At 39.7% G+C, this 144,179-nt stretch overlaps 2 protein-coding genes, 2 long non-coding RNA genes and 2 pseudogenes across 5 annotated transcripts; 4 read left to right on the forward strand and 2 right to left on the reverse strand.

Moving 5' to 3' along the window:
- Window positions 1-348: 348 nt before the first annotated feature.
- Window positions 349-20,069, forward strand: LOC123837088 (nephrocan-like). Its single transcript, XM_045866059.2, has 3 exons — window positions 349-537; window positions 9,249-10,150; window positions 19,191-20,069. Exons 1-3 carry the CDS (start codon window positions 349-351, stop codon window positions 19,630-19,632), a joined length of 1,533 nt encoding a protein of 510 aa, XP_045722015.1. The 3' UTR covers window positions 19,633-20,069.
- On the reverse strand, window positions 18,681-31,301 carry LOC135365608 (uncharacterized). The gene is made up of 3 exons (XR_010413746.1): window positions 31,051-31,301; window positions 22,132-22,344; window positions 18,681-19,537 (listed from the first exon to the last, which is right to left on the reverse strand). It is a non-coding gene; the product is annotated as an uncharacterized LOC135365608 (long non-coding RNA).
- Window positions 31,302-31,323: 22 nt separating this feature from the next.
- On the forward strand, window positions 31,324-58,757 carry NUS1 (NUS1 dehydrodolichyl diphosphate synthase subunit). Its single transcript, XM_045865389.3, has 5 exons — window positions 31,324-31,861; window positions 44,770-44,895; window positions 45,808-45,957; window positions 51,784-51,883; window positions 55,951-58,757. The coding sequence occupies exons 1-5, from the start codon at window positions 31,447-31,449 to the stop codon at window positions 56,039-56,041; spliced, it is 882 nt and encodes a 293-aa protein (XP_045721345.1). The 5' UTR covers window positions 31,324-31,446; the 3' UTR covers window positions 56,042-58,757.
- A 908-nt stretch (window positions 58,758-59,665) lies between these two features.
- On the forward strand, window positions 59,666-81,342 carry LOC129045525 (uncharacterized). Of its 2 annotated transcripts, XR_008505372.2 has the most exons (3): window positions 59,666-63,517; window positions 76,821-76,992; window positions 80,597-81,342. It is a non-coding gene; the product is annotated as an uncharacterized LOC129045525 (long non-coding RNA). The 2 variants fall into 2 exon arrangements; XR_010413747.1 differs by lacking the exon at window positions 80,597-81,342 and having other exon boundaries at window positions 76,821-77,764.
- On the forward strand, window positions 63,297-63,427 carry LOC123837980 (U4 spliceosomal RNA; annotated as a pseudogene).
- A 2,464-nt stretch (window positions 81,343-83,806) lies between the features above and the next one.
- LOC123836509 (ferritin light chain-like) lies at window positions 83,807-88,635 on the reverse strand (annotated as a pseudogene).
- Between the last annotated feature and the right edge of the window lie 55,544 nt (window positions 88,636-144,179).

The following is a 144,179-nucleotide window of genomic DNA, read 5'->3' on the forward strand; positions in this document are numbered from 1 at the left end:
ATAGCCCACTATAAAACAGCTCTTTGTCTTTTCCCACTAATTCCCTAGTGTCACATTTAACAAAACAAGGAAACTACAGATAGTAGAGGTGTTTGCTGATTAGCCTCCCAAGCCATAAATAACCGAGGGTTTTGCTCTCCTACAAATATTAAGGTAGCTTATCAATGTTTAAGCCCTTTGTAATTGTTGCTAACATTTTAACCCAGGCAAATTGAGAATTTTTTCTTTCCTGTCTTCTTACATTGACAGAGTACACATTCATAAGATTCTATTATCAGATTTCATGGTATAAAGAGTGAGACATCCCCCAAACACTCGTCCGCTGCCTGGGAGGCCCCATTTTGGAAGATGCATCTGCTTTACGCTTTCCTCGTTTTGCTTTCTCTTAGCTATGGTTTCCATCCTACCTGTCCCGGCCGATGTAGCTGTGAGTCCGTGTACTCGGTGCAGTGCTACAGGGTAACGGAGCTGCCATCCACTCTTCCTTCCACCACCAAGAAGCTCTACATTAGCCACAGCAAAATTCCACACCTTCAGGTAACCGTTCTACGGTCTAGTTGCCACAATCTTATTTTTTGAGGCAGGGTGAGGGGCGACCGTGGAGCTGTAAATGATCAACACTCAAAAGTGGTACTTATCAAGTTCGGGTTGTTGCACTAACTATCTGCTTGCCCTTTACTGCTGAGATGGGTGTATGCCTCTGGATATTTCTTTTTAGAGACACAGTCAAGAACCATCAGAATCTATCATTAATGATGTTTTATTTCAGTTTTTATTTTTTTAAAATGTAATTATGTTGTTGCAAAGTAGAAGTAAAGAAGTGGCTCTTTCTTAACAAAGAGAGTTTGAGAGCAAATGGCTATTTGCTGTCCCCACGATTAAGGATGAGTGCTTTCGGGGGATAAAAAGGAGTTTTGTCTGTGCCGTAGAAAGCAGGTGATCCTTAGAGCATTGTAAGACTATCAAGATGAAGCCCAGCATATGAGAATTATTTATAATGGACCCTACATACCTGCCAGGCATCAGGGGCTTTGTGGAAACATCTACGGAGGAAATACGTGTTTTTGTTTTGGCGTGTTATTGCGGTACTTGTTCTATGAACTTTTAATTTTGACTTTTTTATTTATGCCTACCTATTCAGAGTGCTGCAAAGAGTGCTATAGATTTGTCTGAATTTTATAATACAAAGGAATTTTGTTTTTGGCCTTTGATATTTTGGAAGTTATGGAGAGACAAGGGTTCTTATCCTAATTTTCCCCCTATCCAGAGATATAATCATCTTAAGCAAACAGTTAAAAAATCTCTGGGCCTTACTTTTTACCTTTGTGAAGTAAGAAGGTTGGGTTAGATTGGTGAACCCGGGCTCCTTTTACCTGTAAAATTCAATGGCTCTCTGATTTTGTCTTTACCAGTCACTGCTCTTCCCTCCTAGATCCAAACCCCAAGATAAGGAAATACATCTCTGATGCAGGTGCAGAGAGTCAGCAGGTGGATGTACTTTCCCTCCAAATAGAGACACCTTCCCCTTTCATTTGGTTAAGAAATTTGAATGTAGGTGCGCCTAAACACGGAGAGTTTAAAGTATGTGGCGTGGTATTGATTTCAAGGCTCAATATGCAAAATTGCCTAGTGGACATGTTTATTGTCCTCTTGTAATCCACTAGTGCCTAATGCCAGAGAGCAAGTCTGACCCCGTCAGGTCTTAGTATTCAAGCAGGACAGCTGGTTAAAGGGCAACGTGCTTAAATATTTGTTCTGAGGGCCTGAGATGCCAAGAGCTGAAGTATCAGCTAAGCCTGGTAATGATTCATCACTGTTGCTTGCAGCCAGTAAGATGAAATTATACCTCTCATCAAATTCAGTGATCGAATGAGCACGTTTGTCATTGGTTTACGTTCTCTGAATGGTAATACTGCCACTTCTCTGACTTTAATCCAGTTAATTGTCTCTTGGAAGGGTAGTTTCAGCAGAGAGGTTGATGAAAGACAGGATTGTTTTGTGAAGGAAATAAAAAGCTCTAAGTAATAATACATCTCTTTTAAAAACCCTTAGGTTTTAAATGACCGTATTTTAGCTGTCTTTGGTGAATATGATGTATGTTCTGCAGAATCAGGTGCCTGTATACCTTAGAATATCTTCAGATTAATAGCAATAGAAATTATATACATATGTATACACACATATATGTACACATATATACGAACACATACCGCATACGAACCATGTGTACGCCCATGGATACATACATATATCTCACAATTAAAAATGTTTCTATTACTTATTTGTATAATTTGTGTTTGTGACTGTGAATGCTGTGTTTGAGACTAGGGATAAAAGATGAAAAATACACAGTTCCTGCCCTCAAGACATGAGGGCCTTTATTATCCATTCATCTGTAAAACTGCCTACTTGTTTGAGGTGCATGCCACTGGGCTGTAACACTCCTTGTTTCTTCTTCCTTTGTCTCATACTGTGCCTCAGCCCCTTCCTCTCCTGGCTTCTGGTCTTGCTCTCCATCCCGAGTCCTGCATCTTCTTGGTGCCGTCAGCGTGCAATGTCCTAGCTCATAAGAATTCCCTGAGCTCCTGAGAAAGTATCCATCTATGCTTCCACTTCACCACAGCCATCTACTTGGTGATATCATAACCATTATACCTGAAACCCCTCCACTCAGAAATCTCGAATTCTCCCGCTCTCTGGTCATTATCTTCTTTGCTTTCAGCTGCCATACTCTACTTCTTTTGCCACCTCATGGAGACTTCTAACCCTACATCTACCCGGATAGCCGGGTGCCACTGGAGAGGATCACACAACATCTCTACACATATGTGTGTATAAATGTGTGGTTTGGAACAACCACAAATTTGTAGAAACATTGCAAATTTAAGGTCTCTGACCTCATCTGGGTCTTCAGTGTCACCCATCTGTCCTTTCAATTCTTCTTGGCCAGGCTTTCCTACATTCCATCAACATCTTCCAAAACTTCAGTACAGTTTGGGTTGTCTTCTCAATCCCTACTATCCTCATTCTCACCCATGGTTAGCCTCCCATTTTATTGACTAATCCTGACAAAACCGAGGCCATTAGTCTTGATCTCCCTCAACTCCTGCTCACTGTGGACTAACTTGTCTCCATTCAATTCTGCAAACTCTTTCCTCCAGACAGAGAGGATGAGACCTCCCTTGTTCTGCTCAAGGCAGCGTCCCACCCATGCCCTGGAGTCCATCTTCCTCACCTCTACCTGGAGCTTGCTCCATCATTCTCCCCACACCCATATTTTCAGTTGCTCTTTCCTTACTAGTGCCCTGTTCTAGCCTATAAATAGGCTTCTTTCATTACAATAAAAATAAAATTATTTGGGGGCACCTGGGTGGCTCAGCTGGTTGCGTGTCTGATTCTTGATTTCATTTCAGGTCATGATCTCAGGATCGTGGGATAGAGCCTTGCATCGGGCTCTGCACTCAGCAGGGAGTCTGCTTGAGATTTTCTCTCTCCCTCTCCCTCTCCCCACCACTTGCATTCTCTTTCTCTCTCTCTAAAAATAAGTAAATAAATCTTCAAAATAAAATAAAATAATTTTAACTCTGTGTCTCTTCCTGCTACTGCCTCTCTTTATTGGCAAAACTCTGTAAAAGGATAATCTATACTTACTGTCTCTACTTCACCTCCTATTTATTCTCTAATTCACCACTGTTTGGTTTCTACCTTCTCCATACAGTTAAAAAACTGTTCTCTTTAGTACATTGGCTCACTCCTATTTCTTGAAATTCTCACTCTTTTGCCTTCCATGGCACCACACTTTTATGTCCTCATGATTCCTCTCTGATAGTTCTTTTCTGCCATTTTGGTAGGTTTCTTTTCTTCCATTGCCCCTTATTTTTGGGGGCTTCTCCAGGGAGTTGCAGTCCTCAGCCTTTCCATTTCTTACTATGTACAGTCTCCTTAAGTGACTTCACTTTATGTAAGGAATGATGGCTCCCATAACTGAGTTTCTAATTCATGCCTTTCCCCCATGTTTCAGACTTATCCAGCTGCCTACTGGACCTCTTCATATATGTATATCATCTCAAAATAACATGCCCCAAACTGAAGTCAATCTTTTTCCCTAAACCTGTGGTCTCTTGTCACTGGCTTCTTTCACTTAAAATAATGCCCTCAAGGTTCATCCATCTTATAGCATATTTCAGAATTTACTTCCTTTTAAAGACTAAATAATATTCCATTGTATGTATATGCCACATTTTGTTTATCCATTCATTAGTTGATGGACACTTGAGTTGTTTCTTTTTTGGGGCTATTATGCTCCAAAGAACATTCATGTACCAGTTTTTGTGTGGACATATATTTTCATCTGCCTTGGGTATATACCTAAGAGTGGAATCTCTGGGTAATATGGTAATTATGTTTCACATTTGAGGAACTGCCAGGCTGTTTTCCAAAGTGCTCCATTGTTTTGTATCCCTCGAGTAATGTGTGATGGCTCCAGTTTCTCCACATTCCTGCTAACATTTCTTATCCTTTTTTGGATTATAACCATCCTAGTGAGTGTCTGTTAGTATCTCACTATGGTTTGACTTTCATATCACTAGTGGTTAATGATGTTGAGCCTCTTTTTGTGTGCTAATTGACCATTTGCATATCCTTTTGGGGGAAAATGTCTATATGACCATCCCTTGCCCATTTTTTTAAATTGGGTTCTTTGTCTTTTCCCTATTGGGTTGTAAGAGTCCTTTTCATATTCTAAATACAAATCTCCTATCAGATCTATTATTTGAGAAAATTTTCTCCCATTCTATGGTTGTTGTTGCTGTTGTTCATTCTCTTAATGGTGTCCTTTGAAGCACAGATGTTTTTAATTTCCAGTAAGTCCCATTTACTATTCTACATGTGTGTCACTTTTGCTTTTGGTGTCGTATCCAAGATAGCTTTTACCAAACCCAAGGTCATGAAAATTTATGTCCATATTTTCTTCTAAGAGTTTTACAGTCTGGGCTCTTACATTTAGAGGACAAATAGGAGTGTCTCAATGACAGCAGTCAATTAAAAGGATTGTGCTTTCCATCTTTTGTGGAAGGAGAGAACCTACTTCAAATTCCTCCTGGGTAAGAAATACATGAACAGAGTTGATCACCAAGCGGGGCGATTATGGATTATTTTTATATTCTCTCCATACTTGTCAGGACTTTAAAAGTGTTTACAGAGAACAAGCATTGATGATCAGGAAGAAAAGTTCCAACATTGTTTTACAGACTCCTTACTGGCTTGATGCATACAGGTCTGAGGCTGTAACTATGAGGGTATTTCAGTTATCCTGTGGACATTGAACCTATAAGGATCCCAAGAAAGGTCTGTGGCCCTCTAATGCTTGCAGCAGAGGCTACCCAGAAGAAACCAGAAACAAAGCCTTTCATGAGGAAGCAGCAGGCCTTGCTTCTCTGCTCTACCTCATTTTACTTGCCTTGCTTCTTTTTCACTTTTCGTATTTTAGTGTAACTTTTATCTACGTATATATTAGGTTCACTAAACTGTAAAAATGTATGGCAGGAATTGTACTTAGGGAAACTTCCTACACCTAATCATTAACACCAAGCCCTACTTGCCTTGCTTTTTAAGCAACATTGAAAAAACTCACAGCAGCCTCAAGGTTAGCTCGAGGGCAAAAGCATCTCTTTTTTTACATCTTTTGAGTACAGTTCAGCTTAGTCCAGGGAAATGGAAAAAACTGGTCTAGCAGAATTATTTTCCTTTGTCAGCTCTGTAAATTCAACTGAAAATTTGAAAATCAGTATCTTCCCCACTGTTTGTGGTGCCAGAATTTTATATTCTCCTGCTAAATGTAAGTCATGGTAGTGAGGTTAAAATAAAAATATGTGTGCTGGGGTAAGATAAATCTGGGTTGGGGGCTCAACTTTTCCACTTGCTAGCAAGACATACTTGGACCAGATATTTTACCTTCTCAGGCCTTAGTTTCCCTTTCCAAAAAGGGAATAATCGTGCTTACACACAAGATTTTATAAAGATAACCATAGTGAATACTTAGAAAATGACGGCCATTTTTCTTAAGATTTTAGTTTTACGTCATCTCTACAGCCTACGTGGGGCTCCAACTCACAACCCCAAGATCAAGAGTCCCATGCTTTTCCCACTGAGCCAGCCTGGAGCCCCAAGAAGATGGTAACCATTTTAATTAATAATAACCAAAAGTAATCTGCATTGACTGACAAAAAGAAAAAAAGAAGTGTCTCTATACTTAATAAAAGAAAACAACTGTCCATTGGATTCAGTTAAGAACATGAATTATGTTGACTGTTTAGGCCAGTCTGTACGTTTGACGAATAGAAATGAAGACAAATTGAAGCTCTGATACTACACCTTATTTGTCTCGTCCCCAAATAAATTGCCCATTCAGGTCCATGTCACCCCTGAGACTTGTTGCATACTCAGCAATCTTTTAGGGTTTGTGGTCACTCAGATAAAAGTGGAACTATTAATAGCACCAAGTTCTTATGGAAGATCAGCAATCTAAGAAGTGAAGATCTATGTCTAGAGTCCTTTCTGACTTTATATGCAAGAAAGCCTAGAAAGGGCACATAGAAATGAAAAGTCTACTAAAGAAGAGTCTTGGGCAGGTCTTTTTAATTTTGGGTGGGGGGGCTGAAATTCCTCATCCCTTAAATGGGAGATTTGAACTAGATAATCTCTAAAATTTCTGCTTTTCTAAATCTCTATAATTTGTGTCTAGATTTTGTCTTTTTTGAAAAACATTAATTGTAGACCAGATGCAATAGAAAATGGTAAGTTGAGGAGAAAGAGTTTAGAGTTTAGAGTTCAGTCTGTTTAGAGTCCAACAGACCTTGTTGAAATTCTCAAGTCTCTCAAGTTTGATAATAGCAAACTTGAAGGGTTATTAGAAGAATTAGTGATAATGTATTGTTAATAAACAAAATTCAACTGAGTACATTTGAAGATCTAATAAATAAGCGATTCATGAATCAGGCAGCATCTCATCTAGCAGGCAGAGAGATGTTCCCAGAAGCTGTACCCAATGGGAGGACTTATAGGCAGGAGGGTGGAGCAAGGAAGTTATAGACAAATCAGTAAGTAAGGATGGTTTCAGGTCCCGTCAAGTTCCTTGTGGGAAGAAGAGATGGGCAGGGTTTTTAATCATGATTATATGTCACTAATGCTGATCAGGAAATTTCAGGTTGACTGTTAAAAGGTCACATTCTTAGGAGCGGTTATAACTGTAATTAAGTCTTGGTTTGCTGTCACAGGTGGGGGCAAATGACTCCATTTGGGGCTTGTGTTTTTTTCTTTTTTAACAATATAAAAAAAGCACTTGGCACTTGTAGATATTCAAGTGCAAGAAAAAATTACTATTATAATTGGGACTAGGACTAATTAATACATCTGATTAATAATTAAGAAAATATCACATATTAGCAGCAATATACAAACCAAGGTAACTGCCAAAACTATTACAATTAAAAACATCTGTTTATGGAAATTTTAACATAAGATTCTTCTAACGAGTATCATATTAGGAGAAGCTTTAAAATATGCCACAATTCACATCACATGTCCTCCTAGAATATAAGTACCTATAATAAATATGTGATGCAAAATTAACCCACCTTGAGGGTGTTAACCACGCATTGGTATTACAAAAGGGCTCAACTGCATAATTAAATCAAACATTTAAAAACTGTAGATAGTAAGACATTAAATTGTGCGTTGAAAAACATTTTTTTAAAGATTTTATTTATTTATTTGAGAGAGAGAGAGCACAAGCAGGGGGAGCATCAGGCAGAGGGAGAGGGAGAAGCAGGCTCCCCGTAGAGCAGGGAGCCCAATGCGGGCTCAATCCTAGGACCCCAGGATCATGACCTGAGCTGATGGCAGATGCTTAACCAACTGAGTCATCCAGGTGCCCCATGCTTTGAAAATTTTAACTCAGTTGAATTCTAAAGCAGGTTGAAAATTCTGTGAATCTTTATCAAGCTGAAGAAAACCTGGAACAATTCCTCTTTCTGCCTAGAGATGATCTTACTCTGAGAACAAAATACCAAGGATTACATCAACCTGAGAAGACATAGATGGCAAGGTAGGAGGTTGACAGATAGGTGGAAAGATAGGAGTACTTGAACTTGCAAACCACGGAGAAAGTATATCAGATTTGATCATTTCTAAAATCTAGGAGAGGAGTAGCACGAATGGAATCTTTGCTTTACAGACATGGAAACACATGTATCCTGTTTGTTTCTTCATGAATCTTTTTCATCAGTGAATGCAAATTGAGGGGTAGGGAATAGGGAGGCTAGGCTAGTTTTTCCAACTATAATATAGTTGAAAAATGTTTCTCTGATAGGCCCATCCTAGTGATAGCAGTGTCTATGACATTTAAAATTTTTACTTTTAATGCTTAAAATTTTTTAAATGTAATTTGTAACTTAAAATGTAAACAATGCAAAAGGAAGATAATGAAAATCTCTTATAACTTTACATTGTAGAGTTAACAACTGCTAATAGTTTGGTGAAAGATTTCCAGATTGTTCCCATTCTGGACTATTATAAGATGATGCCAACAAAGAACATCCTATTGTATAAATCATTGTGCAACTTGTAAGTACTTCTGGCTAGAAATAAACTTGCTGGGTCAGAGAATATGCACCAAAAGTTAGCTAATATTATGTCCACCAATAGTGTGTGAAAGAGCTCAATGTATTTTTGATATCTTACACTGTTAGCAATCATAAATAAAAAATAGTCAGGACCTGGGGCGCCAGGCTGGCTCAGTCAGTGGAGATGCAACTCTTGAACTCAGTGTTGTGAGTTTGAGCCCTATGTTGGGTGTGGAGATTACTTAAAAATAAAATCTTTAAAAAAAATAGTCATGGGGGCTCCTGGGTGGCTCAGTCAATTAAGCGTCTGCCTTCGGCTTAGGTAGGTCATGATCTCAGGGTCCTGAAATTGAGCCCCGTGTCAGGCTTCCTGCTCAGTGGAGAATCTGCTTCTCCCTCTCCTTCTCCCACTGCCTCTCCCCCCCACTCATGTTTGCTCTGTCTCTTATTGTCTCTCTCAAAAAAAAAAAAAAAGTCAAGACCTGATTTTCCAAGAGATAATTTTAAATAGATCCTGAAGAGAAATCTGAAGTATCATTAGTATTGAATGATAATGTGTATTTTTTCCACAATAATCTTAATTTACTGCTTTTCTCTCTTTGTGACCCATCCCTGCCTTTTTTATAGATGTCTAGCTTCACCCAAATGTTGGCTTTAGAAGATTTTATTCTGCTGGCCAGTGGAACAGAGTCAGTAGAAAATGACACTTTCAAAACTCTGAGTACCTTGAAGACCTTGGAACTCTGCAAAAATAAGTTAAGACAAGTCCCCAGGATTCTCCCAGCCGGTCTTGAAGTGTTAAAACTAAATGACAATTCAATATATGTCCTACACGGATCCGATTTTGAAGGACTAAAGAAATTAAAAATCCTTGAGCTTAAAAACAATCTGATCTCTTCTCTGTCTCCCAGCACGCTCTCCTCTCTTGTCAGTTTGCAGAGTTTGATGTTAGATGACAACAATATTGAATCTGTAGCTGGACCACTGGCCCTTCCCCACCTGAAACGCCTGAGCATGGAGAATAACAGACTCCATCTTGTACCAGCTAGTTTCTTCACTTCTCTACAGTCTTTGCAATTTCTCAGCTTCAGTGGTAACTTTCTGACTAAAATTCCTATTAATCTGCCCAAATCTCTGCTCTCTTTAAAAATGGAGAGAAACCAGCTCAAAGTGGTAAGTTTTCGAGATCTGAAACACTTGGACCATCTCTCCCATCTTTATTTGTCAGAAAACTCACTCTCCTCCATTGATGGGGCGCAGATACTTGCCAATTTAACTACTCTTGAGTTGTCCCAAAACCAGGTTCAAATGTTGCCCCTCAGACTCCCAGCAAGGCTACAAAAACTCGACATTAGCAATAACCTGATTCAGAGAGTAACGGCGCAAGACTTCCACGACCTCCGAGACTTGAAACACTTGTTCCTGGACAACAACACTGTTAGCTTGTTCGAAGCTGGAGCCCTGCAGATGTGCTCCCAGCTCTCCAACCTGGCCTTGGAGCAGAACCTGCTGTTGTCTATACCGCTAAGGTGAGGGGGAGTTATTATTTATGGTGACCACTTTAAACGTTTTCTGAGGATCGGGGCAATGAAGCCCATTAGACAAGCAAGAAAAAATAGAGCAAACGTAAATGATCTGATCAAGGCTGTCCTAGGACTCAAGTGTAGAGATTGTAGACAGGGTTTTGGAATCTCCAGTCCTCTAACTAAATCCTGCACTAACTTAATTTATCTTGCCTGTCAGATAAGACACCAACAGGTGAGATCTATGCTTGAAAATAGGCAATGCCGCTTTGGTGAAGTATGCTAACACACATAATGTGGGGATCTTTCTTGTAAAAGTGTGTTTTGGTTTTTAAGCATGTAGCCTGGGACCCAGCAACCGGCAGACTGGGTACATGCTTAGCCACTAGCCAAACAAGGATACGGAAGAGAAATGAAGGGGAAATGTAGTAAGATGTTTATATTTTTAAAAGCATTGAAATAGTAGTTATGACAAAAATCACAAGTGTATAATCTGATCTTGTATTTATTTTGAATTATGTATTTGGAGGCCTCGTATGCTTCTCAGCACTGCAATCTTTAAAGGACTTTAACACAGCTCTGCTTATTTCTCTGTGTGTCTGCCTGTGGGTATGTGAGTCCATTTGGGTTGGTCTCACCTTGTGTTTTTGGTTGTCTCTCTCATAAACACATGCATATGCACACACACGCACAGGTACACAGACACACACCCTCACACTCTGACATTTAATTTCTCTTTCCAAATATCCCTCTCTCTGTGCCCAACCCACTGTCCTGTTCCCTCACCCAGTCATCATTGATAACTAATGTACATGTTGACATTAACTGATCCTTTTTTAGGTAAACCTTATTCCATGTCCTACATGTATGAAGTAGATAAATTAAAAAACGGTAGAAGAATAAAGCCCTATTATTCTCTTAGAAAACGTTAATTATACATGCCTATCAGTGGATTCATTTTCCTTTTGGTGCTTTATGGGGAAAAGATGGCACTTTGCTCTGTTGACTATCATTATCAAATTGCTCATAATTAGCATATCAACTTCTGGCTTCTGTAGAATCCTATGACACTCAATTTACTTATTTTCATTTTGTTATCAATGAGAAAGGGAAAAATTATCTTTGATATGTACAAATGTTCATTTTTTCTAGTTGAAAAAAAGATATTTTATTATACAGTATGGTAAGTGTACCCAATGCAAAACACCAGAAGTGATTTTTATAATGGAAATCAGTATTTTAAAAGATGTATTGAGGGTTATTTGAAATTAATCAATTTTTTAATGCATAAGCATGTGCATACAATTAATGTACTTTACCAGGCACTTGGGATATCAGTGCAATAAAAAAACAAAACTTCTTGTTCTATACAGCTTAAATTCCAGCAGGGAAATGGTAATAATAAACAGAATGTGTAAGTATTTAACATCGAGATGGTGTTAGGTGTTATAGTTAGCAACAACAAAAAAGGGCAGGATTACCAGGTTCAGGAGAGTTGGGGTGGCTGGTTGCAATTTTAAATAGGGTAAACATGGTAACTCTCATGAAAATGTAAGCTTTGAGCAGAAACTGGAAGGAGGTGAGAGATTTAGCTGTGAAGCTGTTTGGCGGTGCGGGGAGTATTCTAGACAGAACAGCCAATACAAAGGCCTTAAGGCAAAAAACATGCCTTCAGTGTTTCAAGACTCTAATACTTGTCATTTCAGTAATTTCTCTACTATGTTTCAAGTCTTATTTTCTATCACTGTATACCCATACTCCAAGAAAAATAATCGTGTATAGAATAAAAACTCATAAAACAGGTTGGGTAGTGACTGTTATTATCAAGGATTCTCAATGGGCTGCGAGAACCTTGGCAAAATTGGGAACGCAGTGGACTTCTCTATTCCGGTGGCTTTTAGAAAGCATTCGGTTGAGTAATCCTGCTAAGTTTAATGAGTGAAAAGTAGCTTAATTATTTACTCCTGCCAGGGCATTTGTGTGCTTTAATAAGTGACTACAGAAAGCACAATGCTTTTGCCAAATGGAGTGTATAATAGAATTGCAAGCCTGAGCTAGCCATAATTCTCAAATCTGACTCCACATTACAATTATCTGGAGAAATTTGAAAAAAGCATACTTATGCCCAGACCTCTCTTCAAAGCAGTTAAAACAGACACTCCAAGATTTGTGCCCAGGCATCAGTATTTGTAAAAAGCTCCCCAGATGAATTTAATGTGCAGCCAAGGTGGAGAAGTAATGGGCAAGAACAACGAGCAAGGGACATGAGATGAGAGTGGGCTTTTCCTGTGAGGCTTAAATTAAGCAGCACAACTGTCTGTTCTGTCAAAGAACTTGGCCAGCTATGAGAGCAATGTGTTCCCTGTAGAAAGTGATTTTTAAATTCCTCATCAAATCCCCCTCCCACTTTCCAGCTTTTCTCTGAATTGGAAACTGGGAATGGTCCAGAAAAGTTTTTCTGTGATTTTCCTCCCATAAAGCATTAAAACACAATACTGTTTTTTATTTTTAATTGTTAAGACTTTTATTTATGAGCTCAAAACAGTACACTTTTATTTGCATGGGTCTTATTCATACACAAAATTGTACTTTAAAATTCAGTTTCCTATTAATAAACTATAAACATGGCAACCTATCCCTTGCCACTTGCTAACCTAACCTAACTTGTTGCTAGTTGCTGTGTATCCTACCACAAATCACAAATCCCTTCTTTTGCCTACCATTCTCCGTTCTACATTTCACCAAGGAAATAATAGTAGATGGTTTTAGGTACACATATATTCAAATATCTACTACATTTGCCTCAATGTACTAATGGAGATAGAAAATAATACCTAGTATCAAGTACTGACTTAATTAAGTACTGACTTCACCCAGCAGTGAATTTATATTCATGTGTTATTCCTCATTACTTCTTACAACAATCCTATGAATGTAGGCACATTTTTTAACTATTATTTTATGGATTAGAACATTAATGTATCAAGGAGATATCAAGAAACTTCTTAAAATCAGATCATCAGTAAGTGGGGGAGTCAGAATTAAGCACAGTAGTCTAACTGCAGAGCCAGGGAATTTTAGCCACCACATGATCACCTGCCTCTGAGATGTACTCTGCTATAAACACTAGACTACTTAAAAACTTAGAACACCCAAGACCGGGCTCTCACTTTTGCTGTTTCATTCTTATTTCACCAATCTGCAGTTCAGTGAACAACTATAAGTTACATCATCTTTTCTTTATCCACAATTTGGATAATTCAAATCCAGAATAGCTTTCTACAACCTAACGCCGGCGTAGCACTTCATCTTACTTATACTCAGGTGCCATCTACTGGTAACATGGGTTGTACCCCTTTTTACTCTAAAAAGCCACAGACCCAAAGAACAAGTAGCGTTTTTAGAAGCAGGTTTGTCTTAAAATCAGGGATACCTTTCTCTATAAATCAGACTTATAAAGACAAATTATATCAAAGCCGTAAATGACTGCCCTAAGTTCACAAAACCAGGATATTGGTGATTTCCTTACAATGTCATTTTGGTTATAACGCCCATCGAAACACGAAAGAAAAAAAAAGGAAGAAATTTGTACCTACAAATTTTGGCTCTGCAGCCTAGAACTGATCATCATATTTGCTTTAAAGGAAACTTGGCTTTCTCATTTTCATTAGCTAACATTTATTATGTGATTTCTGTGTACTGGGCACTTCCAACTATAGGGAGGAAAATCAGAGCTTTAAGCTAAATAACTTTAAGCTTTAAGCTAAATAACTTACCTGAAGCCACGAACTGGAAAATAGAATGGCCAAAGTAAGAACTCAAGTCTTAATTAGTAGACTTAACTCTCTGATTTACCTTATCATATCTTTCCTCACTTGTTCTCCCTTGTACTTGCAAGGGTAATAGAATCTTGCTTCCTGCCATACCATCTGTAAATAGTCCATCTTTCCTTGCAAAACAAAACAACAAAAAACAAAACAACAAAAAAACAAATGCTATACATAAGATTTTTCTGTATAACTTTTAGGGATGTACCTTATATCAATTGGTTTGTGCACAAAATTACATTGTCTTGGGGACAATTTAACTATCAAATTTTTAAAATGTATGAAGTGATTTGCCCTGGTAAATTAATCTACATTTTAAGGTAAATTTTATTGCAACTAAGGAGAAGTCACTTTAAATAAATAAGACTATAAAATACTCAAAAGCACAAATACTTCTATATGTATATGCACTGTATAGCTTAGGATACAAATATGAAGTATATAATCATCAGATGACTGGGACCACAACAATAAATTTCACTGACTACTAAAAAGCATGAATGTACATTCAGTGCATTCACACTCTATGAAAATAGCATCCGAATGGTTCTTTCAAGGGCCTTTTTTTCCCCTATAAAACTTTCCCCCTTCTTATACTTCACAAACAGAATAGCACTTAATATGGAGCTGTTGAGTAGCAGAAAAATTTTCAGATTCACAATTGTGATTCTTTTTTACTTTTTATCAATAGGCATTAGCATGACATTTTCCAAATTGGTATCCACAGTTAAAAAAAGTTTTTTTCCTGATTATAAAGCAATACCCATTCAAGGTTGAAAACTTAGTGTGCTGAAAAATGATAATTCATCCATAATTGCTCACCTAGAGCCCATGTCTAGACATAATTTTTTTTATGTACTTGTGATCATTCAATTTTGGTTTTTTTGTTTTCTATTTAACATTATAGAGGATTTTTCTTTCTTTTTTCCACTTTTTCCAAGTATTACAATGGACCCTAGGGATCTTAATCTATTTGGTGTGTTACAATCATTTAAAGTTGCTAGTCTCTTTTGATTCCCAAATTGTTCCAGATTCGTCTAGTGAGAGCCTCTCCAAGCTGGTCCCTGTGTTCACGAGTCATGATTCCATTAGTTCTCTTTTTCAAAAATTGCGGTAAAATACACATAAAATTTACTTAACCATTTTTAACTGTACAATGCAATATTGTTAAGTACCTTCATAGCGTTGTGCAATTGCTCTCTGGGACTTTTCATTTTGCAAAACTGAAACTCCATACTCATTAAACAACTTCCCATTTCCTCCTCCCCCAGCCCCTGACAACCACTATTATACTTTCTGTTTCTATGAATTTGATTATTCTAGATATGTCATATAAATGGAATTATAGTAGTTGTCTTTTTCGTGACAGGCTTTTTTCACTTAGCATAATGTCCTCAAGGTTTATCCATGTTGTAGCATGTACCAGAATTTCCTTCCTTTTTAAGGCTAAGTATTCCATTGTATGTACCTATTGTATCTTGCTTATCCATTCATCCGTCAGTGGACACTCGGATTGCTTCCACGTTTTAGCTATTGTGAATTCAATATGGGTGTACAACATGTAAATAATGTGTAATATTATTTAATATGTAAATACCTCTTTGAGACCAATCATGCTTTCAATTCTTCTGTGTATACACCCAGAAATGGAATTGCTGGATCATGCGGTAATTCTATTTTTAATTTTTTGAGGAAGCACCTCATACCATTTTCCATAGCGCCTGTATCATTTTACATTCCCACCGACAGCACACGAGGCTCCTAATTTCTCCATATCCTCATCAACACTTACTATTTTCTGGATTTTTCATAACAGCCATCCTGATGGATGTCCCATTAATCTTTGAACATGCTATTGCATTCTGATTCAGATGTTCTGGCTCACCTTGCCCCAGACATGGAATCAGTCATTTCTCTAAGAAGCCTTGCTTCTTTAAGTGGAAACTGGAATTCTGAAATTAAGATCTGGGTGCTCAGTGAGCTTAGGCTATTGGAGAAGCATTGCTATTAGGGTGTAATATTACTTCTAGATTCTTCCAGTATGCACAACTAGAAAAATATTTTTTTAAGTGATGAATTCACATTATCTCCAGTTCATATTTAACATTAGAGGGTTTTTCTTATTTTATATTTGTATCTTTTCTTTTACAATGAAATCTTGGTTCTTAATATATGAATATATTTACTTGTTTTGTCTTAGAGTATTCATTAAAAAGATTTCAAATTTCATTTCTAACAGCAGTATGAATAATAAACGTGGTGAGAGAAATTTCCTTGCAGATCCTTTTGTCCTTAGTCTCTAAGGCTTAGACACATCCATTAAGGATATTCAGTCAGAGTACTTTTTCTTTCCTTTATTTGGTTATATACCAACATTACCATTTGATTAATTAATTAGATATGTTTGTTTCTGTTTGTGCTCGATTTGGGGGCTTGATTCTGTTTTATCTTAATTGTTTTGTGAACATGCAAACCATTAACATGATTCAAAAGTTAAAACCATATGCACACACTTCCTATAAGTAACCATTTTTATTCACTTCTGGGTTATCATTCTTTTTTTTACCCAATATAGGCAAATATATGCACATGTATTCTCATTTCCCTCTTACACAAAAACTGACATACTATACATATTATTCCACTTCTTGCTTTTTTCCCTTTAACAATACCTTCTGGAAATCATTTTATGATAATTCTTAGGGACAAACCCCTTTCTTCTTTAAGACTGCATAGTAGTTTTTTACTGTTGTACTAGGTCGTTTCCAATCTTTTGCTATTATAAATAATACCATAATAAATGCACATATGCTGTTTTATATTTGTTGAGTCATATCTTCAGAGTATATTCCTAGAAATGAGATGGCTGAGTGGAAGGGTAAATGCACAAGTTATTTCATTAGACTTTGCTAAATTCTCCTCCATAGGGGCCATGCCATTTTAGCGTCCCACCAAGTGATGTGTGAGAATGTCTGTTTCTTCACAGCTTTGCCCAAAGAATGTAATCCTTAATGCTAAGGATTAAGATCTTTTTTTTTTTTTTTTTTTTTTTACCAATCTGGTAGGTGAGAAATGGCATCTCTGTGTGGTTTTATTTTTCATTTCTCTTATTCTGGGTATGCTTGAAGACTTAAGGGTTTTGCTTTCCTGTTTATGCGGACTTCCATTCATGCCTTTTGCCCATTTTTCAGTCTCATTTTAAAACCTTTTCTTCTTACCTTTTAAAAGTCCTTTACATATTAGGGAGATTAGCTCTTTGGGTTATAAGGTGCAGATATTTCCCCCAGTTTATCATTTATCTTTTGACTTTGCATATGTCTTTTGCCATACACCATTTCTTTTTTTATTATTATTTTAAATGTAGTTGATTCACTGATCTTTTATAACTTCTGCATTTTCTTTTTTTTTTTAAGATTTTATTTATTTATTTGACAGAGAGAGAGAGACAGAGAGAGAGGGAACACAAGCAGGGGGAGTGGGAGAGGCAGAAGCAGGCTTCCTGCCGAGCAGGGAGCCTGATGCAGGGCTCTATCCCAGGACCCTGGGATCATGACCTGACCCGAAGGCAGACGCCCAACGACTGAGCCACCCAGGTGCTGCTATAGCTTCTGCATTTTCAAGTCATAGTTAGAAAAGCTTTCTCATAGAATTAGTATTTTAAAAATTATTTAAATATATGATTTTTATTGTCACATAAATCTATTATCTCTTAATTTCCGTATTAAGAGACATTAGTCTTTATCCTTTTTTCTGTTATAAATATAATTAAATATGTGACAAACATATTATCAATAAATCTCTATTTTCTTCTACTATTTTCTAGGGTTGAAAGGCATGATGTTATTTAAATTTGGTATGTGTTACCTAATTGTTTGCAAGGTGGTATCAAGTTACACTCCCACCAACAGAATTTAAGTTCTTACCTCACAACACCTTCAGCAACAATAAATTTTTTTTATTCTTATGTTAATCCCCTACATTACATCATTAGTTTTAGATGTAGTGTTCCATGATTCATTGTTTGTGCATAACACCCAGTGCTCCATGCAGAATGTGCCCTCCTCAATACCCACCACCAGGCTAACCCATCCTCCCACACCCCCTCCCCTCTAGAACCCTCAGTTTGTTTTTCAGAGTCCATCGTCTCTCATGGTTCGTCTACCCCTCCTATTTCCCCCGCTTCATTCTTCCCCTCCTGCTACCTTCTTCTTCTTCTTCTTTTTTTTTTCTTAACATATATTGCATTATTTGTTTCAGAGGTACAGATCTGAGATTCAACAGTCTTGCACAATTCACAGCGCTTACCAGAGCACATACCCTCCCCAGTGTCTATCACCCAGTCACCCCCAGCAACAATAAATTTTAAAAATTAAAACCAAAACCATGTTCTAACTTCATACATAAAACATTGCATCATTTTTTCATTGCCTTTTATATTTCATGAAGAACCACACTTTTTTTTTTTTTAAGATTTTATTTATTTATTCATGAAACAGGGGGAGAGAGAGAGACACAGAGACAGAGAGAAGCAGGCTCCCCGCTGAGCAGGGAGCCCGATGTGGGACTCGATCCCAGGACCCTGGGATCATGACCTGAGCCGAAAGCAGACGCTTAACCATCTGAGCCACCCAGGCATCCAAGAACCACACTTTTTTAAAAAAAGATTTTATTTATTTATTTTACAGAGAGAGACACAACGAGAGAGGGAACACAAGCAGGGGGAGTGAGAGAGGGAGAAGCAGGCTTCCCGCTGAGCAGGGAGCCTGATGTGGGGCTCGATCCCAGGACCATGGGATCATGACCTGAGTGGAAGGCAGACACTTAAGGACTGAGCTACCTAGGTGCCCCAAGAACCACACTTTTTCATGTTTTTATTCCATACTCTTACTTCTCCTATAAATTATGGACTCATGGCCTTTTCCAAGTAAAAATTGGCAACTTTTTTCTTATTGATTTGTTTACATGATCCTGTTTGACAAGACAAGAAATGAGTCTTATGGCTAGGAACCAGAAGACTCAGAGGGTTAGAAGACAAGACCTATGAGAAAGGTTAAAGACCCATACATAAGACTTAATTTTTCAAAACGGAGCTTGTTTTCTAGCTTCCACCAGGACACGATGGTACAGAAAAGGCTGGTGTTGCTCATTCTGAGTTGCGTTGGTAGATATGGAATGGTGGTCATGGCTTCCTCTCCCATCCTGTTTCCATGCTTTTGCAGGCTTCCAGGGACCTTAGCCAGGCTGGACCTAAAAGGCAATGCCATCCAGAATATTGCTGAGATGGAACTCAAGGATCTAAAGCAGCTTCAGGTTCTAAACCTTAGGAACAACAAGATTTCTGCTTTAGACCTCAAAGTCTTGGAGGGGTTGCCTCGCCTCAGACACCTGTATCTGGATGGAAATCCGTGGAATTGCACCTGTAGTCTCGTAAGAGTGAGGGAGATCCTGAAGGCCAAGGGCACGGATGTGAGGGGAGGACAATGTGCTGCACCAGCTGAACGACAAGGGGAGAGCTGGATGTCCTCCAAGAAGATCATGAGACAATGTGAGCATCACTTACATCTGACTGAGAAAAACAAAGAGACCAAAAAGAAATCAAAACCGGAAGAACACTCCAGAATCAACATGGATGATGATTATTATGATTATGAAATAGATTAAGTATGGGCTTTGTTTACAGTTTAGAAAAGGTTTTTTTTTTTTTTAAATAGACTTCATTTTAGAGCAGTTTTAGGTTCATAGCAAAATTGAGAGCAAGATTACCTCCTACTTCCACACATGCATGACCTCCCCGATTGCTACATCCCCCTCCAGAGTGGGACATTTATTACAATTGAAGAACCTGCATTGACACATCATCATCCCCTAAAGTCCATGGTTTACACTAGGGTTCTCTCTTGGTGCTGTACATTCTGGGGATTTGGACAAATGTTTGATGACATGTATCTATCATTATGGTACCACACAGAGTAGTTTCACTGCTTTAAAAATGCTCTGTGCTCCAGAAAAAGTTTTATAGTGTTCAATCTCTTAAACAGAAATATTCAATAAATTTAGATATGCAAGACTCTTTTTGTAAGTTTTTTTTTTTTTTTTTTTTTTTTAAGAATGAAATGAGAGTTAAGATAAGTTGAGGTGGGGGAGGAAAGGGGAAAGGGACAGTGGTAAAAAGTGGTAAAAAGATATGAGATTCCTTCCACTTAATTTGTGTTTTATACTGAAATCTACACAAATAAAGATGCCAAATAAAACTGCCATCTGGTTCACTTCTTGCAAATAAAGTAGTTCATTTTATCACATAAGGTGATGACTTTTGCGTATGAAGCTGGTGACGGCAGGCCTACACTACAGGCTTTTGACTAAGCAATAGGAACAGATTCCAGCTTAAGCAAGAAAGAAAGTATTGGAAAGACTGGGAATAGCTCACAGAATCAAAGGAAAAGCTGAAGAATCTGGAAAGAACAGGGATCAGAACTGCTCCAGGGCCCTGAGCAGAAGGGCATAATGGAGAGGCCCTCAGCTTCTTCAAGGTTCTCTGTGCAGAATAAAGAGCTCCTTCTATTATCAGTGTTATCTTCTCCACATTCATATCCTCAGAAGGAGAGGCCAGTTGGCCTAAGTCGGGTCATATGTTCACCCTTGGCTAAGGGACAGTAGGTCTTGTTTGACAGTCTGACCAAGACCAAGGGTAAACCAAAAAGGAAGTGTAAACTGGCACCTTATATACTGTGGATGTCCTTACAATGGACTTCCTGAAAAGAGTTGTATTCTGAGTTCCATCTGGGGTTCCTTGAGTGGACGACAATCCCCACACTCCCTTCCTTTTGATGAACTGCATGCTTTTGAGAGTTGCCTGTCTGGGGATAGAGGTGTGACTGTAAAATAATTTTTTTTCTATCAATCTACTTATAAATATCATCTACTAGCATATAAATCTGAAACCCCATCTAAATTGGCTCCCTTTCTAATTAGTAAGACTTATCTGCTGCAGTATTTATTTTAGAAAGTTTTCCATCAAAATGCTCCTAAAGGCAAAGAAAGTAAATAATAGAGATTGAGCAGATGAGTTAATATGCCCACCAGAAGCTTGAACTTTCTCTCCAGGGTTGTGTTTTCAAATTTTATGCAGAATTTGTATTACTTGTTTTATATCCACATTTTCTTCTCCCAAAATCTTTATGAAATGGACATCCCTTGGAAAAGAGCCTGATTGTTACTGTGGCTGCTAGCACTCCTTGGCACACTGACAGGTATCTCAACTACATAAAGCATGGAAGTACAGAAATAAGGGAACTCGTACATGATTTTTCTTGTTATTGTGTGGGTTTCAACTCTTGTAATGTGTCAGACCTACCATTCTAAGAAAAACCAATGATTGGTGATATGTAATAATTTACACCCACTGCCATTTTCTGGGTATTAATAGTCAGAATTCCCAAGCTATGAGGGCCTTGAGGAAGAATCGTTTTACAGATGTGAGAAGGCCGTCTCAGAGGGGTGAAGTCACGGTCAGGTTCACACACATAGAAAGTGGCAGAAGTAGTACTTGACTGCATCTGGATTTTTTAACTTTCGTCCAGTACTCCTACTACAGCATTTGCTGTGAGATTCACTTAGGACACTCTACTCACAAACAATGTCCAGAATAATAAAATGTTCCATAAAATATGTGAATTCATCTGCTTTGGCAGCCATAACAAAATACCACAGGCTGGTATTTTCTCACAGTTCTAGAGGCTAGAAAGCAGAAGTGAAAGACATCTACGGTGAGAGAGAGCTATGGTGTCTCTTCTTCTTATGAGGATACTGGTCCTATTGGATTAGGGCTCCACCCTTATGACCTCATTTAATGTTAATTACCTCCCTAAAAGTCTTATCTCCAAATACAATCACATTGGGGGTTAGGGCTTAATGTAAAAAATTTGGGGAACACAATTTAGTCCATAACAGTATGTGTGGGTGTGTATGTATGTATGTATGTATGCATGTATCTACATACATACTTATACTATCTACCTTAGTTTTGGGCTCTTGCTTAAGTTTATTGATAAACTTACCAAAAAAAGAGAAAAAGAAATAAGAAAAAGGTAAAGGCTGGGGAGGACAAGGTAGAAAAGGATAAAGAAACTTTAAGGCCCGTTATCACACATTGATACTTACGTAGAGATTTTTTAAAAATCAGGTATTTAGCTACTAATCTGAGAAGGCAGCTAGAGGGCAACGTTGAGCTATAGGGCAGGTGAAACTTAGAAGGTAAGCGTGAAATATAGACTATGAGGTCATGCTTCGTGATCCCAGAAGGCAGGTGTAGGTTGAGTGTCATTGGAGTTGGAGAAGGGGCCGTCATCTTGGGCACAAGGGTCCATTTAATGCCTGCAAAAAGGGATTACTTGGTGGTAAATAAGGAAAAGGGGAGATAAACTTCTCAAGACTAGTTTTTCCTATGTTACCTTTTAGTGCCAGTATTCCCTCATCTGTAAAGTGGGGACTGTAGTACTAGCTCCTTACATTAATTCTTTTGAATTAAACTCATATGGAAGAAAAACATTTTCTTTTTTTTTTAAAGATTTTATTTATTTATTTGAGAGAGAGAGAATGAGAGACAGAGAGCATGAGAAGGAGGAAGGTCAGAGGGAGAAGCATACTCCCTGCTGAGCAGGGAGCCTGATGCGGGACTCGATCCAGGGACTCCAGGATCATGACCTGAGCCAAAGGCAGTCGCTTAACCAATTGAGCCACCCAGGCTCCCTGAAAAACATTTTCTTAATTGCCCCCATAATTTGCAAATCTTCCTCTCTCCAAATGGAGACATTCATTGTTCTATACCCCAGATGCCAATCACAGAGTGGCATATGTAAATGACACCTCCTGGGATTACACAGTGGATAGCATGTGTCCCTTCTTTTTTTTTTTTTTTTAAGATTTTATTTATTTATTTATTTGAGAGAGAGAGAATGAGAGAGAGCAAGCACATGAGAGGGGGGAGGGTCAGAGGGAGAAGCAGACTCCCTGCCGAGCAGGGAGCCCGATGCGGGACTCGATCCAGTGACTCCAGGATCATGACCTGAGCCGAAGGCAGTCGCTTAACCAACTGAGCCACCCAGGCGCCCGCATGTGTCCCTTCTGAAGGCATTTTTATTCCCTCGCTGCTTTCCCTCTCCCATTTCAAAGCATGCCTGCTTAGACCTGCCAAAAGTCAGAACTGAACCACTGCCTGGTCATAACCCTCCCCATGGCTGCTCCCTTGGTAATACAAATCCTGGTTGAAGCCTTTAAATTGCTCCCTGTAAGAGATTGATCGGTCTTAGATAAAAGACTAGTCTTGCACTCAGCCTTGGGAAGGGGAGTGAGAATAACCAAAATGAATGAATAACTGCAGTGAATGATCTGAATAGAGGGCACAGATGCTCCTTTTTGGCACACACACAGGGTCACACACGAAAGTACTACTTTTATCAGAGCTGATAGTCTCATTCAGGAGCATTCTTAGTTTCTACTTGGAAATGCTCAGAATGTATAAACTTTAAAGAGTTTTTCCTCACAGACTTTATAACTTTCTGTTATGCAATACATGCAATAGCAGCTACTCTGGACTTGCCTTCTTTAGATGTGTAGGTTTTCTGCTAATGCCTTTGCAAAGAGGCTCACAAGTCTTCTCAAATTCTCTGCTTTGTCACATTTCTGAATCTCCTCCCTGACTTCATGGTCATGAATGTCCTGGTTTTAGATGAAAAAGGTGTCTCCTCTCTCTAAAGAAGTCCTTTAAAAAAAAAAAAAAGCCTTTTTTTTTTTTTCCCCTCTAGTTGTTCATGTCCCCTCATCAAATAATGCGCTGGTATTGAGGCTGTAACCAAAAATTCTGGTCTCCTCAATGTAAAAAACCGTGTGTGTGTGTGTGTGTGAGGGGGTGTCAGTCGGTTGACATTTAATGCTTTCATGTCTTTTAAATACATGCTATATGGATTTCACCAGCCCTGAAAAACAGAATAATCATTATCCTTTTAAAGCTCTACTGTGCCAGAGGTCATGACTCAGTTACATCACTCATCATTTAGTCAATTAGATATTTTGCTCTTAGCCAAATTTGCTTAAACAAATGTGCGCATAAATGAAAAACTATCTTTACAAGTCAACCAGAAATTCAATGGTTTTCCATCATATAATGGTGTAGTGAATGTTAAAAATTGGATTCTTGCTAGCCTATTAGTCGGAAACCTTAGGAAATGGTAAAAGTGTCCTAAAACACAGTTTTGTAAGAATGAACTTTGTGGAACTGGTATCATCCCAGTAATAATAATGGATTATCTTAGCAGTTTGATTTATTAACATTACTAGCACTGTCTCTGCAGTCTAGGATTGCCTTTATTCTAGATGGTATCTGTTTTTGACAGGGAAGAGCTAGTATGATGGATTTCTGTATCCTTTTTCTAAGATAGAATATTGTTCTAATATTCTCTATAGGCTTTCACAAAACGCTGTTTTTAGAAATCCAATACAGAGGATTTTACTTAATAACCACTATTCAACTTTTAAAACAGTCACTGACAATTGCCTCTAGAGTGTTCTTATCCCAATCTATCTTGGTTTCAGGAAAATATCTAATATGTAGTTATTCCTTCCCACCTATTCTCTCCCCACAACACAAACCCCCCACAAGCTGTTACCCAGTGTTGGATCATCGTTATTCAGGCTTACAGTATTCATTTCTGCTTTACGATTAATTTACCAACCACTTTTTTTTTTTAAGATTTCACAAATGCCACTGAAAATAATACTCTCTGATAGACACTAAATGTCCATTATTATATGAAAAGTAGCTCATGATTAATTGTTCACTTGGAAATGTAATGAAATTTCAAAATGGGATCCCTGTGTTACAGGCTATGTATATCGCTAATTTTTAAAAAATTTTTTTAAGGATTTTATTTATTTACTTGAGACAGAAAGATACAGAGAGAGAGAGAGAGAGAGCATGAACAGGGGGAGGGGCAGAGGGAGAGAAAGAAGCAGACTCCCCGCTGAGCCAGGAGCCCCATGTGGGGCTCGATCCCAGGACGCTGGGATCATGAGCTGAGACGAAGGCAGATGCCTAACCATCTGAGCTACCCAGGCACCCTGTATTGTTAATTATCATCTATTCTACCAGATCATTTTACAAAAATTACCTCCTCCAAATGTATTAAGTCAGCAGCAATGTTTGTAGATACCTGTTTCTACGTGGTCATCAGCATTTACCCTCGGTCTTTACTTTTTGCCAGTCTGATGAGTGAAAAAACAGTATCTCATTGTTTTGATTTTCACTTTACTGACTGATTGTGAGGTCGAGTATGTTTTTATATGTTTGTTCGCCTTTCTGTTTCCTCTTCTGTTAATGACCTATTCATCCACTTTGCCCATTTTAAAAAATTCAGGTCTTTGTCTTTTCTAAAAACAATTTGTAGATTTCTTCAAGTAGTAGGGATATCACCTCTATTGTCAGATATATTACTAACATTTTCTCCAAGATCATTTTTCTTTTGACTTGGTTTATGATGTCTTTTGTCTTATAAAAAAAATTTAAACTTTAGATAATCGAATTGGTCAATCTTTTTTTTTTTTTTAAAGATTTTATTTATTTATTTGAAAGAGAGAGAGAGAGCACGACCGGGAGGAGGGGCAGAGGGAGAAGCAGACTCCCTGCCAAGCAGGGATTCCTACCTGGGGCTTGATCCCAAGACGCTTAACCGACTGAGGCAGGGAGACACTTAACCGACTGAGCCACCGACTGAAGGCAGACGCTTAACTGACTGAGCCACCTAGGCACTCCTGGTCAATCTTTTATATATGAAGTAAAAGTTATGCACATTTATGTATATACACTAAGATATATTTTAGTGTATATATGTGTGTGTGTATACAATATGTGTATATGTGCATATATATAGTGTACGCATAAGATATAGATCTACTCTGTGGATAGATATATAACCTGGTGACATATGTTTCAATATTCTGTGCTACTTAGAAATTTTATATGTAACTCAAACCAATTAATCAATTAACCTGATCGAATATTATTTCCAACTGTTAAAGTCAACTAAGGATCTTGGAAATTCTCCTTAAAATGACATACTACATATCATAATTAATGTTGACATACAAAGCTCATCAGAATTTATATAGTGCTAAATTGTTGAACATGTGATTTTACATTTTTCCCAATTGTAAACATTATGTAGGAGTAAATGTATCTGATCAATAACACAGCGCAAGAACTCAGGAAGTTCAGATTAACTAGTCTCTTTATGAGAAGACAAGTCTAGGGAATAATCTTACAGACTTTTCAAAAACCCAAACTATCAGACAAGTGTGATTGATCTCTTACAAAGATGTTGGATGCTTTTTTTGGATTTTGGACCTAGCAGTTTCTGTGAGAAAGGGGCTTTTTTTTCCTGTAAAAAACTGTACATAATTTTTTGTTTTTGTTTTTGTTTTTCCTGGGAATTTAGGAAGATTTGATTCATGTAAGTACTTTATAGCCTCTAGAAACCAATCAGAATAAGGTTCCTTTTGCTTAAGTAATTTGTAATCTAAGCCAGATTGGCTAACTTCTTTTTTTTTTTTAAGATTTTTTTTTTTAATTTATTTATTTGACAGAGAGATAGCACAAGTAGGCAGAGCGGCAGGCAGAGGGAAAGGGAGAAGCAGGCTCTCTGCTAAGCAGGGAGCCTGATGTGGGCCTCAATCCCAGAACCCTGGGATCATGACCTGAGCCGAAGGCAGACACTTAACGACTGAGCCACCCAGGCACCCCTGGATTGGCTAACTTCTAATGTAAATGACCTGAGAGTACATATTTGTGACTCTGTGGGCCTTGCAATCTCTGTGGCAACTACAACTCTGCCATAGAAAATTCATAAATAAATGGGGGTGGCTGTGTTCTAATAAAACTTCTAAAAAACTGGCAGTAGATGAATGGTTTATGGTCCATCATGTAAGGAGTTTGGAAGTTGTCGATCTGTTGTAACAGCAAATAAAAAAGCTGAACAAATTCAAAAATCAACAACTCTTTTTTGATCCATAAGAGAAGTGGGGTCACAAGGCAGACTGCTGCTCCCCAAATCAGAGAGATGGGTGAATGCAGAGAATCACAGTTTACTGGAGCAGAAAGCCCTGAGCAGACACCTCCGCAGGGACCAGTGCTATGGCAGAAAAACCTGAACTGTAATTGATGAATTGCTGGAGGCTCAGAGTGGACAAGTCTGAGAATTAAAAACGCTGCGTGGGTTCGGGAGGACAGGCACGGGAAGTCTCCCCTACTTATGTGCGCTTTACCTTCAGGAGATCAACCGGGTTCTCAAGTGAATATTACAGATAAAAATCACCCCATGCTTCTGGCAGCAGGAGGCGGAAAGGAACCTTTGAAATAGACCAGAGCATTCTATGCTTAACAAGGCATGCTCTCAAGAGAAACTCTTTCACCACAGTCTAAATTACTGGGGTTTTATCTGGTCTAGGGGGAGAGAAACACCCGACTCCAGCCCTGTCTAGCCATCCTGGCCCACGTAAGAGGGGGTGGGCTAGGGAACTGAAAACACTTGTGAGTTCACAGACCAGAGGCACAGGCTCACTAAAAGACTGAGACCTGACCATAGGATTACAGAAGCCTTCCCATCCTCTGCATCTCACCACCACATTGCCAAGGGACTCTTCACAGCAGTTCCTCCCCCAGTACATCATGTCCAAGCCTCAAGTAAAAATTACAACGCATTCTAAAAGGCAAAAACAAAGAACAAAACAAAACCAGTTTGAAGAGAGAAAGCAAGCATCAGAACTAGACTGAGATATAGCAGGGATGTTGATACATATCAAGAATGTCATACACTTGGAATCACACAGTATGTATGTTCCCATAACATTGGAGACTTACTTTCTGAGGCTGTGGAATTCTTTCTGCATTTTTCTGCCCCTGGTAGAACTTGGGTGTTGGGGATTATGCTTAAGAAGTCCAAAATTTATATTATATTTATATGAACCCCTAACGTTCCTAGAAGTGTCACATTAGCTACATTTTTTTTTTTAAATGACAAAATAAGAAATCCTTTAGAAAAGAGAGAACTGCATAAACTTTGGATTGAATGGATATACATAACAGGATATTATTATGTTTTCCTGTTATCTCAGAATTATAGCAGAAAACAAAATGCATCAAACCTACCTCCTCTTTTTTTAAATTTTATTTTATTTAAATTCAACTAAATAACACATAGTGTATTATTAGTTTCAGAGGTAGAGTTCAGGGATTCATCAGTTGCATATAATACCCAGTGCTCATTACATTACATACCCTCCTTAAGGCTTATAACCTAGCTATCCCCTCTCCCCACCCACCTCTCCTCCAGCAAGCCTCAGTTTGTTTCCTATAGTTAAGAGTCTCTTATTTCATTTTTTGAGGGCTGAGTACTATTCCATTGTATATTACATATACCACATCTTCTTTATCCATTCATCTGTCGATGGGCATGGGCTCTTTCTATAGTTTGGCTATTGTGGACATTGCTGCTATAAACACTGGGGTGCAGGAAACCTACCTCCTTCTAAGCACAGAGAAGTAGCCAGAATTTGAAAGCAAACACCAGACACTCCCATCTCTAGCCCACTGAAAGATGCCAAAGCAGAAAAGTAGGGGCCCCTACTTCCTTGTAGAGGTTGAATATTTATTTTTTTGAGAGAGAGTACGGGGCTCAATGCAGGGCTCGATGCGGGGCTTGATCCTATGACCCTGAGATCATGACCTGAGCTGAAATCAAGAGTCAGATGCTTAACCGACTGAGCCACCTAGGCGCCCAGGAGGCTGGACATTTTTAAGCCAGGAGACCTGTTAACCTACCTCTGGTTACTCTTGGAGGAAAAAAACCAAACATTTGAGGAGAGGAGCCAGGATCTGCATGTTGGGGGCAGTGGTGGGTACTGTCAGATAGAGATGGGGCCAGAACCCCTTTGCTTACATTTGCAACTCAAGGAAGTACAAACATTGTAGCCCACATGTGCCTGCAGACCTGGGAGTTGGCCACGGGGAGATGAGATTGATGGCTTTAATCTTGTCAGAAGTGGCAAACACTGGGGCATAGAGTACATCAGAGAAATGTAGCATCGTGTGCGTGTGTGTGTGTGTGTGAGGGGATGTCCTTCAGAATACATAGCCACATTTCAGAAGGACGCTCGTGCCTGGGAGCTTCCTTAACAGAGCATCTGGAATCACATAAACAACAGCAATGGCTAGGGAGGAAGAAGACTGCAGCTTTTCCTGCTCACTGCCTTTCCCATCTCCCTCTTCTTTGTCCATCACCAGAGATGCAAGTGCAGAGGACACGGAGAGAGGTAGAAGTGTGTGAAGGGTGTGCCTGCTGCTTAGCCTTCAGTTCCTCAGGCTGAACTGCCAAAGGGAGGAGAACTTTGAGATGGACGTGAGATTCCAGTTTTAAAATAAAGTAAAGTGGGAGTCTTAGAAAATGAGACTGGTCCAAAAAGTGACAATGATCGAAACATGAAGGTATGTAGCCAAGGTGTTCACAGATGTTTCCCAGGGGGAAAGGGGGCTTGAGAGAACAAAGAGTAGGTAGGCATTACACAAATGTAATTGTTTTATATATTATATATAACATGCAATAATATTATATATATATACACCCACATGTACATTTTTTAAAGATTTTATTTATTTATTTGAGAGAGAGAGAGAGAGCATGAGCAGGGGGGAGGGGCAGAGGGAGAAGGAGGAGCAGACTCCCCACTGAGCAGGGAGCCTGACATGGGGCTCCATCCAAGGACCCTGGGATCATGAACTGAGCTGAAGGCAGATGCTTAACTGACTGAGCCACCCAGGTGCCCCAACCCCCCACATGTACATTTAATCCTTGAACAACCCCAGTGTTTGAACTGTGCAGTTCCACTCTTACATAGATTTTTTTTTTTTGATACAGTACAGTACTGTAAATGTACTTCTCTTCCTTATGGTTTTCTTAATAACATTTTTTTTCTAGCTTACCTTACTTTTTGGAGAATACAAATTATAATACATATAAAATACAAAATATGTGTTAATCAGGTGTTTATGTTACTGGTAAGGCTTCTGGTCAACAGTAGGATGTTAGTAGTTAAGTTTTGGGGGAGTCAGAAGTTATACTAGGATTTCTGACTGGGGGAATGGGAGTTTTGGCACCCCTAAACCCCTACATTCTTCAAGGGTAAACTGTATATGAAAATGGAAAGTGCTATAAATAAGAGCTGTGAAATTTACAAGGAGTGGTGCGATTTACAAGGAGGAAGAAATAACTTCTGGCTAGGGGATCAAGGGAATTTTCCTTGAGGATCTGGCAAGTGAGATGATGCTTGGGAAATGGGTTGGGGCTTGGGGAATGCTTACTTGGGAAACAGAAATTGAGGGGAAGGGAAGAGAACAAAAGGGGCAGAAATGGGACAGGACTGCTGCAGGGAAATCCAGAACTGGCCTGGAGGAACACTTTGTAGCCCAGACTGGCTGGAACATTAGGATGTGTGAAGGGGATGATGTGGCTACATGGGCAATTTCCACCAAGTGATGGTTACTTGGGTCCGACATACTGGTAGTTAGTGATCTCTTGCTGAATGAAGAAAAGAATAAACTGACTGGATTGCCAGGCCGTGGAACCCCCTTTTATGTATCAAGCAATGGACAGGCAGTAAGGATTCCATTTAGAGGGGAATGACACAAGCAAAATTGTGTCTCAAGAACATTACTAGAGATCCTCATTCACACTTTGGGAAGAATTGACCTCAGGTACAAGGCTTGACCAAAGAAGCTCTCTAAGGGGCACGCTCCTGTCTCTGCACACTTCCTTTTGGGGACCCTCGTTGATCCTCAGCATCAACAACTTGCTGCGGGCTACCTTCTATTCCTAGGTTCTTTCTGGCATTTGTAAGTTCCAATCCAGCTGGGCCACTTCTACTCCTTAGAAACCGTTTCTGGCGGGGCCATGAAAGGAGACAGTATAAGACGCCTAAGGCCCCGAGGGACGCGGAGTCCCTGAAATCGCCCTTTCCAACCTCCAAGACGTGTACCTTTCTGAGGTCCTGCGGGCAAGGACTGGTGGCGTCTGCTCCTCGCCCTCCACACTACTAGGGGGCGCGCTCGGCCTCCGGCCCCCTTAGTTCTCAGGCGCTCGCCCTCCCTCGCCGCGCCGGGTTAGGCCACATCCTCGGACCCAGAGGCCGCGTCAGAGTTCCGCACCGGCCAATCCAAACTGTCCATGTACTAGCGGGGGCGGGGCTGCCGAGGCAGGAGGAAGATGGCGGCGGGGGCGAGGTGAGGTGTTGGCAGTAGAAAGGGGTTCGGGCGTGGGGGGCGGGGGAACGTGGAGCGATGATGGCCCGCGCCGGCCGCAGGGCTGGATAAAGAGCCGTCGCGCCGCGGGTGTGGGAGGGAGGGAGGAGAGGGCGCCCGGGCGCCACGAGAGTATGACGGGGCTGTACGAGTTGGTGTGGCGGGTGCTGCACGCTCTGCTCTGTCTGCACCGCACGCTCACCTCCTGGCTCCGCGTTCGGTTCGGCACCTGGAACTGGATCTGGCGGCGCTGCTGTCGCGCCGCCTCCGCCGCGGTCCTAGCGCCGCTCGGCTTCACGCTCCGCAAGCCCCCGGCTGTCGGCGGGAACCGCCGTCACTACCGGCACCCACGCGGGAGGCCGGGCCCGGCCGCCGCCCACCCCCGGCTGCGCTGGCGCGCGGACTGCCGTTCCCTGGAGAAGCTGCCAGTGCATATGGGCTTGGTGGTCACCGAAGAGGAGCAGGAGCCCAGCTACTCGGACATCGCGAGTCTCGTGGTGTGGTGTATGGCTGTGGGCATCTCCTACATTAGCGTCTACGACCACCAAGGTGAGGTCCGGCGCGGGTAGGGGGACCGGGGCGTCTTCGACCGCGGGGACCGCACATCCGGCAGATGTATCCCGGACGTGCGGCTCACCGCGGCGCTCCCGCCTCTTCCAGTTGCCGGGTCGCGAGGCCCGTAAGTGCAGATTGCGGTGCCAGCGCTTTCAAGGAAGGGTGATAAGATTTAGTGAACACCTGGGCGCCTGGGTGGCTCAGTCGTTGGGCGTCTGCCTTCGGTTCAGGTCGTGATCCCGGGGTCCTGGGATCGAGCCCCGCATCGGGCTTCCTGCTCCGCGGGAAGCCTGCTTCTCCCTCTCCCTCTCCCCCTGCTTGTGTTCCCTCTCTCGCTGTGTGTCGCTCTGTCAAATAAATAAATAAAATCTTAAAAAAAAAAAAAAAAGATTTAGTGAAAACCTACTAAGTTCCTGCTTTCTCTGCATCTAAAAAATATGTCTTATTTATAATGCCTCAGTAAGGCAGATGGTATTTGTATACCCTTGTTTCACAGAAGAGGGACCTGAGGATCGCCAGCATCTGTGCTTTTTCACGTATTTGCCCTTTTGTTACACCACAGTGTTTCTTCAGAGATTCAAGGAACTGCTCTTAAGTCCCTGTCAGGCTGTGAAGGACTTAGGCATAAGCTGAGGGATCGGGCCAACTAGCATTTGAACTGGGCCTACGAAAAGTATGTGAGAGGCTGGATAGGCAAAAATGAAACTAGTCACCTAGTCTTCAGAGGTCTGGGGTGGTGTGCAGTCGTGGATCCTTAGTGGCTAACGCAGTACTTGATAGAGTAATTCCCTCCTTTAAGTGCTGATTGAGGGAATGAATTGCACCGTGGGGAATTTTGTTAAGTACAAGAATTCAGCGCTTATTGGGTGGCTACAAACCTTAAGCACTGTGCTAAGCACATTCCTTGTAATTTTGCGTTTAACTCCATGGACTCTGAGGCTTATGGGGAGTAGACACGTACCTAAGTGACATGGTTAGTAACAAGAGGTGTTGAGAGTAAGTAACCACTATGAGAATGGCGGAAAGAAGTCCCGAATGGAAGAACCTGAGATGTTCAGGCAGAGGGAGTGGGCTTTCAGCTGGACATCGAATTATAAGTTGGTGGTAAGGTTGAGGAAGGCTCTGAATGTCAGGCTTGGGTTCAGTCAGATTTTGAAAGCAGTGGAATTTTCTTAGAGACAAAGATGTGGTAACAATGATTTAGATGTACTGGTATGAAGGAAAGGAAACTAATGTTTTATTCTCTGTTCAGTAATGTAAATTACTGGTATGCTCCACAGAAGCTACAGTTTGATTTTTTTCCTTAAAAATCTTTGTCAAATAGGTGGGTGTTAAGTGTGGGGATTTGTCAGAAAGAGTAGGTCAAGGTCAGACAATAACTCTTAGAGGGTATTAATCTTTGACCCGTCACCTTCCTTGCGGTCAGCAAGGAATATGGTGACTCAGTAGCCTGTCATCATCAAATGGTATTTAACCTGTAGGGTAAAGTTTAATAGGGGCTGACATTTTCTCGAACTTCCCAAAGAAGTCAGCAGACCAATAGAAATCATGAGACTTTTAGGAAGGGACACAATCTTTGCTTAAACCAGTGCAACAGAAATATTGCCTGGGGAAAGAAGTGAAGCAGAAATGGAAATTAGTTGAAGCCATTAAGCAATGTGGTGAATTGACTTATAAGTGAATCCTTATGCACAGGTGATTCTTTTCAAGCAAATACCTTTACATTCCAGAAGGGAAGGCAGATGTATAGCCAAACAGTTTAACTTGGTGACTAAGCCTTCTAACAGAGATTGTAATATTGCCATACTTCCTTGTTCCACCAATTGCTGTTAATGAATTGCTGATGTGGTTCAGAAATATCTTGTGTCACATTTGCTACAAGAAAAATGGTTGTTAATGAAAAGGAAGAAGTCAAGCTAACCACGTATTGACAGAAAACAGAATGGAGGTTTGGTTTGGTTTGGTTTTTAGATTTTATTTATTTGAGGGAGAGAGTGAATGAGAGAGAGAGCGTGCACGCATTGGCAGGGGGAGGAGCAGAGGGAGAGGGAGAGGGAGAAGCAGATTCCCCGATGAGCATAAGTCTGAGCATAAGTCTGACGCCTGGTTTGTGATGGCTGGAGTGGATGAAGGCAGGTTGGTCATGTCTTCACGTAGTCTTTCTATATGGCTGGCTTGGACTTCCTTATTTAATAGTGACCTCAGGGTAGTCAGATGGTAGCTGACTTCCCTCCAAGAGTGTTCCGGAAGACCTATCCAAACTTACAAGGCCTCTTTGACTGAGCTTAGGAAATCTTGCAGTGTTACTTACTTTTTGGGTACAGATTTCTCACACTGACATTAAAAATGCCTGCCCAGTGTACTCCCAGCCTCCTTAACCTACTTCTCACTATTTTATATACCTTTTGCTGTACCCACGTTTAGGTTACTTGATGTTCCCTCCCACCGGAATGTCCCTTCTCCTTTTCCTGACAAATGGCTGTCTACTAGTCACAAGGCTGTCATTGATCCTTGTAAGTCCATCCTCACTCACTATCACCTCTTAGGTAGCCTGTCTTGACTCTTCCATTCTTATCTTGCTCTATCCTGGGATCGCCCCAGAACTTTGTACATCTGTAAAGGTATTTCTCTATTCTAAAGTAGTAGTCACGTATATGGGCCTGAATCATCTTACTAGGTTGTAAGCTCCACAGATGCTATCTATCCTTTTCATTTTTGCTTCTCCTACAGTGTGTAGTTTGGTGTTATACATGTAATTTGTTTCCCAACATGAATACCCAGGAACCTTAAAATAATGGAGGGAAATGAAGGAAATGAACATAGTTTGCCTGAGTTATGTATTTGGCACAGTGACACAGATGCTGTTGGGAAGTATGGTTTTACTAGGTACTTATTGTTGTCCTCATATTGAAACACAGAGTTGGAAGAAGTGTTAAAGTCCAGTTGTACTGTGATTGCATCTTGATATAATGAGCAATACAAATGGGTGCTTGTCTTCCTTCATGTGGAAACTCCTGTAAGGGAGCATCTGTTCCTAATCTTCACCTTTGTGTACTTCATGTCTTGTGCAGAATTCCACATGTACTTTAGCATCCTGGAATGTCCTCTTGATTTTGTGCCACAGTTAGCTATCTGGCGAAAGGCTACCATCAATCTTTATAACGTCCACTCTGTAACCCCTAGGTAGCCTCTTGACTATTCCATCCCCACTGTGCTGACTTTGAAAAGCTGTATACTAGGGCGCCTGGGTGGCTCAGTTGGTTAAGCGACTGCCTTCGGCTCAGGTCATGATCCTGGAGTCCCGGGATCAAGTCCCGCATCGGGCTCCCTGCTCGGCAGGGAGTCTGCTTCTCCCTCTGACCCTCCCCACTCTCGTGCTCTCTATCTCATTCTCTCTCTCTCAAATAAATAAATAAAATCTTAAAAAAAAAAAAAAGAAAAGAAAAAGAAAAGCTGTATTCTGCTTTTGTTGACTTTTGAAATGACCTCATTTTCTTGAGTACCCTTCTGTTTAACTATAGTACTGGACCTGTGTATGAAAATAAACCTTTACTTAATAGGAATAGTTAGCCTTTGTTGAATTCTTACTATGTTCCAGATACTATGCAAAAAAGTGCATTAAATCCTTAGCAGTTTTACACATCAAGAAACTGAAAGCCAAGCACCCATATCTAGTAAGGAGCAGATCTAGAATTTGAACTAGATACTATTGCAAAGATTTTCTACTTAATCATTTTGCTATACTGACTTCCACTGGTAAGAGAATGTGACTATAATGTCACTTATAGTACTATTCCTAATTATGTTGGGTCATCTTAAAGCCTTGATTAAAGTGGTACTTATCTACAGGTAATGGAAATGATTTGTAACATATTTGAAGGCAAGTAGAATTTTCTTCATACCACTATTACAAAGGTTAATCCTGTGAATCATAGGACATACTTTTTAATCAACTAGATTTAATTTTATGGAACTCCTGCTCTGTGTTGAACTATTTCTTTGTAAGCAGAGTCTGTGAAGACACTCTTCTCATTTTTAAAATGTGCACCCAGGGGGCTGCGAAAGCCCACGGGGTTTGTTCATTTCACACCTCTCTCCTGGGGAAGAGCTGGGACTGGGCGCACCCCGCTTGTTGCATTATGCTGTGCCACCCTCACACCTGTGTCTTCCCTTGCTACCGCGCGCTCGGCCCAGTGTAATTGGTGTTCTGTGAAGTATCCTGGGGCTCTCCCTTAAAATAAAATTGTTTAGTGGCGTATAAGATTTATTTTGTTATGACTGTTTTAGTCATGTAAAATTTTAATGGTAGTTTTTTTAAATTTTAAATAATTGCTTCATATGTTATCTTCTCTGAAGATTGCCTCTGATAGTGTAATTGGACTGTTAGAGAAATTAAATGAGGGTAACCACTAGGTAATGGGTCTAGTTTAAAAGGATAAAAGGTAGGCCATTTTGAAGGATGGGCATTTATAAAGAAGTTAGTACATTAATTCTATAGCTGGTTAGATGTTTTATAATTAGGAGAGATTGTTTTAGTGTTTATCCCACTTTTCTCTCTTCCCTTATCTTTTTTTTTAAAGATTTTATTTATTTATTTGACAGAGCACAAGCAGGGGGAGCAGCAGAGGGAGCTGAGCAGGGATCCCGATGCGGGACTCGATCCCAGGACCCTGGGATCCTGACCTGAGCTGAAGGCAGATGCTTAGCCAACTGAGCCCCCACGTGCCCCATTCCTTGTCCTTATAAATACTTGTTGTTAGGTGTTTCTTGAAGTCTGTTTCTATAGAAGGGAGGGGATAACCATGGTAAAAATTCTAATTTCAGATTTAAAAGAAGATATATTAAGTATGCGCTTTAAAAGTCTCATTTTATGGAATTCATTATTCATTTCACATAAATTTTAAAAGAAGCAGTGTTTAAGGAATACAGATAAGATTTGCTGACTGAATACTTGTCTAATTAAACTCCTTCTTACTTGGTTCCTTTAATTTGAAAAAAGTATGTATGTCATGGTTATATTACCCAGTTAATGTATGCATGCTTGAAAGGGTAGACTAAATATCGAACCTACAATTCTAAAATGTCATTTTAATTAATATAGTAGAGATTTCAAAAAGACTACAGTAAGGGTCCTGAATACAGTATTAATCTAATAGGTGGATAGAGCATACTTAATTCCACTCTCTTTGAAATACCTCTCCTGGCTTCCGTGACATCATGTATGCTTGGATTTCTTCCTGTCTTGCTCTCTGAGCCTTCTGGCTTCTCTTCATTTGTTCCATTTCTAAATACTGGGGTGTCCTAGAGTTTTGTGCCGCTTATATGTATATATGCCCTTGTCATTCTCTTGTTCATTCTATCTCCTAGGTCAAGGGTCATCAAACGTTTTCTTAAAGGGCCAGCTAGTAAATATTTTAGGCCTAGTGGGTTAGAAGTCCTTGTTACAACTACTCAGTTCTGCCAATGAGGCAAAAAAGCAGTCATAAATGTGTGGGTGTGGCTGCATTCCCATAGCAGTAGTTTGCTGACCCCTGTCCCAGAGCCCTTTCTCCAGTCTGATCACTTTAGATATCCTTTAAATGCTCGTACCCAGATCTGTATCTCCAATCCTCATCTCTCCCCTAATTCCAGACTTCTTTATCCAACTCACTGCCTAACAGGGTTCACTTTTATTCGACATCTCAGATACTTAACATGTCCAAAACAGTACTCTTGAATTTCCCCCCACCCCAGACCTGTCTCTCTCTTTTTCTTATCTTAAAAAAATACTAGTACCTTCCAACCAGTTGCTTGACTAAAAACTTAGATTTCCTCTTTGAGCCTCTTACATCATATTCCACCCGTAATGTGTCAACAGGCATCCTTGGCCTTTCCTCTAGAATATGTTTCAAATTCGACACTTGTTTTGGTTGTCCACTGCAGCCACCCCAGTTTGAGTTATTATGTTTCACCTGGATTATTGCTGTAACCACCTGATTGGTCTTCATTTATATTCTGGCCCCTGTATAATCCATTCTTTACTCACCAGTAAGGTGATCTTTTTTAACATCATTCGAACTTTGAATGAACAGCTTCCTATCGTACTTGGAATGTTTTCTCAGCTCATTACTAAGGCCCACAGACCCCTTTGTATTACCCTTTTGCCTCCATCTCTGTCTGACCTCATATAATGCTCTTCATTCCACTTACTTTCTGTGTTCACCAGTTATACTGGCATTTTTGTTTTCTTTGAATGTGATGAAAACCTAAATGCTGAGAGAATATGCAATAGCTATAGTAGTAATAATCTCGGTTCTGAAAGTATTGATTTTTGTATTTTGAGAGCTAAACAAAATCAGCAAAGACTTTTTTGTTAAATAATGCAGTTGTTATAATAATCAGGAGATTAGCACTAAGGAAGGATACATGTTACAAAAGTGAAAAAAACAGGATACAAAATTGCATGATCATTTAAGCCAGGATTACACATGCAGGAGAACAAAGACTAGGAAATACTAAAAACTGGAAGTGTTATGATAGGAGGTTGGGGACATTCGGTTTAGGAGAATGGTTAGGGGACGTTACCTTACCTTGTTGATTAAACATTGAGCATTGTATGTAGATTTGAATACTAGAATTTAAAATAGTTCTTTCTTAAGACTGTAAAAAGTTTACATTTGGCCCCCAAAGTGCACAGCTAATGTTTATCAAGAAATACCAAAAACATAGTGACCTTTCTGAAGTCCAGTTTTCCTGGCATAATATATTTTTTTTTAATAGAAATTATAGCTGTTCCTGGGTGTGTGTGCATGTGCATGTGTGTGTTTTTAAAAATAGTTCTTTCATATATCTTTTCTCTCTATATTTACATGTAGCTTATACTTAGGAAATTGAGAGTACATGAGCTATACTTGTAGAGCAACAAAACGTAATACAAAATTCTTTTAATTATTATTGCAAAAACTTATTTTAGATTCCTAAATCATTCTTAAAGAATTTAAATAACTGTTAGCCCTGTGAAACCTTAAAAGTCTTTTAAAAAAGAGCTCTAGTCCTAGTTTTTTCAAAAGATGCTGCTTATTTGTAAAAAGGGTAGTTGTATATATTTAATAGAGTTCAACTTTGGGGGAGGGGAATTCAAAATGTAACGGGTATATTAGTAAAGTGGGTTTAGCATTGTGTATTTATCAGTGTTAGAAATAGTTACGGAACTGAGTAAGTAGAATCCAAGAGACCTGGATTTCAGGCCAAAGTCTTAAAAACTCTTGACCAAGGACAGTAGCTTGACCTTTTTGGGTCTGTTTCCTCATCTGTAAAAAGATGAGATAAAATAATTATTTGAGCTTATTACTGTATGATTCTGTAAAGTATGATTTTCTCAAAAATGTATTTACTATTGTTTTTCCCTTAGGTCAGTTATTTCTGAATGAATGTGGTCCCAGCTTCCTTTTCTATAAAATGACTTTTGTGATAGTTTCTTTTATTACAACATTTTGGCTTTTGTTGGGATTCTGTGAAGGCAAACAAGATGAATCATGATATGAAAAAAATAACTCCATAAGTATAAATACTTGCATAATATCATGCTATGATATTACTAGAGGAATTGCCTATCTTAGTCAAAGGCACTCTTACATCTTGTTGCATTTCTTGTGTATATTGTGAAATCTGTGTGAGTACACGTTGAATCCTGAAGAAAATTTTAAGTTGATAGTATTGCTTATAGGTAAGTAGGATAGATATGGTGTATAATCAAGATTTCTGGACGAGGCAAGCTATGAGGTATCAGGAATCATTTTGCTGATACTGTGCTTTGTCTGTGTATTTAGCACTTCTCAGAAGCTGTGCTTGTATATTTAATTTCTCCATCCAAATCAGCCAAGATAAAGGTTGTGTTTAAAATAACTTTATGAACATCTTTATAAAAAATACTTTGTAACTGTGCCTCTATATTCTTCCGTTTTAACAGAATTTCTGCCTGTTTGCATTAAGGAGTGCCTGCTTTTATTGTGAGAGGTTCCTGGAAACTTCTTAGAAATTCCATTCAGTGACATGTCCCTTTAGGTTTTGTTGTTAGGTGGCACTTTGTGCACTGATAATTCAGTTTATTAAATAAACAATGAACTCCTGCTATGTGGAAGGTGACTCAGGGGAAAAGAGATGAGTAAGACACAAGTTCATAAGTAAGACTACAGTTCGGTAGGGGGATTAAGCTATAATTATAATAAAAAGTAGAATATTGTTTATTATGGAGTTTGGAGGGAGTGAGGGTGAGTCTGAGGAGGAATGGGGCATATCTGGCTGGGGGGATTTTGGAAGGGCTTCTTGAGGGTAAGTGACATTTTAGCTAGCCTCTGAAGAGTTTTACTAGGCATGGGGCTGGGAAGGTAATATAAAGGATGGAGGTTGGACTCACATCGTATGTTTTGGGGGGGGAACATAAGGCAATTCTGATTTGCTGGGAATAGAGTACTACAGCGAAATAGATTCATTTTTTTCATACATATAAATTATTTCCACCCACCAAATGTGGAAACAATTGGCTGCAATCTTTTTTTTTTTTTTTTTTAAGATTTTATTTATTTGTCAGAGAGAGAGAGATCAAGCACACAAGCAGGGTGAGTGACAGGCAGAGGGAGAAGCAGGCTCCCCGCTGAGCAAGGAGCATGATGAGGGACTCAATCCCAGGACCCTGGTGTCATGACCTGAGCTGAAGGCAGACGCTTAACCGACTGAGCCACCCAGGCATCCCTAGGCACAATCTTAATGCTGATCTGAGCAGTATGTTCTTAATACATTAAGCATTTGGGGGGCCATTGGAGATACTAAAATTGGAATATGTCAGGATTGAAGATGAACCCAAAGATTAATCTGGTTGTCAATCTAGTAATACATGCTAGAAGGGGCAAGAAAACCCATTGGAAGGTGATTGTAATATTTTAAAGAAGAGTATTGGTTGAAACCAGTTGGGGACAAGGAACAAATGGAAATGGATATGGGAAATATTGCTGTAGGCGAGTGTATGGGTTTAGGGTATTAATAGGGCATTGGAGGTGGTAGTGAAAATACTGGAGAGTAGAGAAGATGCCTGGGTGACTGGGCAGATAGTGATGTCTTTATTAGAAACAGAACAACAGAAAGGGCTATGCCTTTTTTTTTTTCTTTTAATTATATAGATAGTTTAATAGCAGTTATGATTTCAAATCACCTATTGTCCCATCATCCTTAAACATTCACTGTTCTCATATTACCTATTCCCTTTCAGGCCTTGTCACTAAGTGCATGTAAGTTTTACACTTATAGTACTGCTCCATTAAAAAAAAAAAAAAAACCAAACTTGATATAAGTGTTTGAGAACTAGCTTTAAAAGATAAGCTGCCAAATTTTAGGTTGGTTCATTTTCAGATGCTTACAGAACTAGGTAGAATTAGATATTTGAATGAACTAGAATTATTCATCAAATGCTGGTCCTGTTTTTACTTAAAATTTTAATGTTTTGTTCATCTTGGATGTTTTTGCATTAAGTTGTTAAAGATATTGCATTAAGGTATTATTTATCTTAATTACTGAGTTTTTTTGGTGCCCCATTAAGTTTTGCCTCACCTATGTTACCCTTGTCTTGGCCCGCCCTGAGTAGTTATAAAGTCCTGTGGGTGACTAGACTTAGAGAAAGGAGCACGTGGACAGAAAGAGAGGGCAGCGAACTCTAGGAGTAATCTCCAGTTACAGGTGGGAAGAGGGAAAGGGCTCAGTGCAGAGTGAGAAGGGGCCATTTAAGGAGCATGTTGGGAGTGGAACCAAGAAAGGGCATTCAGACAAGCTGGGGTAAGGATAGAATTTTGAGAAGGAAGCAGGGTAGTCATTAATGGTGACACTTCAGAAAGATTGAGAAGGAAAGGATATAGATTGAGAAGAGGTGGTAACTGTTTTGGTGATAAAGAATAGCACCCATTGATTTGGAGAGAGCAAGAGTTCCTGTAACATGTTACCACTTAATCTGGAAGCTAAGGCAAAGATGAGTGCATTGGTGAGAACTGAAGCGTAGGTCTTCAGAGTATCAAAGGAAGGATCAGTGTGGTGTAAATAGGCAAAAGCAAGGGTTCCTACTGGTAGGTTACTATTGAAATGAATAACCTTAGCTCATATGAGAAATTGATTTGTTTAACATTTTAATAAGTTCCATATGTCCTGGCAGTAGTGTCATAGAGATTTTGCATTATTTTTGAAATCCATATGCCTTCCATAATTTACACCTATGATATAGACCAAAGTGTGGTCTAAATTATCTTTTATTTGTATAAGTAATTGGAAATCTTGTAACATTACTAAGTCTGTATTATACAGTTGTTTTGTAGTATATGCTTTTGTCATACATGTGAATTTTATGATTGACTTGAAGATGTTTATATCCTACATATCTGTATTATTGCACAAGTATTACTATACTAAACATTGTTTTTCAAATAGCTTCTGATATTAATCACCTTTCTTTAAAAATTTTGTTTGTATTTGGGACTATTTTTTTGTTTAATTTCACTCTGGATATGGGTACTATACAGTGTTCGCTTTTATTATATTTCCTGGCTTTTGATCTTATGATTGTGGGCTTTCATAAAGGAGCCACAGCCTTAGCCCCTGCTCTCGCCCATGTATGCTTCCTTACCTTTGGAGATCTTATTTCTCACTTCTTGTGTGTATGTTTGGCTTTCACCTCCAGGAGGATGACTCCCAAATGTATGTCTACGTCTCCATCCTCCATCTTGTGTTATGTTACCTTCCCAGCCCCGCCCCTGTAGAATTCTCCTAATTCTTCATTGGCCAGCTGAAATGTCATTTACCCTAAAGAGGTCTTTTTTGAAGTCCCCCAGCCAGTGTCTGACCTGTCTTTTTCCAGCAGACATTTATCTGTTGAGTGTCTGTTCTATGCCAGGCACTGTGCTGACCCCTGGTAAGCAAAAGAGTTAAGATCTCTACCCACGTGCTATTTATATGACCTCTTTTGAATGTCATTCCCTCATGTGTCTTAATCACTTTTTCAGTACCCCCTGCCTAAATATTCTGTCATCAGCTGTCTAAAACTAAGTTTATTTTCCTTCAAACCAGTTCTCTTCTAGAATTTCCCCACTTTAAAAAAAAGTCATTATTTTCTGTTAGCTGAGATTAAAGCCATGGAATTTTCTGTGTTCACCTCTAATTAAGTCATGCTCTTCATTCTCTCAGTTTTTCTTTTATAATGAACTCCTTCCATTGCTTCATCAAGTTATGAGTGGACTATTACAGTACTCTCCTGCCTGACTTTCTCTGTAGTGTTGTAAGGTTAATTTTCCTAAAGTTATAAATTTCCACCATTCCCACATTGCTTAGAAATTGTTGGTTACCTGTTTGGTAGACAACATGAAATGAAAGTTAGGTCTGTCCCCTTTTCTCAAATCCTTTGCACCAGCAACATTTGTCTGTCTTTTGAGTATTAAGTGTTTTTTCTTAAAAACAGTATCCTCTCCATTTTAAGTTTCTCAAGTCAGCTCAGCTCAAGTCTTGCTTATTTTACAAAGCCTTTCCCTACAAAGCAAAGGAGACTGCTTTTTTATCTTTGAACTGCTGTTACACATATACCACCAAGTTGACATGTGTATACAGCAGATTCTGTGTTATTTTGTATATATATTTACTGTGTTCTCTCTCCCAGTTAATCCTTGAAGTGCTTTAAAGTCAAATCTGACAGAGTATAGAGTAGGAAAACTTGATAGAAGTTAAAAAGCCGCCACTAGAAAGCTGCTTCTCTGAAAACAGCTAAAAACTTGTCACTTATTTTTAAAGCTCTCATTAGTTTTGTATTAAACATAGTTTCTTCATCTTTCTCAGTGACCTAATAGCAATTAAAAGTTTTAACTTTTCTGTGCAGCGTTAAAGGATCAGACACAGTTTTATGTAGTATATTTTCCATGCTTTGTTTGAATTTACTAAATTTTGGTTTTGTTACTTTTGTATATTCTCTCTACTTTTTACATAATTCATACTAGTTCCTCTTATTAAAAAGAATCAAGGGGCTCCTGGGTGGCTCAGTCGGTTAAGCAGCTGCCTTCAGCTCAGGTCATGATTTCAGGGTCCTAGGATCGAGCCCCACATCCGGCTCCCTGCTCAGCGGGGAGCCTGCTTCTCCTTCTGCCTCTGCTGCTCCGCCTGCTGTGCTCTCTCTCTCTCTGTCAAATAAATAAAATCTTAAAAAAAAAAAATCAAGGGGCACTTGGGTGGTGCAGTTGGTTGGGTGTCCAACTCTCGGTTTCAGGTTGTGATCTCGAGGTTGTGGGGTCAAGCCCCCATCGGGCTCCATGCTAGGCCCAGAGTCTGCTTGAGACTCTCCCTCTCCCTTAGCCCCCCCGCCCCGCCACCCACAGCACTCAGGCTCTCTCTCTCAAATAAATAAATAAAAATCTTTAAAAAAAAAACTAGTCAAATTAAGGTAATAGTATTGAATGCACGAAGTGAATCTGCAAGGAAAATTCATTGAACCGGGAGTCAGGAAGATAAGGGCTCTAGACCACTGCTGCAGTTTTTAAATTCTTGGACAAGTCTCTTCAGGACTTTGGGTCTCAGTTTCTTAATCTGTAAATAAAGGTTTCAAGTAAATGATCTCTTAAAATGTCTTTCTCCGTCTAATTTTATCATATTCATACTGACTCTTAAGTAGTCACTCCGTCCTTTTTTTTTTTTTTTTTTAACATTAGCTTGACTCCAGACTCTTGTGTTAACAAAGTTTTGTTGTGTTTTTCTTTTATATTCTAGTTTAGGTTCAGTCAGTCCCTACTTTATTTGGAATTTGTTCAGTTCTGGGAGCAGTGTTGTTTTCACAACAAACATCCATTAATTGTTGAAGAGGATAAATTAACCTAGTCGGGGATTTACTTGCTTTTTTTCTTTTTAAGGTATTTTCAAAAGAAATAATTCCAGATTGATGGATGAAATTTTAAAACAACAGCAGGAACTTTTGGGCTTAGATTGTTCGAAATACTCACCAGAGTTTGCAAATAGTAATGACAAAGATGATCAAGGTAAGCATGAGTGTAAAATTCAGTATCTAACTTATGCAGATGTGTTTTGTGTTTCAGGGCAAATTCTGTCACTCATTCATTCATTTTGCCCTCTAGGTCTTTACTGTCACCATCTTTAATCATCAGATTTAGACTTTTCTTTCTTCATCTTGTTCAAAGATAATTTTCAGAAAAAGATAAAATTATGAATTTCATAGATATTAAAAAATAAACACATGTTAAAGATTTTATTTAACTCATAAACAACCAGGAACCAGGCAGATTTTGTAACCAGTTCAAGAGTCCAGAGAATGGACACACAGACCAGGAATATTGAAATGAATATGTAAATGGAGGCAAAACTGGTTTTTCTATGGGGTTACAGAGAAGATAATTGAACCTCTACCAGACAAGAAAGAATTTGCATGTAGATAGATAAGAATTTGGCATTGCTGTCAGTTACCTAGAATCCTGTCAATTGTAAGATAGGTCCCCTAGAAGCAGAATCTGATCAGGTGGACAATACCTATTCCGTTGAAACACATTTTTTTTTCCTACAGTCTTCATTTTGATCTTCTCTCATGTTATTGCTAACTGTCCTATGATTGTAGATGACATTTTAGATGAGTGAAAATTGTAAACTAGCCTATAATTCCTATATTCTAGCGGTTTCATTCAGAGATACAAGGTCTCTGAGCTCTCTAAGAGGAAGGCAGTATATAAATATATATACACAAATGTGATGTGTGAGTCCTTTTAGAGGAGTGTAGATAGGTATGTTTTGATATTGAATTTGAAGGACCTAAATGATTCTTGTTTACTCTAAGAACTATACTTTTATTTTAGTCTGAACTTAATATTTCCTGAAATGGATTTTGAAATATATCCGGAACAGGATGTTTTACTTAATAACTTGTTTGTTTTTTCCTCCAGTTTTAAATTGCCAATCGGCAGTGAAGGTGCTCTCCCCAGAAGATGGAAAAGCAGATATTGTGAGAGCTGCTCAGGACTTTTGCCAATTAGTAGCCCAGCAGCAAAAGAGATCCACAGATTTGGATATAGACCTGTTCGACAGTTTACTTAGTAAGTTTTATATATATAATATATATATATATGTTTTTAGTTTTGTCCCACAGTATTAAGGAGAACGTCTAGGTTCCGTTTGCACGATAAAGCCTGATTTTGTTGTTGTTACACTTGTGATGTTTCTGAAATCTTAAAGACCCACATGTGAAAATGGTTTTGAGATAATGAAATTTGTAGTCAACTCACTTGCATGAGAACTTACTGGTAAAGGAGAGGATATGAAAGGATTTTGGGGGGCAGTGATGAATATTCTTGAATATATTGCTGTCAGCCTTTTTCTGGGATGTTTCCCTATGCCAACAGTGAGTTCTCCAGTTATCCAGACACCGTATGGGTGTCCAGCAATTCAATTCACTTCTGATGCTAACCACCTGGAGTCCAGGTTTGATTCTCCGGGTTTAAAGGCTCAGTCACACAAGACTGCCCCCACTTCAGGTACCAGTTGCAGTTCTCAGCCACCTGGACTGGCCACCTGTGCAGGCCACCTGATCAACTGCCTATAGATAGGGGGTTCCCATGACTCTCTCCTAAGGTTTGCTAGTTTGCTAGAATGGCTCAAAGAACTCAGGAGGGAACTTCACTTCTGTTTACCAGTTGATTATAAAGGCCACAAAGCAGGAGCGATCCAGCGTAAGAGAATCTAGGGCAAGGTCTTGGCGGGGGTGGGGGGGCGGTGCAGTCATCATTCGTGCCTTCTCTGGGCGAGTCACCCTCTCAGCACCTCATTATGTTCACCAACTTGGAAGCTTTTAGAACCCTGTCTTTTAGGGATTTTTATGGAGGTCCCTTTATGTTAGCATGATTGATTAAATCAGTGCCTATTAGGGTTTGAACTCCATCTCCTGCTTCTCTTTCCCTCCCTACCTGGAGTTTGGAAGGGAGGGCTGAAAGTTTCAGCCTTCTAATCACATGACTGGTTTCTCTGGCAACTAGCTCCCATCCTAAAGCTATTTCTAGGTGTAGAGGCCCACCAAGAGTCATCATTAACATAAACTCAGGTATGGTGTAAGGGGGCTTATTATGAATAACAAAAAATACTTCTCTCACTCCTATCATTCAGGAAATTGCAAGGATTTTAGGAGCTCCGTGCCAGGAACCTGGACAGAGACCAAACATATATTCTTTATTATGTTATAATATCACACTCCTCTGTGTCTTTTTAGTTTGACCTATCTGTTGAGTTTGAATTTAACAGCTATTTAAGAGGCATTCCCAAGAATATAATCTTATCATTCATTGCTCTATTTTTAGTATTCTTTCTATTATGTGATACCAGATATACTCACTGTATTTGTCATGTTGTACCAAGTATAGCATTACACTTTTTTTTCCTTTAACTATTTATAAAAAAGCCTTCAATTTGCTTATTCTCTCTTGAGCACCCCTAGGAACTTTTTGCCTTAACTTTATGGTCCTTCTCCGTACTGGCATTATCCTTAATCCATTTGAAGAAAGGCAGTGCTTCTAACAATTTCATGTCCATTGGTAGTTTCTGTAGCCATACAATTTCAGATGTACATTTTTTGTTCATTCACATAGAGTTTTCATTTACCTTACTCATTAATCGTGCATTTTCTGTGTAACTCAGTCATTTAGTTGACTCTCCATTCTTGTTTCTTCCACTTTGACACATGTCCGTCCCAGAGCACAATCGTTCTTTGGCCACGTGGTCTCAACTAACTCCTGACTTTCACTGAGTACTCACTTCTTCCCCTACTCTCCTGTCCGCTCTTATTCCCTGTTGTAGTCAGTATTCAGGCTGAATGAATAGACTTAAAGTAGACCATTGTAGGGGCTCATTGTAGGTTACTGGAGTGTTGACTGTTTACTGGATTCTGTAAGGCCTCAACCAGAGGGTAATTTATGAGGGTGTCCTGAAAGTGATGCAGGGACCAAAGGTGGCCCTTCAGGTAGCCTGTGGAGACCTGCTAAAGCGTTGAGCCCAGGTGTTGTCTTCAGGGGTAGTAAACCCACAATAAGTGAAAATCTACACGGTCCATAAGTTAACTTACTAATCCAACAGAAGCAAACCTCAATACTGTCACCCCCAAAAGTTCTCTTCTGACTGCGGTTAATCACCATTCCTACTCCTACCCAAGGCAACTACATGCCTGCCTTTTGACTATACTTTTGTCTTTTCCAGAAATTATATATAAATGGAATTATATATAGTCTTTAATGTCTTGCTTTGTTTCCTTGGCATATTATTAAGGTTCATCCATGTTCCATGTATTAGTAGTTCATTACTTTTTGTTGGTGAATAGTATTCAGTTTTATGGATGTACATTTTGTTGATCCATTCATCAGTTGATGTACATTAGGTTTGTTTGAATAATGCTGCGGTGACCATTCACATACAAGTCTTTGTGCAGGCATGTTGTCCTGTCTTTGGTACATAGCTAATAGTGGAATTGCTAGATTGTGTGGTGAGTGAATGTTTAACTTTTAAGAAACTGCCAGATTATTTTCCAAAGAGGCTATATACTATTTTTGCATTCCACTAGCAACGTAGAGGAGTCTAGATTCTTCACATCCTTACCAAGGCTTAATATTGTCAGTTTGTGTGTGTGTGTGTGTTTAATTTTAGCCATTCTAGTGGGTGTGTAATAGTATCTCATTGTGGTTTTAATTTACATTTTCCTAATGACTAATGACATTGAGCTTTTTTCATGTGCTAATTTGTCATCTGTATCTTCTTTGGTGAAGAATCTGTTCAAAACATTCTATTTTCAATGGGTAGTGTGTCTTGTTACTGAGTTTTAAGAGGTCTTTGTATATTTTGGTACACATCTTTTTTCAGTAATAAGGTATGATATGAATGAATACTTTCTCACAATCCATGTTTTTTTTTCTTATTTTTCTTAATAGTTTCTTTTAAAGTATTTAATCTTTAAGAAATCCAATTTATCATTTTTTTTTTTTCCTTTTTAGATCACATATTTGGTGTCATATTTAAGAAATCTTTACCTAGGGCGCCTGGGTGGCTCAGTTGGTTGGGCGACTGCCTTCAGCTCAGGTCATGATCCTGGAGTCCTGGGGTCGAGTCCCGCATCAGGCTCCCTGCTCAGCGGGGAGTCTGCTTCTCCCTCTCCCGCTCCCCCCTCTCGTGCTCACTCTCTCTCTCTCTCAAATAAATAAATAAAATCTTTAAAAAAAAAAAAAGAAATCTTTACCTAACCCAGAGTCACAGTTCTTTTCTTCTAGATTTTTATCACTTTGGCTGTTATGTTTAAATCTGTAATCTATTTCGACTTAATTTTTGTGAATGGTGTGAGGTAAACAAAACCAGTTGTTCTTCTACCACCATTTTTTTTTTCCCTTGAATTACTGTAACTCTTTTGAAACTCAGTTTACCATAAATCCTTGAGTTTATTTCTGTACTTCTTATTCTATTCCATTGGTCTGTATTGTCTGTCCTTCAGATGCCACACTGTCTTGATTACTGTAGTGCCTACTATGGTAAATTTCAAAATCATGTAGGGTAAGTCTTTCAACTTTGATTTTCTTTTTCAGAGTTAAACAACTTTGGCTACACTCAGGGCCCTTTCATGTTCATGTAAATTTTAGAATCAGCTGGTCAGTTTCACAGACAAACCCCAAAATGCCCTGTTTTGATAGGGATTGGGTTGAATCTGGCTCAATTAAGGTAGACTTGCCACCTTAACAATATTGAGTGTTCCAGTCCATGAACATGGCATATCTCTCCACTTATTTGGGTCCTAATTTTTCTTTTAACAATGTTTTGTAATTTCAGAATTTGGGTTTCTGCTTCTTTAGTTAAATTTATTCCCAAGTATTTTATTCTTTTGGATGCTATTATTAATGGGATTGTTCTCTCAATTTTGTTTTTGGATTGCTTGTTGATAATATATGGAAATATACTTGTTTTTTTAATATTGATTTTGTATCTTGCCACCTTGCTAAAATTCATTTACTAGTTCTGGTAGTTCATTTTGCAGAGTCTTCAGATTTTTTAAATACAGGATCATGTTGTCTATGTATAAAGATAACAACTGCTATCTCTGCTCAAATTTTCTATTTTTAATTTTATTTTTTAGTCTGACTGCCTGTGTCTGTCTAGATTTATGTGTCAGACAATGATATGTGCACGGGTTGTGCTCAAACCTTAAATTTGTAAGGCTTCCCTGATCTCTTTGTGATGTGAGAGTGCATTCAGAGTTGCCGCCAGTTCTCAAGTCTTCTTGGCTGTTGCTTTTCACTGGGCTTTCTTGCTGCCCTCTTCCCCTGCCCGGTTTCCTTCTTCGCATGTGTGCAGTTCCCTGGTCACCCAGGAGTGTGTGGAGAGTTTGTATGAGCCCTTGTTCCCGGGATCTTCCTGGTAAATTCCTGACCATTATATTGCTTGCCCTCCCTGGGGCTACAGCATCAGGCTAACAGGCTGTGGGTTTTCCTCATTTGTTCACTTTTGAGTTTGCCACTTTTAGCTGGCAAAACCCTAGCTTTTCATCATTGCCCCCTCTCTCTGGCCCACAGTCTCCAGTTCCAAATTGAGTCCATATCTTTTGGCTACAAGCAGCAAACCTGCTAGTTTTGCTCTCAGCACCATGCTGGTAAAACTCTAGTTCTCTCCATTTGATTGTTGGGGGTGGGGGGGCGGGGGCCATGGGGAGTTAGGACCATTCCCAGGCAGGAGAGACAAAGGCCCTTTACCGCTGCTCTTACCTGAAGCTCTGGCTGGTGTTTCATTATTTTTCTTGTTATTAAAAGAATAATTGTCTGCTTCTGGCCTGTATCCAGTCCCTTTATATGTTTGGTTTTATCCAGTTTAATATGTGGTTTTTGGGGGGAGGATTCATCACCTTCACACCACCATTAGCAGGAAGTTCCTTCTTGCCATTTTTGATTTATTTATTTATTTTTTTTTAACTAAAGAGAATTTGCTCTTTACCAGGTTGAGGAATATATATTCTTCTTAGTCCACTTACCTTACCAATATGGGCTTTAAAGAGACTTTGTTATGGAAATAATTCTTTATTACTGCTGGCTGGGCCTGTCTAATCTAGTCTCCTATTTAACAAATGAAACAACTAAGCCCTGGGGAGGTTGTGTGACCAAAAGTTAGTGGCAAAACTGAAGTTACTAGAAACTGTTAAGAGCCTGGGTCTCTTGGATTATAGCATCTTTTCTGTTCTACCAATGACTATTTTAACTTTTATTTTATTTTACTTTATTTTTTAAGTAGTTGCACTATCCTTATCCCTTCTTTTTCTCAAACCAGGTCTTGTATGGAAACCAGTAATGAGACCAAATGGCCATGCCTTTACTGAGGCAGGTGTATGGTGTTTTCCCTCCCTAGGCAGGGGCTCTGGAGAAAACTTTCATATTGGATAGCTAGGAGTTGATCTTGCTGGGTCCTTAGCTATAAAATGAGGGGTATTGGGGAAGGGGAGGATAGTAGTTACTTTTATAGTTCCTTTTCATCTCTGAAGTTACATGATTCTATGAACTTATATGATTCTATAAGCATTTGTGCCCCCAAAGCAGTGGTCCCCAGAATGGCAGGAGAACTCTTAATGTTGAAAGGTGGATGGGATTTGGGGACTGCCTGTAGGGTTTAGAATGGGAGTAGGGTTACCCCTTCTTATCAAGTAATCACTTCAGTTAAATGGTCTTTAGACAAAACTTTGACATATGGAAATAACATAGGTATTAAAGTATATGTTAGGCAGTGGGGTGGGGGTTGGAAACCTTTTGAAGGAAACATACTCAGAGCATAAAAAGCCAATTTGATTAACAGATTTTGCCCTTGGTTATTTTATTTGTAAGCAATGTATGTTAAATTCCTGTGTATTTCTTTTTAAGGGTCAACTGGTTTTCCTGATCCTGATTTAGTATTGAAGTTTGGTCCTGTGGACAGCACATTAGGCTTTCTTCCCTGGCACATCAGATTGACTGAGATTATGTAAGTAGTTAAAGTGTCCTGATTTTGGTTCAGTTCAGCAAGTGTTTCTTGAGCCCAGCACTATAGTAGGTATGGTGAGAATTCCCAAAGACTTAGAGTACTGGTCCTCTCCTTCAGGTACTTCACAGTATCGGTGGTAAGATAAAGACATATGTAAATGACTCAGACACAAGAGAGTGTGGTTGTGCAAGTATTTGGTATTGATTCAGATTGTCATAGGAGACCAGGAGTGAGAGATACCTCTGTGGGCCAGAGTTGTTGGTTTTACAAAGAAGATATGACTTGCTCCGGGGCATGTAAGATGGATAGAATTTTTATAACTAGAGAAAAAGGTGAGAAGTGTAGGGAATGATGGACAGGGAAAAAAAGAAAAGCTGGGAGGTGAGGAATGAACATCTCGTTTTCAAGAAATAGTGAGGGAACTGGCCATACCAGAGCGGAGACTTAGCATTATAGCATTAGATGGTAGAATAATTGACCCTTGAACAATGTGGGTGTTATGGGGGGACCCCCGTGTGCAGTCAAAAATCTGCATATAACTTGACTCCCCAAAAACTTAACTACTAATAGCCTACTTTTGACTGGAAGCCTGACTGAATAACAGTCAATTAATACAACTTTGTGTGTTGTATGTGTTGTATACTGCATTCTTACAATAAAGTTAGCTAGAGAAAAGAAAATGTTATTAAGAAAATCATAAGGAAGGGGCGCCTGGGTGGCTCAGTCGTTAAGCGTCTGCCTTCGGCTCAGGTCATGATCCCAGGGTCCTGGGATCGAGCACCACATTGGGCTCCCTGCTCAGCAGGAAGCCTGCTTCTCCCATCCCACTCCCCCTGCTTGTGTTCCCTCTCTCACTGTGTCTCTGTCAAATGAATAAATAAAATCTTTAAAAAAAAAAATTATAGGAAAGAGAAAATACATTTATAGTATCATGCTGCATTTATCAGAAAATATCTGTGTGTAAGTGGACCCATGCAGTTCAAACCCATGTTGGTCAAGGGTCACCTCTGTAAGGTGAAAACATAATTTGGGGGTATCGATGCTGGGAAGGCTTTAAATACCAGCACAAAGAATATGTATAACAGTTTCAACAGGAAGTAGGAAACCACTAGCCTTTGGATAGCACGGAAGTGGTGATTTTAGAAGATTTGTTTGGCAACTGTGTATTAGAGTAGATTGGGTTTGGGAAAGGATTAGGTAGAGAGACAAGTGAAGAGGCCATAGCTATGATTTAGGGGGTCATACAGTGATGAGAATGAAATTGCTTATTTAGAACAGAGTTGGCCAAACTTTTTGTATAAAGGACTAGGTGGTAAGTATTTCAGGTAAATACGTGGGCCATCCAGTCTCGCAGCTCCTCACTGTTGCAACTACTCAGCATTGGTGGTGTAGCCAAGCAGCCAGAGACAGCACATGAACAAACGTGTGTGACCGTTGCAGTAAAACGGTGTTCACAGAGACCCGTGGCGGGCTCGTGGGCTGTATTTGCTGGCCCCTGATTTGATTTGATTTAAAGATTTTATTTATTTATTTGAGAGAGAGTGTGAGCGCACAAGCGGGGGAGCGGCAGAGAGAAGCAGGCTCCCCGCTGAGCAGACTAGAAAGTCAAGGGAACATTGATTTTTGAAGAGAAAATGTCGAATTCAAGGATAAGATGATTTTGAGGCCATAGTCTTACTTAGTGGAAACACTTAGGAGAGCAGATGGAGATGTAGAATTGGTCCATGGATGTGAAGTCAAGGCAAAAAAATGGATATTTGGAGATTGACAGTACCTAAGAAGTAGTAGTAGTTGAACCTGTGAGAATAGAGGAACTTTCTCAAGTGTATATAGAAGAGCACAATACCAAGGGATCTTTTGGTATTTATGTATGTACGTATGTATGTATGTTATGTTATGTCATGTCGTGTTACCATACAGTACATCATTAGTTTTTGATGTAATGTTCCATGATTCATTGTTTGCGTGCAACACCCAGTGCTCCATGCAATACGTGCCCTCCTTAATACCCATCACCAGGCTAACCCATTCCCCCCACTCCCCTCCCCTCTGAAACCTTCAGTTTGTTTTCCCAGAGTCCATAGTCTCCCATGGTCTTTTAAAGAAGTGCTTCAAGTTCAGGGGCAGGACAGGGAAAAGGTTTGTCCAATCAAAAGGCAGAAGAACACATAGCTTGGCAGAATCAAAAAGAGCTGTAGATCATATGGTCCTGCCTCCTCATTTTATAGGTGAGGAGAAGGGGGAAGAGACATTGCTCTTCCTATTGCTTGTAATAAAGTGGAATCCACATCTCCAGACTTTGGGTTTCCTTATGATGGGTGTGTGTTTCTCTTGTTTCTTTCTCTCCAGGGGTTTTCTGAGTTTGATTTTAGCTGCCTTTTGGGTTGGGCTCCAAGAAAGGTAGCAGTGATCTCTTGTGAGGTTGAGCGTGGTTTGGAGGGAAGCGTGTGTTGTAGAACAGATGGATCTCCGTTTGAGTCTTGGCTATGCAGTCAGTAAGGTGACTTTGGATAGTTATTTAAGCTTCTCTGTATTTGTAAAATGGGTATTTTAAATAAGTTGAGGATTTAAGTCTGATAACTGACACCAGATACCGAACTTGTAACAAACTTTCCCATGGATCTTTGTACATATGTCTGTCCTAGCCCTGTCACATTATATTGAGGTCTGCTCTCTGTTTCTCTGCTGCCCACCAGACTGTAAGCACTGTGATGTCTTAATCATAATGGGAGAAGGGCAAGACCAGTTTGGAGGCACTGAGGGGTCCTGGCGCTAAGAGCTTCTTGAGGAGAGATAGGAGATGAAGCCGTTGATAAAGAGGATAAAATGAGAAAGACTTAGGAAAGTGGGTTGTTTGAGGAGGACATCTGAAGCAAGCTTCAGCAAGAAGAGGGTCGTTAACTTTGTCCTTTGAGGATACTTACGAGCTTATCACTGCAGTAGAGGGAATAAGATAAAAGATTGAGGGCAGAGATTATTAAGAGATAAGGAAATGGGGAGGGAAAGGAGACTTCTTTCAGAATTTTGGGCAGTGAAAGGAAGGGAAAAGATTATAAGTCAATTGTATTTCAGTGAAGCTAGGGAGGGGAAAAGGAAGAATAAAGAAAGCATAGCTATGAGCACCACAGGGTCAGGCCAGCAGGTCATTCATGGTAGGTTTGCTCAAGTCTTTTTTCTTTTGTGGTGCACGTGACTGGAACTCCGAACGTGGCTTGTACGCTGACCAGGTGTTTGGCTCTGGTACAGTTTGGAATTTCCAAAGCCTCACAATAAAGCTGTGTAAGTTAGAGAATTGTTTATGTTAATTATTGAAAATTATATTAAGGATTTCAAATACTTAAAGGGGAACCCTCTGGCTGTACATTCATCTGCCTTTACAGAGTTTGTCTTCACATCACACTGTAATTGCCTCCTTGAGCAATTAGAAATGGTGGAGATAAATATTCATTTATTGGCTGCTCACCACATGGCTTTAGCATACAGTCATAGAAGGATGCTGTGCTGTTCTGCGAGTGTTAAGCCTGGTTTTCATAAACCGTTCAAGTCGTACTGGCTTTACTGTGACAGAAAGGAGTTCTTTTTTTTTTAAGATTTTATTTATTTGAGAGAGAGCATGAGCAGGGGGAGGGGCAGAGGGAGAAGCAGACTCCCTGCTGAGCAGGCTTAATGTGGGGTTCAACACAGGGCTTGATCCCAGGACCCCAGGATCATGACCTGAGCCACCCTGCTGCCCCTAGAGTTCTTAAAGTGAATTTGAGGGAGATTCTTATAAATAGATCTCCAGTTTTGCATTAATTTAGACTTAGGCTTTGATATAGGTTCTGAATCTCTATCTCACTACAAGTTGCTCTTCTCTTATGGAAAGAAGGAGAGATTATTTTTTACTTGGACTGTTTCACAGTGAGTTTAGCAGTCATTTAGTAGAAAAGGTTTGACATACTCTACGCTTATAATTTACTTTCTTCTCTTCTTAACCTCTTTTGGGTCATTATCCTTCTGGTTCCCCCTCCAAATCAAATTACAGTATATCATTTAATTGCTTTTTTCCCCCTGTGCTTTCTTTTCAGCTCTTTGCCTTCCCACCTGAACATCAGTTATGAGGACTTTTTCTCTGCCCTTCGTCAGTATGCAGCCTGTGAACAGCGTCTGGGAAAGTAGTGAACCCTGGTTGTGTAATTTGATTTCAGGCTTTTGGAGAAAAGGACTCAAGTGACTCTGATGTTTACAAAGCACCTATGAAACCCTGTACACACCTAGTTCATAATCCTCATAATTTATCAACAAACACAAAAAAGTGTCTTACTTGAGAGTAAGAGTATGTGTGAGTATGAGTGCGTGTGCGTGTGTGTGTGTGTGTGTGTATGTGTGTAAATAAATTTATAAATGGGGGAAGTATTGGAGAAGGAAAGACGTAGACCTGCAGTTTGAACAAATAGCAGTGTTTTAGGAGCTGAAATTTCAGATTGAAAGGTTTCAGCCTCCACTACTTCCCTGTTTTTGTGGGGAGCAGAGGGGGTGACTAGAGCTACTTGGTTGTTGTTTTGGGGGGAGGGGAATAATTTTTGTTCAGTCTTTCCTAGTGACCAAACTTAATTTTTAAGAATAATATATTGACTTATTAAATGGAACCGTTTTGAGTTTGAGGGATCTCCAGAGGAATGGAGCTCTGTATTGGTCACGTGTTAAAAGCTTGCTCAGCTTTGGAGCGGAGGGCATACCTATTTTCGGATATCCGTCCATCTTCATCTCATTGTAGTGGAACAATGTGACTTGCAAGTGTTGCTCTGGTGTCTGTTCTGGGTTGTGAAGATCATCTGAAAAAGAACTCTCACTACATTCAAATGCAGAATTTAAAAAATTTAAATACTGTATTAGACAGTCAAGAAAAGGTGAAAAGGTTATAATCTTAAAAGTAAAGTTGGAAGATTTCCTAAAATAGGAAAGAAAGTGACTTCCTTTTTTATTCGGTGAGCAGTGTGTACTGAAAGTTGGTTTAAAAAATATTTCCATTAACTATTTTTATTTAAAATCAGCATTTGAGGGAAGTTACCAAGGCAGCTCTTTTCTTCAAAAGTAGTAACCTGTTCCTCTTTGGAATACCACATTTTGGGCCATGTTAGTACCCAGGATTCTTATTCATTTTACTCAGTAAATCCTGATGGTGACTTTGCCTAAAAGATCTTTAAGTAAGATTGAGGCCTGTGTAGGTAATAAAATATTACCAAAGTCCACAAAAGTAATTTAAATTAATTTTACATGTTCTCTTTCATGACAGAGAATTGCTCTGGTTCTGTTATTTTTTAAATGAATAAGTGATTTTTTGATAGGTGTTTAATATTTCTTCCCTCACTGCTGATCCTTGGACAGAAACCATTCTTTATATTTGATGGACCGTTTTCAGAAAAATCTTAAGTGTACAATAGTTGTCTAAAACTGGAGTAGCTTAAATACTAGGTCTCAGAAGTCTGAAAAATAGCAAAGAAGACTGGGTTTGGAAAGCAAGGTCTGAAGTTGCTTGTCATATTCTGAAGCTATGAAGAATAAAATGTTTCCACTTTGGATTACAAAACCCCATTTATGATTTTAAAAATTACACTTGAAATAAAATGATTAAACTAAATTTTGGTCCAGTGACATTACTTTGCACTTCATAGTCCTTTGTAGATTATAAGACTTTTTTTTTTTTAAGTCTTAATTTATTGCTGAGAGTTTTGTGTGAAACTGTAGCATATCTCTGAACTTGACTAGACAGCTTCTGATTTCTGTCCCCCTGTACTGTGATCCATGTTCTTTTGAGGCTTTTTTGCCTTAGTCTGAGACTGAATTTATGTCTTTTATAAACATGATATGTGTCTTTTATAAACATTCTGGAATATGTATGGCTTTAATGAATTAAATTTAATGGGCCTGATTGAAGTGAAGGGATTTAATATTTTTTAAAATGAAGTTAGTCAAACAAATTACCTACTGGGATATAGCCAGAGCTGCTAGAAGTTTAATGGTTGAGTCTTTGTATTTCTCTCCTTCCATTCATAGCAGTGTAGTATTTAGTATTATTACACATCAAAGTATATCTATAACCTGTGACCTGAGTCTATTATAGTCCTAGGAAGAGATCCTCAAAACAAGTTGCTAAAGATTCTAAATTCAGATACAGGCATTCCAGATCCTTCTCCTCATGAGTTTAACCGCTAGTATCAATCTCCACAACTTGAATGGCATCGGTCATTCTGTAATTCCTGCCCAAATCATCACAGTGCATCATCAGGGCTCCCTTTGCACTCCCAAGAAGAACTGATAACATTAAAGAAAACTGTTGTCTGTCTTTATGTGTACTCAAGGTTTTTGTCTTTACATTGTTTCTTCTTGACATTCCCCACAATGGAAAAATCAAATTAAACCGACTTGAAGGATGGCAGCTTGGAGTACAGCAAAAACTTGGAGTGTTTGAATTCCATTCCCAGTTCTGGTTGTGTTTTGTTTCTCAAAACTGCTTACTGTTACAACAAAGTTCAAAAGCTGCTTTTGATGTGAATACCAGCATTCTGGTATATTGGGGCTAAGGCTTCAGAATACCTGTCTCTGAGAGGAAGGTGTTACAATGCCAATGAGCAGTGCCAAATACACTGTGGCATCTACAGTTTAATCTTTGAATGTATGTTACTTGATTAGCTCCCTCCTCCCATGTGATGGTACCATGCATAGAGTCAAACCCTTGTGCTGTTTTGTATGGCTGTAGACTTTGGCAACATGTAAATAATGTGTAAAGCAAGTTTTTATGATTAAGGAATCAAATTTATTGAATTTTATTATTGAAAGTTGAAACTTAACATGTATGAACAAAAACAATAAAAGAATATACTCTTTTCATGGACTATAGTATTATGTGAATGCTACATTTATTCTAAACATTTAGGGCCTGCAGAGATATACTGAGAAACTCATGACTGGATAGCAATACCAATTTTTTTTTTGGGGGGGGATGGTATGTTCTTGATTTAAATATATTCTCATTTTTACCAGGTTAAACATTTGCAATCTTAATGGTATTTGCTTCTTGCTAGATACAGCAAGATAAAATTCAGCTTTGCCATTGCTAGAGTTGTCAGAATTCCACAATAATTAAAATCTAAATTGATTTTTATTGAATATGGAATGCCAAATTAAAAATGTATATGTGTACTCTTTTAAGAAATTTAACAGTCCTTGTTAAGCTAGAAAATAGAAAGGTCAGAACCCTGATTTGTCTTACATTGCATAGAATATTAGCTTTCTGACATGTATCATATGATCTCACTGATATGAGGAATTCTTAATCGCAGGAAACAAACTGAGTGTTGTTGGAGTGGGGGGTGGGGTGGGAGGGATGGGGTGACTGGGTGATAGACACTGGGGAGTGTATGTAAGCGCTGTGAATTGTGCAAGACTGTTGAATCTCAGATCTGTACCTCTGAAACAAATAATGCAATATATGTTAAGAAAAAAAAAAAAAAGAAGAAGAAGAAGAAGAAGGTAGCAGGAGGGGAAGAATGAAGCGGGGGAAATCGGAGGGGTAGACGAACCATGAGAGACGATGGACTCTGAAAAACAAACAGGGTTCTAGAGGGGAGGGGGGTGGGAGGATGGGTTAGCCTGGTGGTGGGTATTTAGGAGGGCACATTCTGCATGGAGCACTGGGTGTTGTGCACAAACAATGAATCATGGAACACTTCATCTAAAACTAATGTTGTAATGTAAGGGGATTAACATAAGAATAAAAAAATTAAAAAAAAAAAAAGAATATTAGCTTTCTATGTATCTAATTGCAAGACAGTTTTCTATGCATAATTTTTATCTGAAATCAGGATTTTCAAAGGGTACATTTTAACTTTGGTTAATAGGAAATGCATTTAACAAAAATTAGGAAGAGTTCAGTATAGTTTGAAATAAAACCCAGGAGGGTGCCTGAGTGGCTCAGTCGTCAAGCGTCTGCCTTCGGCTCAGGTTATGATCCCGGGATCCTGGGATCGAGCCCCACGTCGGGCTCCCTGTTCGGTGGGAAGCCTGCTTCTCCCTCTCCCGCTCCCCCTGCTTGTGTTCCCTCTCTCGCTGTGTCTCTCTCTGTCAAATAAATAAAATCTTAAAAAAAAAAAAAAAAAACCCAGGAAAAAAGATTAATGTCAGCATTTGTCCAAGAATCCTACTTGATAGGCCATAAACCATGATTTAGTGGGAAAAGTACGAAAAGAATTCTCTTATGGTTTAGGAAAAATACACAGTAATTGTAGAAAAATAGAAATTTCAGAGAAGCAAAAGTAAAATAATCTCTAATACCATCACTCATTGGTTACATTTTTGGTGACAATCCTAGAATTTTTTTTGTACTTCTATTTGAAAAAAATGAATTGTACTGTAACAGGCTTAATAAAGAGATTCTTTTTAAGCCACAAACTATAAATTGAGAGTCTTGCCTTCCGTTTTGTATTTAGTTATTGTGTCTGGAAATAAGCAATCACAGGAGCACATGAAAATAAAATGTTTGGAAGAAATTAAAGGCCACATTCAGTTACTGTTAATGAGTATTTAACCTTGGTCCAAGTTCTTGTTTATACTCCTCTTTTTTCCCTCCATCTGTCTTACAGGGATTCAGGACCTAAAAATAAATTTTAGCATCTGGATTCATATATCCAGATGAATGCAAAAAAATAAAAATTGGATATACTCCCAGATCAGACTATTTGGGTTATCTGCTATTGATCATGTTTATACTTTTCCATCAGTAATAGTAATAATTTAAGTTGCTTTAATGAGGACAAGGGAAAAATATGTTGTTTGGCTCAAAGAAGGAAAGCCTGAGCTAAATGAAAAGATCTGAATGTAGGTTAGTCATTAACAGCATAGTTATACTTGTACTGAGTAATATTTCCATTCTGATGAAGATTGACTTCAACTGCCTACGTCTTACGGATTTGGATCGATGAACCCTTCCTTTTTTTTTTTTAATAATTGTGTATTTTATCGTGTTATTCCTCGGTAACTGTTACGCATAACTGCCTTAAATTTCTTACTTTTACAAAATGTAATGGAGAAGTAAATAGTAGTAATAGTAATCAACTGTTTTCACCAGAGAGGAACCAGTATTTTAATTAGATTTCAGATAATTAGAAAATGGGACGTCAAGAAAAACATGGAAGTTAACTGGAGATGTTGATAGCATTTGTCTAGTGCTGGGGTTCTCAACCGGAGTGATTACACCCCCCAGTGGACATTTGACAACATCTGGAGACATTTTTGTTTGTCACAAGAGGGGGAATACTACTGGTATCAAGTGGAAAGAAGCCAAGCTAGGGGTGGTGATGTTGTCCAAAAGATGCTATAGCACAATTTAAACAACAATTTGAGTGTTTCGATTTGAATCTATAGATGGTAGTTTGGGGGGATGAAATAAACATTCACTTTTATGTGCATATTTTAATTATGTGAAATATATATGTTAACTTTTTTCTACTTGTGAGTTCTAGTCATTATTTTCACATTTTCCCTCGACGTTTTGAGACCCCAGTTTTCCAAAGCATGTCAGCTTGTTGTCTAAGCTTATTTGAAAGAAAGCAGTGTTTTTTGAAAATGGTAAATGTTATAAGAAATCCCATGCTTCAAATTACCCATTGTATAAACATCAAGTTAGCAATTTCTTTCCTTCATCCTGCAGGTGGTTGATTTCCACATTATAACCATTTACATTGTTCTGAAAAATGCTTGTAATATATCCTATGCTTGTTTTTGAGGTCATATTTCCAAGAATAATGACTAAACGTTAAATTTCTTTTTTTTAATTTTTTAAATAATGTATCTGGTAGCCCTTTTTTAGTATTCTGAAAGTCATATGGAAGTGGTTTCAATCAATGTGATTTTCCTAAATGTTACCTGTGATTCAAATATTTAATTAGAGTGCTTCTCAAGAAGAGATTTTGGTTGGCCTGGAGAAAGATGTCTTTTCTGAGGGATAATTACAGAGAAAGAAACCTGCTTACGTGGGATATATATGTATATGTGAAAAATAGTCCTGACAAGTCTGTGACTGACTTTGGAGTTTGAGATGCAACACTAAATATAAAGCATTCAGGAGATTAACAGGAATGCACAAAACATCTCCAGGCAAATGATTTCATTAAATATTAATTTATGAGTTCCTTGGACGCAGAAGCTCATCTATACATAAATATGCAGAATATCAAATTACTTGCAAAATCAGACCCTATCAGCTGTACTCTGAGGTCCTCAGCTTATCAGATGGGTAAGGCCAGCCACAGTGCTCACAGCATATCAGTTGGTGATGCTTTTAATTAATTTAAAAGAAAATCCTGGCTTCCCTGCTGCCTACTCTTGTGGGCCCAGGAAAGGGAAAGTGAAGGTAACTAAAGGAGTGCGTGTGCTTTGGCCTGTGAGTTTTTGTCACTGTAAGAGAAGAGAAGAGCAAACATGAACTAGTACTACTGCTTGATTTCTGAACTGGTGATTATATCCAAGAATTCTCCATATTTTTTTGATCTAGCATGTCCAAAAAGATGGACATAAAATTTCATAGTTAGGCCTGGCATGGGGAGGGCTTCGCCAATCTAGGGGTCAACGTCATTTTTTGCACCTCAAAATCTCTGTCTTCACCCCGTGTGAGGAAAAGACATTTCTTCTCCGCATCACCACTAACGCCCACGCTGTACCTCGATACCGTCTCTTCCTCCCTTCAGGACTTTTACTTTTTCCTTCCCATTTCCAGTCTCTGCTAAATACGGGGGATTCTCGCCCTCTCGCCCTGAGTTACAAATGCGCTCAGCTTTTCCAGTCCCTCAAGTTATGGCCTCTCTCTTCCCTCCACTGCTCACCCTCTTGAAAGCCTGTAACTGCCCATCTCCTTATTTCCTTGGAATTCCTCATCCCTTTACCCCGCTCCCATTCCACTTCTCAGCGTCTAACTATGTGATTTACTTCTATTTTTTGTAGCTTGCCTCCCTGTGGAGTGTAAGCTCAATCGGGGCAGGAATTTTTGTTAGATTTTTATTCACATCCCAAGTGCTCAATAAATATTTGTTGAATGAATGAATGAATATCTACTTTAAATTTGTTTTGTTTTAAGTAGTCTCCCCCCCCGCCCAACGTGGGGCTTGAACGCACGACCCTGAGATCAAGAGTCACATGCTCTACTGACTAAGCCAGCTGGGCACCTCTCTACTTATTTTTTTAAATCTAACTTTTGCCAACCTGCTCTGTTAAAACAATCATCCTGAAAGTGAACTAATGTCAAATCTCATAACTTACTGTTGTATTTTACAGTTCTGTATTACAGTTGTGCTTTTTTTTTTTTTTTTTTTTTTTTTAACATTTCCAGTTTCTGTAAGTCTACTCTCCCATTACTTGGGGTTTATGGTTCATTTGTTTAAGTTTTGTGCAGTGGCAGTGTCGTAGCCAATGAGGTTTATCCGAGGCGCGATTATTAATTGAAAACTTTTCATTTGTTTTCCTAAGAAAATGAATCCTAGAAAGACATAGTGCTACTTCCTCAACCTGTGTTTGCCATCTCTTCTATTCCAGGCACTATGCTCGATAACGGGACGTGAGGACGGACGACAAGAGGCCCCACCTTAACACATACAGTGTGAGGTGAGTCTTGCCAGGGAGGAGCACTTTTGCCCCAGACACAGGTCAAGATGTGCTGAGGTCGTGGGAACTGGACACCTAGACGGGTCCTCAGGCTGCAGTGTGATGAGCAAAAGCATGGTCACTGTACCATTTTGGAGTAAGACTACCTACTCCAGTGCACTGGTTGCAAGGACAGGAAAGAATTCCAAGAGGTGGCGTCTGAGCTGCTATTGACGGTGAAGGCAGCCGGGGCAAGTACAACATCTCAGGAACAAGAAGAAGAAGCGAGCATGGGAGCCAACAGTTGATACTAGAATATAAAGTGTGAGGCAGAAAGTAATAATAGGGAGGCTCCAGAGGACCTCAGTCTTGAATGCTGAGTTTCAAAGCTTGAACCTCACCTTTCATGGGTGGTAGGCTAGGGAGTGAAATGGTCAGAATTGCGCCTTGGATCACTGAGGCAGCTGCAGGAAGAAGAGACCTGGGAGGGACGATATGGAGAGACAGAGTACTCTGGGGCTAGCGAACCAGTCTTCAAGCCCTTCTCGTGTCTACGTGTGTTCTTTGGACAATCTCACCCGTTCTCATGGCTTCCACTACCACTTTAAATAAATGAGTCTGTATTTTTACCCACAGTCTCTACTGAGTCCCTGGTGCCTAATTCTACCACATGCTGAACATCTTCACTTGAGGTTTTCTGGGCACCTTACCCGTCTCACCCAGTCTTCACTTATACCCCTTGCCCCCGCACACTTTCTGATGGCTGTCTCCCCTGGTTCATCTTAAATCCACCCAGTCATCCTCTCTTCAACATCTCAGATTCACATTTGTAATAACTATTTCCTTTTTTAAAGATTTTTATTTATTTATCTGGGAAAGAGAGAGAATGAGTGAGAGAATCAGACTCCCTGCTGAGCAAGGAGCCCGATGCGGTGCTCGATCCCAGGACCCTGAGATCATGACCTGAGCTGAAGGCAGACGCTTAACCGACTGAGCCACCCAGAAGCCCCTGTAATAGCTATTTCTTTGCTCCCAAATTCACTTAATTTTGATCGATTCTTCATTCCCCAAACTTCTGGCTTTTCCGTTTCCATGCTCAAGACTTGCTAAATCATATGTCTTCTTACTAAACCATTATGCTAAACTCCCAATAATTATCCAGCCTGACATTTTCCTTCCTATGTGTTCTACAGACTAGTATCAGAAGAATGTTCTAAATCATTGTTTTGCTTTCTTTGTTCCCTAACTTAAGGCCTCCTATTTTCTACTCAGTAAGTTCAGCTGCTATACTGACGTTCGAGACTCCTCTATAGGAGTCCTATAGGAGTCCAGGCATTGTGTCTAGCTATATTTCCTCTTACTTTCTTTAAAAACACCCAATAGTCCAGCCATGAGGTACCACTTTCTATCTCATTATGACCCTTAATGACCTCTTATTTCCTTGCGTTTGCTCAAATTGTTCCTTTTAATTGGAATACCCCCCTTCTTTTTCTGCCTGTCACAGTGTTTTTCGTCTTTCAAAACCCATCTCACTGGTGCTACTTCCTCCATGATGTCTCGTCCATTTCTTCAAACTAGATACAATCTTGTCCTCATCTGACCGCCCCCCACCCAGAGCATTTTTCTCCCTTTTTGCTGGACTTAACTTTACAAGGATATAGTAATTTGTGTTTTCTTTTTGTCCTGTACAAATGTAAGCTCCATGAGAGCTGGGACATTATCTATCTTGCTTAACCCCATACCTGGCACATACTAGGTTCTCAGTAAATATTTTTAATGAATTATAAGTATTTTGTGAACAGAGATTTAACGTCATTTTTCTACTTCCTGCCATATATAATATGGTGCTTGGCATACAGTAAGAGATCAATAAACTGTTTAAAATAACTTGATGCCTTGGGATCTCCTGTGGATATACTACCATATTCATCTTTCTAAAACGTTCTTTTCCTATCACTTTCCTACCCAAAGGCCTTCCTCTAATCTACAACATATATATCCAAAATCCTGGATACCTAAGTCCAAGTTCTCTAACTCTTCTGAAAAGTTAATCTGTTCATTGATGACACCATCACTGTCTATTGGTGTGCTGGTCTCTTTCTTGCTCCCTAAGTAAGTCATGGCCAACTTCGTGACTGGGATGTCACTACTCCTTCTATGCCTGTGCCCTTCCGAATTCTATTCATCTCCAAAGTTGCATCCAACTCAAGTTTTATCTCAGTTACGTTGTCTTGCCTGAGCATTTCAGGCCACTTTTTCTCCTCTTCAGTTTGGTTTAGTAGAAATAGCAGGGACTCTGGATCCAGTTAAACCAAAGTTTAAAAACCAACTTTACTGTACGATTGTGGGCAAGTTACCCAATCCCTAAGGGACTCTCTTTCCTTATCTATACAGTAACAATGTAGTGGTCACAAAATGTGGCTATGGGTCTAAGGGAAACAGTATACCTCTGCATCTAGGCACTTGATACCTGCTAGTTTATCCCCCTTCTTTTTCCAGTCTTTCTTGAGAATGGACATTATTGTATTATTGGTCATCTTTTTTTTTTTTTTTGAGAGCAAAAACTTTTTCCCAAATACTTTCAGTAAGTTTTCAAACTTTAAAAATGTTGAAAGAATGGCACAACAAACACTCATATACTCTCCATTTAGATCCAACAATTGTTAAATGTTTTCCAGTATATGGTTTATCTATGAATCCATCTTGGGTGTAGATGGATGTATGTATACATACCTACACTATATGTGTGTGTGTGCGTGCGTGTGCCCATGGGTGTGTATACAAGTATATACACTAGTAGTTCCCCTTATCTGTGGAGGACACACCCCAAAACCCCCAGCAGATTCTTGACACTGGGGATAGAACTGAACCCTATATATACTATGTGCTTTCCCATACATACAAACCTGTGATACAGTTTAATTATATATTGGGCACAGTAAGAGATTAACAATAATAACTAATAATAAAATACAACAATTATAACAATAATCTGTAACAGAAGTTACATGAATGTGGTCTCTCAAAATACCAGTAGACTGACCTTCTTGTGATGATGTAAGATGACAAAATGCCTACGTGATGTGATGAAGTGAGGTGAGTGACACAGACATTGTAATGTAGTGTGAGGCTACTACTAAGTACTATTTTTTTTTTTAAGATTTTATTTATTTATTCATGAGAGACAGAGAGAAACAGAGGGAGAAGCAGGCTCCCAAGGAGCGGGAAGCCCGATGCGGGACTCGATCCCAGGACCCTGGGATCATGACCTGAGCCGAAGGCAGACACTTAACCATCTGAGCCACCCAGGCGCCCTACTACTAAGTACTATTAAGTACTTTGTGACCCTATGTCAAAACGACGACCTGCTGTCAGATCATGGTTAACTGCCAGGAACTGAAACTGATAAAATATCACCATGGATAAACAGGGACTACTATACTTTCTTTTGCTGAATAATTGGAGAGGAACCTACAAACATAAGACACTATACACATAAATACTTTGGCAAGTATCTCCTAAGAATGGAAACATTCTCCCACAGAACCATGATATTATTCTTACGATTCCCTGACCCGTATCCGGAATGCCCTAACTTTTAGTGGGCCTGGTATTTAAAGACCAAGAAATGGACAAGAGATGTGCTTATTTTTGCTGTCATCACTTCTAGGTCCTTTCAGTAAACAGAGCAAGAAAAGAAGTTCACTTTTTTTAAATCATCGGGTAAAATTGATATTTTCAGTAGCAGTGGGTTTGTTCTGCATCTTGCTCTTTTGACTTCTCCTGGAAATATTTCTTTGCTATTACATAGAAATCTTCCTACTTATGGCTAAATGGTATTGTGTGGTTTGGGTGTTCCAGAGTTAATTCCAGTAGCCCCTAGTGATAGGTATTTGGGTTGTCTAGTCCTTTGCTTTTACAAATAATACCACCTATATTCTTGGGTGCATATTCTACTCATGGAGATAGAAGTAGGGTTATGATTGCTGTGTTGAAGTGTAATGATTGTCAAATTCCCCTTCTTGGGACCTTTCACTTGCAATATATGAGTGCCTATTTCTTCAGAGTCAGTTGCCAACTTGTAGATTTTTGCCAATTCGATGGATGAGAAATTTTTTTGTCGTTTTAATTTACATTTTATGGTAGATTGTGTTTCCAAAGATGGCTGTAATAATGGTTCCCGCCCCACATGCTTTTTTTTTTTTTTTTTTACAATGTTCCCTTGCCAATTTTCCCTAAGGAAGTAGAGTCTGTTTCCCCTTTCCTTGAAACTGGGCTGACCTTGTGAGTGACTGTGATGAATCACCAGTATGTGCCAGAAGTGATGGCCTGCAACTTGCAAGTTTGCACCTTAAAGATCTCGCTTCCTTTTCCTTGGTCTCGGAGTCCTGGGATATCACACAGTGAGGTCTATCTTACTGGAAAGGGCCCGGGGAGGGGGAGGGAGGAGAATAGAGAATAACAACAAAATAAGTCTTAATACCAATTAAAAATAAAAACTTGCAGCAAACAAGGAATAGAAGGTCTCTTTCCTAATTTGATAAATAGCCAACATCTTACTCAATGGTGATATATTGCAGTATTTCCATTAAGACTGGAGAAAAGATAAGGATGTGTACTCTAGCATTGTACTGGTTTGATAAAGCAAGCAAAAGAAATGAAAAGAAGCACAAATATGGGAGAGAAAGAAGTAAAACTATCCTTAATCACAAGTGGCATAATTGTATAGAAAGAAAACATGACAGCACCTACAAAACAACTAGTAAACTAATAAGTGAAATTAGCAGTATCACAGGATATCATAAAACCCCAATTATCTAGAAATAAACCTATTAGATGTGCAAACCTCTACACTTAAAAAAAAAACACAGAACGTTGCAGACAGAAATTAATGAAAATCTACATAAATAGACAGATATGCCATGTACATAGATTGAAGGTCTCCCAAATTTTAAGATTTGAATTCTTCCCAAATTGATCTGTAGATTCAATGCAATTCCAATCACAATTCCAGGAAACTTTTTGTCAGAAATTGAAGAGCTGATTCTAAACTGTATATGAAAAAGCAAAAGGTCTAGAATGGCCAGAACAAACTTGAAAAAGAACAAAGTTGGGGGAATTACACTCTGTGGTTTTAAACTTAATATGAAGTACATTTATCAGGACAGTGTGACATTGGTAAGAGCTGAAATAGATCAATGAAGCAGAACAATGAAATTGGAAAACAATCCACCTACATATAGCCAATTATTCTGATCAAAGTGCCACGGTAATCCAATAGGGGAAGAATAGTCTTTTTAAAAAAACGTGCCTGGGGGCGCCTGGGTGGCTCAGTCATTAAGCGTCTGCCTTCAGCTCAGGTCATGATCCCAGGGTCCCGGGATCGAGGTCCATCCGCATTGGGCTCCCTGATCCGCAGGAAGCCTGCTTCTCCCTCTCCCACTCCCCCTGCTTGTGTTCCTGCTCTCGCTGTCTCTCTCTGTGTCAAATAAATAAAATCTTTAAAAAATAAAAATAAAAAAAAATAAAAAAACATGCCTGGGGCAACTGGATATTCATATGTACAAAAATGGACCTCAGTCCTTATCTCACACAATATTAGTTCAAAATGGAAGTTCAAAAATTAGTTCAAATGGAAATTGACCTAAATATAAAAGCTAAAAGCATAGAGTATCTACCAAAAAACTTGGAAAAATACCTTTTGTGACCTTAGATATAAAATATTTTTAGACAAGACAGAAAAGCGCTAACCATAAAATTTAAAAATTTATAACTTGGATTTAACCAAAATAACCATAAAGTTAAAAATGTGTAACTTGGATTTAACCAAATTAAACATTTTGCTCATCAAAAGATATCATTAAGAAAAAGTACAGGCATGCCATCATTAAGAAAAAGAACAGACTGGGGATAAAAATAATTTTAACACATAGGGCCTGTATCAGAATATACAAAAAGCCATAAAAATGGGAAAACGCTTTAAAGATACTTGACAGAAGAAAGCATACAAATGACTGATAATTACATAAAAAGGTGTCTGACATAGTCATAAGAGAAATGCAAAAATAAAACTACAATGAGACATCATTTCATATCCATTAGAATGCTAAAAAGACTGGCAACACCAAATGTTGGTGATAATATAAAGTAACCAAAAACACTTCTCATCATTACTGTTGGGATTATACTATCACTTTGCAGAACTCTGGCAATTTATTGTAAATTAAATATACATTTACTCTTTGACTCAGCAAGTATGTGTATGTGTGTAAGAGAAAGGGAGCAGAGGGGGAGAGTTACAAGAATGTGTATAGCATCCTTATTTATAGTAGCCAAAAACTGGAAACAACCAAAGTGTCCATGAGTTCAATAGGAACATGGATAAACAAAATGTGGTATATCCATAAAGGGAAAATTACTCATTAATAAAGGAATAAATAATAAAGGAACTAATTACTAATACACCAACTAAACAGATGCATGTCAAAACCGGTAAGTAAACAAACCTAATCACAAAAGGTTGCAAAATCTATGCCATTTACATGAAATTCAAGAACCAGCAAAACTAACTTCTGGTAATAAAACTGAGAACAAGGGCGCCTGGGTGGCTCAGTCATTAAGCGTTTATTTATTTGACAGAGAGAGATACAGCGAGAAAGGGAACACAAGCACGGGGGGTGGGAGAGGGAGAAGCAGGCTTCCCGCGGAGCAGGGAGCCCGATGCGGGGCTCGATCCCAGGACCCTGGGACCATGACCTGAGCCGAAGGCAGACGCTTAACGACTGAGCCACCCAGGCGCCCCAATAAATAAAATCTTAAAAAAAAAATTGCTACTTTTAGAGGTGAGAGGGAACTCACTGGAAAGGGGCATGAGAGCACATTCTGTGGTGACAGAAATGATTTATGTCTTGTTTTGGGTAGTGTTTACATATGTGGATGAAATTGTCAAAACTCAGGATCTATGTATTTTATGTTAATTACACCTTAAATTATATTACATAAAGTATACTTTAAGAACATTGGTTTAATAAAGTCGACCCATAGGATTTACCTATTGCTTTTCTTAGAAATTTATTCTCATTTTGTTCTGATCTTTTATTTTGAAGATAAAGCACAACTCATTGTCCTAAATTCTGCATTGACCTCTGACCAAAGTTATGACAAATCTGACCTTTATTTATATATCCACTACCCAAGAAACAATAAGGGCATGAGACAAATGGTATATAAAGTAATTATTTTTGCATCTGTGCAGAGATAATTAAATAAGGGTAAGAAGCTTTTGTCAAACATTCAGAGCTACATGCACATCATGGTTGGACACAAAGGCAGCTGAAATGCTCCGATTGCACCACTCTTACACGTTGGTGTGTCTTCTCTGGTGACTCCCAAAGGAGTCCTTGTATAATCTCCTTCCCTTGAATCTGAGCCAACCCAGTGACCTACATTAACCAAAAGTAAGGCGGAAACCCCGGTAGCTGTTGCTTTCCTACTTTCGGGAGCCCTGAGCTGCCATGTAGGAAGTCTGGCTACCCTGCTGGAGAAACCACGTTGAGAGACGATATGGAGACACCGTTTGGAGAGGAAAGGTCTTAAGATTACATGGAGAAGGACTGGGGAGCCCAGCCAACCAACAGAACAAGGCACTAAACATGACCCCAAGAGAGTCACAAGCCCTCACCATTAATGCCTTCCAGGAGGAGGTGTGAGACATGCAAGTCAGGAAACCACCTGGACACTGTAGCTCCAGGAGACAGGATATGGAGCAGAGACAAGTCATCTCTGCTCATCCCTGTCTGAACTCCTGCCCCACAGAATGGTGAGCAATAATGAAACATTTCCTGTTTTCCACCAACAAATTTCGGGGTGCTTCATTATGTGGCAGTAAATAACTGCAACACACCTCATGGGATAAGCTCCAGAGGGAAAGTTGGGGCCAGGAGGAGAAGGAGGCAGGAGACAATTTGAGAATGAACAAATAGTGAAAGATCAGAGGAAATTGAGGCAGTTGGGTGATCCTGAGGAAGCAGGAGGATGCCTTGTGTTTCAGACAATCCACTCCACCGATGTGATAGGCCTTTAGCCCCCCACACTAAAGAGGTAAACTGTCTTTGGGTCAAAGTATGGGCCGAGGACAGAACAGCCTTAAAAGCCAGGTATGTCTACCAGTTTGACCATGAAACCTAAGCCACAGTGACTTCTTTAAAAATTATTTTTAGTCTGAACCTCTATATCAAGATTCTCCATATGGTTTCCAGCTGAGCTACAAAATGCAGATTGCCTTAAGCAATCGCAAATGATTTCCTAGATGAAGAAGGTGTTTCTTTAAAAAATGATACATTGGGGCGCCTGGGTGGCTCAGTCGGTTAAGCGACTGCCTTGGGCTCAGGTCATGATCCTGGAGTCCCGGGATCGAGTCCCGCATCGGGCTCCCTGCTCGGCGGGGAGTCTGCTTCTCCCTCTGACCCTCCTCCCTCTCATGCTCTCTGTCTCTCATTGTCTCTCTCGCAAATAAATAAAATCTTAAAAAAATAAAAATAAATAAATAAATAAAAAATGATACATTAAGATAGCACACTACTATTACTTCTAAATAATCGTTATATCTGTAGCGAGTTAAACCACAGATTCATTTTTGAAGTTCTGCAGATGGCTTCAGTCTACACGTGCTAGGCCAGTGGCAATGTCTCCGTGTGGTGCAGTTTTGAGAGCACTTAAGAAGTAGATAAAGGACACAGAAAGTCTTGCAGTGACTGAATTGTCCAGACCTGATCGCACCTGAGGAGTCAGAAGGCCTTACAGAACTGACTTACTAAACTGACTGGTTAAAGTGAGCACTGGGAATAACAGAACTGTTGACTGCCCTCCTCACTGACCCCCCTCCCCATTTTATCTTTTCCCAGTGTCCATATCCTTGGAGAATAGGAATTCTAATGGTACCTGCCTCATAAGATTGCTATGAGGATTAAATAAGATAATATGTTTATAATACTTCAGACAACAACTGGTATGAAGTATGGATTATTCGATAATAAATTTAATCTATTATATTGTTCTGTTAATCAACAAATTACCTTAACCACCTTTATCTTATACAGATTAAGTATCAAGTAGAATTCTAATTATCCTAAGGGATAATAAGGATGCTAAAACACTTGGTAGCTTGTCACAAAGAGCTGTGCAGATGTGTCAATTACCTTATTCATTCTGGTATGTCTTGAAAAGCTAATCAACATTAATAATTTTAAGGCTGTGCTTTCACTATCTCTGAGTGAGAAATCCTACTGGATGAATGAAGCCCGAACTCCTAAGAAAATACTGAGATATGAAGACAGATACGAAAAAACTAAGACCATTGTATCTGTTAGAAACCTCCAAACTGGAAATAACAGAACTGACGCCAGTTCTCTCGAGTAAAAAGGGAATTTATCGGAGGAGTTCACGTCATTAGGGGGATTCTGGAAGACGCAACTTGGAATATGGGCGAACACCAGTGCGGTGATGCAGGGCAGAAACAGGAAGCTTTGGGCAGAGATAGCTGCCCCTGCTGCCCCGAATCGTGCCTCAGTGTCCCTGTGTATGTGTCAGTCACTAAAGGGTCAGAGTGCTGGGTGGGAGTGTTTGATTAACTAAGCCCGGGTAATCTGACCGCATCCTGGCTCCTGGGAAAAGAGAAGAATCGTGCCATTTTGTTGACTATAATGGGAGGGAGGACCCTGTGTTCCATCGAGACCAGTGGTGGGTTATCCCAAACGGGAGCGGAAGTTTGGAAGGTGCACAGCCATAGAAATGCTGACTATGCACTACACCTTTGAACTGCTAGACATAGCAACATGAGACAGGTGTCACTTTGTAACTAATTGTTCAAAGAGTAATTTTCTCCAGCTTCTTGTAGGTTCAATGGCCTTTGAGGGCAAGCCATGCGTACCTCACGAGAAAGCCAAATTCACATTCCCCTCGGCCTTAAATGAACTCTGCCTTTGAAGCTATTTGTCTTAAAAACTTTAAGTCTATGTTAGCACAATAGTTTGAATCAATTCAGATATGGTACAGATAAATAGTTACAAGTTATATAAATTTTTAATGTTAATTACACAGTAAGACAAATGGGTTGTTTGTAAATTTATATGACACACCCACATCGGTTGACACACCTCACTGACTAAGTGAGGCTATTTCCTCCCACTATGATCATTGTAATGATTACTTAAGTAACTGTCCCACGTTTTCCATCTGTACTAGTTTTCTGTGGCTGTTACAATAAATTATAGACTTGGTGGCTTAAAGCAACAGAAGTTTATTCTTTTGTAGTCAATAAAAATACCGAACACATTTGATTTTTTTAACTGCCAAAGAAAACCACAAAATCATATAGAACATTTTAATATAAAAAATATATAAACTTGTATAAGTAAAATAAAATACATACCATACACAGAAAATACCAAACCCTGGCTCTTCTAATATAAAATATATTTACTATATAGGTATTCCTTTATAAAAAAAATAATACACATTATTGAAAACTTAGGAAGCATGAAACAAAGAGGATTACCAATATTTCATTTTTTCAGTTATATTTTACTTTCAAATATATGAAGGAATTAATTAAAAGACCATCCTCACCAAATCCCCAAAGTGTCTTCCTTTCTGGCTTCCTATCCTGAATCGGTTTATAGATTACTAATTTGTCAAAATTGTTTTACCTACTACTCTTTGTTAGATCAATTGAATTACAACAAAAACTAGATTGAGCAACTTTACAGAAGCATACTGTGTGCAGAAAATTAGTTGCAGTAAGCAAACTATGTTTTGCCCACAGGGAAGCAGTTTTGATATCCAAAGCACTTACTTCCTTTTAAAGATAGCTTGTATTTTTCTCTTTTTCCATACTAAAAACATCCAAATTTAAGTGTTACAATCAAAAATAATTTTCTGACATTGACTGGATTCAGATCACAAGATGGGGACTTATCATTGGGAACCATTTCAAATATCTAAGAATTTTATATAGACATATAGTGAGTCATTATATTAAATGATAACGTAATGGTCATTGTTAGTTTTTCTAGTATTTATTTCCTAGAGACCTGCTCCTAGAGAGGGAATTGGAACATGAAAAATTCCACAGACACTGGCTATGCCTTGTACTTGAGGCAATCATTCCCAGTCAACCCCAAATCTTGGACCCCTGTGTCCTGGTTATATCAGGAGAGAGACAGGTAAATCTTGCTATTAGCTTACCACATAGGACTTGGCCCCCGCCCTTGAATACAAAAGAGGAGAAATACTTCAATCCATACCCTCATATACACACCTGGAGTGTATTCTATAGTTTCTGTAGTTTCTCACCCTCCCTCCTCGCCTCTTTTTCCAAATGGCTAACCAATTGTTACATTTTTAACAGGTCCATTTTTTGTCCAGTGATTTAAGATACTATCTTTATGGGGATGAACACTGGAAACTCCTATCTTAACCATTTTGCTGATGTCACTCCAAACTATTTTAAAACAAGACAAGACAAGGGCCATTTTTTGGATGCAGTAATCTTGTTGCTATCCATGGCTTATTGTTGGAAATCCCATTTCTCAAAAAGAGTTGCCACATCAGCAAATTTTGACAAATTAGTTATTAAGTATATTGGCTCTGATGAAGGCAGATTTATTTCCTGATGGTCTTTATCAGACTGAAACCAGCAAATCTTGAGTGTGTTAGTCTTTGTGCAGTGAATATTAATGTATCCTTTATTTTCCCAGTGTTACAGTAGCAAATAGCTCTTGACAAAACCAGTCAATTGAAACAGAATTCTGAGGTCACCTTAATGTCCATTCATTTCGTTAGGGGTATAGTCATATCCATTGTGTTTATTTTCTTCTTTTGTTTCCACGGCAAGACAGATGATTTAAGGGAAATTTACTTGGAGAAATCACATTTCTATTATGTATGCTACATGAAATAGGAAGGAATGAATTCTTCCATTAGAGTATTGGAATTAGTTTTATATTTATTATATATATATATATTTCATTGGAGAGAAAAGATTCTTTCAGTGTCTCCTGAGAACATTCAGGTACGGGGGGCTTCTGGAAAGAATTTGTTGTACCTCTGAGCAACTAGTTTATATTTCTCCTATCAACACTGTACATCTTCATGCAATAGATCCTGTTTCTTCCTATGCATTAGCTACTAGGATGCTCAGCATCAAAATGGGTGTTCCACTTCTATTGAGTATTATTACAAATTCTGCCTTCATATTAAAATTTTTGGCTTTATTTTTCACACAGCCCAATTTTCTCATTTGCTTATTTTAGTTTTTGAAAAGTTTAACCTGCCACATATAGGCTGTGCTAAAAAAGTGGGTCTAACTCTGCCTACATTAAATCAAAGAGCATTGGAGATGGGGTGAGGGTGTTACCCAGGCTTCAGGAACTTGAGGAACCATTCCCAAGTGCGGGGATAGCCCATGTCTCGCTGGCTCTTGCCCTTGACTTCTCTCCACTGGGCTCTGACACCTGTGCACAGGCTTTGTGCCCTCTCCCTCCCGCTCTCCTCTCCTGTGCACCTGAGCACAAGCTTCTCTAAGCACCAGTTCTCCACCCCCCCCCCATTCAAAGCAACTCATGCAAATAGATATCACAGGCTTGCAAATGCACTACTTCATTAAAATTCCTGAAATCCTTTAGCTCATCCCAGATCCACACTACAAGTTTATCCAACTTGGGAAACCAAGAAATGTACACAGAGCACAGGAGAATGACCCGACTTGCTCTGTTTTCTTCCCCTCTGGTGTGTGTCTCTTCAGCCCTCCAGCTGTATCCCATTCCAGGTAGTCCAGACCCCTACTGCTCTCTGTCTTCTACCATTACCAGGTCACAGTGTCTCTGCCAGGATGCACCCACGCTGGTGATGACCTCTCACAGAGTCTTCCCCTCTGTGATTTTTTTTTTTTTTAACCTCTGACTTACCTACTATTGGATATCGTTGGAAATAGCTCAATTAATTTCTGGACACTTGGATGAATATGTGCTTCTTGAGAAAATAGTGTGTGCTGATAATTCACTGGGACAAGTACGAGGGTCCTATATCCTTTATGGATTCAAAGAAAAGAGCATTAATAAAGGAAATTATTCCCCTTTTTAAATTTGAGTCCTTCCAAGTTATATTTCTTCGCATTCATGAATTATTCCCTCTAGCTGTTTGATTCAAGTTAGTTCAATTAAATATTGAACTATATGTAAGGTAGAGTTATAAGCTATAAAATAAATAAGACACTACTCCTACTAATGTGAGATTTTAGAGTAATACTTTTTTTTTCTCTCTGCAGAGAAGATTCCCTTGGGGAGAACTTCAAAACACTGATGTCAGCAGTCTGTTTGCAGGAACTCTGTCAATAACTCTGTCCTCCTTTGCAGGAACAAATGGTTTGGTGTGGCGTCTAGGACATTTTTTAAAGACTTCATGAAATTAATTATTTTAGAGACAGAGGGAAAGAGAGGGTAAGTGGGGGAAGGGGCGGCGGGGAGGGAGAGGGACAAGCAGACTCTGAGCGGAGACTCACAGGGACCCTGAGATCAGAGACCCTTGAGCCAAAACCAAGAGTCAGATGCCATCTGAGCCCCCCGGGCGCCCCAAGGACATTTTGGTAAGGTGATCCACAGGTGCAGCCAGAGCTGAGGACCACTAAGGCTCGTGGGCTCTGCTCAAAATAGCTGTGCTACAAAGCAGAATATAATTGAACACTTACAAGATAGATACCATGGCCAAGATGAGGTCCCCATTCCTCAGGGCTTCCTCATAAGCACCTGGCCCTCTCCCCCACTGTGTTCTGGGTTGGTTGCCCCACGAATCTTGTTTCATAAATCCCTACAGTTACTGCAGACATAACATTTATCAGTAGCCTTTTTTTTTTTTTTTTTCATTCGTCTATAACCAGTGTTTTTGCTGCTGGACTCTGTTCCCTCAGGTCAGGGACCAAGGTTTGCAGTCAGATTAAAGCGATTTCACATCTCAGCAGTTCATGATACGGGCAAGTGACTTAACTTCTATGCATCCTACTTATTTATCTGTAAAATGTCAATAATAATAGTGCCTGAGAGGCTGACATGAAGATGTAATAAAATATTGCCTGTGAAGCATTTCGTTCAGTGCCTGTAACATAACGAGCGAGCCAGGAACGTGAGCTACTGTTATTACTAGTACCTCTCGCGCCCCAGGATCTGGCATACTGATTCGTACCTGGAAAGGACTTAATAAATAAAAATACCACGACTTCCCAGGCCAGATTTATTGAACTCCGATGAGCGTGTAAGCACTTCCTTAACAAAAGGCAGACTGCCCTTAGTCCAAACCGTGCCTCTGTGCTGGTTTGGCTCTGTTCTGTTTTCTGGGACCAATCTGCCCTGGTCGGTGCCTCGGGAGGCTGACTGCTCCTATCACGTGGGCTCCCTTGCCAACCGACTTGGCTTCTGCCGCTGGGAGACCCGAGAGGAGAGTGAAGGGGCCGAGGGAGAGATGGGACGTGTATTCCCGCTCCCTGCCTGCTGGGGGCTGCACCTCTGGCCGGGGCTGCCGCAGTCCACACCGTTGGGAGGGAGGCTGGGCTCCCGCGGTCGCAGGATTCGGTGAGCACCGTTTCCTTCTGTGCTCTCGGGTCTAGGAATGGTGATGGCTTCCTGCTCTTGCCACTCTCCAGGTGCAATGTCCCTCACTGGTCTCCTTAGCCTTGTCCACACGCGGGAAGGGTGGGGAGGTAGTCTCTTGATTCAAGTCTTGTGAACTGAGTTAGACTCCGTTTCCTCTTAGGTGCCTGCCTAACACCTGCGTTTCCCTCAGTGACACTTTACTGCCCTCTGCTGGAAACTTGTGGTAAGCAGAATACATTCATTAGGTCTCCACAGAAAAGAACCCCAAAGCCTCTTCACTTAGTTATTGGGGGTGTCACCTGTGAGCACTTCTTTATTCTGTTTTTCTCTTCAGCCTCTTTCAAGTCCCCTCATCGAGTAGTCTGCCCTCCCTTGGGGAACTCCACTCTTCCCCACCAAGTAAATCATCATAGTTTGGGGGGGGGGGATGTACTTATATGACAACTTGTTCATTGTTTATCTGAAGTTTAAAATGCAGTTGTCATCCTGTATTTTTATATGCCTTATCTCGCCCCTACTCCTCAAACCATTCGCTGTATTAGCCGCACAAACATTGTAGAAAAATGGGGTCAAAAACATGCGAGCGATGTGGTTGATTCAGGGTCACATTTCTACAGGGCAGGTCTGATTTGGCCTAAAACCCATATTCCCTCCCATGCTTGTTTGTCACTTGAGGAAACTTCTCTTTGTCGGTGCTGGTATGTTTGTTTCAAGTGCAGCTATACCCTTCTCGGGATGCGAAAAGAACAAATATTACCATTTGTAGTTGTTTTTTTTTTAATTATTAATTAATTTAAGAGAGAGAGAGTGAGAGAGAGTGCATGCGGGCAAGTTGAGGGAGAGGGAGAAGCGGACTCCCCACTGAGCAGGGAGCCCGATGCGATGCAGGGCTCGATCCCAGGACCCTGGGATCATCACCTGAGCTGACAGCAGATTGATTCTTAACCGACTGAGCCACCCAGGCACCCACCATTCACAGTTGGAATGTAATTTTATTTTTTTCTATAATATCCAGGTTATGAGCAATAATAGAAAGTAAAGAGGTGGGGCACCTGGGTGGCTCAGTTGGTTGGGTGTCCAACTCTCGGTTTCAGCTCAGGTCATGATCTCATGCTTCAGGCTCCGTGCCCAGTGAGGAGTCTGCTTGAAGATTCTCTCCCTCTGCCCCTCCCCTTTCTCTCTCAAATAAATAAATGGACCTTTAAAAAATAAAAAAGAAAGTAAAGGGGAAATTTGTGTTATGATTTGCATAATTTTCAGTCTCAACTTTACTGTCAATATTATTTATTGATGATTCATAATAAATGATTATTTAAGCACATAATTTTTAATTAATTTGACATATTGCTTACACCCTGGTGTAAATTTTCATCTATCATCATTTACCTCAAAGACCTTATGAAAGCACTACTAGTTATTCAGTTTTTGACCAGATCAAAAAAATTATAAAAATATTCCAACTATCCTTACTCGAAGTCTTTGTCTATGGTGTATCTGTCTCTTTGTTATGTTTCCATTTACTCTTCATTCACTGACAAATATTTTTAATACATATAATGAAAGTGACATTTGATAGGCACAGTGTGCAAACAGGCTAAGACCCCCTCACTGGCTCTCAACTTCATACTTTGACAAGGGCACCACCAATGCATGGTGGCTTATGTTAGTTACTTCTGCATAACAAATGAATCCAAGTCTTAGTGGTTTGAAACAACGGCATTCATATCTCACAGTTTCTGGAGAAATGATTCAAATATTTAGTACTACCTTTTTTCCCCTTCTGCCCTGAACCTCATAACTATCCCTCCCTTGCTACTGCCATCCTGGTTGGAGCTACTGCCATCTGGTTGGGAATCTGCTGGATTCCCACCAGAGCCTCCCAACGGCTCCCCCCATGGCCACTCCTGCCCCTCAAACACATCTCTACCCAGCAGGAGCGTGATCTTAAAACCAAGCCAGATCACACCACTCCCTCCTCAGCACCCACCTGAAGTTTCGTGCATGTATAGCTCACGAGTTTGGGTCCCGTGCTGCAGAGTCTCAGAGACTGCAGTCCACACTGGCCAGGGCTCTAGTCACACCCCAGGGCTTGAGTGGGGAAGGAGCCTCTCTCAGCCCCCTCATGTGCTCATTCCTCCAGGGCTGTTGGGCCGAGGGCCTTAGTTCCTCACTGGCTGTTGGCTGGAGGTCGCTCTCAGTTTCTTTGCACATAGGCCTGTCCATACTGCAGCTCAGAACATGGCAGCCAGTTTCTATCAGAGCAAGCAAGCAAGAGGGCCAGGGAGTGCCAGCAATAAGCTGCAATCTTTTGTAACTTAATCATAAAATTTACACCCTAATACTTTTGCTATATTCTATTTGTTAAAAGGAATGCTTTAAGTCCAGCCCTTAGGAAAAATTAATTTTAGGAGCAAAAACTGAAGTCACCCTTACTGTAATTTCTGGCTTTGTTTTCTAGAAAGTCTGACATCACTGAAATGATTACCTTGACAGAAGAGGATAGCGGCAAATGCTTTTTAAGTGAAGGGGGGAGTGGGGCAGGAGAGATTTCCCAAGTAAAGAAGTTGGCAGCCAAGGAACCTGGTGAGCACAGCTGCCCCCCCGGTTGAGCGGGGTGAGGGATCGGACGTGGTTTTAGCTCGATTTAAAGACAGTGAGTGGATATTTCTTATACACCCATGTAAATTTGTGGACTGAGAGTCATAGTTAGTTCTGATGTTTGTTAATGTTTCTTCACTGTGAGAGCAGACACATGATGGAGAGAGAGGGCTGACACCAATGCTTTAAACAAACCACATGGTTAGTTTATGGATTTAAATCTTGGTGTGTCTAATTTAAATTGGTTGTTCGTAGAATTCTGTAAAACCTACTAAATCATGTTAGGTAGAATTAGTTCCAGAACAATTACTGATGCTTGCACCAGACTTAATATTCCTTTTCATAATTATTTTCCAATACATGAAACGCTGAAAAAAAAAAAAAGACCAGAACAAATGAGTTTTTGCTAATTTCACTTTCTATTTTTAGTTATCAGATTATAGTGTTTATTGGACTTGGGAGATAAAAATGTTCCAAACATTTTTGAGTTTGAGATAAAATCTTAGTAAAATGAACAAAAATAATGATACATTCCATGCCTCATTCTTAATTCTATTGCTTCTTCCATTTGGGGGAGAAAAAAAAAAAAAGAAGAGGCATTGGCAAAAGCATACACTTTGGTGAAAAATCAAGAATTCATATAATGACTGCTAGCATTGTATCACTGGAGTTCCATTGTAAAAATGTCCCCCTACCCCGCAAAACAGAAAGCTGTTTCAAACAAATGTATAGTAAAAAGAAAAAAAAAAAGGATCGTATTGGTCTCTTTTGGACAAGAAAGCTACAAGAATAAATGATATACTGTGCTTCAGTATAATGCCTTAGTTAATTGCAATACCATGTAAAAATTATGGTAATAGGCATTGTTGCTCAAGAAAAAAAAGAAGAAGAAAATTCTTCTACCTGGAACTTCAACAGTCAGATCACAGGACTCCTTTCTCAAGACCCACCCAAAGCTTCTCATCCAGCTTTGAACAAAGCACAGATGGTTCAGATCTCCCCAGCCAGCCTCTCCAACATTAACCCCTCTCTCCTCTCCCTCTCCTGCATCCTTTGTTCTGGTCCTCACACTTACTAACTTCTGGAGCCTAATTCAGACGAGTCAAGCACACTGAAAAACAAACACAGGAATAAACAAAAAGCAAATCTGCTGGAGGTAGTCAAAGTATGCACTGATTATTTTCAATAGACAAGTTTCCCATTAGCTTTTGCCTGGATCCATTCAGGCTCTGTCTCGTGTTATAGCCTCTGGTTCATTCTGTCAAATGGCTGAATATAATTGAGGACTTAGTGTGGGAAACAGATTAACACAGCCTTCTCTGCCAGTACTCTCCAAGGTGAGTGAAAATGACCTGTTTGGCTGTTCAGCTAATCCTTTGAGGAGAATTAAAAGGTTTATAATGTATCTGTGTGATGAAGTTTAGCAGTAATATCTGTGGGCCAGATATTTCATGGTATTTAGAGAGTAGGCAGTAGATTGTGAGCTTGGGGCAAATTTATTTGTTATTGAATTCTCTCTCTTTCAGCTCATCAATCCTCATGAGCAGACATGTAGTTTTCAAAAATAGCCTGTCAACAACTTTGGAATCCCCCAGTTGGGGAGGTCCTTAGACAGGAGATACATTTTCTTGATTAAATAATACACTGTCACACTGGGCAGACTTGAAAGGGATGGGAAAAAATGGAGTTATTAATCATTCTCAATGCTCTTTGGAAAATGCAATTTCTCTTTCAGCAAAGCAAATCATCTCTCTTTGGTTAAATAACAGAAGTGGCCTGCAAACTCTCCCTGCCTTTGGGTCATGCCTGAGAACTCAGGTCTGTGAAGATTCCATAGGGCCCACTTCCTTCTCCCAGTTGTCTGTGACGTGGGCAGAGTTGAGGCCAAGCTTGGGTCACTTTTCCTGGACACTTTATGTTATGACTTCCTAGGGCCCTCCCAGAGCACATCCTGCCTCCTGGGCTTCAAGTTCACAAAAGAAAATATAAGACAATGTGTAAACCACAGAAATATATATTAATGAGATGATGAAAACAAACACAAGATGGTATGTTAAAAGCTTTCATCGTTTCTTCCAGAGATTCAAAGAAATGCCTATCAGGCACCTACAGGTGCTTAGCACTTGGTTAGGAAGAACAAGCCATTTATTGGTCATTCAGTAATGACATATATACAACAACGAATAATATGAGTCAAATATAGCATGATAGAAGACAAAATCAGAGATTGCAGGAACCAAGAGGATGGCAATTAAGAGAACTGGGATAACCAGCAAAACCTGTAAGAGTCTTCAATGATGAGAATGATTTGCCTAACAGCCAAAGTCTTCATTGTTTTCCTTATGGAGCCAACATGATCGCTTCCCTGTTTGTTGTCAGCCGACCTTCCATGCCCTCGGAAACGTGATCATTTCGGCCACGGCAGGCTCCTTCTACAGATGCCTAAGTCCTCCTGAGTTCTTCTACTTACCTGGAGACTCCAGAAATTCGCAGTGTATGGTCAGGCTTATGAATCATCCAGTCTCATTTTTGCCTTCAAATCTGGACTCAGGTTTCTTTGGAGGCAACACGATCATTTCTTACCAACACCCTGCTTAGAATCTGGAAAGGACTGACTGCCACAGGACTCATCAGTGTGCTGTGTCCAAGCATCTCAGGATGGGGGCAGAAGGGCATTCTCCCAATCCCCAGCACTCCTCGTAAACCACTACTCCCGCGCGCGCCTGCAAAAGCCTTTCTCTGAGGGCTCGGCTCCTTCCACTCTCCTTCACAGTTGTCATAGCTGATTGCTCTTTCACACTCAGTCATGGCTGTGGCTTACTGCCCCTCTCTTTCCCTCTTTTTCTCTCTTTTTTCTCTCTCTTCTTTCTTTCTTCCTTCCTTCCTTTTTTTTTTTTTTTCCTTTCTTTTCTTTCTCTGCTTTCTTTTCTTTCTTTCTTCAAAAAGCTTTATTGTTTCCATTGGGTTCAAGGCTTGGGAGAGGGTTTCCAGGTGGTTAAAGAGCTGCCTGGTGGCTGCAGGGAAGGCTCACCCACAGGCCTTGGCACCAGGGGGATGCCAGAGGGGCCCCTCAAAGGCTGCTGGGCTTCAGAGGTTCCCAGTCATGCTCAGGTGAGCTTTTGGAAGAGAGATACTTGTCCAAGCCAGCCTGGGGGCCAGCCAGCCTGTGGAGGTTAGTCAGGTGGTCGCTCATCTCCTTAATGAGTTTCACCTCCTCATCCAGGAAGTGGTTCTCCCGGAAGTCACAGAGCTGGAGGTCTGTCTGTGCAGGCAGAACCCAGGGCATGCAGATCCAAAAGGGCCCGGTTCAGGTTCTCCTCCAGAACCAGTAGGGTTTCCATGGCGTCTAGGGTTTTACCCACTCATCTTGGGACAGCTTCTGCACATCCTGGAAGGGGGCATGGCTGCCATGCTGGTTTTGCATCTTCAAGAGAAGCTCAGTACCCTCAAGCTTCTCAGCCAACTGGCGGAAGAAGTGGCCCACATCCTCCAGAGCCACATCCTTGCAGTGGAAGTAGAAGCACAGAGAGAGGTAGGTGTAGGAGGCCTGCAGATGCATGCTAACCAGGCAGCTGACCGCAGCCTCCACCTGGGTGGAATAATACTAACAAATCTGGGAGCTCGTGGTTGATGGATAATTAGGAGCTAAGCTCAGAGTTGGGTGTTGGCTGGTCTCGGAGGCAGAGGGTGGCAGACACGATGGCTCTGAAGGTTGCGACTGGAAAAAGGTTGGAGGGTGGTCAGAGGCTGGAAGAAGGGGCATCCCTGGGTCTGTTCCATCCACACACTGTTGAAACAAGAGACAGATCCGTGGGACTTCTGGGCGCTGTCCCCCTCTTCAACTCAAGCCCCACCATTATTGAAGGAGCATAGGCTTTGCAATCAAAGAGAGTTGGGTTTGAAACACAGCTCGACCTACTACCAATTGTGTGACCAGAGGCAAGTGGCCTAACTTCTCTGACCCCTAGTTTGTCACATGTAAAGCCCAGTAAGAGTGCTTACATGAAGAAGGCTGTGAGACTGTGTAGGTAGATTGCACACCACAATGGGAAACTCACAGAAAGGGATAAATAAATGTTGCTTAGGAGGACCGCTATGATGTGGACAGCATACCCAACACCCTCTCTTCGCAGTTCCTCCATCTCTGCAGCTCTATCCAGCTCCACGGCATGCAGTCACTTTCAGCTTTGGACTACCTCATAGCATTCAGAATGGCTCCTCTAGCAAAATCCTAAAGATCTACTTTTTTTCCATTACCTTTTCCTATTATTCTAGCCCTCTTTTTTTTATATACTCATGTTGTAACTGATCCCTAATTTTTCTTGATCCTCTGTTCCTCCTTGTTTTCCTTCATCTTTTTTCCTGTGTCTCAAAGCATAGATGTCATTAATAACTAATGTTCTTTGACAACGTTCTTGCTTCCTCGTCTTTCCAGCGAAACTCCACTGCTAAATCAAACCAGGTGATTGCCTCTCCTGTTTTTATACCCAGGCTCTAGAGAGCTATTAGAAAAACAAGATTAAACTTTGGTGAGGATCTGTAAGTGTACATTCTCCAGCTTAGCTCTTGTGAGTTTCCTCTGCGCCCTTCACTTCTTGACCTAGGACATTCTTTTTGAGTTTCCTACACATCACCTCTCTGGAAGCTCCCAGCTGACACTCTAGCCATCTACATCATAAGAGGAACTACCCTAACTTTCTGCTACATCGCCTCTCTCAATCCTTTCCCAGTTCCTCCCCTTATAATTACAAAGATCCACATGGTAGAAGGTTCTGTACCTCATTTTTCCTATTTCCTTAACGATGTCATTCTATTGTTCATCTCTGCTCTCTTCTGTTGCATTACCCTTCCTCTACCTACTTACTTTCTCTCTCAAAATATAAATGTGTTCAGGGTCTTCTCTCCTTCATATGCTCCCCTCACCCAGACACTACTGACTCTCAGTTTGAAACATAAATCTCCAACCTCTCCTTCTTCCTCCTCACTCCACCCACACTTCCCCTTCATCTTTGGTCCTCTAGTAAACACGTGAACATTTTGTAGGGTTCCATCCTCAAGCCTTTTCTATTGTCATTCTGGATCCTCTCATATGGAGGTGATAGTCACAATATTTAGCACCTGGCATGGGTGGGCACTGACCAATCGGAACAGATTCTGTCCATAAGCATCTGACACAGCCATGCCAGAACATAGCAGCCGAGCGTTAGCCCTGACTCCGTGGCATCCACAGTCACCTGTGTCCCAAAGCTGTACTACCAGCGGACCCTCTTTCATAAATCAAAGTGGGCACATTCCCTGGGACGTAGCACAGACACCATAAATTCAACATTTGCTAAACTGAGCTCTTCTTTTCCTCTTTTCTCCAAGTGTTTCTTCTCCTGCACTGCTTGTGCTTCTAGGGGTACAGAGAGGGGAACCGTATCCTACTCTATCTCGAGTAAAACTGTTTCACCCCTGTGATCTTGGCATTTTCTACCTTGCCTGCAGTGAGAAGGCTATAAATCTTAAACTGAACTTCCTTGCTAACATGCTACAATGACTTTGTACTGCTTTTAGGATAAAATTCACACTCCTTAGGGCATACAGGGCTCTTCAGGATGTGGCTTCTGCCTACCTCTTTAACCTGACTGACGACTTAGCCTTCTCTCGCCATCCTTAGCCCTTCGTGCCCTCCACTCCATGCTAGATGGAACCCCAAATATCAGCCCCCAAAGGTTGTGCTAGTTTTTGCCTTGTGCCTTTCCACAGCATCTCTTGGCTACCTGGGTCATCATTATCACCACTAACTTGCCCTGACCTGTTTCCACAAAAAACAAAACAAAACAAAACAAAACAAACAAAAAACCCCTAGTCAGAGATGTTATTTCTTTTAGGAAGACTTCTTGAGCTCCCCACTGTCCAGCTGGGGTTAAATACACTCCCTCTGCTCTCATTATGCCTCATGGTTCTCTCTTCCATTTCACTTCTCAGAAACTATTGCATCTCTCTATTTACCTGTCTATCTCTTCCCTGCAGTGTGAAGTCTTTAAAGGCAGGCAGATCCGTGGTTGGTGCACAGTAGGAGCTCGAGAGTTTATGGACTGAAGGGCTGATTGCACCAAGCAGGAAGATCATAAATGATGAACACTAACACATCGCGTCTGTTCATTGTTGGTATATAGGTTTGTTTATCATTTGAAAAGGCTTGAAATTAGTGAAGCAGATAATACTGCCTGGTCTTTGTTCACAGTGTTTGGAGAAACTATCAAGACACACGGAGTGTCCCTCAGGAGTTTCTGAGAATCTAAAACTGATGAGAGGGCTCTGTGAGCACCTGCTGCCTCCCTGTGGGTGCTGTGAGTGCCTAATGAATCTTGACTGACTAACTCTACCTCTCTGGGTGCTTTGCCAAAACAAACCCATAATGCTTTAGGTTAGTTTCGTTTGCCACCATCCTCCTTCCTAGATTTTTCTTTCATAGAGTAGAAATGGACATGCCAAATGGACATATGTAACATTCTCAAATCACCCTGTTCTATATTTTGGGTGCTCTCTCAAATCCTGCCTCTATTTTAACCATTTCAGTAAAACTACATAATTTATCTTTTTTCTCCATTGCCCTGTAATTTTATTACATCAAAGTGTGTTCCAGACACAAATTGTGATTTAGCTTGTGTGGTTCTGGATCATATATAGCCTGCAGCCATTTGATTTAAAATTTGAGAGAGAAATGTTGCACTTACTAGGGGCTAAGTGAGTGTCTGGGGTGGGGTGGTAAACATGTGGGGAAAATGCAAATCTGTGAGCAGTGAAGGAAGAGGTCACCTTTAGTCATTGGAGCAAACTAGTTGGGAGCAGATTAACTGCACAGTAGTAAAGGACTCTTTCTTTAGAATCAACTTTTAAATTATTGTCCAAATTGTGGTTAAAACATTCCCTCACTTGCCCTTCCCATTCACATCCCTTACTGCCCCCCAAGGGAGATTAGCAAAAAGTGGACAAAATAATTTCTCAAATTCTTAAGAAGAGAGAATTTCAAGCCTATTATAATAGAGCATTTTATCCTTCTTGTGCTAATGCTGTTGATGATAATTTGAATTTTGCTTATGATTGAAATGCAAAGTAACTCCTTCCATCATGTGATCCTTGCTGGGGCTTCCTCATCTTATTGTCTATCTCAGACCATTCTCAGTGTCTTTCTTTCCAAGGCTAACCACCGCTGGGCCTTGTGCTGTGCTGTGAATGTCCAGATGGAGAGGCTGGTGTTTATTAATTCCAAATTAGCATTAAGGAATGTAAGGGAATTAGCATTTATTGATCACACATGATGTGCTGGAACAGTGCTGGGTGTTTACAGATGCTATCTCATTTAATTCTCACAATATTTCTAGTGATGAAGAGATTATTTTCATCCTGTTAGATAAGTACATTGGGGTTCAGAGAGCTTAAGCAATTTGATTTGTCCAACAGAGCACAGAATGTAGGGGAGCCTGGACTTGAATCCAATTATGGTTGATTCTGAAAGCTCATTAACATTCTATTATACAGGCTACATCCCGGTATGACTAGGAAGTATCGCAGATTTAGCATTTAATTTCTCTGTTTTGAAGTTTTCCTCTTAAAAATTTCATTGTGGTTCCTAATGAATTCTATGTCTCTTAAAAGGGCTTCAGAGCACACATACACACATGTGGGTATGTGTTAGAATTTAGAGACCGTTTTGTTTATACATTAGGGTATTTAGCCAATAGCATTTATACTGAGAATTCTTTATGTTTCTATACTTTACAATTTGAGAGTTTTATAAAATGGTCTATAACTTACAAAATCAAGATGTGGATCAACAAATGGCTTGTCTGCACAAACTTTGGAGTAGTTGGCACAGTCCAAATTCATTTGCTCTTCTTCATCTGTCCTCATCGCCTTCTGACCTCATTTTCATTCACTTGCTTTGTGTTCCCTTGTGACTTGGTTTCAGTTGATATCAATTCCAAGCAGCCTATTCCACCCCTTTCTCCCCTTCTCTTTTCTGGGCTGGTTTCTGTCCTTTTCTATGAAACCTTTCTCTGTCTACTCTCATCTTTGATTTCTACTTAGTCTGAACCACCCAGTTGAAACAGGGAGAGAAAGGGTAAGTGATTGTTAGCAGTATTTCTACAACTAAATTAAAAGAGCAAGGACATTGGTTTATGAATTTTTTTTCTTTTTAAAACTTATCCTCAGGGGTTAGACAATGTTGGTATACGGTGAACCCTCAACAGATATTTCCAGATTGTTGGTCAGGGCTGCCTATGAGGCAATGCAAACATGGGGGCTACACAAAATGGCATATATATATATATTTTAGAGAGGGGAGAGAGGGGGTGGGGAGGAGCAGAGGCAGAGGGAGAGAGAGAATCTCCAGCAGACTCCCCACTGAGTGTGGAGCCCAATGAGGAGCTGGATCTCAACCCTGAGATCATGACCTGAGCTGAAATCAAGAGTCAGATGCTTAACTAACTGAGTCACCCGCATGCCCCCAAAATGGCATATTTTAACTGTTGTTGGTTTCTAGGTTTCCATGTCACACACTTTGAAGCTGACCAACCCAGTGAATGGGGTGAGGCCTACCATCTGCCAGGTACATCTAGAGTAAAAGTCTTCAGTGAGGAAAGGCTCCTTAATAAAAGGAATACTTTGGCATTATTTAAGTGCCAAGTTAATTAGAAGATGTGGTATAAATCATCAGTAGGGGCTCATTACTCCGTCTTTCCAGCCTTGTTGTTCTTCTGTCCTAAACAAACCCAAAGCTTTGGCCTCCTAACACCTGCTTTATGCCATCAGCTCCAATCATGGTCTTTTCTCCATGTCCACTTGCTGAATTACCTTAAGGTCTATGTGTCCTCCCAGAGCATCCCATACTTCTTCTGGCAAAGCACTTAACAACAGTTTAAATGATGTGTGTGGCTGGGTAATATATCATACCCTCCCTGTGAGGCTATTATATGCTCATTGCTTCAGAGCAATAATGTGGAGAGCAGAAAGCAAAAGGCTCTTTCAACATTTTGCAGGGAGAAGGGCTTCCCTCTGTGGGAGAATTTGCTATTGTGCTCACCAAAACCTGTCTCTTTTTCCTCTTGGACACACAGCTAGCTGACATTTTTCAAACACTCTTGTAGTCAGATGAGACAATAATGAAGTGTGACCCATGGACTGTTGACAAAAGTGATCTCTGCTCTTCCAAACCTGGACCCAGAGACCCCCAGTCAGTCCCCCACTATCCATCTTGTCCACTGCTGGCTGCAAGGAGAGGACACTAAGGACATAGAGGACAGTGGAGCCACAAAATGGAAGGAAAGTAGGTCTCTGCATCACCATATGGAAGGTTTGGGGCTAAACACTTGCCACAAACTGTTTAGTGACAGAATAGGGGTGGGTGGCAGAAAGACCTGATACAGACAGGTTTGTGGAACCTGAGAACAGATGTGGAGACCCAGGTTGGTAGCAGAACTCTAGCAGATGAACAGGTATGGAGTGAGTCTAGGGTCCCAGAACACCATGTGGCAGAATAATTCCTATCCCCACCAGCACAGCTTAGGCACAGAATACAGAAATGCTGGACATGAACATCCTCACAGATGGGTCAGGGGTCACTTCTCAGTGGTGACTGTGTAGGCTGGTATCAGGCATCAGAGGGAATGCCAGGTGTCTCAGCAGATGCGCATGCTCAGGTAGCCTCAAGTGGCCTCAGGAGACAGTGTTGCCCTTCCCAGTCCCTCCTCAGGAACTCCTCAACACTCTGTAAGACCTATCTCCAAAATTATATGGAACCCATGGAAAGAGGAGGTCTCTAATGGGCCGAGATGAAGCTTCTGTTACTCTGGGGGAATGGGAGCTTGAAATGGAAAGTAGGTTAGGTTATAAAAAAACTAAGAAATATATATATTATATATATAATATATATATTTCACCACTGAGTATGAGGAGCAAGATTCATCCCCACTCCCTCCTTTGCTTGTTTGTCTTTCCTGCTGTACTGTGAGCTCTATGAGGCAGGGCCTGTCCAGTTCACCAGGTTGTCACCAATGCCCTGCACATGGTAGGCAGTCAGTGACTATTTATGAACGTGTGAACAAATGAATAGTCTGTGAGCAAAAGAGTGGTTCCATTTCTGTCTATCAGTGGTGGCTGTGGGAAATAACTTCCCATCAGCAAGAGCAGGGTACCAGTTGGGGATTTTGTCTTTTTCTTCTAAAGGTGAAAAAACTAAATGTCACTGAACCTATTTCCTGAGAGACAACATTAGCTACTGGGTCTTAAAATAATAATTACCAATGGCAGAACACTATTACCTTTGTGAAGACTTACTCTCATCCATGTTATGATGTGAAGCTCAGAAGAAAATAAGCAGAAGTTCAATGGCAGGCTTCTACTGTGACATTTGTTTCTATAAAACACAGGCTTATACATCTCATATACTGTGTCTCTGTAACTTTGATTTCAAACATAATGAGCACAAGCAGGTATCAATAATGTTTTTATATAAGCAGGAAACACTACATTTGTTCATAACTTGAGAGTGGTTGATTTTGATATACAATGATGTAAGATGATTTCAATACTGGGTTTCATTTTACATGATAATTATAATCACAACAATAATTATCAACATTGTCACAATGTGGACCATTTGTTGAGTGTTGACTTGGAATATCGGTTGTTTTAAAATTAATTTTGAACCTATGGTTTAATTGGTTTTCAACCTATGCCTAGAGAAGAAGAAGGTGTCCTTCTCCCATCCCTCTTGAGATCACATCTTGAGAGGCATATGGGAGCAGGAGAAACTCTCAGAGTGACCTAGAGGAATCAGAGTATTGGAGGCTGGAGTCTCACCTTCCTGAACATAGCCTGGGAGGGTGCCAAGTTGAAGAGAAGCTTTGAGTTCAACATGGTAGAGGGTTGAATTATGGGCCCCAAGGGACATGTCCACCCAGAACCTCAGAATGTGACCTTATTTGGAATAAAATTCTTTCTGATGTAATTAAGGTAAGGATCTTGAGATGATATCATCCAGGATTAGGTTGGACCTTAAATCCAATTATAAGCATCCTTATTAGAGACAGAAAGAGAGAGATACAGGGAGAAGAAAGCCTGTGGGGGGGGGGGTGCAGAAATTAGAGTTATGCAGCCATAAGCCAAAGAATACCAAGGGTTGCCAGTGGCCACCAGAAGCCTTGAGAGAGTCCCAGAACAGATTCTTCCTTAGATCCCCCAGAAGGAGCCACCCTGATTTCAGATTTCTGGTCTCCAGGACTGTGAAAGGATAAATTTTTGTTGTTATAAGCTACCCAGTTTGTGATAATTTGTCATGGCAGCTCTGGGAAACTAATACAAGAGCAGCAATAGCTAGGCATGGGGTTGCGGGCAGTCTTCCAGTCACATCCTGCAAATCAGTGCACAGCCGGCTCCCTGAGTGTCCCAGCCCAATGGGGTGGTTCTCCAGCAGAGAGCTGGAGCAGCCCAGAAGAGGCCTGAGGCCAGGATAAGGGAGGATAAGAGTAGGGAAGCCCAGGGGCAATGGTTTGGACTCCCCCATTTTTAGGGACAGAAGCCTGGTGCAGAAGCAGCTTGGCTACTCCAGAGAGCAACTGGTAAGAACCCCGTATAGCAGGTGGCTGCCCAGCTGCCAGGAAGAATGAAGGCTATCATGGAGGAAATCCTCAGGACTTTGGAGGAAGTACGTAGCCCAGGAACTTCTCTGTCTACTGCTAAGGTGTGGTGTGAGCTGCCTTTGGTGTTTTGTTATCCTGGCAGAAGAGAAGAGATGACAGACGAAGAAAGCCTGAAAACTGAATACAGTTGACTCTTGAACAACACAGGTTTGAACCGTGTGGGTCCAATTACGAAGATTTTTTTTTTCGTAAATACTGTACAGTCCTGTCGATGTATTTTCTCTTCTTTATGATTTTCTTAATATTTTCTTTCCTCTGGCTTACTTCATAGTAAGAATAGAGTTTTTGGTACATATAACATACAAAATATGTGTTAATTGACTGTTTACATTATTAGCAAGACTTCCAGTCAACAGAAGGCTATTATTGGTAGTTACGTTTTGGGGGAGTCAAAAGTTATGTATAGATTTTCAACTGTTTGGGTGTCAGTGCCCCTAACACCTGTGTTGTGTTCAAGGGTCAACTATATTTATCCAAAAGAGACCAAGTGTTTCCCTGAAAGACACTATTTTATACTGGAAAGGAAAATTACCTTTGACTGACATGTTTAACTTTTCCCCCTGGTATTTGTCACATAGGAAGCTCAAGGAATAGGTGAGTTACAGAAAACAATTTACTTTTTTTGTACATCTGAGTTGTTTGTGCAAATTCAAGAGCGGTACACTTCATCTCCCTCTTATTTTGGATGAGGTCTTCCTCACCAGCACCCTGTGCTTCTCTTGCAAGAATGTGATGGTTCCAACCCCACCCCCAGGAGGCTTCCAGATGACTCAGCATGGGATCCTAGCAGGAACCCAGCGTAAACTCCAGATGAGACCTTGCCTAATGGGTAGTGTGCTCAACAGGTGTGAGTTCTTTTCTTTTTTTTTCCCTCCCCAACTTTTTATCATGAAAAGTTTCAAATATGCAAAATAGTTGAGACTAGTTCAATGAACAGTCTCACACTCACCACTCTCTTAGATTCAACAACTGCTAAGATTTCCTCACTCTCTTCTTATATATGTATGTGTGTACATGTATACATGCATATTCATACATAGGCTTTCTGAAGTATAATTGGCAAATAATAAACACATACTTATTTTTTTATTTTTAAAGATTTATTTGTTTGAGAGAGCATGAGTGGGGGGAGGGGCGGAGAGAGAGGGAGAGAGAGAGAGAATCCCAAGCAGACTCCATGCTGAGTGCTGAGCTGATGCTGGGCCTGATCCACAACCCTGAGATCATGACCTGAGCTGAAACCAAGTGTCAGACGCTTAACTGACTGAGCCATCTAGGTGCCCTTTGTGTATATTTAAAGTACACAATTTGATTAAGTTTTGCAGTATGTATACCTATGAAACCATCATCACAATTGAAATAACAAACACGACCATAACCTTCACCTAAGTTTCTTTCTGCCTCTTTCTGATACCTCCCCCCATCACCCTCACTTCTCTCCATTCACCAGGCAGACTCTGATCTATTTCTGTCACTATAGATTAATTTACATTTTCTAGAATTTCATATAAATGGACTCATACAATATATACTCTTTACTGGAGGGGCTTCTTTCACTTAGCATAACTATTTTGAGGTTCATCCAGGTTGCCGCATGTATTAATAGTTTATTTCTTTTATTCCTAATGTTCTATCATATGTAAACCAAAATCTGTTTATCCATTCTCCTGTTGAAAATTTTCATTGTTTCCATCAAGTAAAGCTACTGTGAGCATTCGTATAGGAATTTTTGTGTGGACGTATGCTTTCATTTCTTTTGGGTGCATATCTGGGAGTGGAATACTAGGTCATATTACTATATGTGTATGTTTAACATTTTAAAAAACTACCAAGTTGTTTTCCAAAGTGGTAATACCAAGTTACATACCCACCAGAAGCGTATGAGAGTTCCAGTTGCTTCTAATCCTTGCCAACATTTGTTATGTTTAAGCTTTATAATATTAGCCATGCTAGTAGGGGTGTAGAACATTCTCCTTATGATTTTAATTTGGATTTCTCTAGTGTCTAATGATGTTGAACATCCTTTCATGTTCTTCTTTACCTCTTTCATATATTTTCTTTGGTGAAGTGTCTGTTCGAATCTTATGTGCCCTTTAAAAATTGAGTTGATTGTCTAATTATTAAGTTGTAAAAGTTCTTTATATTTCTAGAAAAAAAAACCTCTATTAGATATATGTTTTGGAAATATTTTTTCCAAGTGTGTGGCTTGCCTTCTCATTTTTCATAACTGTGTCTTCAGAAGAACAGAGTATATAATTTTGGTGATGGTGAGACATGCAACTTTTGCCTGTGTTGATCTAGGAGGTGCACTCTGACTCTGGACCCAACAGTTGCAGAAGTGGTGGTTTCTTGATCCCTGCATCAGCCCTAAGGAAGGAGATTCCTGGAGCTAAGGGCTATAGCAGCAGTTCTCTGATTCCATAATGGTCTGGTCATTTATTTGCCTCTTTGCTTCCACTCCCCCCGCCCCGACTTTCTGTGCTCTGTGTGTAGGGGCAAGCTCCCTTTGCAGATTCCCTCCCCAACGGGTACCTGGTTATGTTTGGCCAATGGGCGGCAACGTCAGGAGACTGACAAGGTGGGACTAGAGAAGTGAATTCTATCCTTCTTTCAGCATTTGGAAGAAGAGCGGTGGGGACCGCAGTGGCTGAGGCTGCACTATCAGGAGCAGTAGCTGGAGTACGCATTCTGGTTTCTGCCCAGGCAGCTCAGGCCTGACGGGCATCTTGGCAGCACATTGATCCTGGGCTACAGGAATGCTCTTTTCCCTTTTGGCCCCTGCAGCTAAGGCCGGTTATGGCTTCCCACAATTATATTTCTCCAGGGAACGTTATTTTTCTTCTTTTGTCCTTCCAGTTGTTCCAACACCCTTGCAACCAATGCCTATATTAAATTTCCTCTGTTTGAGGGGCATCTGGGTGGTTCAGTTGGTTAAGCATCTGCCCTCCACTCAGGTCATGATCCTGGAGTCCTAGGATCAAGCCATTCCTCCTAGGGCTCCCTGCTCAGAGTCTACTTCTCCCTTTCCCTTCCCCCCCACCCCGCTCATGCTCACGCTCTCTCTCTCTCTCTCTCAAATAAATAAATACAATATTTTTTTAAAAATTTCCTCTGTTTGAAATTAAGAATTTTTTTTTCTTGATTGAACCTGACTGATGCATCTTACTTCCAAGCATGGCTGTCCATCAGCAGGCTAGCTCTGCAGAATTGTTCTAGGAAGTATTCCTTTTATTATTTTTTTAAGATTTATTTATTTGACACACACAGACAGAGAGAGAGCAAGCACAAGCAGGGGAGCTACAGAGGGAGAGCGAGAAGCAGGCTTCCCACTGAGTGGAGAGCCCCGTGCCAGGCTCTATCCCAGGACCCTGGGATCATGACCTGAGCCAAAGGCAGACGCTTAACCGACTTAGCCACCCAGGCGCCCCAGTAGGAAATATTCCTAAAGACCCCACCTAAAGACCCTCCCCCTGCCCTTCTCAATTATTCAGGAAGGACCAAATTTCCTACCTTAAAACTCTTTCTGATTAAAATAGCCAAAGTGATTTATTTCCATTCCCTGCAACTGAAACAAGATTCTGGAGTTCAAAGACTTAGTCATCTTTTGAAAACTATGTCTTTAAAACATCTGTACATCCATCTCTCTGGCCTAGCTTTGGACTATGGCCAATGAGCCACACGTACATTCTGGTGACCAGAGATCCAGAATCTCTGAGTGTCCTCAGTGACTACTGATTCCTGGTGAGGACACAGGGCAGACAGTTCGGGAGTGTTTATGGATTTCATTTTGTTGGGTATTTGTGACCACAATGATCAGTTACATGATGTTATTTGTAGGTGTTTTGTTTTCGTCACTGTTGTTGTTTTGGGGTTTTTTTTTTGCATACGTTGACAGTAAAAGAAAGTGCAGCAGATGTGCACAGAAGCTTTAGACAGATCTGAGTGAATCCAACTCTTCCCCTTATGGCTTGCCAGTTAATCTCACAGAGTCACAGGTTTCCCACTGGAATGAGGGTAAAAATGTCGGCAACAACCTTGTAAGATTTTTGTACAGGATTAAGTGAGATAACCTGCATATATATATATATATGTAAAGCACTTAGCTTAGTGATTGGCAAGCATATAAGTATCCAATAAAAAAATAGCTATTACATTCCTGAATTTGAAACATGACTTTGCCTGTAGGTATACCTCTTAAGGACATGAAGGTCTAAATTACCAATTTAAGCAAATCCACCAACTTGAGAGACTGCCTAGGCCAGGGCCAGTGTGTGTCCCTGGATGCTGTGCCGCCTTCTCCTGAGACACAAACCCAGAGGTCTGATTTGAGGACTGGATGAGAAAGTGGTCACTTACTCCTGCCAGCCACAGTGATGGTTGGTTGTTCAGGAAAGAACATGCGAGGAGCACTTTAGGAGGAGCCCGGGGAAACTCCACAGACCTTTCCCAATAGGCAAATGTAGTCCCACCATTTCATAGCAGACTGCAAAAGACTGCTGATAAATGTGTTCCACTTTCTCAGTAGAGTGCAAGTTTTGAGTTTGGGGACCATTTCTGGGGGGAAAGTCTTAACTCATCAACAATTTTTTTAGAAAGTCTCCCTGAAATGAGGGCTATTTCTGGGGCTATGCCTACAGATACCCAGGAATGATTCTTGAGAGGGAACCTGTGGAGAAAATTTTGAACATCAGAGTGGTCAAAGGGCTGCCATGTCCATACTGTGGGACTTTATTTTCTATGTTACATACTGAGGATAGCCTATTCAGTGGTTTCAGTGGTTTTTTTCTCCCTCTTCCGTGCTAAAAGAATCCAATTTTATTTGGACTGCCACTTGCCCAGCCTCAGGGGACCAGTCATGACTGAAGTAAGTCAATCATAGCAATCCTGTTCCCTTTTGCAAATGATTGGTTTAGAGGTCTAGCCAATGACGTAAGAAGTCAGCTGGGGGTTTCTAGAAAAGATCTTCCTTCCTGCTAGAGGAGGGTCACCCCATCCTTCCTGCTTTAGAATTTGTCAACATTGTGAGAAATTGTGATGCTTGGTGCTGTTGCAACCATCTTGCAACCATAAGGTCAAGAGAACCACAGAGATGCACAGGCAGCATTCTTATGTTATGACTCCCATCCCCCAAAAGTGACTACCTCCAGTCTTGTCATTAAGTGAGATCATACTCAGAGGGTTAGTCTGTTTTATTGCTTTTGCCCTGATTCAGTCTGGGTGCAGTATGATGTCCTGGTCAGAGTTTGAGAAGTAATTTAGTACAAAGTCCAGCTGGTAATATCTAGTTGAGTGTCCCTCCCAAATTTTTCTCCTTATACTTTCTGTACTAGACTGTGCTTTAAAATATATGGCAAAGGAGTCTGCCTCCATTGATAGATATTTCCTGTCTCTGAATCAGTCTGGTACAAAGGGAGATTATGTAGAGTGTGGCTGTTCCTCACCCTGGTGTGTTTCTGGTAAATAAGCTTATTCACACAACTGTGTTGGGACAACAGAAATTTCCATAATGAGAGGACTTCAGTTATATTATTGCTAGTTGGTGTAGAAAGGGTCATGCTTGCTGTCATAGCCTCAATAATTGATTCTATAAATAACGCCTCCCAACCTCCCCCCACCCAAACCCAAGGAACATAGTCCTGCTAGTTGTATTTCTTTACTCTTTGTATTGGCTCTTTTTTTTTTCTTTCTTTTTTTTTCATTATTATGTTAATCACCATACATTACACCATTAGTTTTTGATATAGTGTTCCATGATTCATTGTTTGCATATAACACCCAGTGCTCCATGCAGAACGTGCCCTCCTTAATACCCATCACCAGGTTAACCCATCACCCCACCCCTTCCCCTCTAGAATCCTCAGTTTGTTTTTCAGAATCCATAGTCTCTCATGGTTCATCTCCCCCTCCGATTTCCCCCCCTTCATTCTTCCCCTCCTGCTATCTTCTTCCTTTTTTTTTTTTTTAAACATATAATGTACTATTTGTTTCAGAGGTACAGGTCTGTGATTCAACAGTCTTACACAATTCACAGCACTCACCATAGCACATACCCTCCCCAATGTCTATCACCCAGTCACCACATCCCTCCCACCCCCCTCCACTGCAGCAACCCTCAGTTTGTTTCCTGAGATTAAGAATTCCTCATATCAGTGAGATCATATGATACATGTCTTTCTCTGATTGACTTATTTCTCTCAGCATAACACCCTCCAGTTCCATCCACATCGTTGCAAATGGCAAGATTTCATTCCTTTTGATGGCTGCATAATATTCCATTGTGTATATATACCACATCTTCTTTATCCATTCATCTGTCGATGGACATCTTGGCTCTTTCCACAGTTTGGCTATTGTGGACATTGCTGCTGTAAACATCAGGGTGCATGTACCCCTTCGGATCCCTACATTTGTATCTTTGGGGTAAATACCCAGTAGTGCAATTGATGGATCATATGGTAGCTCTATTTTCAACTTTTTGAGGAACCTCCATACTGTTTTCCAGGGTGGCTGCACCAGCTTGCATTCCTACCAACAGTGTAGGAGGGTTCCTCTTTCTCCACATCCCCGCCAACATCTGTCGTTTCCTGACTTGTTAATTTTAGCCATTCTGACTGGTGTGAGGTGATAGCTCATTGAGGTTTTGATTTGGATTTCCCTGATGCCAAGCGATGCTGAACACTTTCTCATGAGTCTGTTAGCCATTTGGATGTCTTCTTTGGAAAAATGTCTGTTCATGTCCTCTGCCCATTTCTTGATTGGATCATTTGTTCTTTGGGTGTTGAGTTTAAGAAGTTCTTTATAGATTTTGGATACTAGCCCTTTATCTGATATGTCATTTGCAAATATCTTCTCCCATTCTGTCAGCTGTCTTTTGGTTTTGTTGACTGTTTCACTGTGCAAAAGCTTTTTATCTTGATGAAGTCTCAATAGTTCATTTTTGCCCTTGCTTCCCTTGCCTTTGGTGATGTTTCTAGGAAGAAGTTGCTGTGGCTGAGGTCAAAGAGGTTGCTGCCTGTGTTCTCCTTTAGGATTTTGATGGACCCCTGTCTCACATTTAGGTCTTTCAACCATTTTGAGTCTATTTTTGTGTGTGGTGTAAGGAAATGGTCCAGTTTCATTCTTCTGCATGTGGCTGTCCAATTTTCCCAACACCATTTGTTGAAGAGACTGTCTTTTTTCCATTGGACATTCTTTCCTGCTTTGTCAAAGATTAGTTGACCATAGAGTTGAGAGTCCATTTCTGGGTTCTCTATTCTGTTCCATTGATCTATGTGTCTGTTTTTGTGCCAGTACCATACTGTCTTGATGATGACAGCTTTGAAATAGAGCTTGAAGTCCAGAATTGTGATGCCGCCAGCTTTGCTTTTCTTTTTCAACATTCCTCTGGCTATTCAGGGTCTTTTCTGGTTCCATACAAATTTTAGGATTATTTGTTCCATTTCTTTGAAAAAAGTGGATGGTATTTTTTTTTTTTTAAGATTTTATTTATTTTTTAGAGAGCGAGCGAGCGAGAAACAGCATGAGAGGGGAGAAGGTCAGAGGGAGAAGCAGGCTCCCCGCTGAGCCGGGAGCCCGATGTGGGACTCGATCCCAGGACCCTGGGATCATGACCTGAGCCGAAGGCAGACGCTTAACCATCTGAGCCACCCAGGCGCCCAAAAGTGGATGGTATTTTGATGGGGATTGCACTAACTGTGTAGATTGCTCTAGGTAGCATTGATATCTTCGCAATATTTGTTCTTCCAATCCATGAGCATGGAACGTTTTTGCATTTCTTTGTGTCTTCCTCAATTTCTTTCATGAGTATTTTATAGTTTTCTGAGTACAGATTCTTTGCCTCTTTGGTTAGATTTATTCCTAGGTATCTTATGGTTTTGGTTGCAATTGTAAATGGGATCGATTCCTTAATTTCTCTTTCTTCTGTCTTGTTGTTGGTGTATAGGAATGCCACTGATTTCTGTGCATTGATTTTATATCCTGCCACTTTACTGAATTCCAGTATGAGTTCTAGCAGTTCTGGGGTGGAGTCTTTTGGGTTTTCCACATAAAGTATCATATCATCTCTTTATAACATTTTTCTTTGTCATCCTGTCTTTTTTTAAAATTCTCAAAATCTGCTGCATGTTTGGCACAAAGACTGTGTTTTGCTTGCCCTAATGGGTAATTACTTGAAGTGGGAAAAAATTTCAACTACAGACTGATTAACAACATAAGCTTGGAAGTTACCACCCCCATGTGGAACCACTCTTCTTCAATGAAAATATTTCATAGGATTACATGAATCCACAAAGAAGCTTACATCATATATTCTGGGAGAAAAGGAAGTGGGTTTCCTATAGAAAGACACTGTGACCTCTGTTTAACCACAGTAAGGACCTTGTTGTATGTTTATAGATGTTTTAGAGTCAAGTTGTATGTTTTAGAGTCAAGAATGGGCAATGAAACTGCTGGAAATGTTGCTCAGATAACCAGTCTGGATGTACACATTTAATAATAAGTTTTAGAAAAAGTTATTATTCCAACAATTTCCAGAAGATATAATATTTATACATAATACCCTCTCAATAACATCCTGTAAACTTGAAAAGGAGCATTCCTTCTTTTAAGAGAGAGAGCTTGGTTTTGTTTTGATTATAAAAGTAACATATGCTCTGTGACAAAAATGCAAACTATATATTCAAATGTTCAAATGTATATTGTGGAGGTTCCCTGTAAGCTCATCTCCCAGAGACAACCACAACTATTTAGTGCACAGACTTCCAGTTTTGCATGCATACATAATATATTTATATAAATGAGATCTTACTCAACATACAGTTTTATGAACTGCTTTTGTCTTAAAATATATATCTTGAACATCTTTTCAATTTAAAAGTTACATACTTCATCTTTTAAAACAGGCATAATAGTTCAATGCGTGGATATACTTTAATCAAACAAATACACATTTAAATTTTTTTTTTTTTACTGTTTTAAACAAATCTACAGGTAACATCTATATACTTGCATCCCCATACACTTTATTTTTCTGAGGATCTATTTCAAGAAATGGAATGACTTTATTAAAGGATAGTGGTCTAAAATTTTAATACCCTTTGGCAAATTTCTCTAGAAAATTTATTTCAATTTGCACTCTTGTGCACAATGAATGACACGACCCCTTTCCCAATATCTTTACCATTGCAAGTGGTAATAATTGTTTGAATGTTTGTCAGCTGAAAGCTAATATCACTGATGTTTTGCTCTCTATTTAATTAATGATTAGTAAGGTTGAACGTCTTTTCATTGGTTTATTGGCCACTTGTATTTCATACTTCGTTAATCACTTGAGCACATCCTTTGCCTATTGTCAGTAAAGGGTTAATCTTTTACACGTGAGAGTTTTCATATATTAAAGGCCTCAGTTGTTTTTGTTTGTAGAAGTTACTTGCTTATTGAACCTTATTTACCCAGTGTCTAGAAGGTCAGTCACTGACAGAGCCCTAGTCTTCCTGGGGAAGCAAGTTGAGTTAGATGGTGCCTTCTCTTTCTGGCACTTCAGATGTGCATTTACTAGAGTACTTGTCACTCAGTACTCAGTGCTTGGGGGGCTGACTCCTTCATTAGACATGTAGCTCATGTAAGGTGGGGAAAATCCTTGTTTATCTTTGTACCATAGAAAAACATGACACTCTGGGACAGTAATTGAAAGTGGTAATAAAACAAGGCCATTTTTTCTCTGTCTTCCACGAAGCAGCCCAGGTGGAATCTGAAGAGTGGTAAAGCATGCAGTTTCTCTCTACCCAGCCCAGTTTTGGGCACTTTCGGTGTGTCAACATTATAGGAGAGGCAGGTGATGTTCAGAAAAGAAGGACTACACTTTATAGGTAATATGCCAATTTTTCAATTCAAGGGAAATCTCCCCCAAATTTGGAAATTAAGGGCCAAAATGAAAAACCCACCATCTGTATATGTGGTACTGTATATGAACGGAGAAAATTAAAACAGAATGATGCTGGAAAGATTTAGCCTTACAAATGCCTCAAAAATGATAGATATAAAAAGGACAATGACTATTTTTTAAACCACATTTAGATATTTACTCATTTATTTCTAGATGCAAATGTATCTAGCTTGTGTAAATTCATTTTGCAGCTTATTCTCTTTTTAGTGATCATGCTGATAACTGAAATTTCTGAAGAGCTGTTGCTAAGCAATATAACTTGAAGCATGTAAAGCTTTCTTGTGACTACTTAAATGTAAGAAATTAGTATCTTAAGTTTACTACTTCATTATCGATCTACTTTTAATGTTTGTGTGATTGCATCCTTCTTCCTTTCTTAATTAAAACATTTTTTACAGTCATTTAAGACTGATCTAATAATCTAACCAAAGATGAAGGAGGAAATATCTTTCAGAGAAAAATGTCTATATAGTGACAAAGAGACAAGACTTTGGTAGTTAGCATTGGGTTATCTGTCATTATTTAGCTGGGTGACTTGGAGCATGTCCCTCCCTCTTTCTGACGCAAGACTTTACTGGAAGTCCCAGCCAATGTGAGAAGACAAAAGACATGGAGCAAAAGCAAGGGGAAAAGACAACATTTTCTAATTGTACTCTATTGTATATGTTGAAAATCCAAATGACTTTACAGATAAATTATTAGATATAATAAAATAGTTAAGGAAGTTTGCTGTATAAAAGATTGACATACAAAAATAATTTGTATTGCCATATCAGCCATAAACAAGTAAGAATAGAAACTGAAGATGCCATTCCTAGAGCAACAAAAAACTGAAGGTAACCTAGAAATAAATATGTGTGAGTTATTCATGGAGAATATTAAGATACATTACTGAAGAACCTAAGGAAAAAATCTGAACAAGTAGAGGTATATACTATGTTAATAGATGAAAACAATTCATATTGTCATTAAGATACTTGAAGTCATTTCTTCCCCCCAAAACTTACAAACTCAAAAACATTCCAATAAAATCTCAACAGAGTTTTTCATGGAACTTGACAAATTGATTCTGAAATTCATATGGAAAAAGGCCAAGAGGCCTCTCATATAAAGGCCAGGAGGAACTAAAGCAATTTTGAAGAAGGCAGGAGGGGAAGCTCAGCCTTCAGATATGAAGATAAATTATAACGCTATGGTAACACAAGGTGGTGCTTTTTTTCCAGAGATAAAAAGGAAGATTAATGAACAGATTGGTACAAAATAGAGCTCAGCAAAAGCCCATACTCATATGAACAGTTGATACATGATAGGGACACCACCACAAATCAGTAGGAAAAAGCATGGGCCTTATTAAATAGTGACAGTACAATTTAATGGCGTTAGATAAATTTAAAGATAAATTCCAGGCAGATTAGAGAATTAAATATAAGGACAGAATTTGAAAACCCTTAGAAGAGAATACAGATGACTATCTTCATAATCTCTGTTAGGGAAGTATTTCTTAAATATAAAGTCATGAAAAGCATAAACAAAAAGTTTGATGAATTTGATTATATTAATGTTGAAAAGCTCTTTCATGATAATAGATATTTAGGAAGGAGTCCAAGATGGCGGAGGAGTAGGAGATCTTAGTTTTGTCTGGTCCCAAGAATTCAGCTAGATAGCTATTAAATCATTCTGAACACCTGTGAACTCAACCGGAGATCTAAGAAAAGAATAGCAGCAACTCTACAAATAGAAAAGTGACCGCTTTCTGCAAGAATGACAATATGGAAAAACTCACCTCAAAAGAGAACAAGATGCAGTACTGGCTGCCAGGGACCTAATCAGTATGGATATAAGTAAGATGTTGGCACTAGAGTTCAGAATAATAATTATAAAGATACCAGCTGGGCTTGAAAAAAGCATAGAGGACACTAGAGAATCCCTTTCTGGAGAATAAAAGGACTAAAATCGAATCAAGTCGAAATCAAAAAAGTTATTAATGAGATGCAACAAAAATGGAGGCTCTAACTGCTAGGGTAATGAGGCAGAAGAATTAGTGATATATAAGACAAAATGGTGGAGAATAAAGAAACTGAGAAAAAGAGAGATAAACAACTACTGGATCGCGAGGGGAGAATTCAAGAGATAAGTGATAACATAGAGCAAAACAATTAGAATAATTGGGACCCCAAAAGAAGAGAAAAAGGGGGGCGGGGGGAAGGCAGAAGGTATATTGGAGCAAATTATAGCAGAGAACTTCCCTAATCTGGGGAAGGAAACAGGCATTCAAGTCCAGGAGGCACAGAGAACCCCCTTCAAAATCAATAAAAATAGGTCAACACCTCAACATATAATAGTGAAACTTGCAAATCTCAGAGACAGAGTAAAAATCCTGAAAGCAGCTTGGGACAAGAGGTCCATAACTACACGGGTAGAAACAGACTGGCAGCAGACCTATCCACAGAGATCTGACAAGCCAGAAAGGATGGGTATGATATATTCAGGGTACTAAATGAGAAGAACATGCAGCCAAGAATACTTTAGCCAGCAAGGCTGTCATTCAAAATAGAAGGAGAGATAGGGGCGCCTGGGTGGCTCAGTTGGTTAAGCGACTGCCTTCGGCTCAGGTCATGATCCTGGAGTCCCGGGATCGAGTCCCGCATTGGGCTCCCTGCTCGGCAGGGAGTCTGCTTCTCCCTCTGACCCTCCTCCCTCTCATGCTCTCTGTATCTCATTCTCTCTGTCTCAAATAAATAAATAAAATCTTAAAAAAAAAAAAAAGAAGGAGAGATAAAAAAACTTCCAGGACAAACAGAAACTAAAATAATTTATGATCACTAAACCACCCTGTAGGAAATATTAAAGGGGAGATCCTATAAGTGATGAGAGAGCCCCAAAGTAACATAGACCAGAAAGGAACAGAGACAATATACAGTAACAGTCACTTTACAGGTAATAAAATCGCACTAAATTTATATCATCCAATAGTTTCTCTGAATGTAAGTGGGCTAAATGCCCCAATCAAAAGACACGGGGTATCAGATTGGATAAAAAAAGCAAGACCCATTGATATGCTGTCTGTAAGAGACTCATTTTAGACCCTAAGACACCTCCAGATTGAAAGTGAGGGGCTGGAAAACAATTTATCATGCTAATGGACATCAAAAGAAAGCTGGGGTAGCAATCCTGATATCAGACAAATTAGATTTTAAACCAAAGACTAATAAAAGATGAGGAAGGACACTATATCATAATTAAGGGGTCTATCCAACAAGAAGATCTAACAATTATAAATATTTATGCCCCTAACATAGGAGCAGCCAATTACATAAATCAATTAATAAAAAAATTAAAGAAACACATTGATAATAATACAACAATACTAGGGGACTTTAACACCCCACTCACTGCAATGGACAGATCATCTAAGCAGAAGATCAACAAGGAAACAAGGGCTTTGAATGACACACTGGACCAAATGGACTTCACAGCTATAGTCAGAGCATTCCATCCTAAAACAACAGAATACACATTCTTCTCGAGTGCACATGGAACATTCTCCAGAATAGATCACATACTGATTCACAAATCAGGTCTCAACTGACACCAAAAGATTGGGATCATTCCCTGCATATTTTCAGACCATGCTGCTTTGAAACTGGAACTCATGTGGCAGCAGAAGCAGACAAGCAAGTCAGGAGCATGTTCCCACCTACCTGTAAAGGAACTGGGGGGAAGGGCATTCTTTTGATGAGCACTAGTGTTGTTCCCCCACACTTGGCTGTAAACTAAATGTAGACAGACCACATTTAGATCCAGAATAAATAACCTTATAATGATCTGAAACTCCTCAATAATTCAGTCTCTCTGGATCCCTTGATCATTGGATCTTCAAGGATTGATCTGTCATCAAATGCCTTGAATGCCTTTCTAGATACCAACTGTTCATTTCACAGAATCACCAGATGGGAGGAGAGGTTACCAGGATTTTCTGTGACAATAACTCAAAAAGAAAGTCTGGAGTGGTTCCACGTCTTTTGAAGGTTTTGTACAAGTGTCGAATATTTTGGGTTAAAAAAAGTAAATGTTAAATAGTAGTTGTTTGTAATTATTCTTTTAAAAGAGTTTAGGATTACCCCTTAGTGACTTAATAAAGCCCTTTGATTAGAGTCTTTGAATGAGGTGCATGCTGACTGGTAGATCATCCATGAGCTTGGGAGGCTTTGAAAGCCTCATTCATCAAAGCCAGCAGTTTTGGCAAACTTTGAGCTACAGCTTTAATTAGCATTATGTTGCTTTCTTCAGTTTGGATTTTGCATAAGTTAAAGCAGCCAGGGAAATATTTTACTCAAATCCACCTGCTCACTCAGCATCACCTACCCCTTTGGTTTTCCATAAATATCTCAGGATGAAGAGTTGACAGTCTACTTGTTTCTGTACTCACAGCTTGGGTGCCTCAGTTGAACATATGGAAAGGTAGAGTTTGGGGGCTTTGTGACTCTTCTTGAGCCAGGGAAGTGAGTACCTGAGGCGGTTTTCTTAGTGCCTTCCTTGATCCCCATATGGCTCTTAGGTTTGGAGCTGGCCTTGTAATTAAGTCAGAGCTCTAGCTGGCTTTGATGTTGCGCTGGCGTAATCTTCTACTTTTTCTGCCTATCTTTAGAAACCAGCATTCCCATAAGTCACTCTTAGAACTGCCTAGATCCTTTATGTAGGCACCTGTGTCAATCTGACTTCTAATTAAGTAAAGTGATAAATAACTTGGGGCTATCTTTAAGCCAATTTCTATAAACATAAAAATGAAAGAGAACAAAAAGTACTCTGCAGGATACACTGTATTTTGCAGTTAGTTCTCCCTAATACTGGTATATTCTTCACTCACTTCCATTTGAATAGTGTATGAGATTTCAGCATTTCTCTCCAGTACTGGAGGGGAGAAGAAGAGGAACATGGCTGAAGGTGTGCCAGCTGTAATGGGGCTGGCCATCCACCATAAGAAATAGTTTAATGCATCATGGCAGTTTGGGTGGATTCTCTTTGTCTTCCTTTGTTTTTGGAAATGGATACCTGACTATAAAGAGACCCCATATCTTACAGAACTTATTGATGCCCTTGAGCCCGTTGAGCACTTTCAGTGCCTTCAAGGATAAAAAAGGAAGTGGATCTTTTCTTCCCACCTTCCATATTCAACACTGGGAGTGTTCAACACTCCCAGATTCTTTACAGTGGAGTATTTATTGCCAGATGTCTATAGAAAACCTTTCACTCCTCCTTCAGCCTCAGCTGCCTCACACAAAGGCTCAACTGGTCAAGACAGGGATATAAAGACCTTGACATTTGGGCCTGAAGTGAGCTAACTTTGATGGGCAATATTTGCTCCTGAGGTCCTCATGGGATTGGCTGAAGCTTTATCATGCTTGCGTCACAGACTTTTCCCTCCACCCAATACAGCTTCTCTCCTCTCCCTTTCATAGGCGCTGATCCTTCATAATTTCCTCTATGCCAACTCTGTCTCAGCATCTGCTTTTGGATAACCCAAGCTGCAACACAAAGCAAGGCTCTTTCCTTTCCATCAACCACATATGCCAAGCTAAGCTGTGACTTCTCTAAATCCAAGAGCAGTGGCCTGTGGTGGTGGTAGGGGGGTACAGAACCTGGTGGGACCATAAAATTATGGATTCCAAAGATATCAAGAACCAAGGATGTGGGTCCTTTGAGTTCATCAAGTCCAGATTTTTAAGAATTGTATTCTGGGGTGCCTGGATGGCTCAGTCGTTAAGCAGCTGCCTTCAGCTCAGGTCATGATCCCAGTGTCCTGGGATCGAGTCCCACATTGGGCTCCCTGCTCAGCGGGAAGCCTGCTTCTCCCTCTCCCACTCCCCCTGCTTGTGTTCCTGCTCTCTCTGTCTCTGTCTCTGTCAAATAAATAAATAAAATCTTTTTTTTTAAATTGTATTCTGAGGAAGATGTTAAGGAGTACTCCCTGCAACAAAGTTCCCAGGGCAGAAACATTTAGTAACTACAGCACACATTTCTCTTTGGAGATTTGTCATGCATATTCATAAGAAATTCTGTTGTAAAGAACATAATTTATCTTTAGCTTCATGATCATTTATCCAAATTTATTTGATTTTGGAATCCTTCTATTCCCATGAAACAACCATTAGTAGCTCACAGTGCTGGAGTTCTTTTGATAGCCCTTTGGGAAGCTACAATGGAGACATATGTAGAAATTGAGTCTCAAATAGACAAAGTAACTCCCAAAGCCAGCAGAATTAACTCTTGGTAGAATCAGGACTAGAACGTGGGGCCCTTGATTTTTTTCCCCCAGTACTTCCTGTGAGGTCTAGCTGCCTCTCTCATGTAATCCTAAGGGGATGTTAAAACAAAATTTTTGGTCTCATTTTCAGCTGAGGCTCTAAGACATTAAAAGCAAACTACTCCCATGTTCCAAAAAGTGGTGCTAGACCTCCAAGCGAGATTCCCAAATGATGAGGCCAACCACCAGGAAGCAGCTCTCACCAAGAGGCTGAAGTTGGGAACTGGACAGCTGTCTTGAGAGAGTGGCTGTTGTGCTGATATAATAAGGGGGTTTGGTTCTCCCTTCAGACAAAGTGACAGTGGCTTCCAGGGACTACCCCAAACACTGGTTCACATTTCCTGCCAAAGGGAGGCTGGAAATCAGCCTGCAGCTGCAGATCAAAAAGCCATGCTTTAGGAACACCCACAGTCCCACCTGTGATGGGACAAAAGTGACTTTTTTCCACAGTGGGCTTGAGAGAGAGCTCACCTGGAGTCCTCAAAAAGGGCTTGGCACAAGACAGCTGTCTAGAGTGGAGATCAAAACCAAAAAATGATTGTCTGTGAAGGTGGATTATTGAGATTCAGAGCCAAAGAAGGTTTGTTTTTTTTTTTTTTAAGATTTTATTTATTTATTCATAAGAGACACAGAGAGAGAGAGAGGCAGAGGGAGAAGCAGGCTCCCCGCTGAGCAGGGAGCCCGATGTGGGACTCGATCCCAGGACCCTGGGATCATGACCTGAGCCGAAGGCAGACGCTTAACCATCTGAGCCACCCAGGCGCCCCAAAGAAGGGTTTTAAAAAGCCAGTCAGAGGGCATGGCCCACACCGAAGACACGACAGGTGTGTCATCCAGTGATTGGGGGTTCTCCAAAGAGCTCACAGAGGTCTGGCCCACAGACCGGGTCTGCTTTAAATGTCAGCGTGGCTAGGGCGAGCTAATGCTGGCCCAGGGTAGGAGGGAAGGCCCCCCCCGCCCCGCCGCTCTCCCTTACCTGATTTCTTTTTCCTTCCAAATCACCATAACTTGCTGGTGGGGAAACTGCAGTACCTGGCAGGTTGAGCAAAGCTGCAGCCAAGCAGGGCCCCTCTCCCGATGCAATGCCTGCAACAGCCCTGGCTGAGAAGCGCTGGGCGCCAGGAGATTCTTGTTTGGAGCTCTACAAGTTAATATTACATTGTACTTCATCCATTATTTACTTACTAATGGCTGTTCTTATGCCTCCAAGTTACTGGAAGCCTTTTATTCTCTAGGAGAAAGGCTGTGAGACCTGCCCAGGATTTCATTCAAGGAGGGAGTGGGGTACGGGTTATGCATAGAAAGGAGCGCACAACAGATTGGCAGAGGCAGTGCTGAGAAAGAAAAGTCACGATGCGACTCCATGAGAACAGCGTAGTAGGGACTGTGGAGCCAGATCAGCGCCGTTCACATCCCATGTGTGGCTGTTTCCAAGTTACTTAAATTCTCTGTTCTTCTGTTTCCTCATCTGTAAAATGGGAATAATAGAACCTACCTCATCAAGTTATTTTGAGAATTAAATTGGTTAACATATAACAAACACATAGAATAGTGCCAGACACCCTAATAAATGCTTTATAAATAGTGGCTATTATGGGACTAGCACTTTTGTCACATAAGCATGTATGAGGATCCCAAGAATGACTGTTCCAAAGTTGATGGGAAACCAAAATACACGTTATTAAGTGAATTTGCTTCCCTCTTGAACTAGGCCATCCTAGTGTCCCATGATAATGAGGTAAGCCCCCTATCATTCTATCCGATTTCCTTTCTCTCTAGGAAAAAGTACGATGTATGCACGGCTGGCTGTGCAGACCCCGGCGTAACTCCCCAGCAGGCGCCGATGAACGCTGTTTCCTTTGAGAATGGGGAAAACTTCCGGTCTTCCCAGAGGCCCCAGCGCCAGGCCTTGCTGTTGAAGGCCGATTTCATCGGCAGGTCGGCAGGAGGTGCGGTCCTGTGGCAAAGCTAGTGTTCAAAGCAGAATTTAAAACAGGAAATTTAAGAAAATTTGACATTTAATTTCTATATTAATGAGTCATGTCACTTGTTCCTAACTATGAGCTACACACTTATTATTTAAAACCAGCCATCCATTTTGTACCGTATGCAGTTAAGTAGTGGCCACATACGAACAAGAAGGTCAAAGATGTAGTTTTTTACTTTCGTGTTCCCAGTTTGCTTGTCTCTGTTTGGTATTTACTTCTTCTCTTGTCTCATGGATGATCTGCAAGATGATTTTCCAGCACTAGGAAAATGAGACTATATCAATACGATGAATTTATGAATATAATTAAATTATTATGAAGACAGAACAGATATCACCTTGTCAACGCGGAACATACAGACACATAAATTAACTGGCAGTGCATTGTTTAGATTTCTTATGTATCTTTATCTGTGTGACAAATCTTTGAATTCTTAAAAATATAACTGAAGCTGATGACTGTTAATTTTGCCCCCCATATGGGTCTTTGAAATGAAGAGCCATTTAGTTAGTTCTGTCTCTGTAGGATTCTTGTCACTTCACTGGAAACCTGTCAAGGAAGTTTTGCGGGGGAGGGGTTTGTTGGAAACTGTTTCAGCCAACTGTCATCTAGAACAACTGTACCACTCTGCAAGGTTAATTTTCTGGCAGTTTCTTTCATATTTTGCCATGTACTTGTTGGAAGGAGCGACTTGTCTGAAGTTTTATTTGTGGCAGGAGAGTGTTTGCAGTACAGTAGTGACTGAACATTGAATGGCTCTATGATGTGGGTTTCCTAAGATGCAATTGACTCCTACACACAAAGGGAAACCGTGAGAATGCGTCTCCTTTAATGTGAATTCAAGGGAATATGTTTTCTAAAACTCCACATCTCTTATACACATTAAATATTAAAACTCAAATAACTCTTTTTTTTTTTTTTAAGATTTTATTTATTTATTTGACAGAGAAAGACACAGCCAGAGAGGGAACACAAACGGGGAGTGGGAGAGGGAGAAGCAGACTCCCTGCCGAGCAGGGAGCCCGATGAGGGACTCGATCCCGGGACTCCAGGATCATGACCTGAGCCGAAGGCAGTCGCTTAACCAACTGAGCCACCCAGGCGCCCAAAACTCAAATAACTCTTACCGATCATACATATTCTAGGTAAGAGAGAGACGCCAAGCAATCTACTGGTTCCAGAAGAAACAATCATTAATCTTATGTGATTTAACATAGCATAATTGTACCTGAACCTAGCGGCGGACCTATCCTGGCATCAAATATAATACATTGAGCATGTTCTTGGTAATAGGTTTTTGTTTTTGTCTTTGTTTTTTTTTAATAAGCTCTCTGGACACATCTCAAGCAGAAATGGAGCTAATTGGTGAGTCAGTTGCTGTGGATTCTAACACACTTTTCAAGGTAGAGTGAAGTCAGATAGAAATGTTGCTAGCCCAAGGGTTGAATCCTCAGCCAAATGAGGACTGGAGGAAATTTGCTCTGTGGGGCTTGGCAGGGTTTAAGTCAGTCCAGTTAAATGTGTGAATTAGATTGTGCATCCACAAGAAGCCAGAGCTCCCAGAAGAAATGTGCGGCTCTGTGGAGTAGGGATATGCTGCTTTTCCATTACTGTCTAGTAAACTTTTCATAAAAGCCAGGGAGGGTGACCAAATCAAGAGCTTTATAACCAGTAAGGACAATAGGGTAGAAAGAGGTTGTGAAACTAAGGAAGATTCTTTTTAGTCTGGAGGACAACTGAAAACTCACTTGTGTTTTTTCTGTTTCATCTTTTCTTTCCTCCATTCTCTTGATTATTCTCTGGCTTCTGTGGATAGATACAGTGCGATGAACACTTGTGATAATAGACTCCATGTAAATAAATACTAGGGTTGCTATAGATTTTGATTTAAGATATTGTTTGAAATAGAGGCCCAGGCTGTTGCTGAGGATTTACTTGGCATTTTTAGAGGATTCTCTAGCATTTTGATTTAATTACTAACAGGCAATGAAACAGCAACAATTCTGAATGGTGGCCTATGTATAGAGGTTATAAAGTCATTATAAAGTGAGAAAGATTTATTCCTGAACCCTTCAGTGAAGTTTACTTTAATCTTTGTTATAGAAACTCCTAAAGAATTCACTAGGGGATAGTTATTAGCAACTCATTAACAACCCACTGAAGACATTAAAAAGTATGAGTGATCAAAATATGCCCACCTCATTCTACTTGTGAATTAAGTGAAAAATAATTCATCCAGTTTTGGTGTATTTTCCATTATTACCCGACTCTCTTATTACCTGATGTTTCCAGATTTGTCCTGAATGCAGTAAAGGTAAAATGTGTCCAGGTCATAAGCGGTAAAAAGAACGAAATAAATGGTGAAAAGAGGACTATATTTGTGCATATCAGAGGTGCTGCCCTGGGTCAGGCTACATGTGTGACTACCTCAGTCGAGCCTAGGACTGTGCCATTGCACGGGAGATAGTGTGACATAGTGGAAAGCATGGTGATCCTGATTTCTGCAGACCCCTTGGGGAGAACTTCAAAACCATTGGAATTTTAGAAATTAAAGCCTGAGTTAGGGTTGGAGAGATGGTACAAGGTCATGCTGTTTGGCCCAGGCCTAACTTTCTTCATACTAAGGGCTTTTTCAGACTTTGATGTCATTTCCAATCAACCTGCTGAATATCACAGAGATACAGCATTGGAAGATGACATTTATCACCAAATTTCACTTGTGTCCCATTCCCATTCAGTGGACTCTGAATTAATATTCTGTTGTACATATTTTATATTAAAGAACTTATTTATTAAATGTAAACATTCAAAATGTACAGAAAATGTGCAACATTTTATTTTTAATATGATGGTAGCCTTGTAAAAAATGGAAGTAGCTTGGTCTCTGTTATATTATATGTAATTTACAGTCTACTTAAAAGTGATTGGGTGCTTGAGTGGTTCAGTGGGTTAAGCACCTGTCTTTGACTCAGGTCATAATCCCAGGGTCCTGGGATCAAGCCTCCCATTGGGCTTCCTGCTCAGCAAGGAGTCTGCTTCTCCCTCTCCCCTTGTTCCTCTCCCCTGCTCATGCGCTCTCTCTCTCTCTGTCAAATAAATAAATAAAATCTTCAAAAAAAGTGATTAGTTAGCATTTGAAAAATACTAATCAGGAGTCCAAATTCCAGAGGTAGCTAGTTAAATATTATTCTCCAGATCTGCACCAGAGGGTTTTGTTATTTAGCCAAAGGGATGTTACAAATAATTCTTCATTAGAGAAATGAGTGGTGTTCAAGGTATATAGTTGGCTGGGAAGATTGCACAGGCATTTTTATCCTTTTATATATATAAAAAAGAGACCCAGCAAACAGCCAGTAAGTGCAGTGGCATAAAATGTATGGAGTGACACCTTAGCTTTTAGTCATTTGTGTTTCCTGTAATGGAAACCGAAAGGCTTATTGCTTCTATCTTCAAGATTTTGTTAGATATGTTTTGGAAACTCCTACAGGATATTGTTAGAGCCAAGAGTTGTCTTAGTTAGCTCAGGGTGCTCTAACAGGCATTGATTTCTCACGGTTCTAGAGGCTGGGAAGTCTGAGATCAGGTTGCCATCATGGCTGAGTTCTGGTGAGAACCCTTTTTTGATTTGTAGATAGTTGTCTTCTTGCTGTACCCTCACATGATGGAAAGACAGAGAGAGAATGGGAGGGAGAGAGAGAGACTGAGAGAGAGCACACACTCTGGTGTCTCTTCTTAGGAGGGCACTCATTCCATCATGGGGGGTTCACTCTTGTGACTTCAGTTAAGCCTGATCACCTCCCAAAAGCACCACCTTCAAATACCATCGCAATGGGGGTTAGGGCTTCAACTATGAATATTGGGAGGGCACAAACGTTCAGTCCATAACAGGGGTACTTTGAGGAAAGACTTTATTAAGCTTACAAGAGCTGGTTGTCTGTTTCTGTACCTCCTTGTAAAGACAGGTTTGCATGTGTAGCACAATTCAGTCCCATTTATTTCCATGTAACATACAATCTGGCAGCCAGGTGGTGGGGAGGAGACCCATAGTCCTCAGTTCTCTAATTCTTGTTGCTGTCAACTTCAGGAGGCCCTGCTCTGAATGTAACAACTTCATGCTGTATCTTTCATTAACCTTTCAAGCTGGAGGAGCAGTTCTCAACTGGATTATAGGTTTTCATCAGCAAACCCAAACATGTAAATAGTGTGAAAGCATATTAATGAACTATGTATGCAAAGAACTTCAGACATGATTTTGAGATTTCTTCATGCAAAGAAATCATTCTTTATTACTCTGAGTCCTGAACCAGAGGGATTCTGGTTCAAGCATGATCACAACAGAAGGTGTGAGGCTCTGGAAACTGTTCTTAGTGATATGCAGAAGGAATGGGGACAATCAATTGATTATTTAATTCTCAGTTACTGAGATTCTTCCAGATGCTTCCATAAACTGGAATTCTATTTAATTTTTCATATTTCTAGCCTACAAGTCAGAAAGGCATACTTTTCATTTTCAATTTGAAAAAAATTTTTATAATTGAAGTATAGTTGACATACAATTTTACATTAGTTTCAGGTGTAGAAAGGCATTTTTTTTTTTAGTGAAAATATTGCAATGCCCATAGAAAACTATATATTTGGAACTTACTTTTGACTTTTATTTCAATTATTAATTAAGCTAGTCCATAAGTGTTATTTATAGGCTTATGGTTTTTAAAAGGGTGACCATTTTGAATCTCTGCATGGATGCCAATGTGGCTTTTTTTTTTTTTTTTTGAACTATTGCAGATACTTTATTGACACTATTGGCTCAGGGATGAGGTATTTGGAGTGTGGAGTTTGAAGTAGAAATTCAAAAAGTGAAAGAAAGTACGAACGGATAAAAGGTTCAAGGCACAGACTGGTGACAAATTAGTGTAATATGTCTTAAGGATTTGCTTATGCTAGATTAAGAGCCTTGTCCATTAAAATCACTGTATATATGGAGCTTAGTAAAGTAATATGTGCAATTAGGAACTTAGCAAATTCTTATTTGACCAGTGTTTGGAATAATATCTTAAAGTGCTCTGAAGCATTAAGTCAGTCAGGCAGGATTTTGCCTAATGAAAAACAAGTTCCCTCTTCCCACATTGGATGTTTGTTCGTGTGTCCAGAGACCCTACTTGCCAATAAGGAAATGAGGACCACTGACTTTAGAACCCAAGGTCTCCAATGAATCTTGAGGGCAAGCCATCAGACCCCCAGCCATGAGGTCCTATGGAATATAAGTTTCATTTTGTCAGTGATTCTACAATTAAACTTCTGAGTTTCTTCAAAAGTTTAGCACAGATTATTTTTTTTCTCTCTAACTTCTTAGTATCTTTTGATTAGGTGTAGAATATCAGTGTGTTTATTATTATTATCCAGTGTAATATCTTAGATCTCTCTGCTTCAAAAGACAATTTGAAAGTGGGAATCTTCCTTCTTCCAAAGTAAAGACCAAAAAAGATATCAAATGAATCTGCTTTAAAAAAATTGAGGGGTCTCCATGTTCAAGGCACTGTGCTAAATGCTCTAAACAACAACCAAAGACACGTTGCTTTTGCCTTTAAAACTACTGTTTGATGGGGCGCCTGGGTGGCTCAGTCGGTTAAGCGTCTGCCTTCAACTCAGGTCATGATCCCAGGGTCCTGGGATCGAGCCCCGCATCAGGCTCCCTGCTCAGCAGGAAGCCTGCTTCTCCCTCTCCTACTCCCCCTGCTTGTGTTCCCTCTCTCGCTGTCTCTCTCTGTCAAATAAATAAATAAAATCTTTAAAAACAAAACAAAACAAAAAAAAAACTACTGTTTGCACCCTTTGCTCTGTGATTATGAAATGTTCCCTCAGAATTTGAACCTGGTTATCTCTCTTTGAAATTTTAAAAATGCATTTCACTCCTTTGCAAGGTTGTCCTAGAATTCCTTCTTTTGGTTTCTGCATAATTTCTAGTTTGCCCTTAATTTCTAGTTTGAATTTGCTTTTTCTCCTCTCCTTAGCCATCTTTCTGTTTTAAAAGGACGCTTTCTTCTTTATAATACTCCTCCGCCCCCACCCCAGGTCTCATTATTTTGTGACTCCAGCCCATATTTGGGAAGTTGTATTAAGTTATTACAGTCCATTTTAGTCCCCCCCTCCTTTGTTTTAAAGATTTAGAGAGAGAAAGAGAGAGCATGCGCAGGGGGAGGGGCAAAGGGAGAGGGAGGGAGAATCTCAAGCAGACTCAGTGCTAAGCATGGAGCCCAACTTGGGGCTTGATCTCACGACCCTGAGATCATGACCTGAGCAGAAACCAAGAGTTGGAGCCTAACCTAGTGCGCCACCCAGGTGCCCCTTTAGTCCCCCTTTTAAATGTATCTGTGTCCTAGGCGCCCGGCTAGCTCAGTCGGTAGAGCATGAGACTCTAAAATGTATCTGTGTCCTTCGGAATTCTTGGCTCCACCAAATTCCATTCTTCATGTCTTCAAGGCGCTAAGATGCTGTTTTAGTCACCTTGAGGTGCTGTAACAAAATACCATGGATTGGGGGCTTAAACAACAGACATTTATTTTCTCACAGTTCTAGAGGGCAGGAAATCTAAGATCAAGGTGCTAGCAGATTTGGTGTCTGGTAAGGAAATTCTTCCTGGTTTGCAAACAGCTGTCTTCTTGCTGTATCCTCACATGGCAGAGAGAAAGGACCCTTCCCCTTCTTATGAGGGCACTAATCCCATCCTGAAAGCTCCACCTCTATGACTTTATCTAAACCTAATTACCTCCCAAAGGTTTCACCTCCAAATATCATCCCACTGGAGATTAAGACTTCAACATATGAATTTGGGGGGAACAGAAACATTCAGTCCATAGCAGATGCCTATTATATGAAAACCCTTGATTGTTTTTTTCCACAGAAAGCTTTAGGAATACACACACACACACACACACATACATTTTTTTTATAAGAAAAACTTTAGGAAGAAAAACAATCTGGGGCACTTGGGTGGTTCAGTCAGTTAAGCATCTGCCTTCAGCTCAGGTCATGATCCCAGGGTCCTAGGATGGAGCCCAGCATTGCGGCGGGGGGGGGGGGGCTCACTGCTCAGTGGGGAGTCTGCTTCTCCCTCTGCCCCTCCTCCCTGCTCATGCTCTCTCTTGTTCACTCTCTCTCTCTCTCAAATAAATAAATAAAATCTTTAAAAAGAAAGAAAAACAATCTGATTATGATGATCATTAATATTGGGCAAGATCACATGTCATATAAACGTTAAGATAAAAATTATCTTAAAATAAGACATCTTTGATCAGTAGATCTTTGGAAGTAAGAGATCATTGCAGTGTATGTCTGTGTGCTAATTCTATTAGGATCACTCTGTAATATAAATTTAATCAATATTTAACCAACTCTTCAATGGAATAAACTATTTGTTCTCTTATGGATAAATTTGTAAAGAATCAGAGTTTCAGTGGTGATACTTGAAACAAAAATCAGAGTAAGAGGGAAGTCAGAAGCTGTCGGTGAACTTACATATTGATGTTGCATTTATTTCCTAAGGGATACAAACATGTTGGGAGGGGGCAGAAAGAAGCAACACTTGTATTTCCTGCCAAGCACAGTCAAATGCAATGTCTTTATTTTTTTTAAAGACAATATGTGTTCATGCCTGATGTTATGAAGTTATGAAGACAACCAAGCCCTCGATTGTTTCAAAATATTAGAAATGATGGTACAAAACATAAGGCTTTCTGGTGTTGACTTTTATAAACCTTCAGAAAAATACTTAATAAGAGAAAAATATATTCTTTTTGGTGACATTTCTAACACCATATATTTTAGTTTGAAAAAAATATAATTCAGCATCATAAGGAGTAACAATATAAATAACCAAAATATATCAGGAAATAAATTCTTGAGTATTTCTCCTGAACCAAATTATTTTCTTAGAAAATTCTATTTTTTGATATAGAGACTGACTCTTCCAATGGATCACTCTGTTCTCTGCTTCCTGGCATTATAACTAGACTGTTCTATTAGGTGATGATGATATTCTAATACAAACATCTAATGGTTCAAAACTAAATACTTTTTAGTGGGGTTAGTAGACTCTTAATTTCTGTGATTTTTATCTACATAAAGTTCTGCCAAGAAGTCATGCAATCAACATTATCCACAAAATCAGCAAAAATAAATGAAACTGATTGAGTTTGCCTTCATTCATTCAAAAATTTTTATTGAGCTCCTACTATGTGCTAGATGCTGTTCTAATACAGTACACCAAACAAACCTCCTTGTCCTCAAGAAGCTTAGATTCTAGTAGGGCAGACACACAAAAATAGATAAATATGTAACCATATGTATATATAGAGAGAGATCTAGAATGGTGACTGACATATAATAGGCATCCAGTAGCTTTTACAAAAATTGTTTTTTATTGAAGTAAAATTCACATAAAATGTGGTAGGTAATACTCCACCCCCACTCCACTACCCCCTCCCGCCCCCCGCAAAAATTTCCATGTCCTAATCCCTGGAATGTGTGAATGTTACTTGACAAGGGAATTAAGGTATAGATGAGATTAAGATTGCTAATGAACTACTTTAAGGTAAGGAAATTATCCTGGATTATCTGGATTTCTCCAATATAACCACAATGATCCTTTAGGTGTGGAAGAGAGTCAGTGTCAGAGTGATGCAATGTGAGAAAGATGTGAATGGCTATTGCTGGCTTTGAAGATGGAAGGGAAGCAAGAGCCGAGGATTGTGGGCAGCCAGCCCCTAGCAGCTGGAAAAGGCAAAAAAGTCGATTTTCCCTTAGAGCCTCCAGAAGGTACCAGCCCTGCTGACACCTTGATTTCAGACCAGTGAGACATATTTTGGACTTCTGACCTCCAAAATTGTAAGATAATAAATTTGTGTTGTTTTAAGCCACAAAGCTTGTAGTAATTTGTTGTAGCAACAATGGGAAACTAAACTAACATATATGATAAAATTTACAGATCTTAACTACATAGTTTGATGTCTTTTTTTTTTTTTTAAGATTTTATTTATTTGACAGAGAGAGAGCACAGGCAGGGGGAGAAACAGGCAGAGGGAGAGGGAGAAGCAGGCTCCCCTCTGAGCAGCGGGCACCCCACGTGGGACTTGATCCCAGGACCCTGGGATCATGACCTGAGCCAAAGGCAGATGCTTAATGACTGAGACACCCAGGCGCCCATATAGTTTGATAAGTCTTAACAAATATCTTCACTTATGTAACCAATGACACTATGGACATTTCCATCATCAAGAAACTTCCATCATCGGCTCCTTCTAGTCACACCGTTCTCCTCCAAACAGAAGAAATTACTAATTTCTAATTGTTCCAGTTAAATTACTTTTGCCTATCCTTGAATTTTATGTAAATGAAATCATAAAATATGCATTTCTTTATGTCTGGCTTCTTTCAACATACTGGTTTTGAGGTTCATCCAAGTTGAGTTTATCAGTAGTTCAATCCCTTTTACTGCTTACTAGTATTCCATTGTAAGCACACTGCCAGGTCAGAGCAGGACCATGACTGGTATGACAGTGTCTCTTCTGTCATAATCTATTGGTCAAAGCAGTAACGGCATGTGCCCAGATTCAAAGGGATGGAGAAACAACTCTGCCTCTTGATCTGATGGCAAAGTCCCTGTTATGGACTGAATTGTGTCCCCCCAGATTCATATGTTGAACTCCTAATCCCCACCACCATAGAATATGACTGTATTTGGAGATGGAGCCTTTAAGAAAAAGACCATGTAGGGGCACCTGAGTGGCTCAGTCAGTTAAGCATTTGACTCTTGATCTCAGCTCAGGTCTTGATCTCAGGGTTGTGAGTTCAGGTCCCACATTGGGCTCTACATTGGGTATGGAGCCTACTTAAAAAAAAAAAAGAAGAAGACCATGTGAAGACAATGGGAGAAGACAGCCATCTACAAGCTGATGAGAGGTCTCCCTGAAGGAAACTCACGGTGACACCTTGATTTTGGACTTCAAGCCCCCAGAACTGTGAAGAAATAAACTTATGTTGTTTAAACCACTTAGTCTATAGTATTATGGCAGCCCTGGAAAACTGATACAGACCCACTGCAGAAGATGGGAGACTTTATTGTGGCTATATATGGAAAATATAGTCTGCTACAGTTAGGTTAAAGCCCTCCACCTGCTATTAGTTTTCTATTTGTCCCATCTGTTTTTATATTCCTTTCCCACCCCTTAATCTCTCACCTTTCTTGGCTTCTTGTAGTTTAATTGATTACTTTTTACAACTTCATTTTTCCTTTTTTTTTTTTTAATCTCTAACTGTTGTATTCTTTTAGTGGCTGCTCCAGGGATTATGTTTTGCGTCCTTAATTTATCATATCTTACTTAGAATCAAAATTGTACCAATTTAACATTTAAGACACTTGTTAACAGTAGAACTCTTTTGTGCTCCTGTCATGTATTTTTCTTCTGTATATATTATAAACATTACAATGTTTCTAATGAAATTAGGAAAAAAAGAAAATACTTTTTATATTTACTTAATGTTCTTAAAATTTCTGGAGTTCTTCATTTCTTCGTGTAGATCTGACTTTCTATGTAGAAGTTCCCTTTAATGTAAAGAACTTCCTTTAGCAATCTCTAACATAAAGGTCTGGTTGCAAAAAAGTTCCCTTAGTTTTATTTTATCTGAAAAAAAATCTTTATTTTATCCTCATTTGTAAAGCATATTTTCACTGGATATAGAATTAGAATTTGAGAGCTTTATAAAACTGTCTTTTGCTATGGGTTGATTTGCATGTCCTTCTATCCCCCAACAAATTCATATGTTGAAGTTCTAACCCCCAGTACCTCAGAATGTGGCCTTATTTGGAGATAGGGTCTTACGGAGGTAATCAAGTTTAAATGAGGTGACTGGGGGCCCTAACTAATATGACTGGTGTCCTTAGAAAGAGATGAAATGTGGGTACGGAGACGTGCATACAGGGAAGACAATGTGAAGAGGCATAGTGAGAAGACAGCCATTGACAAGACAACAGATTCTCTCATAGTCTTCAGAAGGAACCAGTTGTCTCAGGACCTTGATTTTGGACTTCCAGCCTCTAGTTCTCTGAGACAATAAATCCGTGTTGTTTAAGCCATCCAGTCCATGGTGCTTTGTTATGGCAGCCCTAGCAAACTAATACACCTCTCATCACTTTAAAGATTTTGTTTCATTTTCGTCAATTTTTTTGTCTAATGAAAAGTTAGTTGTCATTCTCATGGTTACTCTCCTATATGTAATGTGTCTTTTTTTTTTCTTCTGGATATTTTAAAGATCTTTCTCTTTTTATTTTCAGTAGTTTGAAAATGATGGGGACCAGTGTGGTTATCTTTGTATTTATCCTGCTTGGGGTCATCTGAACATGTTGGATCTATGAATTAATGTTTTTAAATCAAATTTGGGAACATTCCTTCCATTGCTTTCTAAAATATTTTTTTCAAAGTCATTCTATCTCTACTCCCCTGGATGCCAGTCTTCTAAGGAAATTATACTGTTCCACAGATTACTGAAGCTCTCTTCATTTTCTTCCCAATTTTTTTCCTTTTACTCTTTGATTTGAGTAATTTTTATTTTATTTACTTTTTTATTATTTTTTAAAAGATTTTATTTATTTATTTGACAAAGAGAGACACAGCAAGGGAGGGAACACAAGCAGGGGGAGTGGGAGAGGGAGAAGCAGCTCTCCCACCGAGCAGGGAGCCCGATGCGGTGCTCAATCCCAGGACCCTGGGATCACGACCTGAGCTGAAGGCAGACGTTTAATGACTGAGCCACCCAGGTGCCCCTTGAATAATTTTTATTGATCTGTCTTTATATTCACTGACTCTTCTGTCACAAAAAAAATCTGATTTTAAAACAACCCAGGAAATTTTAAATTTCAGATGTTGCATTCCTTTAGGTTTAGGATTTCCATTAGTTCTTTTTTATATTTTCCATTTCTCTGCTCAGCTTCTTCATCCATTTGTTCATTCATCATCCATAGTTTCTTGAATGAATTTACAATGCTTTTGAGAGTCTATCTGCTAAATCCAACATCTGGATAATATTGGGGTCTATTGCTATTACCTGACTATTTTCTTTTTGATTATGTATCACATTTTCCTGCCCCCTTCCCTCACATGTCTAGTATTTTTCTTATTATGTGCTGGATATCATTTTGGATGATAAATTTTGAGGAGTCAAGATTATCCTGAGTTTTGTTCTGGCAAGCAAATCAAATTAATGGTGAATCCTCTTGATATTGTCTGGATTGGTTTTAGGCTTTACTGAGCCAGATATATTTTGGTTTTGTCATCATACTAGGTCATGACTGCTATTCTTGGGAGTGCTACTTATTTCTAAGGCATGGCCTTTCTGGGTCATCTCTGAATGCATAGTAATCAGCAAGGTCTTTCAACTTTGGCATGGCTGCAACACCAACTCCTCCCAGAACAGCCTTTACTATCTTCCTTCAGCTCTTTGCCACCCAGGAGCTGCTCTCTTGCTATACCCTTGGAGTCTTGTGTTGCTTGTGTTTAGTCCAGCACTCAGACAAGTATCCAAGGGTAACCACCACACAGATCTGGGGACCCATCTGTATTGCTTTCTCTTCACTATATCATGATGTGTACATTTCAACCATCTCAACAGCCCCAACCTACTCTGCCTCCTCAGATCACTGAGATCATTGCTCTTCTCCTGGGTTCCACATTCCTGGGTGGCCAGGAAAATGTCCCAAGGAAGAAAATGGCAGTGAATGCGTAGTTCAATTCCTGTGTTTTCTGTCTTTTAATCATCAAAGCCAGTGCTCTCTGTTGTTCAATACCTGAAAAAAATTCCCCTTATTATTTGTCCAGTTTTATAGTTGTCTTTAGTGGGAGAATAAATCCTATACCACTTACTCTATCACGGCCCAAAGTGGAAGGCCAATACTCAATACATTTTTACATATGAATGTGTGCATTTGGTTCATGTTTCTCATGTTCAATATAAAACCTGTCACCAACTGGAGTATAATATATGTTTGTTGGATTAATTTCTAAGATTTCAAGGAAAACCTGTCCTCAAATTTCATTATAAAAGTGGGAGACAGGAAAGTAGGAGTAGAGGAAAGTATTATATATTAATATGGCACTTTTTTTCATATTATCTTTTATTTCATGCAAATAGAAATGTTTCCATATCCAGAACTGTTTTATTGGTAGACTCTATAGAGGCAATCAAGGTGCATTGGCACAATGAAGATTACTTTCTAGCTAGAGAGAAAATTGACATCTATAGCAGACTTGGCCGGGAAGAAACAACCATGTTGTTGAGACCAACAAAATGGTCTTCTGTAGAGAATAAGAAAAAGGTGTCTTGTGAAGAGATTCATCTTTCATTTGATTGTGGATGTCATGATCAGCTTTCCAAGGAGCTATGCAAAGAGGACAAACCTTCTCCCCTTTTCAGCAATTTTCACCTTGTTTTCTGAGGGATTTCCTGTGGTTTCACACCAGGCCCAGGTAGGTCTAAGCAAAATTGGCTGGGGAATCTGTTCACTCTGTCACCAACTAAGGTGGGAGTTGCCAGCGTCAGCTTAGTCCTCAGTGGAGGGTCTGCCACCATTCACAGCATGGTGATACCTCACTCTTAGGCTAACAGAATAGACTATTCATTGCTTCAGGTTTTCATAATGACAGTGTGTTCACTTTCCTTCTTTTCAAACTGGGACTCCTGCTAGAGTATCTGTTAGAGGAACCAGCTGGGATTTACTGTCATAGCTTGATGCCTACTCTTTTTCTTTAACCCTTTTACTCCAGTCCTCTGCACAGTATATGTAGATACAAATCTCTGTTCTTGTTTCCTAGAGAAACAAAGAGGCAGCAGAGTTAAAATTTGCTAGTAAATCATGTGACCGCCTATAGTACAAATTTTATTGAAAAACGGACTAGAATTATGCAGATCTCCCTAGCTGCCTGAGTCCTGACATTTCTTCCTTCAGAGAATTAATTTGATTCAAGACTCTGGAAGGCAAGAAGATGAATAAGATATTAATAAGATTGTTTTATGCAAAGGAAGCCACAACAATGAATATATTGTACATTATGCAAACCAGAGGCAATGCACTTCACAACCAGAGTCACTTGAAATCTTAATTACAATGGCTATATATTGAAGTACACAGCAATGACAATGTCCCACGTTAAACGTTTAACCTCAGAGCTACCAAATAGAAAACGTGAATTTGAAAGAAATTTTAAAAAAGCAATGAAAAAAATCACAACACCTAAATTGTTACGAATTTATATGTATCTCTTGAGTTAACAAGTATGACAAGATGACAGGTGATAAGACACATCTGACGTGTGACTTTTGGCTCCACAACACACCTTATATGCCTAATGAGGATATAACCTTTTCTATTACAATACGGCTCACATCCCACTGGGGAGTGAGGTGGCCATTAATGAACAGCTGTTAGTTTCTGTGTAAAAGATGGATATGGAATGAAACAACCTCTATTTAGCTGTTGCCTTTTGGTGAAACAGCAGTGAAATTTCCTACAGTAATAGTAATGATAATAATCCCTTCCATTCACTTAGTGATTTACAGCTTACCAAGTGTTTGAAGATAAAAGATAACAATGGCTATCATTTATTCACGGTTGGTGTGTGTGTGTTTCAGGCATCTTCTTAAGTGTATTACATGCACTCTGTTGGCTTAACTCTTACAACAACTCTGTCAGGTAGCCATTGTTTTTCACATTTTCCAGATGAGAAACTGAGCTTTGAGAGATTAAGTAGCTTACTGAGATCATGTAACAGCAAGAGGTCAGAGCTGAGATCCGTGTGACCACAAAGTCAATCGTCAAAAACGGTGTTCAGCTGCCTCGTTCGATGTCACAGCAAATACATTCTCATGTTAAATAATTGTAACTGCTCCCTATCATGCTTCCAAAGTATTGTATGGTGTTATGATTTGAAAAATAATATATTTACATAAAAGGGAAAAAATGGAAAAAGCTGTTGCCCGGCTAAATTTTTTTCTCTTCATTTGCATAATTATCTTCCATATCTTCTACACCCTCATATACTAAGACCTCAGACAGAGCTTGCCATTTGTTAGCTTGTCCCCTGCTGTCCCTTATCCTGGAAATCCCCCTGGCTACCCAGTCATGAGACAAGCTGTGTTCAGTAGGGGACTCTGTTCTGCCATTACAAATATTCCAATGCGTGTGTGTGTGTGTGAGAGAGAGAGAGAGAGAGAGAGAGAGAAATTGAGAGAGAAAGAGATTAGGTCCAAGCAGAGCCAAGTTTAATAAGATCACATACAAAGGGAGCAATTGGTTTTTCTGTGGCAAAGGTGATAGCTTCTAGGCACCACTTCTGAGGTTGTCCTGAGTCGTGCCTGGATATTATTCATATTCACTCACTCACTCATTTATTCATTCAATGACTAATACTGGAGCATCAACTCTACAGCAGGCTGTGTGCTAGATGCTGTGTAGATACAAGTACAGTTACAGATATATTCCTTGCCCTCGGGGAGCTTATAGTTCCCCTAGGAACATAGATATATATGAAGACGGACTTTTGATATACATGAAGTCAGAGAGCAGCAAAAAGCAAAGTAGTCTTTGGGACTTGGTGAACACTGCCTCCAAACTCCTGATATTTCCATCTTGGCTGGGGGACAGGAATTAGTACAATATCCAGCATTTTTCACTTAGTATTTCATTCTCTGGATGTCACTCTTGTTTGTCTTCACTTTTGCTGGTCACCTTTTCCCATTCAATTTTACCTGCTTGGTGAGTTTGGGAGGAGGACCCAGACACATAGAGCTCCACTCCTTCCATTCCCTTTCTCTTTTGGAACTTCTGCCCACTGGAATGACATGCCCTTGTCTGCTTCTCCATGCTCCACCTCTGCCCTCTGGGAAGGGCAGTGGATTTCAGCCCAGCCTGAGACTGAGCGCATGAGTCTGTCTAATTCCGTGGTACAGTATTAGAAATATATTTGCTGAACATTGAAGCCAAATTCTTCCATATCAACTTAAAGAATACTAAAGCTGATATTTTCACCCCAGGGCATCTGACTCTCTGGTATTATTTCTCAAATGGCTCAGAGAAGTGTTTAAGTGGGGAGAGACTGATGTAAATTAAGTTCTGTACTGATCATAACAAGTATCTTCTAAAACATCTCTACATTAGGGGAAGACTAAGACACATGGAATTATTCTCCCAACCCAACTGTCAAAATGATTACTGCCTGTTATTTTATTTCCTCCAGCAATGTCATTTCTACAGGAATTTTTGAATAAAAGTAGCGCTGGAATGAAAAGTCAAAAAATTGTTCTGTGTTAAGTTATTGATCTCTAATTCCTCTTTGACCTTTACTTCTTATATAATTATTCATGGCAAATTTGACTTGTGACTTCTTAAGGATGGGTTTTCCTTTTTCTATAATATTAAGTCATGAGAGTCATTTCATTTTTTAATCATTATATAACATTTAATCATTATATAACATTTAATCATTGTATAGCATCCAACACAGAAAAGTTCACAAAATATAAATGCCTACCAGCATGAATTGAATTACTGAATTCTTTGAGTTGTCCCTGGACATCCACTGTTCAAAGTGCAAATTCTGACAAGGAATATAATATGATGGTTTTGTTTTTATATTTTTTTGATTTCATTTGTCAATGAATCCAGGAAGCTCTGACCTCAGCTGACATTCTGGTTCTTTATTCTCATCTGAGCGGTGCGGCTCTCAGCATGCAGTTGGTGATCAGGGCTACACCTCCCAGCGTGTGAATTGCCTCTTATTGACCATGTGGGTGCTATGACAACCGCTGTTTCCTCTTACCTCACCAGCATCTGTCATCATGATGTGTAAGGGTAGATAGAAGGTTCATAGAGAGAAGCTGTCAAACTGATAATATCATTTAGGGACTTAGGAGGGTTGGAGGGGGAAAAAGGGGAAAATTTAACCTTTTCTTTTTTTCATTTTAAGTGATATGAGTTGTATTTTCATAGATGAACACTCCAGTTCACTTAACTGAGGGCTGCAGCTTTGCTTAACTCAAATCCAAATACAATCAACTCTTCCTCTAAACCATATAGATGCGCAATTTCCACCGTACAAGTTTGTATTTGCTAGGTGGTGTTCTTGTGTTCATTCAGTCATTTATTTAATTTTTAGTAAGGCCTTTGGTAGGTCCTGGGAATGCAAAAATGAATAGGAAACAGAATTATAACAAAGTAACAAGCTGTAGAGTAAATTTAAGGAGTAGATGTGGGAGCATGGAGGAGAAAGTTCCTAAGACCAGATTGGAGTCAAGAGAGAAGACTTCACCGTAAAGGGAGGAGGAAAACACTCTGGAAGGAGAAGTTTATTTGCAGAGGATTTGGGGGTTCAAAGGGCACAATGGAACAGGTGGAGGTAAAATTCAGAGATGAGGAGATAGGAACAGGGAAGGCCAGCTAGGTAGAAATGCGGGTAGAGAAAAAGATGGATGATCCCAAGGGCTTGCAATTTGGATGACCACGCAGGGTGATGTGAGGAAAATTAACTGGCTTCAAGGTTCCAACATGAGCTGTAGGGAAAAACTATTTTGGAGATGCCTGGACTTCAGCTAGTTTTTATTTTTTTTATTTTTTAAGATTTTTATTTATTTATTTGACAGAGAGAGAGATAGCAAGAGCAGGAACACAAGCAGGGCGAGTGGGAGAGGGAGAAGCAGGCTTCCTGCCGAGCAGGGAGCCTGATGTGGGACTCGATCCCAGGACCCTGGGATCATGACCTGAGCCGAAGGCAGACGCTTAATGACTGAGCCACCCAGGCGCCCCAGCTAGTTTTTAAAAATACTCCTGGGAATGCTATTGGGGTCAACACTGCTCTCTACCAATTGAAATGAGAACTGCTGGAGGGCAAGGATGGCCAGAAAGAGCTGGTACTTCAGAAGATACATTTCTGAAATACCTGGGTTGTGATAATTAGAACTATCCTCTTACAGTATACAAATGTGACCTTAAATTCTTTCACATGCTTGTGTCTCTGTCATCTTTTTTTTTTCTAAGTAATATGGAAGCTGTTACCTTTCAGGAATCATACTTCTAATCTGTGAATCTTCTTCTTCATCTCTCACTACATAGTACAGAATTTTATATATTTTGATATAGTATTTAGATATATAACAATCTCTTTTGGTCATTAACTTCCTCAAAGCTAGAATTTTTATAGTCCTTTGTTATTAGCTTATATTTAGTAATCACTTAAGAAATGTTTCTTGAGCTATAAAAACATCTAAATTGAACAGTGGGGCTCAGGTGTTGCTGTCTTCCATGAGCCTAAGGAAGGCAAAAGAACACCACCACCACTTCCTGGCATGGAAACCAAACAAGTCTGCATGAATGTGAACTCCTATTGTCTTGATCTGTAGACATCCAACATAGATGCTTAACGTCTACCTTACACCCCAAGGAGAACATTCTCTGTGAAATAACAGAATATGCCAAGAACTGTCAAAGCTAAGAGCTATAAATATTAATGATTTTCATCCGCCCCCCACCCCCCGGTAAGCCCAGCTTAGACTTTAGGATAAAAGAGAGAGAAGTTTTTCCTCTTCTACATGACGCTATCAGCCTTATTGAATGCCTTGTTGATGTGGAAGAAGAAAATTAATTATAAAAGCGAAGTGTTTTTTTGTTAGGACACTTGTCTCTAGGATATTTCACTTTGTGTGAAAACTGTGTGTTGGTATTCCATGATTTCCACAGCCCAGAGGGATATTTTTAATGAACAGGGAAGGAAGCAATATGATGCTGAATGACAGTTACTGACAATGATTTTCATCTTCTGTTTTCATTTTTTTAAATAAGCTTTTAAATTTTAAAATAGTTATAGGTTGGCAGAAAAATTGCACAGAGTATAGAGTTCCCATATACTTCTCACCCAGGACCTCTTATTATAATCTTATTATAGTACATTCATCATAGTTAATGAACCACTATAGATATAATTCATTAAAGTACATACTTTATTCAGAATTCCTTAGTTTTCCTCCACTGCCCCCCCCTTTTTTTCCAGAATGTCATCCTTAAATGTAATGGCACTACATTACATTTAATCATCATGTCTCTTTAGGCTACTTCTAGAAGTTGGGCATGTATCAAATAATAGGAACTATGGCGAATAAGCATGTAGTGGATGGATTTATATTAACTGGGCTAGAAGTTGGACTGTATTAGTGCCTGCTGTTGCTGCAGGTGTTAGAGCCTTAAAATTCCTCTAATGATCTTGTTTTTGTCTCCTTTCTTGACTTGAGACTTCCCGAAGTAACTCTCCCTCAGAACAAGCCTGACGTTTTCAGCCACAATCCACTGTTATTATACTGGAATCCTGCTGGTATTGTGATAAAGTGTGGAAGTGAAATAGCATTCTGTAGTCTTGTGATTAAATCTTGGTCTCTTAATGCACCTGTGTCTTGGGATTGTGGCCTTCCTAAACAATTCTCCAGTGGTATAGCTTTTCCCTCTTGCCCCCTGCGCCTCCTCTGGCTGCCCTATTGCCAGTCTACCTTCTTGAAGCCTGATTTCTGTTGACTATGCTTTTTCCCCTTTGGTGAGTTCATTCAGCAAATATTTATTTAGCATCTGCTATGTTCCAGGTACTGCTTTGGCACTGGGGGAATGATTTAGTATTAAGAAAAAAATGATGTTGCAGGAGAAATTGAGGATAATATCTGGAATGATGTCCTTGATTAGGAGCTAACGGATGTGATTCAGTTTACAAGTGGAGAGACTGGCTTTAGATAGTACTTTGTACAGTTGATCATAGGAGTTTATAACAGGAAAGAAGACAATAATTTGACCCAGATGCAAATAGCTTGGTTGACATGAGGGACTAAAGCCAGGAAAGTCATCAGAAAGACAGTTATTCATTGTCTCTCTCTCTAGTTCTTTCTCTCCCTCTCTCTCTGTCATTCTTGAACTTCATGGTTTCTTATAACTCTGCCTGTTTGCTTCATTCTTTATTGTCTAAAGGCTGACATCCAATGCTTAAGCAGGACTGTGATAAGAAATGGCTCCACCAAAATTCTCTCAGTTCATTAATGTAAGAGCTTAGAGTTGCTGTGTCTCATTGAGAAACTTCTGGAAGAGAGAACTACATGATTTTCCCATCTGAGGTTAGGTGTCTATTACTGTTTCAGTTACCAATAGCCAGTAATTTGCCCCACTGCTCATTTTGCAAGGATCAAAGAACAGATATGAGCAGGTTCTGCAAGAGTATGTGGAGTTGAGGAAGAAATGATTTAAATTTCTTGCCAGTGTGTGTGTGTGTGCATGTGTGTGTGCGTGTGCGTGTACACATGCACATGCCTGCACAGGGTAGGCAAGTAAAACAGTCAGAGTTAATCTGTACATTTCATTTCACATTCTTAAAAGTATAGCTCTGATCAAGTGAATTTAAGATTTGATTTGGGAACTAAGAACCCAAGAATAGGGAAATTATATTTTAAATTATACTTTAAATTATTGGTACATATTTTCTTACTATGGTTGGATTCCTTACTCAAAAACATAGTTAAATACATATTGCCGGGTGACTTCTATAGTGGGGGGATAAACCGTGGCCCCTCTAGGTGCAGAAGCAATTACTCCTCTGCTTCTCATCCTTTTACCCCAAAATGTCTTACTAAAACTAGTCTTTTAGCCCAGGTGGAATCTGCTGTTATGCTTGATGACTGCTTATGATAAAAATGAATACTGCTTTGTTGAAACACTTGCTAACACCAGCTGAATTATTTAGACAGTTGGACAATGTTGGAACTATTAGTGAAAAAAAGGCTTTGTCCCTTTGGCAAAAAGCAAAATTGCATAAGCAGTAAAATGCCATAGGAAAAAGTGCTATTTTGGATTTATGAATATTAATATTTCTTTATTAAGTGTTATAATTTCACAGTCCGTCCAGAAAACAATGTAGCTTAAGTTTAGAAAACTGCTTTCATTTGTTAAGAGCCCTAAATAGGGAAATAGGTAACTTTCTTTCTGTCGGTATGGTTTTTTTTTTAAGAATTTATTTATTTATTTATTTATTTATTTATTTATTTATTTATTTATTTATTTGAGAGAGAGAGAGAGAGAGCATGAGCGGGGGGAGGGTCAGAGGGAGAGGGAGAAGGAGACTCCCTGCTGAGCAGGGAGCCCAATCGAGGGTCTGAGAGATCAAGACATGAACCCAAGGCAGACACATAACTGACCGAGCCACCCAGACGCCCCTCTGTCAGTATGTTTATTGGCACATGTGGCTTACCAATTGTCCCCAGAATCCAGTCTCCCCTTCCTTACTGATCGAACCCCCAGTTTTTATCTAGGCACAGGCAGTAGGAATAAAGACTACATTTTCTGGCTCTCACTCCTTATAGCTGGATGTGTCTATAACTAACTTCCAAGAAGTTTCCTTAAAAGGAACATTTGTCTCCTTTTTCACCCCTTGTTGGTTTCCCACTGGCTGGGATGTGTGTATTTGGAAGTGATGGCTCAGCAGCAATATTGGACGATAAAATAGAAGCCACAAATTGAGGATTAAACAGCAGAATATAAGGAGCATGGGTCCCTAACACTTCTAAGGTTTTATGTCTGCCCAGACTGCTTTGTTCCTGTATCGGTTCTCTATCGCTGCAATAATGCTAAGTAAGAAATGTTCACAAAACCTCAGCGGTCTACAAAAACACTTATTTCTCACACATCTGTGGAGTTCAGCTCATCTGGGCTCTCTCCTGCTTCCAGAGGTCAACTGAGAGTTGACTGGTCTAGGCTGGGTTCAAACGGGGCAGTTGGTATGAATCAGCTCTGCTCCATGTGTCTTTCATCCTCCAGCACGGCAGTGGGGCACATCCTTCTCATGGAACCATAGAGGCACAAAGGAACAAGTGGAAACATGAAGATCCCTTAGGGCTTAGGCTTGGAACTGGAACACCAGCACTTCTGCCCCATTCTATTGGCCAAAACAAGTCATAAGGCCGGCTCAGATTCAAGACATGGATTCCACTTCCTTAGTGAGAGGAACTGCAGGTTACATAACAAAGGGGATGATATAGGAAGGGGGAAGAATAGGGCTATTTTTGCAATCTTTCCCATCTTCAGACTTTTTTTATGTCAGAGACAAACTGTTGTCTTGTTGAAGCTACTGTAATTCAGTTTAGTTTAATTTTGTTTTTGTTATGTGTAGCTAATCCTAATCTTAATTGATTTACTGAGCTCTCACTGGAATGTAATTTCATGAAGACAAGGATTTTTGCCTTTTTAAATTCACAGCTGTATGTGCAGAATGGAACAATGCTTGTTCCATAGTAGGCATTCAGTGTTTATTGATAGAATAAATGAATGATATGGCAATTAGGTTTAATATTTTAGAAAAGAACCCATCTGTAGAAAGAACACAAACATGAAGAGTAGCAACACCCCCAAAGAGACAAACAGGATTATGAATAGCTTTAGAACCAAATTAGACTGCTATAAAATAAATATTTTTTTAAATGCTGATGTGCCTTAAAATAATTTGGTGACTATGGCAGATACTATAATTTGGCTCAGTTCCCATTCCAATCCCTTTTATCTTGACGTCTAGAACCATGAAGACTATAAAGCTAAAATCGACATTTTCACATTCCCTAGCAGCTATGGTGCTCTAAGAAATTGAGTTTTCCCCAAGCTGACCCACCTATAGTTGGTTCAGAGGTAGCAGTGTGCATCCTGGGTGATGGCTGTGCACAGGTGTATGTCCCAGCATGACTAATGGCAGAGGTGCCTAGTTCTTCCATGTTTCTGGCTTGGGGTCACTGGTACAGAGTGATGGGGTCAGTACCGTTGTATGTTGTCCAGTGGTGTCTTTCAGCTTTTTCCCTGTCTGCTCTCTTCTGGCTGGGTGGCATTCAAACCTAGGACTTGGACATTCTAAGATAGTCTCTGAACTATGCACTATAGCTAAAAGAACTTTTCATTATCAACCAGCCAGAGGGGATTCTGTCGTCTGCAATTACTTTCAGAAACAACCAAAGATTTGATTGTTTATATTAGCACTGCATTTGCTAGGGTGCCATTTTTTGGATCTTCAGTTAAAATGTTGTGGAAACTTATTTTTGGTTAACGATAGAGATGGGGAAACATCATAAATGGGCACATATTAAAGATACGTCTTTGATTTTTTGTTTATTTAAGAAATATTTCTTTGGCTAGCAAAAAGGGTGACATTACAAAATGGAATATATAATCAAGGCATCAAGAAGTGGAAATTATTAATATTTCAAATGTGCTTTACAATAATTGTTTTCTAAATCCATAAGTGTAAAGATCAAACTTTATTTTAATTATTGTTCCTTTTCTCTACATGCCCTTTCTTATATCCTTGAACAGATTTTTTAATCCCACACAAAACACTGATAAACATGAAAATATTAGAAATAATGTACTTATTTTCAATGATCTTTCTGGTATGGGAAGTGCTTCTAAACAAAGTAAACTGATTTCTAAAACATTTTTGTTTATTTTGAAGACATGGATATAAACCCACATTCTGCATAATTGCCAGAAAAACAAATACAGATTTACACAAACTTAAACTTACACCTGGCCCTCTTAACCTCAGCATTAATGATGTTTCGAGCTGGATAATCCTTTGTTATAGGGGCTCTCCTGGATCTTGAAAGATGTTTAGCAGGATCCTTACCCTTGTCCTTTACTAGATGCCAATAGCATACACCTTCCCAAGTTGTGACCATCAAAAATGTCTCCAGACATTGCCACATGTCTGTGGGGCAAAATTATTCCCCTCCCCACACACAACCTGTTGAGAACCACTGACTTACACAGACACATAAAACGTGGAAGCAATTTCTAATGGAGCTTTTAACAATATTTTTCACGATTTGAAGAACAATGTCTTAAGGCATGAAATATACACCACAGATAGCATGTTAGTATCATATTAAGGGCTTGTAATGAAACCGATGCATCTTTCCACTTTTTCACTTTATTGCACTAGAGATACGAAGTGGTGTTTTGCAGATCAGATCTAAATGAGCAAACTGTCAACTTGATAAAGACAAAAAAAGCCATGTATACAATGGAAAAAGAAAACACAAAGCTAGAGGCACCTAGTAATTATCTGTGATTCATTTTTGAATCCATGGTGCTTTTAGTTTAATATCTGGGAATCGTCTTGGTGGTTGGAATCTAGTCCTGGGGGTGGAATGAAAAATCATATTCTTCTTTTCTCAGCAGCTGAAAAGAAAAATGACTGTTTACCTGAGTTCTGTTCTCAAGCATGTGGGGTGGCCCTTGGGCTGATTGTCACTGTTTGTTTACGTGTTCGAGGATCCTGGTCTGGGAGGGCTTCGGGGTCGCTGGAGCTGTTCTGAGACTTCAGAAATAATAATTAATTTTTAAACACCCAGTCAAAATAAAAATGTTTTTCTGACTCAACAAACATTTGTTTCAAACTCAACATCAAGGATTTTCTATTAGAATGAAAGTTTCAATATTTAGGACTCAGAGGGAAAGATGTTTTTTTAAGTATTGTGCCAGCTTGACAAACAAATGAAAGATGTGGTTCTAGATCTATACGTTCGGCTTGTTAAATAAACTACCTTATTTTTAAAAATACACGTTATTTAATTGAAATTTAGGAGATCCAAATTTCATCCTGCTTCTGAAACAAACTAGATCTATGATTTTGAGAAGGGGAAGAGGAGAGGAGTCTTTTTTAAGGTGACTCTGGGGGCCGGGGGCTCCGCATATGTTCTCCCAGATACCTTACTCTTGCTATTTCTAACCACTTACCTCCTCTATGTTGAATCCTTCACCTGCAAATTAGGTTGTTGGATCTGGCCAGGGTTGCTTTTTCCTAATTTAATTTAATTTTTAATTTTTATTATTGTTATTTTTTCATTTGAGTATAGTTAACACACAATGTTACATTAGTTTCAGGTGTACAACATCGTGATTCAACAAGTGTATACATTATGTTGTGTTGACCCCAAGTGTAGCTATCTGTCACCATACAACACTATTACAATATCACTGCCCATATCCCTTATGCTATGGCTATTATTCCTGATTTATTCATTCCATAATTGGAAGCCTGTATCTCCCAGTCCCTTTCACCCCTTTTGCCCAACCCCTAACCCCAACTCTGGCAACCATCAGTTTGTTCTCTGTATTTATAGGTCCGATCCTGCTTTTTGTTTGCTTATTTTAGATTCCACATGTGAGTGAAATCATATGGTATTTGTCTTTCTCAGTCTGACTTATTTCACTTAGCGAAATAGCCTCTAGGTCCATCCATGTTGTCACATTTGTTGGCCAGGGTTTCTAAGTTGAGAATCCATGCATTGGATTCAGGGCAGTCTGTGAATTCCCTAAAATTACACAAAGAGCTCCGGGTATGCATGTATGTGCACTATTCTGTGGGAGGTTGTTCAGAGTGCCTATCAGTTTCTCAAGGGATTTGGATCCTGAAAAATAATCAATTCACTTAAAACAAATGAGGGTGTGCATGCTGGCAAATTGGGCTCCCTGCTTGGCATGGAAAGCTCTAAGTGTTCCTTAACTTCTTTGTATATTATGTACCAAACGGATCTGCCTGAGAGAGTATGAGTGTAAAAGCCCATGTGATAGGGGGCTGATTCTTCTCTCCTACCTCCTCATTCATAACCTCCATTCTTCATTTCAGAAAAGAAAGTCTTCCTTCCAGTTGTCTCATAATCTTACTATGGTGCATTGCCACCATGGTGTTAAAAATCCCCATGTTGCAAACACCGATATTTCAAAGTATTAGTGTTGGGGTTAAGAAAGTAAATGACTTTAAGGGCTGGATAGCGACTCCTTAGTTTGCATTCAATCCAATTGAAAGAAGACTTAAATTATGAGCTGATAAATAATTACATTTTTTGATGATTTGTTCCGGGAATTTTCTCTACTGTGTATTTCTTGATTTCATTCATTTCTGCTCTTTTCTCTGTTATTTCTCTCCTATTTCCTTTGGTTTACCATGCCATTGTTTTATTCCTAGTTTCTTGGGGTAACTATTTTAATTATTGATTTTTTTTTAGCCTTAAGTTTTTATCTAATAAATATACTAAAACTTTAAGTTTCCTTCTAAGCTTTAGTTGATATCCACAAATTTTGATAGGTACTATTTCATTATCATTCAATTATAAATATTTTCTTATTTCCCATATGATATTTTTGAGCATGAATTATTCAGAAGTGCATTGCTTAATTTCCAAACCTTGATTTGGGAGATTATTTTGGTTATCAACTTCTAGATTAATTACACTATGTCTATAAAACATATGAATGATTTCAATTATTTGACATGTTTTCTGACAATCTTAAAAAATGTTCTGTGCGTACTCGTAAAGGACATGGAATTTCGAGTTTGGCCTGACAGCTTTCTTCACCTTTCCCTCTTCCCTCCCTGCTTTCCCTTATAGGCCTTAACCACGCAAATCTTTAGCATGGCTAATCTAGTCTTTGTATAGGCTTCTTAGAGGACCTGGACTAACTAAGAACCCATTTACCCCCCCTACTGCCTTTTCTGCTGTTGTTGCAATGTATTTACTTGCACATATATTTTAAATCTCAGAAGACATTATTATCTTTTATAAGTCAATATTCATTTGGATTTATCCACATACTTACTTTTTTTTTTTTATTAGTCTTTATTTCTTCCTGCATTTTCATGGTCCTGCCTTCAAAGAACTAGGATCACATTTTTATTCTGCCTCCAGAATTCCTTTGGTATTTTCTTTTTTTTTAAATTTTATTTATTTTTGAGAGAGAGAGAATGACAGAGAGAGAGAGAATGAGAGGGGTGAGGGTCAGAGGGAGAAGCAGACTCCCCGCCAAGCAGGGAGCCCGATGCGGGACTCAATCCCAGGACTCCAGGATCATGACCTGAGCCGAAGGCAGTTGCCCAACCAACTGACCCACCCACGCGCCCCTCCTTTGGTATTTTCTTTAGTGCTGGTCTCCTGCTGATGAATTTTCCCCCTTTTTTGTTCATCTAAACACATTTTTATTTTGCCTTTATTTCTTAAAGATACCTTTGCTGGATATAAAATTTTAGGTCTTCTTTCTCCACAAAACTGTGGCAACTAATTTGTGAGCTTGCAAGTAGGATACAATCTCAGACCCTTCACAGTTCTTAACAATTATTACCTGAAACTGTATTTTTATTTACTGACTTGTATGTCATCTGTTTTTTTCTCTAGAATTTAAGTTCTTTGAGGGCAGGGGCTTTGTCTTTTTTCACCCTATATCTTCAGCACATAAAACAGTTCTTGGCATATAGCAGACACTCAATAAAAATTTGCTGACTGAATAAATAAATAAATAATCTTTTCTAGCACAACTTTTTGAAAATCGATAGAGCCATCCTCATCATATCCTAATACCAAACAGAATCTATTTTCTCAAAGTTTCTGCTGCCTAGATCATTTTTCTCTCTGACTAGACTATTACTTCAAGTCTTTTCTCAGGATATTCATGTTATTTACCATTTCTTCCAAATCATATTACATTTGTTCCTACTGTAGGAGTTTAATAATATGGGAATACAGAAGATTCCAGAGGGTATAGACTTTAGAGTAAAATTGCTTCTTGGCCTGGCACTGGCTTCACCCCTTTCCAGCAGTGTATTCTTGAGCAATTAAACTTGCTTGACCTTTGTTTCTTCATCTTTAAAATAGGGATAACAGGGTGTCTGGGTGGCTCAGATGGTTAAGCGTCTGCCTTCGGCTCAGGTCATGATCCCAGCGTCCTGGGATCGAGTCCCGCATCAGGCCCCCGCTCCTTGGGAGCCTAATTCTCCCTCTGCCTCTCTCTCTCTCTGTCTGTCTCTCTGTCTCTCATGAATAAATAAATAAAATCTTTAAAAAAATAAAATAAAATAGGGATAACAATGATGCCTAATTCGTACTGTTGACTATAATCAGAGATAACATATGCAAAGTACTTAGCAGAGTACTTGACCTGCAAAACATATTCAGTGAGCTGAGTTGTCTATGGAATATGGATATGGTTATTCCTCCCTGCGATGCTGACAGTGCCTTAGAGTTAGAACTCCTGCCAACTTTAATGTATATGCTCTTTGTTCCATGCCGAAGGAAGTTACCCAGCAAGGGAACAATAGGCTCAGAACTGTGGAGCTCTGGGATGTGCCATGAAATTTTCACCCAGCTTCTTATTTGCTGTGGTTGATATGAGAACCTGTCTCCAGAGTAAAAAGGGAGCAGGAGAGCTGGGTAAATCTTTTAAGAATTCCAGGAAGTCAAAAGTGATGCATTTTGGTTTTGATCTGCATTTCTATGTTTATGGTAGTTGAAATTTTAATGTGTTTCCTTCCTTGGGATTTCCCCCTGAATGATAGCCTCAGTACTCTGCTTTATTAAAATTAGAGAATAACAATGTAGTTCAGTCTCGTTTTATAAGACAGGCAACATGAAACGTTGTGGCGAAATGACAAAGTTGTAAGGGAGATGCAGCTTCTGGCTGGGTAGATATTCATGAATCTACAGCCCCAGTTTGAGTATAAAGACCTGAGCCGAGTATGTGAGATCATTGTATAAGATAGCAAATAATCTTTACACTGCTAGATAACAGCATCATCCTGTCATTCTGATACTACCTTTTATTTTTTTGTAACTGCAAAGACTATCTGAGAAAAGTTTCTAAACCAAGTCGAAGTTTTGAAGATGGAGAATGCTTCCGAGAGTCCACAAAGACTTGGAGTCATCTTTCCCCAAGGCTAGCAGCCAGCCAAGTGCAAGTGCAGCTCACACAAGCCACGGGTCCTCGGGAATTCCATGCTGGCACCAGAGCCGATGGTCGTTGACAAATAGACCGAAGAGTTGGTGGGTATGGATAGATTTCTAGAAATAGATGAATTTCAAAAAAGAGAGAAGGCTTGACATTCTCAGATGGTGTTACATTTACAAGTAGCTCTAGCAAATGACATGGAATGCTGGTGACAAAGCAGTCACCGCCAGAAAATAAATAAGTAACAGAAACAGTCCCTTGGGCCTTGACTGAGGATGACATTTGCTGCATCAGGCAGAAAACTTTTCTTCAGTGAGGTTAAACCTAAGCAGTGTGAGACGCAATGAATATAAAGAGCAGCTTCACAGACACAGGGTTCGTGATAGATGCCAAATTCAGAAACACTTGGACCCTTTTTCCTCTAAGAGCATTACTGTTGTCCTCGTTCCTATCAGAACCCCATGTGCCTGCTGGGGTGACCACACACCATGCGTTCTGGTTTGTCTGGGCAGTACTGGTTTATACCTGTTGTTCTTGTGATCCCGCCTGCTAGGATTCCCGTTCACTCCCACAAATGTCCTGGTTCGGACAATATGTTAGATAGTCATGCTGGGCATGGCACACATGTGGGCATTTGGAGGCTAACCAAGAAAAGCTGGGGCACCTGGACTTAATGGTATTTCTTTTTCTCCTTTGCGGGCACTAAGTGCCCCTGTTGCAAAAGATCAGGGGCAAGGGGGCAGGGGCGTGCAGCCTCTTGGCTCCTACAAGACTTAACAGGTGGATAAGTTGGTGGAATTAAGTACTGAACTACCCCAAGGCCTCTCGGCTTTAGGTAAATACTACATCTGTGCTGAAGATTCCGAGGCATTTAAAGAATACTGTAGCCCAGACAAAGAGAAGTTGTGTTCAGCTTTACCAATAAGAAAGCAACCTTAACACAGTGGTTGGCTGGAAGGCTGGTTCTTCCAGCATCAGCAGACCAGCCCTTCTCTTTATACCAAGAAGTGAGTAGAGTGAGTTAATCTTTTCTACTATCTGGATGATAAAGTCCCAAGCATGTGCTTTCCAAAGTTAATGAACTTGTAAAGCTACTACTTAAACCTGTTTAGGGACTAAACATCCCTTTGCCATTTATCAGGGGAAGTAATCAGTCAGCTGGGTCCTGAATTGAGTTTATTGTTTGGGGATATTTTTTTTTTAAAGATTTGTTTATTTTATTTTTTCTAAAGATTTTATTGATTTATTTATTTTGGAGAAAGAGCATGAGCAAGGGGAGGGCTAGAGAGAAAAGAATCTCAAGCAGACTCTGCACTGAGTACAAGCCCAAAGCAGGGCTAGATCCCATGACCCTGAGATCACGATCTGAGCAGAAACCAAGAGTCAGTCACTTAACTGACTGTGCCATCCAGGCATCCCTATTTGAGGATGTTTAAGTTGCCAAAGTATCACACCAGAAATAAAGTTGAGATTATCTTTCTAAATGAATAATCTTTTCCTTGTAGGCATTAGTGATAAAAGAAAATACGATTTAAAATCTAAGCAGGATGTTAGATTTTTAAATAGCACTTGACTCCAAGATGTTCAGAGAAGAATGCAGATTTTTTTCTCACAAGTGATTCTCACATTTCTATGAAGAAAGGAACAGATATGAATATTCTGATCTCTGTAAAGTAAGGAACAGGCATGACTATCTCTGTTTAGTTGAGAGAGGAAACAAAACATGTTGTTTCAAGTATGTATATATGTATATATCTGTGGTGAAATAATGACATTTCATTGAAAATGGATAAAAATGATTAAAACTTTACCTTTTGTTATGATGATAAGGATATACATTGAGATCAGGGGCTCAGAGCCAATGTTATAAAGGAGGATTAAAGAATTTTCTGGTAAATTTATTCCAAACCTTACTCTTAATTCAATTATCTTGGCTCATTTGTCAATTGAAAATAATTAATCAGAGTCATTTATCATTAGAAATCAGTTATTGCGCATCTAAAAACACATCAGTTCTAAAAAATGCATTAATTCATTCAACGAAGATTCTTTTTTTAAATTTTTAAATTTTTTTTTATTTTTTAAAGATTTTTTACTTGACACAGAGAGAGCTAGAGAGGGAACACAAACAGGGGGAGCAGGAGAGGGAGAAGCAGGCCTCCCACCGAGCAGGGATCCCAATGTGGGGCTCGATCCCAGGACCCCGGGATCATGACCTGAGCTGAAGGCAGATGCTTAACGACTGAGCCACCCAGGCACCCAAGATTCTTTTTTTTTTTTTTTTTAAGATTTTATTTATTTATTTGACAGAGAGAGAGACAGCGAGAGAGGGAACACAAGCAGGGGGAGCAGGAGAGGGAGAAGCAGGCTTCCCACTGAGCAGGGAGCTGATGCGGGGGTCGATTCCAGGACCCTGGGATCATGACCTGAGCCGAAAGCAGACGCTTAACAACTGAGTCACCGTTCAATGAAGATTTATTTACCACTTGTTATGTGCCACTTTTCTGAGTGCTGAGGTGAACAAGACAGACAAGACTTTGCTGAACTTTTGTGATTGATGAAAGACAGTTGTAAATATCAGGGAACAGGGTGACTCCAGACAGGGTAAGTTATTATGCATGATGAACTAGAGACTGCCATAGCTTTTGGGGTTTAGACTAAAAATTTCAAGATGGTGAAATTTAAGCAAATGCAAGGCCAGGGGCAGAAAAAGTGGTGTGAGAAATCATCACTAGAATAAAATCAGGTAGTAGCAATAATTTTTCTTTTGCTCACTGCCTTCCTTTAGTGCTGAATGCCTCTTAGTTTTCCCACAGTTAGGCTGTTCGCTACTCTCTGTCCATTTCTTACATTGACCTCCTCTGTGACCCAAGGACTCTGAATCCTCCACCTGACACAGAATCAGTTTGCAATCCAAATGCACTCTTCTCACACTTTTCTTTGATGTTGTCAACTTTGGCAGATGTGCCCCTCAGTTTAGTCCTCCAAGTCTGGCGATGTTATGTTGGCTTTGCTCCTTTATGGGAATTACCCAGGTGCACTGAGGAGTAGGTCGCCCTAGCACGTTGCTCTCCTGGGGCATGGTGAGTCCTGCAGTTGCTGTTTGGTTTTTATTTCTGTTGTTGTTCCATATTGTTTTAATATCTCCCTGTGTTAGTTGCTTTCTGCTTCAGTGAATCCTCCACACGGTTGCCCAGAGTTTGTTTTTCCTTATCCTTTTTCAGGAACAAAATCTAATCGTTGTCTAGTTGTTCTCCTGTACTCCCTGCTAAAAATTTCATGTGGACACACCTAGATCTGGTTTGTTAATTGGCTCTATTTTAGTTACTGTATGAATATATGACATTTTGTTTATCTCTTCCCTTATTACTGGCCTTTTAGTTTATTTCAACTTTGTTTCTAATATTGCAAAGGACATTTATGCAGGTCTTCTTCAGTACCAATGAAAGAGAAACTGCATCTAAATAATTTTGGAATGTTTGAAGTGCACATTTTCAATGATAGAAATTGTTAAATACTCAAAGTGGTTATACAAATTTATCCTCTCTTTGGCGGTTTATGAGCATTTCCATATATTCCCAATATCATCTCAATACTTGGAGGAAATTTTTGCCAATTTGATGGGGGGTAGAGGAAGATAGCATTTAATTGTCTTAACTTGCATCTCCCTGATTACAATGAGGTCAAGCATTTGAAATGTTTATCTCAATAGGAATTCCCTTTCCAACCTACCCATTTTCATTTTGGTTTGTCTTTTTTCTTGTGTTGGATTTTTAAGAATCTTATATATACTTAATAAATCTTTATGTGTTTTATTGTATGACTACATGGCAAACATTTTCTCCCATTTTGAAGCTTGCCTTTAAGTTTTAAATTTTGATATAATTAAGTTTATTAGTCATTTTTCTTTATGATATATGACTTTGGTGCTTTTCAAAGAAATCCTTCTCTATTGTAAGGTCATGAAGACATTCACCCATAATTTTTCCTAAAATGTTTTAAGTTTTAGTCCCACTTAGGTCTTTAATTCATCTGGATTTCATTTTTCTAAATGCCATGAGAAGGAGGTCTAAAATACTTTTTTTTTTTCCCAGATGGATGGCCTTCATCCAAACACCTCTTACTTTGTATATAGGCCCATATTTTCCTTGTGAACTTGTAATGTGACATCTGTCAGATAAGATCTTAGGTATGCATGCGTGTATTTCTGGGCTCTCTATTCTGTTCCACTGGCCTATTTGAGTCCAACTGTGCCAATGTTATGAAGTTTTAATGGGTATCAGGAATTATTAAATCTCAGTAACTGACAAAGCAGTTCCCCTTTTTTTGTAATTCAAAATTATTTTAGTAATTCTTGGCTATTCCACTGGAAAAGGTTTATAGAAGTCTGACAAAATTTGGGGGCTTTGACTGGAATTGCATTTAATATAGACTAAAACTGACAGTACTGAGTTCTTTTAAATACTGATTTTTTTCCCTCCACAAACATGCTATACCTTTCCATTTATCCAGATCTTCTTTTATATCCCTCAGTAAAACTTACAACTTTTTTGATAATAACCTTGTATATCTTTTCATTTCTTGATATTTCATCATTTTCCTATCTTATTATTTCTATCTAGGACCTTTAATACAATATAGAATGTCAGTGGTGGCAGTGGGAATTCTTGTTTTGTTTTTGAATTTAAAAGAATGG

Source organism: Mirounga angustirostris, unplaced genomic scaffold (genome assembly GCF_029215605.1).
Source record: "Mirounga angustirostris isolate CCGP_5_RB_7025 unplaced genomic scaffold, mMirAng1.0.hap1 SCAF_8, whole genome shotgun sequence".
Lineage (NCBI taxonomy): Eukaryota > Metazoa > Chordata > Mammalia > Carnivora > Phocidae > Mirounga > Mirounga angustirostris.

Excerpts from the sequence above, each read along its gene's own strand:
- LOC123837088 (XM_045866059.2), top strand. The coding sequence starts at position 349 with ATGCATCTGCTTTACGCTTTCCTCGTTTTGCTTTCTCTTAGCTATGGT. Across the intron at positions 538-9,248 it reads GCAAAATTCCACACCTTCAG|ATGTCTAGCTTCACCCAAAT; the intron begins GTAACCGTTCTA and ends CCTTTTTTATAG. Across the intron at positions 10,151-19,190 it reads CTGTTGTCTATACCGCTAAG|GCTTCCAGGGACCTTAGCCA; the intron begins GTGAGGGGGAGT and ends ATGCTTTTGCAG.
- NUS1 (XM_045865389.3), top strand. The coding sequence starts at position 31,447 with ATGACGGGGCTGTACGAGTTGGTGTGGCGGGTGCTGCACGCTCTGCTC. Across the intron at positions 45,958-51,783 it reads CCTGTTCGACAGTTTACTTA|GGTCAACTGGTTTTCCTGAT; the intron begins GTAAGTTTTATA and ends TTTCTTTTTAAG. Across the intron at positions 51,884-55,950 it reads ATCAGATTGACTGAGATTAT|CTCTTTGCCTTCCCACCTGA; the intron begins GTAAGTAGTTAA and ends CTTTCTTTTCAG.